Source organism: Phalacrocorax carbo, chromosome 17 (assembly GCF_963921805.1).
Source record: "Phalacrocorax carbo chromosome 17, bPhaCar2.1, whole genome shotgun sequence".
NCBI classification, from domain to species: Eukaryota; Metazoa; Chordata; class Aves; order Suliformes; family Phalacrocoracidae; genus Phalacrocorax; species Phalacrocorax carbo.
The window spans coordinates 6988785-7131829 of record NC_087529.1 but is presented as its reverse complement, the minus strand read 5'-3'; the positions used below and the strand labels follow the sequence as shown (position 1 = coordinate 7131829).

Below are 143045 nucleotides of genomic sequence, written 5' to 3'. Positions count from 1 at the left end.
CCCCAAACTCTGGAGAGGCGCCTTGGCTCCAGCAGGCGTGGAGCTCACCGGCCATGCAGGCGGCGTGTGCGAGGCAGCGGGTGATGCTGTGACCGGCCCGCCCATAGCTCAGCATCCACACGTGCACCCCAAGACCCCTGGCAAAGCATGGCTTGAGCCTCCCTTTTGCTAAGGAGGGCAGCCGCCTTGATCGGAAGGGGCTGAGGTGGGTTTTGTACAGGAGAACGGGCGGTTCAGGGAAGGCTTCTGGGGTCCAAATACCCGTTTCAAGCAGCAAACCACGGTGGGTCGTTACAAGCAGTTCCTTGTGTTTTGGTGTGGCAGCACCTCATCTGTGGCCACATCAGCTCTGATAGTCCCACAGCAGGGACCCGCAGCACCCCAGGAGGTGAGGGCCGGGGGTCTGCGCTGAGGAGCTCCAGCCGGGGCGGTGCTGCCTGCCCTGCCCGGCTGCCCCTGCCCACTCCCCGCCAGGTGTGCAGGCACCCTAGTTGGCAGAGTGTGTCAGGAAAATGGAAATGTGAGTGCTCCAGCTGCCCCGCTCCCGCTGAGCGAGCCCGGTTCTTTGGAACGCTCCTGTTATACTTTCTTAAGTATTGACAATATTTTTTCCCTCCTTGCAGTGCTTTCCCAGCCTGTGTCTGTCCAGGGTGCAGAGTTTTCATTTCTTTTAATGATTCTCAAGAAATTATTGAGAAATCAAAATATGTTTCAGAGTTATCTTCATGGCTTACTGTAGTTCAAATAGTTTCTATAAATCCACAGAGCAAATGCTATTTTTCAAAGCTTTACTGTTCCCCAAATGATTGTAATGGTGTATTGACTGACTTTATTAGGGCCCTGGGAGTTTATAAAATTAAAAAAAGCTTAGCAAACAAGATCTCTTAAAACATATATATGAAAGTCTTCAAAGTTCATCTAATCTATCTCTGGTTTTGGTATTTATAAACCAGACACTGTCATTAAGGTTAACAGCACTTTCCTGTTCCCAGGAATATTGCAGCTATCCGTTGACTGGAGCTTCACCACACCTTGCTTGGATGAGTAATGGAGTCTTTCTTCTTGAGGAAGAAAGAACCAGGCAGCTCATTGGGCTGGGACTGGTCAGGGCACCACTCCTCCAAAAAATGGCACCAGGAGCAAGTGTTCTGCCTTCCGGCACTATCTGGGTATTTTCATGTAACAAATTATCTTCCAGCTCAGGGCCATGAACTTTCCTGCATCCTTCCTATAGCATTGCATCATTTTTATGGTGTTTTGCCTTTTGCCCTTGTGCCTGCTCTTCGCTGGAGAACCTCTGGGATGCTTTATGGCATGGGGATGCGTCGGTGGATGTTCTCCCATTTGTCTCTGGGCTAAACATCTGCAGTGCACTTGCCCACGATGTAGGCTACCGGTGTCAGGGATCCCATGTCAGGTTTGTTCGACCTTGTGTCACACAAATGGCACGTGAAGAAAAGTTGCGTGTGCTTTCCTGTCACGACGTGCCATTTCCAGGGTGAACAGTTAAGGCAGCTTTTCAGGACTCAGCAGGGCAGCGAAGGGGAGAGAGCCCAGCATAACTCTGCCTCGGGCCTCCCGTGGGCTGACAACAGCTCAGGGCTGATGGAGAGGTGAGACGCACACCCAGCTGCAGCCCACTGGGGGTGTGACGCTCCAGAACTTCTTTCGGAACTTAGCAAAGGCACATGAACTTCATGTAAATGACTGCCTCAGTGAAAAGAATTTGCCAGACTTAGAGAAAAAAATTGCTATCACCCCATCTTTTGTTACAGCCATTCTTTTCATTGATAATGCAGTAAAACTGTTCTTTATGGAAGATGGTGAAATCCTAAAGGCAGCCTTGATGGCAGACGATATTACCCATTAAGGGCAGCAGATTGTTCTTTGCTATTCAGAAAGCTGATCAAATTGAAATGCTCTTTATATTTCTACAAAGATCTGAATGCCAGAACATAAACTGAAATTCTGTCTTTTGATAGAAAACAGAAGGCATCATTGGTGCTAATCTCTTTCGACATGTTTTCATCATACATTATACCAGACCCTGCCATAGATAGATCGATAGGTCTATCTATATATACAGATACATCTCCAGCTCTTTGTGTGCAAGTGTGATGGCTCCTGGTACATTACCTCTGCGCTCAGCAGCGTCGCCACGGCACCGCCCAGGCAGATGCTCGCTCTGAGTAGCAGCATCCCCATCAGGGTAGCGAAACGACAGCACACACAGCAGGACAGTAGTGAGTCAGGCCAAACGTACTTGGGTTGCAAAGGTAGATGGTTTTGTTTTGAATGCTTTCAGTGTTGGACCCCACAGAGGGTGAGGAATGAGCTCTGGCACTGGTTGCCCAGAGGGTTTCACTTGTGCAGTGACTGAGACCGTGGGGAGAGCTCTGGACCGGGGAGGAGGCGGAAGGCAGCAAAAGTGAATGCCAGCATTCAGGGACTTCTCAGACAGGTCCCAGATGGTGAGCTGGGAGGTTCTTCGTTGGAGAAGTACTGGAAAAGAAGGGAATATGCAGAGTTAAGAGTGGAGACCAAGGTTATATTCATTGCGTGCTCCTCAGCCCCACAGGCGCTGGCATGGGGGTACAGGCTGTGACCGAGGGGGTGTGGGACGGCTGCTCCCAGTGGCAATGCTGGCGATGCCAGTCCCTGTGTCCATCAGCCCATGGGCTGCTGAGTGCCACAGGAGCAACCCTCCCTTCTTCCCTGCAACTGCTCGAGCTTCTGGTGTCCCAATGCATCCATGTAACAGCAGTAATAGATAGAACTCCATACCCTAGATCTGTTTAACCTAATAAATAGTTTCAGTTAATGGACAGCAAAAGAAATGACGCTTAGTAAATTTGATTTTATGAGCCTTTCACTTATTTGCTGTGCCCATTAGGTCGGAAGTTGTTAGGTAATGGAAAGTATCCATTAGTGTATTAGCTCAGTGACGAGGGAGCCGAATTAAAAAAGAAAAAAAATTGTGAAAAAAACCCTGAAGGCGTGTGCATTTATTAAACCCTCAGTTCATTAGCAGTGACTCTAACACCACCAAGCTGGAGGGGCAGTAGAGTTTGGTCCTCGTGGGGTAGGTACCAAACCCAGGTACCCAGACCCAGGAATCTCCTTCTGCTTCACTGCAGCATTTATTCCGCAGCCCGTGTGCTACGGGGAGCCCCGGGGGCTACAAGGCAGAGCTGAGGTTGCCCGTCCTCCCCCCGGCCAAGGAATGTCTCCGTGCGGTGGGTCCTTCCTCGGCCAAATAAAAAAGGGGTCATCACCAAGGAAAGGGGCTGCCTTCCCATGGTGCTGGTGGAACGGGCAGCGCAGGGCTGCTTTTTCTAATCACAAATACATGGCCCAGCTCATAAAAATCAAGATAACCATTTCATTGATAAGCCTTTCTTTTACTAATTTCCTTTAAAATTTTTACTCCGCCCAGGCAAATTAGTTTTTAGAATGTCTTTTCCCAGTTTCCTAGGTACCCTGGGATTATTTACACACCCCACAAAGAGCTATTTACTGCTCTGGGTATCTCAATGAACATTCACTTGCTTTGAATTAATATGCAGCGTTCTTCTAAGTGCTAGCAATTTACTGATAATTGGAACATTGGCTTACCCTGGAAAAAACATTCAGCCTTACAAGTTAGTTTTCACAAGTTGCATTAATGCGGCAGGAGAGCCAAATTTCCTTGTTTACATGCTAGCAAGGAAAAATGTTGATCGTTAGCAATTAGAAGGTAAATATTCTTCCCTATCACTAGCTGCCCATCCTTCCTCCCCAGCTGAGAGGGGGGTTGGAGAGAAGCCCCAGGCACCCTCTCCATTGCTGAGGCAGGTTGGCGATGTACAGAAGGGAACCCTTGCAGTGGCAGCTGTGACCCCCTCGTAGGGAGCAGCTGCAGGGGTGCCCCTGGGTGACCGAACGGCAATGGAAAGCAGCAGGGGGGTGCAGGCTCTGCAGCCTCCATCCCAGGGACTGCTGCTCCGTGGAGGAGTCAATGCTGAGATGCAGAGGGTGGCCTGAGCACCGCATGCAGCTGCAATGAGGGGTGGGCAAACGGCTACCCTAATTTTTAAGCAGTTTACTAGTTTATCAAATGCAGACGCTGGAAAGGACTCGGGCGGGTGAAGTGGTTTTGCACAAGCCTGTGAAGGAGCAGGGCAGGAGGGAACCGTTCCAGCAGCAGGCGGAATAAGACATATAACCTCAATACACATTGGAGGTACTCCCCAGACGCTGTTTGTGAACGAAATAGTCATTGCAGAGAGGTTCGCTTCTGGTTTGCTTAGAGCATTCAGGTGAAATGTCTGTAGGACTGATACTTAATGAATTGCATTATACTTCGCTCAGCTGGTGATTGATAGTTAAATCTAATAACAGCATCAGTCTCATCAGCAGACACATTTCAATTTCAATTTGTTGAATGCACTCTGACCGTGGACAAACAGTGGGTGTCATAGAGAGCTATTGCTGACACTAATAGAAACTGATACATAGAAAATGAAATCTGTTTTCGCTGCCTGTGTTGTCTGCTTGCTTTCCCAATTTGGTTCCACTTACAATGGTTACTTAGCATGCTAACGGTTCACCAGGGGTTTCCCAGATAATGAAAATAACTTTGTTAGGGACCTCAAGACGGGGAAAGAAAAAATAAGTTGCATTTGTTTGACACAATTTTGAGTCCCCAGTGGGAGCACTTTAAATCTGTGCAAGCCAGAGAGAGGGTTACTGTGCCTTTTGGGAGCCTTTTTCTTCCCTACAGCTTTCTATCTCTTGTATAACCTGCTCAGACATGACACGGATCCCAGCTGAAAGTTAGGGCAAAGTGTTCTGGGGGGTCACTTAAAACACCTGGGTGTTGTTTGCTACCGAATTCAGGCAGCCGTTCGGCGTCTGGCCTTTGTGCGCTGCTATTTCTGTCTTATCAGGATGTTTATATGTGACGGCCGTGGCAAATGTCCCCGTACCGCTATGTTTTCTTGGCGGGTGGTGGATGCACGCCACTGCTCGTTGTCAGAGATCATTTTTTCAGGACATTGCTCAACAATCAGGAGCGCTTTGGTGTCCCACAGCAGCCGACCCTTTAACCGGAGCCTTCCCCTGAACCAGCAGCATGAACGCAGGGGGAGACCCCCTGGGCCGTGCCCCCCCTGCACCCCTTTCCGCTGGGGGGGGTGCCCGTGGTGTACATGTTCTAGAAGCCCCCCCAGGGCTGTGTCTCCCCCAGGGGCAGCATGGGCCAGGGCTGGGTCCCCCTCCCCAGCAAACGCCCGCACGGTGCTTGGTGACTTCTGTACAAAGCTGTGTCCTTTGCGGGAGCGGCGAAGGGGGGCAGCTCTCCTGCGGGGACCTCAGAACAGCAGGTCCCTTTAATACAAATTCTGCTTCTCTCAAGCTTTTTTTTCCGCTCATTGAATTGATTGTAGATCTGAAAATCTTCATGGTACAAATATTTTTTGTGATCTTCATGCTTTTTTCTTTTTTTGACCTGTGAAAACATGTTTACAGCAAAGATTGGGTAAACACCCTGAAAATAAACAACTGTGAAAATGGGACTGATAGCGCTAAAACAAAAATTAACATATGAAAAATTAAATACTTCTAAAGAATTTTATTTCATATGGGAATTTGGTGCTTATGAAAGCTGGCGAGCTGACAGCATGGAGAGCTGAAATCTGGCTATTGCAAGAGACGTGCGTGCATGATGGTGTCGCAAGCACACCCCAGCTCGCCTGCTGCATGAAGACATTTGACCCTGCTGGCAGAGAGCGACAGAGGAGAGTTAATTCTTCTGCAGTTGTTCTTCCAGCCATTCCCTCCTCTGCCTAAGGAGTAACTGGAGCTTGCAGGAACCAGTCTCCTAGCGCCCAGCCTGGGACAATCATTCAACTTCACTTCACATAGGTCTCTGGGTAGAAATAGCTTCCAGTCACTAGCACCAACCTGGGGACAGTATAAACACGCAATCTAGAGGAGAAATCATTCATAGCCAATTAGCGGTCTCTTGAGCTATCAAGTACCCTTCAGCCTCCTTTATACCTGCTTAGAGAGGCTGCAGAGCTCAGGGCCCCCAAGAAGAGGTTCCCCCGTTCCCTCCTGCTCTTTACAGCCGCTCACGGCCCCGTTCTGCGGGCACCCCGGGCAAAGCTGTGCAGAGCCGATGCCCTAGGGCAGCAGTGCTGGTGGCGATACCAGCTCTCCTGCGTGTGTGGTAGCTGCCCTCCTAGGTGGCCCCTCCACAACAGAGGGGCCTGCGGTCTTGGCTTCAGCGGTGGGAAATAAGCATGGGCTTGCAGAAAGCCAGGGCAGAGCTAAAATCAGGAGCGATGTCTTCCGTACACCCAGTGCAGTCTTTATTCCCTGAGACCATGCATTCTTAAAGGGTGATTAATATGATGTTTGGAAGAGGACATTAAGTGAGACATCCTATTTACAAAAAGCTTCCTAGTGGGGTATTCAAGCGAGCAGGGATCCGGAGAGAGCGTAGTGTGTGTTGTTGGTAATGTAAAGGGACACCGTTATTTGTATTGCCTCGCTGAACTCCATTAAGCCTTTTTTTCACCTTGTTCTCAGGACAAATGCTGTTTCATGTGAAGCCATCTACCAATCACAACCCATCAGCACATCGCTATTTCATTTTTTATGCCTGAAAGGAAACAGGCTGCTGAATGCTAACGATACACGGCTTACTGTGCCGCTGACTCAGCATGGCCCGGCTTCTCGGAGAGCGGCTCCCGGTTTGCACCCGCGGCGAGGCCGCTCCTCAGTGGCGACACCAGCCTCTGCTAGCAGAAGCTCGTCTGGGCTGGCGAGGACAGGCACACCCAGAGATGGGTCCCTTTGCAGGGGTTTATCCTCATCATGGCGAGGCCTCTTTTCCAGCACGTCCCCTTGCCCGCTCGTCGTCCGAGCTGATCGGGGTGAGGAGGTCCCTGTCAGTGCCTCTACGGACACTGGCCTTTCCCAGAGCCCCGGCTGCCCCACCGCTCGCCACCATGCAGGTTCTGGCTGTGGAGCCATCGCTGGCAGAGGGTCTGGGGCCGGCTTGCGCGCGTCCCCCTGGGGTCTCAGATCCCTCGGCAAAGCTCTGAGAGCAGCCCGCTTCCCTCTGTCTCTGCATTGATTAATGTTTAAACAGCACTTGTCCTATAAATCTCTCTCAGAAGCTTACCTCAGAACAAATAGTTAGCAAGAGAACAAGGCATCTATTTGAAAAAGACAAGGTTTCCGATCTATTTATTAAGCAGGTAACGGCTCTTTCTTGAAATGTCAGATAGACTCTTCATCTTCCGCTGGATGCAGTTACGAGTGCGTTACGGCAGAAGATGTTGCTGCCTATATTTATTTACAAGGAGAAAGAGTCATTGAGATTAATTGCACAATTGAATATGCAATATGGTAACTAGTTATTTGGAAATGGTTGTTTGTATTTAATTATGACATACAGAATAAGTTTAACAGTCATAAATTCTTCATTGGATTGCAAATGCAAATGCAAGCATTGAAATATATCGGGAAAATACATAAGTCAGAGCCTTCCTTTACAGTAGCCTCCTGTAATGTAAGGCTTTTTTCCTTGGCAGCTTGCAGACCCAGCACACCGTTAGCAGCGTGCTTCCCCCCTTCAGAGAACGGCACATGAAAAGCCATCAGTAAAAGTAGCTCGAGAGCGGATTAGAAACTAGACGTTATTTGTTTCTGCTTGGTTTGTTCTCTGTAAAAAATTTCTTAATGGAGAGCCGTGGCTTTAATGAGCAGCAAGGGATTAACTCCCTCTTGCACTCGGGGTGCAGTCAGGGAGGAGAAAGGACCATGGACTTCACCTCGGTTTGCAGAAAAATAGGAAAACTTTTTGGTTTTATGAAAGTGACTTGTCAATCAGTTTAGCTGGTCTTTCCAGCAGTTGTTCTTTATCAGATTATTTTCCCCACCCTTTCTTTCTCTCTATTCTTTCCTCTCCTGTTTCTTCTCCTTTCCTCATCCTTCCTTCCCCAGCACATGCACACAGATACATGTTGTTGCTCTCAGCAATAGAAGAAAATGAAGAAGAGAGATGCAGGGGGAAAAAAGGTTAATAGCAAGAAATGGTGGCAAGAAAAATAAATTATTGAAGAAGAGGGTGGTAATAAAGAGCAAATTTAATTTAAATGGAAAATTTCCATGGGAAAAGTTGTTGTCGGGGGAGGCAGAGGTAGAGCATTGTTTTTGTCGAGTCGACTGGTCTGATGGAAGCAGTATTTCCCAGCTGTTTAAAAAACAGCATGATAATGAAAGATGAGTATTTTTCTGTCTCTGTATTTCTGAAGCTAATCTCTCATGGGATATAATATATCACTTAGTGAATTTCATAATGTTTAATTTTGTATTAGGCAAAGAACAAGCTGTTTCCATGTTGTACAATCACACACTTGGGCTTCCTGCACGCTTAAAAGAAAGCACTCGTTTTCTGAGCAAGCACCTATGCCACTGAGTGACGACGTTTTCTTCTTCTCACCATCTGCAGAGCTGGAAAGACTGTTCCATTTCTAACGCAAATTTTAATTGCAAAATGTCTTTTTGACCAAGAAAGTACAGAACAGATTTTTGAACAAAAAAGAAGGATGTTCTTTTCAACCGGACCTCTTGGAAGGTCTCCTGCTGGTGTAGGTTTATTTCATATATTGCAAAAATATATATGGGAGAAAAAAATGTGGCACAAGCCAAGACCATATTCAGCTCCCTGTGAATACATGTCTTAGAAAGTAAGGTTTGCTGCCAGTCGGCAAAAGGCAGTCTTTGCAACGGGATCCAAACTGTTTACTCACATGGTTTTGACAACAGACGTCCTATTAGATTTGTGTTACTGGCTCCATTTCAGCAAAAGCGCTTGGAGTTCGGTTTAATTAGAAGTTGATAACTGCTGTTGAAAGGCAGCCTGGTTCAAAAGGCTTTCAGCAATCTTGGGAAATGTTATGCATTGTTGCTTTTTCTTTTTATAATTAACTAGCCTCAGTCATATAATTTTATATATAAATATACTTATTTGCCGCATGTGCTAGAAGACTTAAGACGCACTGGCTGTAAAGTGCTTTTCCTGCTGTATCAAGGAGAGCCACGGCAAACCCCTGCTCTGCGGTGTTTCGAGGGCACCTGAATGGGGTACAGAGGTCAGCATCATGCAGGTCTTAAAATAGGATGTGCAGAAAGGGCTGACCTCGAGCTGAAGGTTGCGTTTAAGTGCTGCTAACCTTGTCATCAAACCTTAAGGTGAACTATGTCCCCAGATGAGTTCTGTTTATGATGTTTTCAGACTATTTTCATAGCAATATCGTAGAAGTTGTGGCTGTGATTTACAGGTGTGATGGCAGAGGGTATCCTTCAGTAATGTGGCAGAACAGTTGCTCTCTGCATGGGAGAGCCGAGGGACCGCAGTGCTGGGGACCTTCCCCTGCAGCTGTTTTATTGCCACTGTGGTTCTGGTGCCTGAACTGTGAACAATAAAGGACTCGCGTAACCTTCAGACATGGATTCACCCAGACACACAGCATGGGGTTGGGGGGAGGAGAAAGCAGAGAAATTGCACATGGGTGTTTATATTTCTGCGTATTGTGGCTCCATTTAGCTGTCAAATGCCTTATTATTATTTTCAAAGACATATGCATTCACTCCTTTATTCTTTGATTAATAATTTGTAAGAGTGAATCTATGGCCATTGGGATGCAATGATTCCGTTCTGGAGAAAGCTGATTTGCTTGAGAAGAAATCGTACGTGGGAAGAAGCGATCTGGGGATGGGAGTGTTAAGCCAGAGGTGTGACGGTCTGAAAGGCTTTCCTAGACTTTACCTTTATATTATTCTGAGTTGTTTTTCACTTTTCGGCCCTCTCCCAGTGTCCTGGTTGAAGGACACCTTTGAAATGAGGGATGAGCCACGATGAGAAAAAAGACACAAATTAATCAAAGATGACACTAGAGATGATGTGAACCATAATTTCTCTGGCATAGTGTTCGGATGTAAGGGTGTATATGTGGGTGTTTATGCAGACAAGTATACACAAGCTGTGATCGCTCATTGCTTGTAACGGTCATGGAGGACTATACAAATATGAAGATGAAAAATCCCTAAATAGAGGTGTGCGGTGACCTTCAATAAGGGCTTTGGAATCGGATTCAGAAGTCATGGGTCCACTTGTTGGCTCGCTTTCAATTTTCTTTAGTGATTTCAGGTAAAACCTTGAGCATCGCAGGTGGCAGCAGCAGGTCCTCACCAAGCAGCAAGCCCTCTCCCTGAGGAGCAGGTGGGTAACAGCGAGACACGCCAGGGGTGGGCTGGGGTGAGAGGGGGAGAACGGGGGAGATTAAATGTTACTCTCATCTTTTGTCTGAGATAAACGTCACTGAGCTGTGCTGCTGACACCAACTGAAGATCAGTCCCTGGCTTTACAACACACGGGGCAATTAAGTTTTACACAGTGCCTTGTGTTTTGTAGTAAAATTCAGCGTCGCCCTGAGATCTGCAGCAGCCCAGCGCTCATCGTGGTCGGCTGTAATGTCAGAGGCTGACTGCTTGCTTCCAGAAGAAGGATATTTATATTTCCCTGGTGAAGCACCTGACAACCATCGTGTTCTGAAGACGGTTTGCAGCTCCCACGGGGCAGCCTGGCGCTCTGGCTACTCCAGCGCCAGGCGACGGCGGGCAGCGGTCAGGTGTTTTGCCCTGGCCAGCTATAGTTAGGCAGCTGCACGGGGGACAGCGTGGTGTCACCTGCAGCTGCCCCGTCTCTCCCTGCAGTGAGACGCGGCGGCCCCCGAGAGCCAGGCGAGGACGGGCGCTGGCTGCCCGGGCAAACGGACGGTGGCGGTTCCCCCTCGGAGGTGCCCAGCAGGGCAGGGACGTAGCAGTGCTGGGCAGCTGCGCGTTTGCTCTGCCAGAGTCCTCTGAACACTACGTTACGTGTCGTACACAAGGTTACTGAACTTTTTTTATTTTTTTTAACTAAAAGCATGCAATATATAGGTTTTAATTTGTTTAATAAAGCATGATAATTGAATGGTAATAGCTGTTCTTTGAAAGTCCTCAAAATAGCTGGAAATCTGTTAGGATCAATGTATTGTCTACAGGGAACTAATCTATCTCTGAAAGAAGCTGGTGATTTTTTCTTGTTTTTTATGAAATTAGAAAATATTGCTATTTACGAAGCACATTTATAAAATTTGCTCTCTATTTTTAAAGGGTTGGCTTAAGGGCATTTACTATGATTCACATTCGTCAAATAATGCACATGCAGCAGCATTACAAAACCAACTTCAATTAAAAACATATTTGAGTAGTAATGCAGTATATAGGCTGTAAAGCTCTGATAGAAGGAAAATGTACCTGGTTAAAAAATCAAATGTGGCTCTTAAAACCTGGACTGTTGGTATTTTAGCCTGTAATACAATTGTATTCCCATAAAAGCTTTCATTGGCATGATGCTGGTTATGGAGATGATAGCCAAAGTAATTCTGCCAGTGACTTTGCAGAATTTGGTCTGCTTATAAGTGAACAGCAATGCATGAGTAACTAAGCAAGAGCATGCTTTTTTTAATGGGCTTTCAACCTAGAGCTATATCTTCACAGGAAAGCAATGTTCAGGTCACAAGGTGGGACAGGACATCAGGAACCCTAAATCCCACAGGAAATAAAAAATGAAAGACACAGTGACTATTGGGATGTATTTCAGGAGTTTTGTGCAGTCAGAGGTGTTGTATCTTAAAAACCACTCGCCATTGTCCGATCTTATCAAAATCCACTCCGAGCTCTTACATGTCCAGTTGACGTCTATGAAGAGAAGAGTAAAATGAAAATTTTGTAATGGATTAGAGAAAGCTAAACAAGCCAGCGCCTCTCAGTGTAAGCCTGTGACGTGTCAGAACTGGCAAAATATTCCACTGTGCTGGTTATTAAAAATGAGAAAATTGCATACTGTGTAAAGTCTGATCTTGATTGATTGTGTATGCTTACAGGTAAGTCAGGTCAATCCAAGGCACTGCATTAAAAAAGCAGTGATTTGACAAGAATTGCATAGATTGCTAACATGCTCAAAACTATTTTCACTGCTTTGCTCAGTTCTGCCAAAACATATTAAAGGTAAAATGTGTCACCGCTACAGCAAACTAAAAGAGAACTCCCTTGCAGAGGTGACGGCTGCCCTTGGCGCAGACACACGCTCCTGCCCACAGCAGCAGGAAGGACGCGAGGGCAGCAGGCGGTGGGTCCGCAGGCCTGGGGAGGCTCCTCCACAGTGGGTGAGTTCTCCCGGCTGTGCTCTTCCGAGGAATGCGAAATGTGTTTGTTAGCAACCCAGGCAGCCCATGCAACCGCCCGGCACAGGCTGCTGCGGAGACCGGGCGTGCGAGGGTGTGCAGAAACATGCCAAGGTCCATCAAAGAGGATGGAGCGGTGGCATGAGCTGCGCTTCAGCCTGGGACCGACTAAGCTGGGAAGGCTGGCGATGAAAAATGTCAATGTCAACATGCCTGGGTCTTAGATGCTTTTCCTAAGGGATGATTGCAGCATGGGAGACGTCATAAAATAGCTCTTACTCAGACTGGATTTTGATGAAAACATGCGGCTTCGGACGGTTCAGAGTCTCTGTGACAGCTGATGTTGACCCATTTTATTATTTTAAATTCTGTTTGCAGATAATTTTTGGGACGTTTTCCCTCTGGTTCCTGTGCTAGGCGTTCACCCCAGGGGCAGGGAATGGCTGCGAATGCCATGTGGAGGTGAGGTGGCAAAACCGTTGAGCTTTCTCCTTCCCAGGTCAATTTGCTGGGTTTTGTTTGTTTTTTATTTTCTCTTACTGAGTTGAGGCATGTGAAGAAAAATAATTCTCCTTTGAAAGTTTGTTGAAATTGCATCAGCTGCAACTCCTGTGGGAAAATCACAGCTGCTCATCTATGCATATGGAGATAGAAAAAATAATAGAAGTGTTGAGACGAGGCAATGGGATCTTCATGCAGTCTGAAAGGGACCGGGGCCCGTCTGAGCCTGCCTGACCAACCCCCCAGCATATGTACACATCCCTAATGGGAGACCCTGTCAGGTAATCGTTTCTCGGTTCAGCCCCAGGAGCTGAGCAGACGGACGGACGCAGCCTTCGCTGGGCGCGGACCAGCAGCGCTGTCGTGGTTGGAGGATCGTGTCCGTCCCCCGCAGACGCGTCTGTGCTGGGCTCGGCCCCATGGTGCTCCATGGGCCCCATGGTCCACATGGCCCTCCAGCCCACGGCTGCTCCAATAGGGGCAGGGAGGATCCCGTGGCCGGGGCTGGCCGGTGTCCAGCTAACACCTCCGGGAACATCTTCCTGAACACCGCGAGGGCTGACAACTGCAGGGCAGGGAAAGAGCCTCACGAGATCAGATGGCTTCAAATATCCTCACCCCCCCACTGACAGGGGAAGGAAAATAACATCATTTTTAGAAAACCTGATGAGCAGGAATTAGCTAGGGCTATGTGCCTGCGATGAGACTAAATCTGAAGTAACTGAAGTAACCTACAAGTCCTCAGAAAAAGACAAGGATGTGAAGCTCCCTGAATGTCTCTAACAGGCAAAGAAGTTTGAAAAGGTCTTTTTTCTCTCAAGATGTTTCCCCATATCAAATCAAGGAGAATTGAGAATGAATCCCTAAACCTCTAATCTCTGCTTTGTGAATATATTACCTTCATGTCTGAAAAGTTCATCTCTTTCTCTCTTTTGAGATGGCTGCAAACGTCACTAAAAGCTGTAGATTAAAGATTGAAATATAAAGTTAAATTGCAGATGAGGAACAAACTTTTTCTTAGTAATATTCCGGAGGAAAAGCATTTATATTGTATTTCTTGCTGTACAATCTGCCTTCTCCTTGCAGCCTCAAGGAGGACGGAGCTGGGCAGTGTTGCTTCGCAGCAGAAGGCTGCTCTGCAGCACAGGGAGCAGCTCCCCTCCTGCCCTGGGCCTCACCTCAGCACCCTAGAGAGTATTTTACCTCCTTGCATCCTGACTTGGGGCCGCAGCACCTTTTCCTGAAGGGCAATGAGGACCACGGGTCCTCTCCTGCTTTCAGGGCTGGTTCCAGGTGGGAGACTGGGCTCATGATGCACAGCCCAGACACGGACCGTGCTCTGCACCCCCAGCCAGTGCAGCACAGCCAGGCTGCGGTCATTCACCGTCAATTCTGGGAACCGGGGAGCACGCAGCGTCCGGCCCCTCCTGCAGCAGAGCTGGTGGCCCTGAGCTCAGGCCTCCCTCTTCCCAGTTCCGAGAGTGGTGGCGACCAGACCTGGCACGGATGGGGGGCAGCCGAACCTGCCGCTCGGCCTTCTCTGGGCATGGAGCTGATGTTTGTTCAGGCTCCCCCAGGTGACCTTTAACAAATAATGTCTCTTTACCTTAGCTCACTGGCTTTAAAAGTGGGAATAATCATTGCACTCTCCAGCTGCCTGCATTTTGGCTGTGGTCCCTGGGCCGTGTCCCCACCCCGCGCTGCCAGGTACTCGGGAGATGCTAATACCCAATAGCAAAGACCCCCCGACCACGCAGTTCTTTGTCTTAAACTTCTCTCAGTCGTGCCACAATGCTTGAAGGCCAAAACACCAGGGCGCAAAAGCGCAGAAAAAGCATGTATTTATTAGATGCGTTTGGAGGGGATGGGGCTGAGCAGTAACACAATCGCCACACGGCCGGTGTGAGAAGTCAATACCATTGTAAGGGGCAGCTACAGCTGCTGTGGGCGAGAACAATAGTCCCCAGAGCGTATTAAAGCCAGCGGGATGTAATCAATGGTTGGTTTGGATTTTTTAATGAGGAAGCAGAATTGTAGAGAACAGTCTGCAGATACAGACAGTGCACTGTGTGTTGAGTTGCATGAAACTGTTAATGGCCTTTTTCCCTCTAATAAAAACCCCGGTAAAAATTATGCAGGGGAAGAGCTTTTTAGGTCCCCTATGTTAAAGATTAAACCACACTGAGTCCATTGCACGAGCCCAGTGCTGGCAATGACGCAGAGGGGTCTCGCACACGTGGGTTTGTTTGTGTCTTTGAAGCGTGTTTTGCAGGATCAAGTATCCAGAAACCCATTGTTCATCTGCCAGGGGCAGAGGAGGGTACGAGCCCCGGCCTGGAGCAAGGGGATCAGGTGGCACCGGGTCTCGCCCCAGAGACAACCCGCCCGCTGCTGTGGCGAGGGTCAGCTTCTCAAGACAAAAAATTTCCAGTTAAATTGTTCACTGAAAAGAAACGCAGAGCCAAGGTGTCAGTTTGATTTGAATGCATGAATAGTTTCTGTCAAAAAGTTAAAAGTGCAAAAATTTATGTGTAACGGTTTCTACTGATGTTTTACAAACAGAGGAGCAAAGAGGGATGGGCTGGCCAGTCTGGGGCCGTGGGCCAGCTGCTGCGGTCACTGTGGGGCTCTTCAGGAGGCGGCGCTTGAGAGCACTGTTTGTTACAAGCGGAGCTCCAAGAGCTGCCAAGACCTAGAATAATAATACTACATCTTAGGCTAGCTGAACTTTGTCCAAAAGGACATCCTGTAATGAATTTTAAATTAATGTAAACAAGCTGAAAACAAAATCTAAAGTGTTAGCAAGAACATGTGCAATCTCAGGACTCGGACAACCAGATGCCATAATCTAATAATTTACTATAGTCTTAATTAGGTTTTGGTGTTGGGTTTTTTAATAAAGCAATCTGTCCTTTGTTGTTCAGAAACTTCCTTCACACAAATTGTCTCACTGTTACCATGAGCCAAACCTGCAGCTGCCGTTTGCCTTCTTGCTCGAGGGACATGAACAAAGTTTTCTGAGCGCAGCAACAAAAGCCCCTAACCCTAAATGAGTGAGCAGAATGCAAATTACTTAAAACAGTGCTTAGGACTAGTTGTATCCCTACAGCTGAGAAACAGGCCGGCAGCTGGTGGGATTTCCCCATCTCCAGAGCCCCACAGCTGAGGCCGTGCCGAGAGAAAAAAAGGCGTTTCCTCTTCACACCTAGAAGCCTACCTGTAATTTGTTAACTTCTAGAGCTGCCCAGGAATGAAAAAGCCGCAAGCTAAAGTTCATAAGAAAAACGGTCACCTATCTCTAATTGTCAGTACTAGCCAAAAAAGCAGAAATGACCCTTTTTATAGAGCTGTACATGTCCAGCAGTAATAAATCACAGCTGCATTCAGTGCTTGGATTGTGGTGACCTGTCACCAAGATTAAATGACAAAGGGGCTTTGTGAAAGGAAGAACATGGCTGGTGAGTGGCAAGTAAACATTGGGGGATTTTTGGGTGGCAGTCCCCTCGGTGTGGGACCCCTGTGGTCCTGGGGGGATGGCAGGTGGGAGCCAGCTTGGGGACAGGTGAGAGCAGATGGCAATTTGGGCTAAGCTGAGTTTACACACAGGGACTGGAAATCAGTTTTGGGAATAGGAGGGCTGAAAAACTTCATTTGCGGCCAGCTCTGAAACAGTTTTGGTGCTTGGGTAGCTGGCAGGGGCAGAACTGTTCATTGGTTTTTGTATGAGGATGGCTACCCTTTTTTCGGATTAGATCATGATGAAGGTTTGGGCTGGAATTGAGTTTTACAAAAGAAAGGCTAAAGAGCCTTAGCAATTTCTGCTTTTCAAAGTACTGTAGACAGTCTTGTCCTTGTCTGGAAGTGGCTGTGAAGTGTGGCAGCTCAGGAAAGGAGCCGGGGACCAGGAAAGTGTTGGGGAATTTATGTGGTAATGCTCGAAGCAAATTAAACAGACATTTGTTTGGGTACTGTATAAATTCCCAACAAAAGGCAGGTGGGTGAGGGATGATGCTATGACTTATGTTTTGAAACCGCGTAAAACCAGAGTTCCCCACTCATTTCTGACTGGCTTTCAGCATCAGATCATCAGTGCAATTCAATTTGAGCTAACAAGTAATAAACATGATGTATTCCCTGTTTTATCTGTGGTATGGTCTTTTATGGCTGTCCCATACCTTCATTATACTGTCTGCTGTGTTGGAGTTGCCCAGCATGATTACAATGAAAATGATTTTACGAAGAAAAAGGTGTAAGTGCTCATTAGTAAGAGCCGAAGTACCAGAGCCGGTACATCAGCCCTTGTGCAAGCGGGGGCATGTCCTACCTCACGCCGACGCGGGGCTGCAGCCGCTGCACGTACCCCAGGGCAGCTGCGGAGCTGCGGCTCGGCACCGGAAGGGGGCCCCCGGGCCGGGGGGTGGTGGCACCGTGCGCTGCCCTGGCACCCCTTACCCCGAGAGCACTCTACAGCCATTATTTAAGCAAACTCCCTGAAAACACCCCAGCGAGGTGGCTGTAATGACAACGCTTAGCGCTTCTGCAGTACATTTTCTTCTTGTAAGTGTTTTGCAAACATTAATTAACCTCACAGATGAGCGAGTAGCAGCATTCCTGCATGCAGGATGATTGGCTTCATGCTGAAGGGAAGTCGGGAGTTGGGCAGGCACAGCCCCGCAGCCCTGCGGAGGGGCGCCGTCATTCAGCGGGGCCAGGATTTCTGCCAGAAATGGCTTTTGTGGTTCCTTGCAATGGACAGGTTTCAGCAGAGGGTGGACGTCCACACGCCACATAGCCATTGCTTTTTATTTCTGTAGCTGATGAAAAAATTATATTTGTTCATATTTTAAAACTGGTCAATTATGCGCGTATTTTCTTCCTGGTGGCTTAAAAGCCCTTATCCACCCTTTTTTCTGTACTTCTAAAACGTGTTGGCCTTGGCAATTGATTACTTTAATTTCTCTACGCAGGCATTCATTATACTGCACCAATCACGTCGTTATGAAACAAGGCACTTTATGCAGCAAAATTACTCTGGTACAATTAGGACGCTATTGTTTCTGAGGGAGGCCTACACTTCTGCTCAGGTAAAAGGGCATGCAGGGCAAGCGTGTACCACAACGGAAGATAGACCAGTGAGGCATCAACGCCTTGCCCGTGGTATTTGCTCCTTGGCGCTGAGGTTTAAAAAAAATCATTAAAAAAACAGTGTTAGAGAAACATGCATCAGGCTTCAAAAAATAAGCATGAGATTTTCTTAACTGAGGGAACTGAAACAAAAAGCACCTGAGATTCTGCAAGTTCCGGGCTTTTTGGTCTGCTCCCCTTTTCTCCCCTCTCGGTGCCACAGGCTGCACACCACGGCCCGCACCCCAGCCCCTCGCTGCTGCTCGGTGCTGCTTGCGGAGGCACAGCCACCGCTGGGCTTCTGTCACGTTTAGCTGGAGCTGGAGCCGCACCGGTGGAAGAAGGAGCCGGGGAAGGCGCAGGTAAGTGTTCCTCTCGTGCCGCCGCACAGCCTGGCTGGGCCGCGCTTCCGCCGGCAGTCCGACAAAAACAGGGTCTGGGAAGGGGAGCGGGCGTGTGTGGGGTCTCTCGGGGTGGGGGGGTCCAGCTTGTGGTGAGGATTTTGTCACCAAAGCTGGAAGGACACTTTTTTGCTGAATTAGCCCTGGGACTCGCCCCGGGCCTTGTGCACGCAGGTGCTGGGGTGGCGGGGCGCGACGGCCGCCCCCACCGACAGCACCTGTGGCACGGTTTGGCATCGCCGGGGCTGCCAGTTCTTCCCAAGGAGACTTTGCAGCCAGTCGTCAGATAACCTGTTTGCTGACGAAAAGCAGCAAAGGAAGAAAAACCTTTTATGTTTTCCTTTTTCTGGTCACAGAAACAAGAGGAATTAAAAATAAAATTCTAAATCGAGGCCTGTCTCATGCAAAGAGTATTACGTGGTGATTATGATTAAGAAAAGTAATTTTCTTCTATACAGACTGTAATGGATAAAGGCCAAAACAAGGCTGTTTTCAGTCCCCATTTTTTTGTGCATTCAAATTGCAAGGACCACCCGCTCCAGGGCTGTCTGTCAGCAAGGAGCAGCCACTGCCCCGGGTGGCCACAGCATCCCGTGGGCTGTGCATGGCTGGGCAGAGTGTGGGGGCCCACTGGTCCCAAATCACTGGTGGTTCCCGGGTGCTAAGTTGCAGCATCCACAGGAGAAGGTAGAAAAGTTCTTTTTTGTTTATTTGTCAAAATCCACTTGTTGGTAGAAAGGCTCATCTGCCCCAGGGGCTCAGGGCTGCTGTACCATTCGTCCACTGTGCAGGTGAAAGACGGTGGCTGACCTAGTCCCTGCCAGATCCCAGTGCTGGGGGGCTCACAGCACTCTGTCCCATTGGAAGGAAAAAAATAAAAACAAGTTTGGAATTAAAATAAAATTTTAGTAGGCAATTTTGCAGCCAAAGCCCAGCTTTGTGCTAGGGGCCACCCTGGGGCACAGGAACCAGCACAAAGCCCGCACAGAGCATGGAGGCCCCGGAGGGAGCAGAGGGGTCCTGCTGGGGCTGCTGCATGGGGTGGGGGTTCAGGGACACCGCAGGAGCAGCGGAGGGCGAGCCCGCTGCCCCCGGGGGGGAGGCAGGCAGCTGCCTGTATGGCTGCAGGTTGTCTATTTAGGAGCTTTTCTGCTGATGATGCAGAAACATTTAGCAAACATCTAACAGTTTGCTAAATGTGAGCTTTTCCCCAATAAAAAGTTATTTTCCTGCTAGTTGACGCATGTGCTGTAGCTTCATGCCAGTAATACTAGTGCTTGAAGCCAGCAGGTGGAGGGGCAGCGAATGGCACCCCCAAGGCAGGGGGAAGCTGCTCTGGCTCGCCTGCCACAGGAACAGCACGGCTCTGCAGCAACCCCTTCCCAGCACTTGGGTTCCAGCTGGGTTCCTCACACTTGCCACGCTCCGGGGTGGCTTACGGGCAGCACACAGAGGCGCAAGACAATGCTGCAAGTCAAAGCGAATAAAATGAGGCTTTAGGGGAAAAAAGTGCCCTCTTCTCATATGCCATCCCTTTTCTGAGATGCATGGGCGGGGAGATCGTGACAGCCCCCATCCCGGGGGTCCTCACAAGCTGTGCAGGGCCTGCTATGATCACTATTGCTGTACTGTGGTTTTTCTGGTGCCAACCCACACCACGTGCCCGAGCAGCAGCTCCTGCAGTCAGCGGGAAATGTCCCCGCCGCGGTCATGCTGCCCAGCGGAGCATCCGACAGCCCGTTAATCATCATTACTGCGGCTGCAGTGCGACTCCCGGGAGGGGCACGCGATGGCACCGACATAACAGACCTGACACAGTTCAGTGGGGAGCCATTAAACAGGCGATAATGAGGGCGCTGGTATGTTAATGTTAGCATAGGAAATCATAGCTGGGAAACAGAGTGGGTTTGTATTTTAAGGAAAAAAGAACAAGCCAGCGCCGACACCGTCTCGGGGAACGCACTGAGCAGGACAGGTCACGCTATCAGCGGGCTGGGGACCACCCCTTACCTCTTAGCGGGGCAGCATTATATTTACCATGTGAACATTTTCGGAAGAAAAATGGCTCATGTGGGGAAAGCAAAGCCCATGTTTGGGAGATGAGCCGCAGCCCACCACACTGCCAGTGCCTCAGCGCCGCCCCACCGCGGGTACCTGAGCTGAGCACGTCGGCAGCGGGCACCGGGACGGGCACGGGGCCACTGCGGCGCACGGGACACCTGCCCTGTGCTTCTCCCAGCCTCGGTCCCTCGTACGGCACCAGGCCCGTCGCTGGGGCCGGGGTTGCTGCGCTCCCCAGCCCCGGCACACGCAGTGGCCGCCCCACAGTGTGCAGACCCCGCCACGGCCAGGGGTGGGGCTTAGTGGGAATGTTTATAGACAAAATGCATATGTTAAACACTATATAGAATGTGTACAATCTACAGTACAGTGTGTAATATAATGGGGAGAAGAAAGCGAAAGAGTGTGACTCTATAGTTTCTGTGTTTATTTATAGTGTATACACTGTATATTGTATATGTCTAAATATAGTGTGTCTGTGTACACCTAGCATATATTCCACGTATCTATGTATAGGTAATAGATAGTCTATAATTATGACTAGGATATGTTATATCTAATGTATAATACATAGTATCAAATATATGGTATATACATGTATGCATGTATAGATATACAGACAGAAAGCCAGCTAGAGAGCAAGTGTGTAAGTGTATATATAGCTTGTGTGTATTTATAGTATATGGGGGAGAGAAGCTCTTTTGTGTGTATGTGTATGGGAAAGTGCGCATATATATGCTTTGTGTGCGAGCTAGCAAGCTTGTGCGTGTATGCGTACACAGACATCCCCCCAGATATATAGCATGTCTCTGTGTGTAGTGTAGTTGCATGTATACATACACTCAGAGAGCACTTGTGTTTGTGTAGTGTGTGCATCTGTGGGTGTCCATGTGCATGCATTTGCCTCTGCATGTGCACACACAATATATAATTAGATATTATACCTAATTACAGCCATAAAACTATATATAACTATAAAAAATGTGTGTACATTCCTAGAAAATTACTGTGCATATATATTTTTACGTAGATATATACCTATTATACACATGGGAGAGCTGGTGTGTGTACCGCCCCAGTCAGTGGCGGTGCACAGCACGCATGTTTACGCCCACATACATGCACTCCCATCTGTGCTCACTGGGCACACTGGCAGCTCGCAGTGGGGGTCTCCGAGGTGTCTTAGGTCCCTGAGCTGGCCGCCCACCCACCCTGACCCAGGCCGCCCGCTCCGCTCGCCGGCTGTCCGCAGCTCCCGGCTGCTGCTCCCCTCAAGCCGTGGCCGGCTGGGGGACAAAGGGTGCGAAGGGCAGCGGCTGCACCCGCCCGACACCGCAGCCAGGGTGGGCTTTGGCAGGTCCCCCAGAACCCCAGCCATCCCCTTGTCCCACGGTGTTAGGATCGTCGCCTCGTGGCGCTGGGAAGCACCCCCTCCTTGGCCAGCCGGGGCGGCGGGCTGCCAAAACCACTTATCCCTGCAGCACGACTGCGGTCTCCGGCCTCGTTAATGCTATCCTGCCTGAGAGGCTTTGTATGCTGAGTCACTCTTTTCTGTGTAAATATCATGGTAAAAAGACATGACATTTTCTGGGCCATTCCTCTGTATTAATAAGCTTCCAAGTACAAGGTGACCTTTTCACAAAGGATTTGTAAATGCCAAAAACTGCATAAAAAATCTCTTTCTCAGGCAGACAGAGGCGTCATAACTTTGCATTTATTTCTTAAATGGTGTTTTCTTGCCTTTCCCCTTTGGTTTTTATCATCTCTTTCTATTGAATGGATGTAACGAAATCTGTATCTTCAATAGTGGCCACAAAAGAGAATGAGAAAAATCGAGCAATAAAATAATTGCCTGCCCACGGAATGGTTTTGCTGTGGAGCTGAATTAATTCAAACAAAAAGGGGCTGGTGCCCCAGCAGGGAGGTGTGAGCCTGGCCAGCCTCTGCACATCCTTTGGCGGGCGCAGGCACTGGCAGAGCCTCAGTGCAAGGAAAGGGACCGTGGCATCGCTCTGTGGCACCCACTGTCCCGTTTTTCTCTTGCTTTCTGTGCTTTAGACCATATATTCATGCCTGCAAGAGGGGAGATTTGGCTAGGGCTTGTGGGAGAGCTGGATGAGGCTTGCAGTTTGTGTATAACAAGGGCATATACTGTTTCTTACCCTGAACCATATACACACAAAGCAGAAAAATCAGCACAAAATAACTACTTGAGGTTTTTGTATTACATTGCATTTGGGATATTTTATTCCCGTATTTACAGTGTGCTTTGTTAATCTCATTACGTGTATTTTCAACAAGCCATAGCAGAGCTACATATGTCTGCTTTAAAAATATTTGAAAACCCAAAGAGAAAAACAACAGAGCAAAAGGTTTATAACTTTGCCAATGAATAACTGAGGCTTCACACAAGAGCAGCAAAACCATGTTCTCTCCCTGCTGCGCCGCTCTGTGCTCAGGCTGCAGGTACAAGCCCAGTCAGAGCCAGCTCCGCGGGCAGCCCGGGCAGGCTCTGCTCTGCCTTGGCTCCCGCCGCACGCAGCCACACCGCCGCATACTCCAGCACCCGATACCCCACGCCGCCTGCGGAAGGACACGGGCCACACGCTCAGCCAGCACCTTCACAGGATACTGAGCTGTTTCGGCCAAAATCCAGCACAGCAGCAACACCCCTGGCCCTGCTGCTGTAGCTGGCAGCCCTCGCACCAGCGGTGGGGCGGTCTTCATCCTAAGCCATCACCAGAAGCCATTTGTACAGCACGTCCTCACAGGTTTCATGCCTGCTTCTTCTTTTTGGTTATTTGCAGAGACACAGAAACTGTTTTACAACGCCCCGTACCATCGACTGCAGACTCCAGAGCATGGACCATCCCCAACATTTCTAGCCAGCCTTCTAGTGAGCTTTGAGTCAGCCTGAAAAATCTCATGAAGCTGAAGGATGGGGGAAGACTTTCCGTTGCTTTTTTTGTAAGTTAAAGACCTTCCAGCTGAAGACCAACATGCAACCAGACTGAAATCCATGCTGAGTATCTCAAGATCGCCACATCTCTCTGGCTGGTGGGGCACCAGGAGAACCACCTACGCCAAAGCTGCACCACGAAGGATTTGACGCTTCTGAAGTGTTGTCTCTGTCCATCAGAGACACTTTGGTGCGTGTCAGTGGGAGCTGGCCAAGCTGAATTCATTACCAAAGAAGTAATAGCCATTCTACTGCCTCCTCCTTGCTCGGTAACAGTCACCAGCAGGGATTGCTACAACAACATTGCCTCAATTAACACATCGTGTAAGTAGGCTCGCCTGCCTTTTTGTTTCGACTACATGGCCACCTCCGCTGTCCTTTGACCTGTTTCTGCATTTCTCATTTCATCAGGACTTCACCAAGAATTCCAGCCCTAACACCATTTAATTCATTCTCCCTTTTGCACTAGCCCAAAGGCTTCACTTGTAACTGGCATGGGCTCAAGCTTTTCATAAGCTACAGCTTAAAAGGGGAAAACTAAGTCTGGATCCAAATCAAATGCAACTTTCATATTTTAGTGTTTCATCACCTGAAAATATCATCGTTCTTTTAATTTCCTGATTGATTCTTGTGCCCAGCTTACCAAATGCTAATACGTTTGCCATGATTCCGACTTAGATTTCTCCCAAGTTTTTCTCATTTTCACTTCCATTTCAATGAGAATTACGTGACCAGAAGGAGCAGAAGCAACAAACTGTAGGCTGGTATCTAATGTGTCGCCTCAAGTAAAAAGATGTATACGAGAACAGGAAAAATTTCCACAGTCGAATAGGAATCACCAAACATACATGAAGCCAGCAAAAAAATCTCTCAAATGTACTGGTAAATTACCTGAAGTCCGGCCAGATGCTTGCATTCTTCAGTTGTCTGAACTCCACCAGATTCTTCAGTCAAGGCCACTAAATCTGAATAGTTGCTTGCTTGGTAGCCTTATCACGTAATGACGCTTGGCAGGTTTAATTTTCTCCTTAGAAACGCTGTATTATGGCAAAAGAACACTATACAGTGATGACACAAGTTAATTGCTCGGATATCAGACAATAAAGGGGTTATACTGGTCGATTTTCAAAGGTGTTAAGTGCACTTTCAACCCCACAACGGTCCAGCAGCAGGTCTCTGTACTGCTCAAAGCTCCAACAAGCACTAGTTCATTAGGATCCATAACACAGCTTTAGAGGCAGGACCCATAAACCCTCCTCGCAAGAAGGACAGCCGGGCACCAGCAGAACACCTGCTGGGCCATGGGAAACTGGGGTTGTCGTCCCAGCTGATGCAGCTGCGTGCCTCAGGCAAGCGTGGTGATGTCTCCAACACAGAGTTTACAGCTGCAAAACAGGGTCCGTGGTACGGCCCCTTCTCCCCAAAGCTGTTTGCTACGCACATCCCCAGGTGGGCACCAGCTGCCCCAGGCTCACCGAGTGAAAAGCAGTTAAGCAGAGAGGCTTCCATAGGCAAAAGTTTAAGCTTTTCTGTATGGGCAGTAGGACCAGGAGGAGAGGGGACACTGACCGTTCACAACCACGTTTTCAAAATATTCAGCAACTTACAGATGCAAGATGGTGTTCCTGGGCAAGCCGGCCCCCTGACATGCACAGACACTTGAGAACCAGCCAAGGACCGAAGTACCTCTGAAAGCCCTCCCAGTGCAGTCCCGGGGCAGCAGGAACAACGCCTTCCCATGGCAGCCTGTTCTGTGGTGTCATTCTTTGAATTTTTCCATCATAATCTATGTTTCCGTTCTGTAGCATAAGGCATTACTTCATGTTCATTTTGCACTGACTAATGAGAGTAATTGGTCCCTTTCCTCTTTATTATGTCCCTCTAAGTATTTGTAAAGAGTTATCGTGTCTCCCTCCAGTCCTCTTTTCTCTTCAGTTAAAGATTCCCAATTCATTTTAATCTGTCCTCCCTGACCCTCCCTCCCACTCCCACTTTATACATCAAATAACTGAGCCTAATTACTTCGCAGACATATCACATTAGGATAAGAAAATTAAGGGGGGACGGGGCACGACACGGCAAAGTGCACTGAAAAAGCAATTGCTTGAATTCCCAACCAACCAAAAGCTCTCACCATGGGCTAACCGCAGGTCAGGTGAAGGAGCTCAGCTCTGGGTGTAGCAGCTCTGCAGCAGCTTCTGCCTCTCCTTCAGGTCCCAGACCAGCAGCTGAAGCCATGCCGGGCCTCGCTGCACTGCGCCACGCTGCAGCAGGACATGCAGACCAGGGGAGCCGCGGGCAGAGGCGCAGCATCCCCTCCTGCACTCTGTAACATTAAGACAGGGGTTGATTTGGATTTACAAAGTGAAAATGTCAAGCTTCATTTATATTCTGGCACCCAGTGTTAATTACCTTTCCCTTTTTAGCAGTCATTCTTGTGTTCTGTTTCTTCACTTAAAGCTGATAATAAGCTGTCCGTCTATATAACCATTCTGCTGACACAAATCATGATGGATATGAAAAGCAATAAAAAGCAAATCTAATGAGACATTGCTCAGAATGAGACAAAAAAATTGAACAACATTCTTTAATCATCAATGTGCAAAGCCAACCGGAATAAATTTGTTTCAAGGAGGCCTCACTTCTATTTAAATGTAAAATGCACTGGAATGTTTTAAAACCACAGAAAACTATGGATTTCTGATAAATTATTAGCCTTGTAATCCCAGCCAAAAAGAAAAAACAAAAAACCTAATCACAAACAAATCCAATCCCCTTAGACACTGCAAAGAGGCCAATGCTTTCTCTTGCTTAGATTTTCCAGAGTGAAATGCAGAAAACTATATATACACAACAAGGTCACTGAAAACTTTAATCACTCATTTGCTCTGGAAGACAAGGAGTCATAAAATTCCCATCATCATAAACCCCCGCAGAAAAACCCTAATTCTGACCTGATGCTGTTATAAATAAGTATATCATCGCATAAAATCAATAAAAGATAATGAGCAGCTTGTAAGGTTTAGTCCTTTGCCCTTCCTCTGAAAAACAGAAAAAAACAAACAAAAAAATTTAAAAAGATTTCCTACCAGAAGCAAAGCAAGAAGAGGATGAGGAAGCATCACTGTCATCTTGCACGTGACCCCAAGCAGATCCTGCACCCCCAAAACCTCTAAAATGGAAAGCTCAGCCCCTTCCTCAACAAGACTGCAGGACCCAGCTCAACGGTGCGGAAGAGGTCACCAGAGCCATGGAGCAGTTGCACAGGGACACGGCACCATGGCTGTTTGCGCAAGACTTGTGAACAGCTTGGAGCAGACACAGGGGAAAGCAGTTAGCGGTTGCATGGTTTCAGACCTGAAATTATCCCATCTCTGTTGTTGGGCTGATATCCACACTGTCGCCCGAGCCTGCTAGCTGCCAAGCCAGGAAGCCAAGGTGCCCAGGCGCCCCGAGGGCACGCTGCATCCCTAGGGCACATGGAATCCCTAGGGCACACAGCGTCCCTCGGGCACACGGTGTCCCTAGGGCACACGGCGTCCTTAGGGCACACGGCGTCCCTAGGGGATGAGGCATCCCTCGGGGTCACAGCATCCCTAAGGCTCCGTCCCGCCAGCTCAAGCACCTGAAGCTGTGCCAGGACAAGAGGCCAGCGGATCCATGAGGGAGGCAATGAGCAGTCCTGGGGATTTCCAAGAATGCAGAAGCTTCTTCAAGGTACAGCTCATAAGAAAGTTAAAGCACTCCCAATTTTGTCCATAGAGCCCCATCTTGACAGCTATTTTCTCTTCTGACTGCCTCACAATATAATACCACATGATTTACAGAGGCGAGTCAGATCATCTTCAGCCTTGCAGCAGAAAGAAGTGGGCTGGTGGAGAGGCAGTGTGTCTTGATCCCCTCGCAAGCCTGTAGTTCTGCATGCGCTTCAGGGGGGCGGCAGCCCCCACTGAAATCTGCAATCATCGCGGTGTTCCCTCAGCTCCGACACCTACCATAGACACTGTGGCAACCAGGGGTACCAAAAATGCCCCAGAGGACAGACCCGTCTGGTACACTTCAGGTTTCATCCTGATGAACTAGTCATGAACCTTTCTCTTCTTATCTATGCAAAACCAGCTTCCAGGCAATACTTCTTCTCTCTTCCCTTTCGCCCCCCCAGTAGTCATATTTTCCCACATTTTACTTCGAAGCTGTACCTCTAATTGCACCCATTGCACAGTAAAACATAATGGCTGGCTATAACACCCAGCTCTACTGTAATGATCCAAATGTTTCAGAGCAATATTCCGAATGTTTTGATCCTGAAGTGAGCTCTCTATCAGGAAGAATTATGAAATTTAGAGTAATAATGCCCATCTGTGAGAACTAAGAGTCAATTATACAGCTCAAGGGTTCCTAAAAATAAATCAAGGTGCCAAACTGTGTGCTGTTTGCTTCTTCCCCTTACCTCTCCACTACTCAGCACAGCATATGTCAAATCAGTTTCAAAGTACTTATCGCCCCTTTGCATGGGCTGGATAGGATGGTGATCGTCCCCTGCCCTGCATTTTCTCACCCTGCCTGCTCTGTTGTCAAAGTATTGTTGGCAACATGCTGCCACTGGAAGGATGTCGGTTTTCTTCATGTTCTCGCTCTCTACTGCACACTGTTGGAGATCAGGTTGTACAACTACTAGGGCCAAAGCTGCACAGGAGAACACAATTAAGGATAACTTTGGGGTTAACTCCTAGAAACAGGTTTGGCTCATGTAAAGGGTTGGAGCTGAGCAGAGGAGCCATTTGGAGCAAAGAGCAAGTGGCTTCAGTCCTTGAAACAGCAGAGCTTTTTCCTGAGCTCCAGCTACTGCAATCTTCTCATGAACTATTGCACATACTTCACAGATACAGATAAAGTGCAATAGACAGAGTAGTTCATAACACCCCTTCTATTAGAAGGAAAGGTCTCCTGTAACAGCACCCCAGGCATTTGAAATATGAGGAAATCGGAATAATCTCCAGCCCCATCCATATGCTTTTGCACTGGGAAAGCTCCACAGAGCCCTCATACTGCTTTACCTTCACTACTGCATTACGTCCTACTAGATACAAACATTCAGTGAACCAGTTCCTCTTCTCTGCAAAAAATGTGAGATTAGCTTGAAAATCCTAAGATTTCAAATAGAAATTCACTCAAGGGTCTTCGTTTACCTTCTGCATAGAGATTTCAGAACACACGGATCTTAACCCCCACTTCTTTATGCACTGATAAAACCATTAAGAAAAAGAAAACAGACTTCCAGTCCAGTGTCTTTAGACAGTGAGGCATTAATAAGCACCAGATGTTGTAGAAACCTGCAGTGGGCTTTTGGATAAATGGTGTGAAGAAGGTGAGACTATGAATGTCTGTTCCTTATGCTCAGTACAATGGGAAAGGGGCACCTAGTTAAATTATCAGGCACTGGGTAATTAAACTGTGAGATGCATGACAGCCAGAAGGATAAATGTGTTCAAAAAGGGATTCAATTAATTCAGAGGAGAACCCTATCTGTGGCTATGAAGCCCCTTGGACCCAATGTAACTTCTGGCTCAGAAAATGTCTAATCTGCTAATTACTAGAAACTGGGAGGCTTATTTGTACGCACGGATCGCTTGGTATTTGTCCAGGTTCTGCTGGAGACAGGGTACTGGCTAGATGATTTTGGATGCTCCAACGTACCTAGTATTTTGTTTGGGTCTTTTAAAATCATCTTACCAGACACTCCGCAGTACTCACAGCCTCCAGCACCCTTCATCCCTGCGGTGGTATTCATGATGAACAGAGAGCCATGAGCTCACCTGCCAGCAAAGCTCTCAAAGCCAGGGTCTGCATGGCCGGGGGTGTTCAGCCACAAGGCTTTATGGATCAGTTACTGTCTCTTTCAAAATCACAGAGCACGATGAGCGCTGTAAGCGATGCATGAAGGGCAGCAAGGTCATTTCAGCACGTTGGCCCAGTAACAGGAGTATCGGTCACGGGTATCAGCCCTTTTACAGCACAGCACCAAGCGCCATGGCACGCACCAATGGCCTCACAAGCGTTCTGCACAGCCTCACCTCTCCGGAAACAGTGCCCACAAGCTGCCCACCTCCACAGGTCCTGGGCTCTGCATCACGCCAAGCTATCCCGCCCGCAGGCAGACATCACGCTTCCACAAAGCTCTTTCAGTACGTCTGCAAGCCCGAGGCACTGAGGAACAGCATGTGCTGGAGGGGAGCAGGAGCAGCAGCACATCGGGGACATCACAGGGTCTTCCAAGGGCAAGCCCAGGACACTACTTGCATGTCTAACACCACCAGTGAACAACAAGGATAAACTAGATTCTCGGCATGTCCCAGTTCAACGGGGAGAATTAGTGGTTACCAGTAAAAACCATCCCACAACATGGGCCTTTAGTCCCAGATAGACCCCAGCTCTATCCCGTCCGCCCAGCAAACCCCTGAGACCACAGCCTCCCGTAAAAGCAATGAGACATTCATGTTATGGCCATTTTTAAAGCCAGTCCTGAATGGCAGTCTGTCTCCTGGCATGGTGTGTTTGCAGAACGCCCCAGGAGCTCACAACTCCCCTGGGGTATGTCCCTACTCTCACCGGGGTCTGCTCCTTACCGCAGTGCCACCTCAGACTTGCCCCTGGCAGCTACCCCGTCAAACACCCAGGAATGCTCTGGAAGATCTCAGCAGTGTTCTGTGTTTCAACTTTCATATTCAGCTGCCCTTTAGGTTTTTGAGGGCTCTTTTTCCTTTCATGTTTCATAAATTATTTAGCTAATATTTTATCATTGTAATAAAGTAATTGCACAGGCACAAGCTGAGTATTAACATTTGCAGTGTGGGTTGAGAAAAAAAGCACCATCTTTAAGCCTCCACACTGAAAATGATCTTCACCAATAAATGACAGTGTCACAGCAGACGTTCCCCCTGCAACACAAATCACTGCCTCTCCTTCAGGTATTTTGAACTTGAATGCCTCCACTGCAAACACCGCTAAAAAACCAAAATCAAACATTTTTCCCCAACAGACACCCAGTCCTTGAAATTTCAGATGTGTTTTTGATTCCTTGTTTTATCTGCATGAACAGTTTGAATGGTTTTATAATTTGCCTGTGCTTCCATTTTATTATATCTGCCTTCCATCTGTTATTTTTACGGTTTTGTGTTACAATTCTCCTCTCACTAATGCCAGCGGCTGTACTGTAAAACTGATGTTACATCCTAGAAACTTATCACCTCACTTGAAAAATATATCTTGTGTGTGATGGCATAAGAACTGCCTGGAGAAGAATGAATGGATCTTTTATTAATGATTTTCTTGTAGGAAGAGCTCATGTAATAGTTGTACTCGGTGCAGATACATCTTCTCTTCTCACTGCACTTTGCAAAACTCCTGCTGAACGATACAGGGCCCATTCACCAAATCTAAAGAAAACCCAGTTACACAGGAGTGTTTATCCTTCAAATAAGGGATGACACCACCTTCTGCATTTTTAGAGAGTAAAGGCTTCACATGGAGGGAAATCCCTCACCTTGTACAGCAGACAGGGCACAGCACTCTGACTGCAGCAGGAATAGAAAGAGCACTCAGGAGTCTCCCAGCTCCTTCCCAGGCGCTGTGCTGGGCTATGTGCAACCTTGGGCTCATCCTGACAGGCAAGGATGCACCAGAGCAGAGAGCCGGTCCCTGGGGATGCTCCATGATTCATCCAGGGCTGCAGAAGAAGGAGAAATGAAAAGCCAGCCCCTGGACTCCAGGCCTGGGTTTTAGTGGCAAGTGCCCACAGCCTCTCCATCACTCTCAAACCATTATAGGTAAGTCAGTCACTATAACATAACAGTCATCCTTGCTTCTAAGGATTTCAGTAGCTCATTGGCCAGGGATCTTTTAAGAAAACACTTTTTAATCAGAATTAACTCACTGACGCTCTCACAACATGACCTGTCGGGTCCCACTGAGCAGGCGTCTCGGGTCCGCAGAGCCTGAGCAAGGGATGCGGGAGCCCAGCGGTCCTGCCATTGCTGCAGGGCACGCACACCGGCGCAAGAACCCATAAAAGTGCAAAATAAATATAGATCCCCTTCATATTGTCTCCAATACTAAATTCTCAGCCTCAGATAGACAACAGATGAGGCCCGCACATGTTGCAGTCTTAGGCCAGTTAAAATTTTCACTTTTTTGTGGTAACACAGTTTTTCTCCTAGTTTTATAATTCTCCCAGCACAAGTATAATTGGCTCTGGCCTGCAACCAAGAGGTTTATTAAAACAGCAAGGAATGAAACTAATGATTGTTAAGACGTTCTAATTCCAAGGGTACCAAGTTGTTCATTACACATTTATGGCTACTAACCAGCGGCGCTCAGATAAAGGCCTGTGGATTTGTTTACCTTGCCGAGGCATTAAGATGCATCCAGTCCCAAGAATTGAAAGATTGAGGCAGAAATCAATACAGAGCTACTAAACACATTACTACGCAGCTGGGAGAGACTAATTTGATGATGAACCTATGAGTCCAATAAAAATGTGCATAATTTAAAATGTATTAAAAACATAAGCTGCTAAAGCATCAATATTTAAACACCATCCCCTGCAGTGACACCACAGATTTTGCAGGAAGAGCAGATATAACTGAACATGAAGGTGACAAAGACGCAAGAATTGCCTGAAACACTTCTTCGGCCAAATTCCTGACATGATTTGAATAAAACTGTCTTGGGAATAAATTTGGCCCCAGGTGTTCTTCCTGTCATTGTTAAGAACTACTGCGAAATGGGTTTCTAGTCTCCATGCAGGAAAAGCGGAAGCCAGGCGGATGCACAGAGTTAATTTTCAGCTGGAGCAGCTCCGCAACAAGCACACAACGGCAGCCGCGGGACGTACTCGCTCAGCGAGAGCTAGCCTGGGTACCCCTGCGTGCCGCTGGATGATGTTAGGTAAGACTATCGCCACGCAGGACCTCTGATCATCCAGCTGCAAGCCCAGGCAGAGTATTCAGGTTTCAACACAGTCAGTGAGGGGAGGCTGACCTGCCTGCTGGAACGTATCTTTTTCTACGGAATAACTACTGGGAGCCTAAAGATGAGGGATGCTCCAACCACTTCAAGTAAACAGGTCACTCCACAGGCAATCAGGACTGAGTCACAAGTGACTCCAAAACTCCTAAGCCCTGCTGATGATCAGCGTGTGCATCCAGATCAAACACTGCTTGAGAGAATCAAGGGCTGCTTGAGAATGTTTTCAGCTGCCGATCCTTAGTCATTTATCATTCGCTTTCCAGCATCGCTTCATCCCAAGCGCTTCAAAACGCCAAGATTATTGGCTGATGCAAAATAAAATCTTCCACATGGTCACAGCAGGAGACACATGTTATTGCTGAGGAGCGTGTTTAGAGACAGCGTGAGCCTGAACACAGGCAGGGGTCCACCTGCAACATGGGGTGAGGGAACCACGTTTGCTTCTGAGGAAGCTAATTTGCAAAGGACAGAGCTCTGTAGCTGGCCGAGGACTAAGGCCCCCACCTTAAAACCACCAGCTGCAAAGAAACCAGTCATGCATGGCATGCGCTCGGCAGCTCCCTGCAGTGCAGCGCCCTGACACAGCCCTCTTCCCCATCCTCCCTGGGACCCGACCAACCGAGAAACAAAGCTCCTGGAGAAGTGGCTGCGTGAGAAGGCTGGCTGCCGGCCAGTCCCATGATGGCGAGGGCTCTGCTCCCAGCCTAGCGATGGTCCTGGGCCAAAGCACTCACACACCAAACCGCTGTGCTACACTAGCTGATTTGCACTTTAACTAGCTTACTGTTAAAGAGATCCTTGCTTTAGTTAATCCAGAGGCCATCTGCTGAGGATAATGCAGTCGTTACTAAGAATCTACCTCTCTGTAGCGTACTAGGCATGCTCATGGTGAATCTCAATCATTTTAACTTAGACACTCTATTATACATACCATGAAATTTAACAAGGTATGTCCTATATGGGGCTGTAACATTGCAGCTGTGTGGACTAATTAGCTAACACTCATTATTGTTCATTCAATTTGTGCTTGCAGATGCAGGGAGCTGAGTGCTGACTGCTCTTGTGGCTCTGATTGATTGCTCCCACTTTGCATTCATTAGGAAGGTGGCCTCAGCACAGTAGTTTTACAACATGTGTTTGCTACTGCTTAACTGGATGTGCCAGTCAAATGCCTTGAACTGTGTCTCTTGATTAACAATATTTTGCAAATATGGCGCAGTCTATTTTAGCAGCATGACAGGCGGATCGCGGAGCCAGCGAGCGCCGCTCCCTGCAAAACCTTCTCCTTCCCACATGCTGAGTTGGAAGAAATACAGCTGTGACAGTAAGGGCTGATGACAGTTCGCCAATACATCAGGTTCATAGGTGGCAGTGTCCATTGCTCATCTCCTCCGGTCAGACGTGACTTACAGAAATAAATGAGCCTGTCAGAGGGTTTGACTTTGTCAGACGAATACCAAGCCCATAAAACTAGGTCAAATACGGTTCACAGTGAGCTCTGCAATTTTCTCTAATGTCCCTTTGCAGCTACAGACTGGGGTTTGCTCTGTTTCATCTCACCTCCCACTCCGCGCCACCCTGACGAGCCCCAGCCAGCTGGCCTGCGTGGATCAGTGGGTTCAGGGGCTCATGCTCTCACCCAGCTTCCTGTAACCACAAACCACAGCCCAGCAATGCCTGGGGGCCCCAGCCCAGGGACCCCAAGCCCCTCTGGCCCCAGGGTGTCCCGCTCTCCTGCTCTCCCCAGCTCGGCCCTTTGCCACCAGTCGTACAGATGATGGCAGGGCTGTAAGCAAGGTGTGAGTGCACCCAGGAGCTCCAGCCCTTCCCAGATGAGACTTTTATTCAGTTTGTGATTTAAATCAGCCAGGAAATCAAAACCTGTTAGAGAATCACATGTGTTCCCATAGGGCTGAGATTGAAATGATGGCCATCTGTAAATTATTCAAGATTAGATTACAACTTGGCAAAGCCCATGGTCAAAATAATAAAGAAACAGCGCAAAAGGCAATTGATATTCGTGACAAATAAGTATTGTTAGACTAACTCCATGGCCAGGTTGAAAAGCAGACCAAGCAGCCAGACTGGAGTGTCTCTGAGCACCTACTCCGGCCAAGCTGTTGTCCCGAGTCCTGCAACGGTGCCAGCCTGTGTTCCAGCACACACGCCACACGCTGGCGAGCGGCCAGGACACCAGCAAGCGCCTCCCCCGCTCTCCTCGGAGGCTGCGGTGACGGCCTTCCAGGGCTCCCCGGGCTTGGGGTATCACTGACTCCATGCATCGATTGAAGCTCTTCCAGCTCTGCATGTCAACCAGCCCCTCAGCGCCAGGGGTGAATGTAAAAACAGCTTCAGTTCATGGTGGGCAAAAAGTAATCAATCTGTTATTAGCCCTCAACTCCTCTTAAAGCATTTACTCCAGCTTTACTGACATTAATTTAGAGAATAAAAGGAACTTGTTCAGAAGGGATTCCTGCAGCCTGGGGGATGTGGGTACTGGGTTATCTCCGGGGCAATTCATCAGCTCCTTATGCTCAGCCCCGCTCCAGCGATTGTCAGCACTGGGCAGTAGGACCATCACAGCCCTCTCCCATTTTTCAGGCAAGTGACCTACGCGGATAGTGGAGCATTTTATGCTGATTAATTTAGTGCCCTGCTAAAGTTGTGGGCTGCAATTCACCCATCCTGCTTTCGTCACCCGGAGGTGAAGCTTGCTGCTTCTGCTCCCTCTGCAATAGTCCCATTAACAGCTTTCCATGTGTTCCCTATAAGTGAGGGCTTTATTTCAAGCTGTGTTTGCTGCAGTGCCAAAGCCAGGTGAAAGAGCTCCCCGCTTCCAAATATGTCCCCCTTCCCGACACACGGTCTCTTGCAGGGCACAGAGACAACATCACACACAGCTGTCCCTAAAGTGCCAGGCTTGGACAAACATCACCCACCACCAACCTGCAAACTCAGGAGCAACCTTTACTGCGTGGCAGCTCTTCCAAATGAGAAGCCCAGCAAAAGGCACAATGCAGAAGGCTCAGAAAGTTCCTTCCTCAAAGCATTGCCATCTGAGAAATAAAAGAATGGGGAAGTCGGAACAAGGCGAGATGGTGTTATTTGTTCAGAGCAAGTCTGAAGGCTGGAACGTTGATATCACCACCACCCACATCAGGTGAGCGTCAGCGTACGCTTACCCCATGGAGCACTCCGCTGCCAGCTCTAAATTGTAATCGTTCTTTCAGCCCAATTATTAACTATCTGCTTGCTTAGTCAGACTTCTCACCCCCAGGGCCTCAGTTTTTGTTTTTCACAACACTGCAAAACAAAACCTGGGAAATAGCTTTTCCTTGCAATAACGAAGTCTCAGCCAAACAGTAATGCCACGTGTCCCTCTCAGTGCCATCTGTCACTGCAGCAGCTTGTACAAGGGCGCCTGCCCTCCCCAGGCTGCCTCACAAGAGGCGTTGACCTGGCCGATTTCAAGCCCAACAGACAAAGCAGCTGCGAGCCACAGCTTGATGGACACCAAGCTTGGCCAAAGAGGGAGAAAGAAAGGACCCTTGCTTGTGGCCTGACAGGGCAGGCAGGAAGCTTCAGCTTTCTGAAATGAATTGGGATCTTATCAACAGAGTGGATGGACTAGGGACCAAAGTCATACATTCTGCGCTAACCAGCAAGGCTTCCATTTTGGGGCCATTTCTGGGAGAAAGGCATACAAGAATAAATCAGTCTGCCCAGGCGTCCTCCACGCCAGTCCGCACGAGTGTCCCGAGAGGAGGCCCTCAGTCCTCGCACTGCGCTGGAGCTCCGGGCTCTGCAGAAGAGCAGCACAAGGGGAGGCGCTGGGCGGCTCGAAACCCCAATCCACCAGCACACCCGGGTGGGGATGTTGCTGTGGAGAAGGACCAGCTGTCAACGGGAGGATGCTCAGTTTGCAAGTAAATCGCTCTATTGCAACATCCCCCGTGACATTTTACAGCCTCCTTCCCAGTCTGGGTGAGCACACTGTAATGGCAAGATGATGCCATTCAGAGCTGATTTGATTTCAGGGGATTTTTTCATTACACTCAGCGTTGCTAGGTTGCTAACACAAGGCAGCTCCACTGCCATAGTGTCAGGCAGATGAACTGGAGCTTCAGCTCTTTTCAGTGTGAAACACTGTCACTTTTTTCCATTTTGCATATGCAATACTCACTGCATAGTTCAGGTCTATGCATAACATATTTATTCAACAGTAATCATTTCATTTCTGCAAAGGAAATATGTTCCACTATTCCTGCAGCTGACAGGCTCTGGCATAAGTTGGAAGCCGAGGCTCCAAAAGGAGGGAGAATATTTTTATGGGATGAACCACAGCTGTTTGCAGTATTCCTCTGCCCTAGCAATTATTTTAAGAGGAAGAATTCCTGGAGGGTTATTTGGCTTTTGCACGGCATGCGCTGTGTTCACAGTCACTAGTTAGGGTATCAGACAAGTGAACCTCCAGAGACATTTCTGTTCTTGTAAAGCATTTTTTTCAAATGGAAAAGGGTTCGGTTCTGCAGCCTGCTCACACACCAGGAAATACTTGCTCACATGGGTAGCAGAGAAATGGTAGAAAAACTGGTACATTTACCTGACATGCATTATCGTAACATTGTTTATTAGCACTGCTGAACTGCCCCAGTCCTTCCCCCAAGGTATTAGAAGAGATTACTATCCAACTTAAAGATGCATAGCAAGGTAAGACACACACCTACAGAAAAGGTGAATTTTCTGGCTCCATGTATTTTTGCCTGAGGGAAAAAGGTAAGACCTCCTGGACATGTTCGCGTTGCACAGTGATTTCTGCGTGTGCCTTTTTTGCACGAAGTGGCAGAGCAATTTCTGGAGGCAGAGTCTCAGGTCAGGCTTGCTGCAGTGGTGCAACAGGGATTGTTTGCTCCATTGCTGTATTTCAACGATAAATGGGAATCTATTTACTATTCAGCAGCGCCTTGTGAACATGTTGCTGTTTTGCCTCAGAAATAATCACTGTCAGAACAGCCCTCAGACAACATTGCTCACTAAATAAAACACCGCGATTCCTCACTGAATGGGAAAGCTCCCCAGGGACTGGAAATATTTTTGCCTGCTTGTCATCCAAGGGTTTCAAAGTACGTCAGAATCATTAAGTCTCATGACATGCCTATAAGATAAAGGTTTAAATGGGTTCTGCTTGCTTGGGGAGTCGCTAGGACAGTTGGAGGGTTGGATCAGACGTTGTGAATCTCAGCGCATCAGTTGGCACCAGCACAAGAGAGGAGAAAGTTCCTAAATGCCCATGAACCACCCACCACAGCCCTTGCCACCACCCAGGCACGAGGATGAGGGTGGTGTTGCAGAGGAAGGTTTTCATCCCCCGGTTGGGAGATGCTCCCCTGCCACAGCTCTGCACGCCATCCCTCTGCCAGCTCCAAGGTAGAGGGAGATCCAGCAAACGCGCTGGCTCTGGCTGGCTTCCCTGTTGCTCAGCCAAGTTTGCATGCAGCAGCATTCCCAAGCCCACACTGTTTTGATTAGTACTGGCAAATGTCCGTGTCCTTCAATGAAAGCATCTTGTGCAGCCATCGTGATTTGTTTCAGGTGGCTTAATGAGAAAATGAGTAAATCTCTGCCTGGATTTTTACTTTCAAGTCAGCTGTCCAAAGCATTACATATTTGAATTCTTTATAGCTTTAAAACGTTATACTCCCATTTTTCTATCTAGAAATGTACATGCTGTTTCCACACAGGAAAGCTGTGAGCAGTTCGTCCCACCTATGGGGCTTTATTCACAAATTTATGGCTACATAAGGCTGAATATTCATTTGGAGTGATTCATTTAATAGACCTGGTTACCAGTGAAATGAAAGAGCAGCTGAAAGGCATTCACACAATGCAGTGTTTGGCACGACTCAAGCCACTGCAGGAACGAACACTGGGATGATGCTCCAGTCAAACGGCCCAATCAGAAGCTGTGCTGGGGAGGGATGGAAACCACCTTCTCCAAAAAAATCAGCCTTCTGATCAACTCCAGCTCAGGGCTGTCGATGGTAAACCACTAGGCTAATCTAGCAGCTGCCGGATGCCCCAGTGAAGTTTATTACTGTTGACATTTCAGTTAATAATGGTCTATTTTGAAGAGACTGCCTTCATCATTTCTAATAATTAGTATGCTTGAGACGTCCACCACTACGCTCAGAAATCAAATTACTCTTCTTATCCAAAAATTGCCCCTCCACCCCCCAGTAACACAGCTGAGGAAGGCAGATGTTATTTCTCTTGCTGCGGCCTTTGCTAGGCAATCCCCAGGGGTAACCACCGGCAGGGTGTTCGTCTGCAGAGAGAAACACCCGCTTTTCACTTAGAACCTGTTTTGCAAAATTCTAGTTCATTTACACTGTGTGGAGAAAATCATTTATGCTCACCCTCAGAGACTGCAAACCATTTCACAACCATGTTCACAGGGAGCTTCTAATGTTCACAGGGAGCTTCTAATCTTCACAGGAAGAAAGGGCATATTGCTAATAGAGAAAACGCAATGAGAAAACAAACTCCAAAAAGACTTCACCTGAAATGTGACGTTTAGATCACCACGCAATGGAACACGACAGACGCAAACACACCCAAGCCAGTGATTATAAACTCTGGGTCACAGTCTAGATATTCCTAAAAATTGTGATTTGTGCATGTCATGTTCAAAGACGCCTAAAGCATTTGATGAGAATTAGGTGATTTACTCTTCACATGCCTTGAAAATGTAAGCCTTTATGATCACATTTAACATAAAATTACACCTCACCTCTAGTGCAAACCCATTTTTGGAAAAAGGCTGCATCAGGCTTTTGACTGCGTTTCATCTCTCCAAAAGTATTGGCGTGGGAAGATTTGCAAATCACGTTCAAGATCAGGGGTTCGTAGTTTACAGCATTCTCAGGAACGGCTGAGGAGCGATGCTGTCTGCCAGAGCTGCGCAGTAACCAAAGCGGTGAAAGGTCAGCATGGAGGCTCGGATCCTCCCAGGTATCCAGACGTGCTATTTCTAGTCGAAACTAATGGGAATCGGTGGCCTAAATGAAAGTTATATTCTTTAATACTTCTGTGGAAAAAGATGTAAGAGAGCGAAGAATGAGTAAATAACATCTGCCAAATCATCTTTCAGAAAGTTGGCCAAGAAAAACCTAACAAAATATCCCGTAACTCATAAAGGGGAAAACAGATAACAGTTTGCTATCACGAAATAATGCTTCTCGCATACGGAAATGCCATCTTTTACACAGATATTTAGATGAGACGTTCAGTGATTTTTGTCAGTGCCAGTTTCTCTGGAGAGAATATTAGTGCGCTGCTACTAACAGTACATCAATAACGGGGGAGATAAATTCTTCTGAAGCATTAATTTTCTCAATGTTGTGAAATCTAACTTACGCATTATCGCTATACATCAGTGAGGGGTAATGTGAGCAGTCACTGTAAACACCATGCTACAAATAAAACAATATAAGTCAAGTGGAATCTGTTTCTGAAAGAGATTTACATTTGGAAACAGAGACAGGTTTTCCACAGTTTCCAATAACAACACTACAGCCTGACACAGCTCCGTCCTGCCGGAGTCTGCCTTTTTCACAAACAGCTCTGCAATAAACACAAATGGAAATAAGAGCCAGATCTTCTAGGTATGAATCAGCCCAGCCCTGTGAATCCAGCAATCTAGTAATCACGGGAAAAGGAAAGGCAGGAGCAAATGGGGAAAGTAAATATAATTTAGTTATGATGGGTAGTTACATGCAAACTTACCCTTATTTGTGTTGAATACAATACTATGAGAAAAGGTCGTTTTCTCTGCATTTTCAGTACTAGCTTGATTTTGATTTCTAGTCTGAAAGCCCCAGTCATTTGGACCTCGTGAATATTTAATTCCTCTATAACTGCTTTGGTGGCAAGCGGTTTTCTTTTAATGTACTTTCTTCACCTCGTAACGAGGTTAAAGAAGGAAAGAGGACCTCCTAGATCATCCAGTGTGTCTGCCTGTGACCATAGGACACGGGCCTCTTGTTGGGATCATACAGCTGGATATTTGGTGCTCTAACAATACCTTTGTAAGAGAGTGAGCAACTCTATTCTTTTTATCCACCTTCCCAAATGTTTACTTTATCCACACCATTTACTAGAACCGGGCAAATACTGCAAATGATTATGCACAAACATTCCTTGGATTTTTTTTTAATTAATTAGTCTCGACCATTTTCTCACTCCTCTTACATGGGATTTTTACTCCTGTGACTTTATTCTACCAGCTCTGTTTATTATCAGGGTACTCACTGAAGCAGCAAATTGTACATGATTATTGGAGATTATTCACTGAGAGTAAAGTGATAAATGAATTATTAACTCTCATTATTAGCACTGTTGTCCTGTTGCCTGGAGGCCTCACTGAAATTAGGACACCGTTTCTTTAGGTACCGGATAAGAAAATAGGGAGAGACAGTTCTTGTTCCCAAAGGGCTTTCAGCCTAAAGAGGTGACACGGCATAGGGGAAAGGATGCAAAGAGACAAGATGACTTGCCTAGCATCAGATCCACCCTCTTGATGGCAGAGCTGGGAACAGGGCTGTCCTCCAGCAAGAGGACTCTTCAGGGTACTGTTTCTTCTCACCTCCCTTTGTGCTCTTACAGTATCCTCGGGGCGGGCCAATCCTCCACAGAGAGATGACAGCTCTCTTCACCCATTTGTGCATCCTTTTTAAAAGAAATGTGCACAGAGAGACAGGATTAGCAACCAGGGAAGGCTGTTCCTAAGGGCTGAGCACATGAGCTCTGAACCAACCCCACAACAGGCTGAAGGAACACGTGCCTTCTCTGTTGGATGGAGGTCTCAGCCCCACCTCCTGAAAAACTTCACACCACATCTTGCACCTCCATGCAGAAAAGCTAACCTAGCTTCTCAGCTGATTTCTGTACCGGTCAGTCATCCTCGCATCCATTGCATCCCCTCAGAGTGAGGCAACGCTGCTCCTTTGCGCAGAGCCTGTACCTCGAGCTGCTGGTGGCTCTGCGCCCGAACCATAAGATCACCATTGCATTTGTGAGACAAGACGCAGCCTCAAAAGGCATCACTTCACCACTATCCTCCAGCAGAGAAATTTCCCTCAAATCCAACACCTTGTGATCAAAAATACAGCTGAATTTCTAGAGACAGATCTCTGGACCTGGGCTAAAGAGCATTTGACAAACCTCTGAAGGTTTATCTCACCCCTTGGTGATCGGCTCCAGCACAGTGCAGTTATTGTTGTGTCCTATCATTATGCCAGCCAGGCTATTTCAGGAATATTCAGGCTCAGATAAAGTCAAGTGCCTAAATGTGGGTGAAATTAAAGAGGGTCCCGTCTGGGTGACAGCTGTACCTGGGGGAGGAGAGCACCTCCATGGTGCATCAAGTGCTGGTAGGGCAGCTGCATTTCCATGGCTCTGGGTCCATGGCAATTCCCACCCCCTGAAGGAAGGCATGCAGCAGGCAAGTGTTGACAGGATCAAGCATGGTACAGTCACACTCTCTTCCTTCTTGAGGAATGCTGCATTAGCCATTAATTTTATTTAAGTGCTTTCTAGTACGTTGTTGTTGAACTAAATTGAATCAGTCCGCTGGCAAATGCCCTAGAAACAAAGCAACAAGCATACGGAACATGTGGGACGATTCATAAATTCAATCATATTCCCCTAGTGAAGATATGTTGTGAGACAGGTCTAGGTATTTCATTTAGACCGACAGGAAGAGACCTGAAAAAGACAGAATTGGAGGAACATTGTCTCCAAGCTACTGCCTCTTTCTCTGGGGAAGACATGTTACTAGCCCCTAGAAAAAAATATTTGCATTCATAAATGTCTACAGATGCCCAGGTAGCTGACTCTTCCACTTCAGTTTTAGGACCTTTCATTAGAACAACCCTCATTCAATATTCATAACAAGCTCTCTGATGAGTTTTGTTCTGCCTTTCATGCCCATTGTAAATGCCCTGGAAGCCAAGGAATTCACCTTTAAATCTCATTTTAAAATATCTTTTAGCCTAAAGCTACACCTAAGGCATAAATCAGATCAATGCAACGCCGACATTGATTTTCCAACTTGCTTGTGCTGCAAATGTGCAGGGATTTAGCATGTAGCTGCTGCAGCCTTTACTGCAAAAGTGAACCTCGCCCTCCAAAGGGTGCCGGCAGGCAGGGCAGCAGCTGCCCGAGCAGAGCCTGCCACGGACTCCTGACACTCATGGTCGTGCAGGTTTTCCTCACAGGGAGCAGCAGTGAGAAAGGCACTGCTCACCCACGGTGCGTTCTTATCATCATATATAGTGCTGACTGATAATAGTAATGATACTTTAATCAATATTAATAACATTTAATATGAGCACTAAAAGGCCCCATTATTTTTTCCGGTGTAAAGAGCTATGAGACATAAATATCCTTTTCCACAACGTTTGCTGTTCTACACTCAAAGCAAAAGATAGATAAAAAAAGTGGCCAGAAAAACCCAACAAAAGAATAAGACAACATAGCGAAAGCAAATTTTTTATTCTGTTTTGAATTAACTCAGTGGTTTAGCTATTCCCCTGCCATCTTCTGTCCCAGGCATCTGAACTATGTCGAGCCCAGTCATGGTCTTGCTGAACAGACAAGATGTTTTTAACCTTTCTGGGCAAAAGCTTTGTGCAATATGTGCAGTTCCTGCTGAGATAGACATGACTTCCATGCAGGACAAGCTTGCATGTTTTAGGAGGCCTGGGTGTTAATATCACTATCTGCAAACATAAGAAAAATACGCTTTTCCACTCCCTAGGGGTAAATTGTAGAAATGAAATAACGTATCTGCGGAATACGCAAGTACGTTGAAATTAGCACTGCCAATTAAGCTACATTACATCCTTTGCTAATGGTCAGCTGGGGGTTTTTCTAATGCTACTCTTCAAACAAAAATAAGACTAGGTATCCGCTCCTTTACTGCAGCCCTTCGATGGCTTGCTCCTGTGCCACAGACAAGCCTGGTTTTGAGCAAGATACTACATCTTCAGGCACGTACCTAAAATAAATGTCAGTGCACGTGTGGGCTAGGACAGCATTTCAAAGCCTGGTGGGTTCTGCACTGAAAAGAGGCCCAGAGGTTTCCTCATTTATTGTGTCTGTTGGGTTGAAAGAACGCTTCAATCTCCCCTGGAGACCTCATCATCCCTTATTCGGCACTCCTACAATGATGAAACACAACTGACCACTCTCAATATTTCTGTCACTAACGAACACCTCTTGCAACTCTATAGATTTATCCATGGTGTTTTTATTATTTGGCATTTTCTGATCTTTGGCTTAGAGGCTTTTTTGAACCTCACCTCCAAGTTGAAGTCAGGAACCTGAAACGTAGATGCTGAAGCTGCTGGGGGGAAGGGAGCAAAAACCCCATGGAGGATCAGTTTCTCCACTCCTACACGGACTGCAGTTTGCAAAATGTAATCAATAAAATGTATAACTGCAGAAACCCACACACAAATAAAACAAGAAATGCGCTGTAAAATATGTTGGGTCAGGGAAATGAATGATCTCTCTGTCATCTATTTAAAAGCAATCCAGTAATGTGAACAATCAGAAGTGAAGAAAAATCAATATGCTTCTCATGGTGCAGAAATGGAAAACAAGCTGGATTTTACTCCTGCAAAATCCATGCAAACAAAACCCAACAGATTAATCCTGCTTGTCAGTAAATGTGGTCATTTCTTCAGAAACAGAACCACCTCCAGAAGAGCACTGTCTTTAGACACAATACTGTGTTTATTGACGTCAGTTATGAAATCCCCACTGGTGGCAGTGGTACACGACTGAGTCTTACACAGTATTTATGAACAATTGTGTCTTGCTCCCAACACATTTAATTTGTTTAATTAAAAAATCCACCAGTAAAACCTCAAGCAAAGCAAACAGAGGGAGGGCAGAGCATGCCAGATTCAGCCCAAACTCTACTTCTCCACCTAATTTCCAGAAAATGCAAAGAGAGGCAATACTATCCCTGTTAGAGAAAACAGACAATTAAAGGCATGACTGGAGTATCCCAAAGAAGCCATTTCTATATTCCAAATCACAGCCAACTTCTGACTTTGGGTAGCAGAGGGGAAATGGCATTAAGAGATTAAAGGAAGAAATTTCTGTAGCAACTCAGATGGTGGGGGTCTTTCCCAGAACGATGTTGATGGAAATTGGGGGGGTGTTGTAATAAGAGGGGGAATCAAAGGGAGATGGATTAGTGGACTGAGTGTAATGCAGCAGCACGATTTATCACGCTGCCCAGCACTTTACAAAGCCACACGATTTGTCTCACCGGTCTCAGTGCCATGCATGCACGGAAAGACAGATCTATTGGTTTGCCTTTCCAAACTTTCCTCTCCTATTGGACATATGAAATATAGCCAGAAACATCATGGAAATTAAAGGCCGTGGCACCGGCTGTAAGGCGATGGGAACTGCCAGATGTTTAGTCAGCTCTTGAGCCTTAGCCAAACCTTTGTTTGTCATTACTGGAAGTACACAATTATTCAGCAATATTCTCTCTGTATCCATTAGTGGCAAACGCAATGGCCAGCTCCACCTAGCATGGGCCAGTCCTGCATTTGGTTCCTCCGGTCTTCTAAACATCACCATACCTGGTCACGCTCAAAAACAGAAGTCAGGAAACTTGGACGTTTAACAACTCGGGTTATATTCCAGTTTGGACACCTAACCCAGACAGTGCACATGTCGAGTCCTTTAGAACAGGCAAGCAACCTCCATCAACAGCAGAAGGGGACAGTGAGCGCTGCTGGCAGACACGATTGTCCCCTCGGCTGCTTTTCTGCCGCCTCTGTGCCTCGGGCGGACCACACATCCTTAGCAGGTAGAACTACCAATGTGAGAAGCAGGCAGCCCAGCTCCTCGGCTGCACCACAGTGTTCTTTGTCTCCAGAATCTCAGCTCTCACTAATACGTCATCACTGGCTGCTAAAGTGGGAGAAGAAAACTCACCCAGAAGGCCCATTTTGCCTTCAACACACCCTACAGATGTGCACAGGGCACCTGTGTGCAGGCAGGACACTCTCGCTACAGGGAAAGTATGGCTCTTTGGTGGAAAATTGTGAAGCTGCGAGGATTTAACTACAAAAAATTACCTAGTTTTTGCAGGAAATATGCTCCCTAAATCCACCCTTACGATGCAACTGCTTTCCCCATCACTCTTCCTTTCTACTGACATGCTCATGGGATTAACCTCCAAATCAAACTCTTCAGAAAAATCAAAGTTCATAAGACTCTGTCACCAATCTTCCGAACTGGGCAGGGGAGGGGAGTACTGGGTGGCAAAGCTTCACGAAGCCGCTAAGAGATCTGCTCAGTTAATTGGCAGACAGTGAAGATAAATACAAGGGCAGAAGGCTCTAAAAGGCTGTTTGAAAAGAAAACCAAACACATACCAGAGCCACACACTCGTTTAGGACGGTGCTGCTTTCAGCAGCCTGTGCGATCCCTCTGCTGGGAGTTAACATCTCCAGGGCACAGAGAGGCTCCCTTAGACCTCCTGGCTTAAGCAAAGGCTCCAGGTCCCACCGGGCAGAAGCTGGGTGGAAGCACGGGGTCCTCCCGCTCACCACCATGCAGCAGGAGGGGACCTGCACGGGCGGTGGGGACACCTGCACCCCTTCCAGCAGCACTCAGTAGGGCTGCAGCATCCCTATGGGTAACATAGAAAGTGAGGTAACACTGGAAGAATTTCAAGCAAGCTTAATTTTTTTTCTTCAAGTTAGGACAAAAATTCTTCGAAATTGTAGCATTTGGTAAAAGCTGTAAAGTATACTTTAGTAACGCTATGAAAACAAACCCGCCTTTTTCAGCTCGCTGAGATTTTCCTAACAGCAGCTATTCAGTCCCTGAGAAGTTGCTCTTATGGTGTGCGATTTTTGAGGTCTCTTGCAGCATCTGCAATATTGCAAAAAAAAGAATGATCTTCCCATTTCAGCCAAGCATGTGAGCTCTAAGCTCCTACAACTAAAATGATCTATTTTTGTTTCATCTTCAGCATCTACATTCCGTGGTGCGCTTGGATTTTATTTTTCGAGCACAGAGCCGCGGCAGGCAGCCAGCAAAGCCCTTCACCGCCGAGACGAGGCTGCCGCTCTGTGGCTCCTGTGCGGACAGCCTGAACCAGCCTCCGCCTGCACATCACAGGGACTCCGGCGTCTGCCTCTGCTTCCAAATGAAGTGCTCCATCCCCATCCCCTCTGCATCACTCCGACTGTCCACACAGTTTAGATCAGCTTGAAAAAGCCTTTCGTTCTCTCTTATGGTGACCTGGATTCAGATCCTGCACATGACCTGGACACGCGATTATGAAATTAATATTCATCCGGAAGGGCCTACAGAGTAAGGAGGAGGTAGCTCGTGGTTGCACAGCCAGGGATACCAATGCACTCAGGACACTCAAACACAGCCTCCCAGCTCAGCAAACGGCAGCTCCCCCTTTGTCGGTACTAAAGGGAATTGGAAAGAAGATGGCACTTGTCAATTGGAAGAGTAAAGGACAGTGCTGAACAGGTCAGGCAAACTCTTTGTCACTGGGAGCTTTCACTCAAGCTGGTCACTCCACACACGTCTTCCACTCCCCCAGAAACACTTAAATTCAGTTTAATGCAGGAATAAAAATCTCTGCCCTGTGTCCCAAGCAGATCAGCTTCTCAGAACAACTGCTCCAGGCCTTTAGGGAACCATGACCCACCACCCAAGGCACCACACACACCTGCAGCAGGGACCCGGACTGACAGTCCCCACTGGTCATGGTAACAGGTCTGCTTTCATTTGCTTTTTGCCCAGCAGAGGCATTTTCCCAGGCAGCTGCGTGAGCTGCAGTTTACAGACCCCATCCTTCACAACCACTGCTGCAAAACACCTATTTTTCTTTCAATATTCCAGAGAGGCTTTCCAGGTTGCTGGTAGGTTTCCTTCAGGCAACCCGAAATGAAAAGCTGCTTGCACCAAACAGACTACGGTTAAGTCAGACAGCCCTTGGAATTAGCCAAGAGTTATAGCGGCCACCCCAGGCCATACAGCAATAATCAGAATCGACACAGGCAAAGCACTGCCAGCCACCAAAAAACCTGAGATGGAGAGTACAAGTTTCAGAGACATTTGGCAAGTGTTTTTGATTTCCCTTCCTCCTTCTTCCCCTTTTCTTTTTATAGTTCAGCTTCTTTGATGTCTCCTACCCTCAAGTACCGAAGTAGCAAATTGAGATTAGAGAGAAGATGGCTGAAAAAACGGCTTCTCCTGCCTTCCAAAATAAACTCTAAGGCTCTTAAAAGTAGCCCTAAATACATTGTTTTAATTGTGTGATAAAGGATGAACTACAGCGGTGTCATTTAAGGCACTTTTGAATAATATCGATCAAGTAATGAAAGTGCTTTTGCAAACACTACGGTTTGTCTCCAGCTGCGGGCAGGAGAGCAGGAATTACTCCTTTTTTTCCCTTCTGCAAGAGAAGAAGGGAAGGAATATGCATCGAGAGCCTCATCTCCATGGTGACAGCAGGGAAGCAGCAGGAGGTTTCCTAGAAAACATTGGGTTTGGTCAGAACTAGTGCAGGAAATGAAGCAGCTGCAGAAAAACCTTTTCAATTATTCAGCTGGAAGATACAGTCAAAAGTGACATTTCTAAACCAACGGGCAGCAACAGGATCTCCCCTGGAAATCTAGATAAGGCACTATCTGCTGAGGGCTGGCAGTGCCAGAAGCAGCCAAGACCTGATTCGCTTTTAAAGTAAGGGGCTTTTATCCTTAGGCTGATGACACTAGCAGAAAGTACCGTGACATGGCCACAAGCGTGCAATTTCCAAACCCACTCTGCCGCCTGATGTCACGCTTCTCCATATATCCCCATCCTAATGGCATTTTGAAGCAGCAGAGACAGCAAAAATGGCAACACCATTTCTAGGAATAGAGCCAAACTCATTAAACTAATAAAATAATGTAAAAGGCATAAAGACTGCTTTTTCTGCATACAGCACCAAACTCCATAACAACTAATTTAAAAACTGCCCTGCTTAGTACCGGTAACAATGTTGTGTTACAGTAGTGGAAACCTCACGTCTGTTACTAAAGCTGAAAAATTCTACAGCTAACTATAGTTGCCAGCGTACTCCTGTTACCCAGCAATATAACAAGAAAGCTACTGTTTATCTCTTTCCCTTGTGTTGCTTAAATTACTCGTATTGTCATTTCTAATTTTGTATCAGCTTAGTACAGAAGGAGCCCTGTCTCATACCTAGAAAGTATAATGCATATGAAAAGCACTGTTTAAACAAGACAACCGATGCGTGGCAAAAGAGACATCAAATTACCACTTAAATGTTGCTTATGCAAACCCATCAGCAGGCACTGATGAACTGCAGTCACTTCCGCATGTGTCTGGTTATCCTGAACTTTTGGGGCTGTGAGAATTTATATTGGATGCTAATTAATCTGTGGAGCTCAGACATATTTTTAATATGTTCTGTGATAACCGCCATTAGCCTGCATAGTTTGTTCAAAAGCTCTGTGGGTACAGGCTGGAAAACCCCTACGCTTCACAGAAGTAGCCAGCTACGCTGCTGTCTGGGACGGGGCCCAGAGCACACACTGGGCATCTCAAGAATTCCCTCCCAAGTCAGCACAAGTCACCTTGTAAATTAATCCTCTGCAAGAGGCTGAATGGGACCCTTAATAACTGAGAAAGAGGGAATGCTCGTTTTTTTGAAGGTGAGAATAACCCTCTGACAAGATGATACTCAAACACAAGCCTGTTCTGTAAAAGCAAGCAGATGGTTACCCTTTCATTCCTGTATTTCCACTGCCACCTTCTGTACAGAAGGGAAGACCTCTGAGTTTCAGGAGCTCCAAGGAATGAAACTGGAAAATTCTTCCCCACCCACATGGGAACACAGTCACTACTGAAATTAAATACTGAAAGATTTACATTTTCAGTAGCTCAACAGCATATTGAGTTGTGTGCTTAAGACACACACGTGCCAAAAACTTCTAATTTTGCAAAGTACATCAGCTTTACTTTGTGTTTTCCATAAATTCGTACAGCTTCTGGGATGACATGTAATGGATGAGAGAAATAAACATCCATTATTAAAAAAATTGAACTGAAGTATAAATCTGGCTATAAATGTCAAAACCTCTTGTTAAATGAATTCACAGGACCATAATTAAAGTACGTGAACAGGAACAGTTGTTTTTCTTCTCTGTGTCATCCTGAGTCTTTCCCCAGGGAAAGGTTTGAAGTGATTTTCAGTTCTATTAGACTTCCTTATGGCCGCAGTGCACAGCCCGTGCTTTGGGAATGCACACCTCATCCTTGAATACTTGCCTTTATCCAACAACACGTACAAATGACTGCTGTAAATGTTCATTGTGAATAGTTTTTTCATGTTGTATCAAGAGTTCACAGGCATAAAAAACAAAACCTAAACTGGATTTTCTTGTCCCTAGTTCCAAATGTAAATATTAAGACCAAACCTGGTTTTCATTAGCGGCTGCCTTGGTTGCTTCTTAGGCCACACAAAGCCATCCATCAGAGCTGGATGTGGACCAGTGACCTAGCAGAGATGCACAGATGCCCCATCACTGGGGGTGTTCAAAGCCAGGCTGGAGGGGACTTTGAGCAACCTGGTGTAGTGAAAGCTGTCCCTGCCCATGGCAGCGGGGCTGGAGTAGATCATTTTTAAAGTTCCTTTTCAATCCAAACCATCCTGAGATTTCATTCTTCATTCTGCTTTCCAACTGCAGCTAGAAAATTACTTGATAAATTACATTTAGGACGTTTTCCAATGAGTACTATTCAGCATGATTATCTTGTACGTGTAGACTTTCATTAAAAAGACAGACAAGGTCTTATCAGCTCCCCTAATAGATGTACGGCACTGTGCTGCCAGATCTGATAAGCTCTGAAGATGATTCGGAATGGCCTTAAAATATCTAACCACTTTTAATTGGGGTCAAAGTGAGAAGGTTCAAATGCAGGTGGCAGCAGGGCTGGGAGCTTCACCAGCAGGTGCCCCGGGGACCGCGCAGAGCCGCCGAGGGTGGATGATGCTGGGGCACTCGCTGCGGGCAGCCCCAGCTGCGCCCCAGGGAAGTGGGCAGGGCACCATCACCTCAGGCTTCTCCAACTGAGTTTTGTCTAATTAACACAAAGCCAGTATAACAGGGGAGGAGAAAGGGCTCCGGTTTTCCCCAGCCCCATCTGCTCTCTGCTCCCTTCCCACTCTGCAGAGCGCAGCTGAGGCAGGGCAGCTGGCTCTAGCACTAATTGCAGGTCCCAGACTTTGCTTGTTTGGGTGAGTGGTTTTCAAACCAGGAGAGGCAGAACATCAGCATGGTGACTTATGTTTGGTTATGGGCTAGCAATAGCCAGCTGGAAGCCTAAAGGGTTGACAGCTGCTCCTTGCTGCTGCATTTGTGATCCACTTAAGTACTCCGTGTGAAGCTTTAGGTACCATTTTGCTTGTCACACCAAAGCCTGCTTCATGTCTGTGGGTGCTCCCATAACTGAATGATCAAATTACTCTGTGATTAGAACCAGAAGTCCATGAGATAGTGAGCATACCTACGAGAGGCACAGAAGATTCTTGGGCAGTAAAAGTCCTCAATTGTCCTTCCACGATTCCAGTCTTCCAAGCAGGTAAGCAGCCAAGCAAAGGCCACTGTGTTCTCAGCTCTGGCTTTGCGCACATATGCGATACATTTGCAAAAGCAACTTAGTTCTGTGGGAAGCTGGAACTGAACGAGTTTTAGTTCCAAGCAAACTGCTAATACCTTGTAAAGTACAGAGAAAGAAAGATCACTTCCAGGTAAGAAAATTACCCAAGCCTATAGACAGATGCATGTCCAAAGAAAATATCTTAATTCAGTAAGTAATCCAGTAATAAACCTCTGGGAGATAAATGCTGTAATGATTGTTTTTATTTTCCTCTTATGCCTGGATTCATGCTTAATTGGATTCTCTGTCGCTCATAAGGAAATGAAAAGCAGCAAAGTTTCAAAGTGCCACTCATCATGTGTATACGTCTACAGGCAGAGCTTAGAAAATTAGGACCCTGATTGGAGCATCTCAAGTTCAAAATTATATGGAATAAGGCTGAGCTGTAAAATTGTGTACACAGCATACCATAATTGCAGCTACTGCTGGAATAAATTATGGTAAGTGTACTGTGTAAGTGTATGGTAAGTAATACTCTAGGGCTGAACTGAAGTTCTTCAGCTAAAGCTAAAGGAGTTTCCTGTCCAGAAACATAACCCCAAACTAGAGATCTGACTGAGCTCAGTGACCTCTTGGGGAAAGGATCTGCAGTATTTGGGTGTGTATTTCACCTGATGAGTTAAGAGTCACAGCAGCTGAACACTCTCAAGCACATTATTTCAGAATTTGGTCCATCTCAGCTACGAAAGTGAACAATTCAGCTCAATTACTATCCCCCAAATCCTCTGAAACCTGGATTTAGCTGCTTGTTTCCACAACACTGGCAGTTTGTTTAAACTGTAAGAGTAAAGCAATTCTGGCTGAGAAGTCTGTGTTAAGTTGTTTTCCAGTTGTCTGGAGAATTTGGGTTTCCCTCCCACCGAGTTTGAGAGTCCAGATTCTTTGGGCAACTTTCCAAATTCTGGCCGGAATATTCAACCATTAATTGCCAGCTTGCCCGTCTGATATGTCTAGAAAAGATTTCTGTACCTTTAAAATGTATGTCTAAACTGCTTGCTTAACTTTAACTGTCAACATCGTATCCCACTATTTAATTTTAAAGCTTAACTTTTTAGACCTCTCCAGATAGATACTGCTCTGTATACGAGGAACCAACAAGAATTTTTCACTGCATAACAACAGTCTTGTGTTTTACCAGATAAGCTTTATTTGCTGTGCTGTGCCAGCTGCTCTCTGGAGAGCAGGCAGCGGTACAGCTACCATGGGCGCATCAGCCCTGACTGGGAAACAGTGGCATCATAGGGTCTCTGGATGCCTCCCGCCCATCCCAGCTCAGTTAGGAGATGGCAGCTGGCTTCAACAGTCTTCTTACAGTCTGAACTGAATGCACACAAGGTGTTCAGACACCTCAGGGAAGATGAATGCCGCTTGCACTCTGTCATTAAACATAGTCTGTACTCACAGGGTCCAAAGGGTACCTTTCACATTGAAAACGAAGCCCTGCCTGTTTTTACTTGCTCTCTGGATTAATTACAAAGCAGAATATTTGTTGTCATCTGTACTAAGAAAATAGATACAATTTTTTACTGACCAATAAACGTTAATTAAGAAAAAAGTTTTGTTATTACAGGCTACTCCCTTGCCACTGAAAATGCAAGGAAGAAAATCCAGACAATTCACCTTTGTGATTAAGCCAGTTATGAGTGTTTCCAGAGTACAGAGGATACAAGATTCAGGGCAAGAGCACCAGCAGCAAAGGGTTCCATGGATTTGCAGTTTCTCATATCCAGTTGTGTACAGCTGTTTGAACGGAGCTCTTGTTCCTGATCCGTGCAATCTCCCACATAAAGAGGGTTTCCAGTGGCTCACCCCATCCCAAACATAAGTTTTACATCCTTTTCCAGAGCTCTTATGAGGACATTGACTGCCACCAAGATAAACATCCCCTCAACTTCCTTGACTCATGCAACCACAGCCACTCCCTACGCACAGGCGACGCAAAACCCGCCGGCATCAGGCAGGGGAAGCCCAGCCATCTCTGCTGTGAGCTACAGACCATGTTTCCCAGCCGGCTGCCTTCTGTGCAGCAGCACATACCCATCACAGCTCGCTTTGGGAAGGGGGTGCATCACTGTACCCCACACCCACAGGTCCCCCTCGCTGCTAGAGCAGGCAGTGGCCTTCCCAGCACGGCCGATCCCCTGAACCCGAGAGCAGCAAGGGAGTGGCAGATCTGTTGCATATTTGTAGCTTGAAGTGTTTCCACTAGGGAGTGGGTAGTAATCAAGACCCTGTGAAGTGTTTTAAGTAGCCCCAAAGCTAAACAAAAAGACCTTGATGTTTCCAGAAGCGAAGTGGACCCAGAAGTCAGCCTTTTCATTAAAAAGTAACTTGGGGTTTCACAGCCATTTGTTATGGACTACGTAAAACAAGCTGACTCAATTTCAGAAATAGAATTTGGAAAAGGTGAGTCCAGCCTCTGCTTTGCCTAGGAAAATCAGAGGAGGAGCACATTACACTGAGCTGGTGCATTCTGCAGGGCAGCTGTGTTTACCTCCAGCACACAGGTGTTTGCGGGCATAGCCAGGGACACCTCCCTGCATGTCCATTACTCAATTCATACCTGTGAGATGGGTGCATCTTCTGAGTCTTTTTATGCTTTGATCTAGTAAAATTTTGCCTTCTCTCCTATGCTCCCCAGCCAATTTAACAGCCTTTCCATGGCACAGCAGTCAGGTGTCTCACTCCAGCAGGTTCCCCATCCCTAACCACCTTGCATCCTTCTGCCAGTTTCAAAAAGTCTTGTTAAGCAAAAGTTACTGTGATTTTGCATAGTCCTGCTGCAAAACAGAATAAGACAACATTCACACATTGCTATTCTCGCTTCCTCAAACAGCTCTCCCTAAGAAACCCACAGTCATTAAGAAGCACCTAAAAATCAATGTTCTTACTAAAGTCCTTTGTAACACTATCATTCAGGCTATATTGAGCTTCTGTTCTTAAACAAAGCGCCACCTTTACAGCAAGGGGATTCAAGGAATTCACAATATATTTTCTGTAATCAGGAAGTATTTGGCAGTTTCAGGTTACTTTTGCTATTCTGTATTGAGAAGCAAAAGTACCCTCTGCACGAGAAGCACTGCTGTATTTCAGAGCCCTCCATACCAGCTGTTTAGATGGGGTAGGTACAGCTCCCAGCAGAGGAAACTCTCTCTAACCCCAGTGCTCAGCGTAAGTCATTCCCACTCAGCCCCACTCTGGAGAGTTTTATTACCATGGCCTCTAACACTAGCCACCAGCTGTAGTGTCAGCAAGGCATGTGGCTGGGCCAGACACCCCCGCAGTTAGTGCTCCCCAAGCTTCTGGGAACCGCAGTTTCAAAGGGCAGAGTGCTGCTGGCTGCGCAGCTCCTTAGGAGACCTCCTGGAGACCTCAACCAGGAGACAATTATTCTCTTTGAGCAGGTTTTCCTGCATTGCTCTTTGAGTCATTATTCCTCCCTTTCTACTCTTGGAACAAACATTATTTTAAAATTATAGTAATTAAAATGTTTCATTTTAATGAAGGGAAAGTATATGGGTATTATTTTTAAAAATAATGTTCCCTGATATAGCCAACTTGCTGTGAACTAAATGGGTTCATTACATGTGTACGGCACTGGCTACACAATTTTTCTACTATTGGTAAGCTCAGTTTTATTACTCTTCCAAGATCAACCATGATGTTTTAAAATGGCTTGTGCATGCCTGGCCATGTCTTTCAGGACTCATGGGGAACCCGAATGGAATTGCTCCAGCAGGCCCAAGTTTCAGGACAAGCAGGCAACTTCCACGTGTGTTTGAGATAAGCAAGATCAGTGCCCTGTCAAAAAAACATCAGGCTGAACATCAGGCTCCTGCTGACTGGAACTAGATCAAAAGATGTCAGAGGTCTTGGACAGAAAAACTTCCTCCAGATAATATTCCTTCATTTATTGTACAAAACAAGTTATTTGCTCTAATCAAGTGAGCGGTTCTTGCTCCTCATCAACATGAGAAGTCACAGACAGCATCCTGCAAGAGGGGCAACAGAACTTGCTCCTGCATCCACAGGCTGCCCACAACTGCTAGCAGTTAAGCCCCTTTCTTTTTGCAAGAGCTAGGGGTGATCTCAGTTTTGATGCCCCACCTGAGGTGATGCTAGTTTCATCCACAGCAGTAAAAAAAAGCCAGTGATGCCCTGGAAGATTCAGAAGAGACATTTGCTTCTTGTAGTATTTTTGCCCTTAGATTCACTGTGTTTTGGGTACTAACGACACAAGAAAGTCATTGTTTCAGAACTCAGTGCCTGGCTATATTTCACATTCCTGTGAATACTTGTCCTTGGACTTAAGAACGTCACCTTGTGTAGCACACAGCTTGTCCCCTGCCGCATGCTGAATAGAACAGGAGTCAGGCATCCCTTCCTTCCAGGTGAAGCACCCAGACCCTCTGCAGTTAGTCAGGGGGATGCTGCACCTTGCAGCAGCGAGACAGAAGGGACAGAGTTAATTCATGGTGGAGCTGGCTCTTCAGGGGGCTGCTGCAACGAGACAGACCTCACGCGGTGCAGATCGAGGCTGTGCAGGACTGCGTCAAGAGCTGCATGCGTATGTGGGCTGGGTTTGCTGTGCGTTTGGGTGGGCTGGGATCAAAACAAGTCCATGCATGCTTTCTTCTTACAGAGCCCTCAGTGGATATGCTTCAGTATGCAAATGAGAATATCAGCACGCTTGACTGTAGGATAAACCCTTACTTTACAGCAGACGCTCAGATCATCTGGCCTGATTCACATGCACCATAAAACACACAGCTGGAAAATACACAACTACAGCCTTCCTCATGCAAGCCTAGGAAAAAAAAACATCCAACTCCCAGACAGCTTTTCCCAGGCATTGCAGAGCAATTGCACCTTCCAGGTAACATGAAATGTAACACTCCCCTGGGGACTTTCGTACACTTAAAGTGTTGAGGGGAAATGCAGCTGCAGTACAAAAGTTAAGTTGTGAACAGCTACGACAGCTGTATTTCAACTGTACCAAAAACCTGAGACCTTTTCAGAAGGATTGTGTGGAGGAAACCTGCCTTTTCCTCCCCATCTACACTGGGGTGTTACAAATTCATACTTCGGTTTTACACATTGCAGCAGTTGTCACCTCCATGTCACTTCCCAAGACTTAGCTTCTGGACTTCTGAGGTGATTATGCATTTCAGTCTATTTTTAAAAGACTCCTGATTTTACAAATAGTTTAAGCTAGCTTTTTAACATACCTTTAAAATAAAAGTGTTCTGTCTTACAGTATTTGTTCTCCCTTGTGGTGAGGATTATGCATACGTTGCAGAAGGTAATAACTTCGAACCAGCTTCTCAAAAGCATAATTGTTTTCTATTTATATACTGCCATGCCATCATTGCTAAAAGCCCTAACAGCAAATACTTATATCACCAAAGCTTTAACATAGCCATACCCATTAAACCTTATCTTAGTTTTTCAGCAGACAGAGAGCTCTCATGATGTTTGTGTGGAAAGTGAGCTCTATGGTGTGAGCCGCCCTTTTACGGTAGGGAGAAGTTTCGGGTGAAGAAACTGAAAGAAGTTGGTCAGCTGGCATACACAGAAGGGTTGCAAGTCAAGGTCAGAACAAGAAAGCAAGGCTTTAGTTCCCATCTCCAGACCACAAACTTGTGTTACTTAACCCTCCACCCCCAAGGACCTGGTGTTATCTGATCAAGAGATGTGCAGTTGCAGCACTTAAAAATAGCAGGAAGAAGACTCTGAGATAAAGCAGCGTACAATGCGGTAGCTGGGCCACTACAGCAAGGAGGCTTCCAGCACCGACTCACAGCCCCAGCCCCACTGGGCGTCCCCAGCAGGACTCTGGCGGGGTCCAGCCAGGCAGGAGCCAGCAGCTGCCGGAGCAGACAGCCGGTGGCAGTGCTCAGCACCACACATGGCTGCGGGGAGCCGCGGAGCCCATCGCTGGCACGTACAAACCCCCTGCCTACACACCAAGGGCCTCATATTCTCCCGCTTTCCTTGGCCCACATCTGCTTTCCCCCTATCCCTTGTGAAAAAAAAAAATTGATTTAAATTGATTACTCACCACAGCAGAAGCGCTTCACTGAGTTTACAGAGCCTCACCACAGCCAAACAGGTAAAGCACCACAGAAACTCAGCCTGGAAGCCAAGGAAGGGACAGCCCTCCCTCGCACCCTCTTGCGGGCAGCCTGCCTAACCTTGTTGCTGCTGCCCAGCTGCCTTTCATAGCCTCCCCAGCAGGCTGACGGCACCCCTCAGCTGACTCCCATTTGCCACCCAAAGTGTTTGGATGCTCTTTAGCACTTCCCAGGGTTGAGGTCACACATAGTGCCCTTGGCATGTCCCCTCACAGCTTTTAGGGTTGCAATGACTTCCAAAGCAACAGCCAGCGGGGTGGGAAGGAAATGCTGCTTCATTAAACCTTCTATTGCAGTAAGAGTTTCGGAGAAGTCGTTACATCTGTTATTCTGCCACGTAAAGGGAGGTGAGAACAAAGCGTAACGCGGCCGTGGCTCAGGCACAGAAGAAAAGAGTTATAAAAATGGTTCTTGGGAAGTATTAGACGGTGACCTTCCTGAGCAGCACAGCCCCGCGCCTAGACTCGTCGTGGCCCGCGGCTGTGCACCCGAGGGTGCTGGGGCCCGCTGCCGCGGGGGAGAAGGCTCGCACCAGTGGGTGCGGGTTGGGACCTGCCCTGCCGGCTGCAGTACAGCCTCAGGTCACTAGATGGCAACTGGTCCCCACTGGCGGTCCCCCCGTTGGCACAAGCGCACACTGTGGTCCCCAGCCCCCCCACACATACACACCCCCCGCCGCCCCCCAGCGCTGCCCCCCAGCCCACAGCGCCCACCCAGCTCGGCCCCGGCCAAGGGTGCCTGGCTGCGCTGTGCCTTCTCCACCACCACCAGTGACCAGCCGGTGGGTGCCGCACCAGAAAGGGGGGCGCAAAAGCCAGCTGCTTGCTCGCAGTGGCTCCGGCAAGCAGGTGGAACGGGCAGCGCTCGGGCTGAGATGGTCCTAGAGGAACTCCCCAAGGGAAACTCTTCTCTGTTACTCGGAGATACGGAAATGAGAGCTGAAGGAACCCCCGCGCGTGGTCTGTGGCTTCTCTTCTTGGGGAGCACACGCAGTCCAGCTGCAAGCAGAGGGTAAGAGCATGGGCCTGGGATTCTCTTTTAAGACTGACGGGAAGGGTGCAGACACGTGACGTATAAAACTGTGTTTGGGGTTTTTAATGATGGAGACAGAAGTTGAGAGACAGCAGTGCAATAAATTTTCACTCACCAGAAAAACCCGCAGTGACCGTCAACATTAACTCCCTGTCCCTGGTGGAAGGAGAGCAGCACAAGCTGGTCTGCAATACCAGGCACTACTACCCACACGGCATCCAGGCTCGGTGGCTCTGGGAGCCAAAGGACTCCCGGAAGGTCCCCAATGTCATGGAGAACATTCTCTTAAGCAGCCAAGGCACCTACAGCTCCTCCAGATACTTCCCACTCACATCGTCCCTAAAGGTCGATGGCCATAAGTCCACATGCTGGGTACACAACCGGAGCCTGCAGCCCCCCATCAGAAGCGTAACTGTGGAGGTGACAGGTACACTGCATGCCCAGGGACATCGTCCCCTGCACCACTGACCCCATGGGATTGCCTGGGGGGGAAACTTTCTGCTGATCTTACTCCTTTCTCAGTCTTCCCTTCCACTGCTCTTCTCAAAAAAAAAGAAAAAAAAGAAAAAATCCAACAAAATATTCTTTTTTCATCAGACTTTCTGCCAGCTTGATGAAAAACAACAAAACTGATTCCTTGATTCAAAATTTTAAAAAATTAGACTGACCACTTTTTTTACCAGAATGTCCATTTCTCAGATAAGTCAGTTCCTGGCCAGTTCTGGCCGATAATTAGCAGTATTTTTCATAAGCAAGAGCTGGGTCTCTTTTGAAGCATTTACCAGTTGCCCTTAGCAAAATATAGAACTCCCTTGAAAACAGCTTTGAAGTGTGAGGAGGTTTTTTTGTCTTGGGCAACATAGGAGATAAGCTTTGCAGGGGATTGAATGACAAAATGTCATTCAGACAAAATATCAGTGGAAACCTTGTGCCAGAGTAAATCTAAATTTGACCTTTATTTCAGTGGGATCCCTGGACTCCAATAAAACATCCTGCAGCCTAACTGCGGTTGCAGGACCACCGCCTGTCTGCTGGGGCTTGTTCTCATGCCGATCCCCTGCAGTTGACCTGTACAAGCTGCTGCTCCTGTCCCCATCCCCTGCGCGTGATGGCAGCGTGGCCGGGGTCCCGCACCGTAGACGTCATGTCTCTGCCTTTCTTTTGTTCGTGGGCAGAAGCTACCTCCACCTCCTGGCTGCTGCTCCTCAGCCTCACCTCTTGCCTCATGGGCACCCTTTGCTGCCATCACAAAGATAAAATAACTGCCAGGCTACCAAATGCAGGCTGTGGGGAGGGAAGGAGTCTGCTGGAGGTGGCACTGCTGTGCCAGCTACCCCCACGGTGGGTGGCCGAGGCTCTCCCCAGCACCCATGTCACCAAACTGGGTTACCAGTGCTGGGAAATGGAAGCTATGCCTCATCATCTTCTAGTCACAATGTCTTTTTTCCCTTTTTCCCCTGCCCTGTGAGGAGCAATGCTAAGGTAGGTGTGGTTTTTGTTTTCTGTTTTCTGCCTGAAACACATTCATTGCTTTCCATTTTACTCTTCAGTACATTGCTGTTTTACCCTCCAGCCCAAACCTTACTAGACATGGGAATTCCAGTGACAGCCAGAACAGGAGCAGAGCTCCTCTAAAGGCCACACAAAAAATGCTGGGTGCCGAATCTGGAAGGGAGGGTGTAAAACAGCAGCATGAAAGGCCACCGTCTGCCAGGCGACCACGGAGGCAGCGCAAGTCGGATGGTGCCGCCCAGCAAGAAGCGATGGCAGCAGGAGGTGGGCAGCCGCTGCCTGCGGGAAGCACTCTGCGGAGCCTCCAAGGGCTGCACGTCATCGGTGCTTCCACGCCTTGTCAAAGCTACAACAGTCCTGCAAGGCATCCCAGACCAAAGGGAGGAGGACATTTGGGACAAAGTTTTTTCTGGAGTCTGTGGTAACCATGTCAGCAGGGCCGGGGCTCTCAGATGCGACAGACGTACAGCAGGGAAGAGAAAGCAGTAAAGCTGAGACTGCATTCAGTATCGTGCATTGCAGGGCGAGATGAGCACTTGATCTACATCCTTATGCTGTCCATTCTTGTTCAGTCTTTTCTTCTTCTAAACTTCTTTTCCTTTGGTAATTATTGCCCCTGGCTCAAGCACATAAAGCTGTCATGAGCGTATCCCAAGAGCAGTGTCTACTGAGGTAGCCAGCAAAGGCCCTCTTTGTGCTAGGCACAGCATGTTGTCCTTGGCCAAAAATAGGCTAAGAGTGGGTGGAAAGAAACCATATCCCTGCCTGACATGTGGAAAATGTCGAAGGTTGCTCAGTGTCAGGGTAGGCTCGACTCCTTTCCTGATTTCAGAGGACAGCGCGGGAGTGCACAGAGTTCTCCTGTAACTCCTGGGCTGTCTGCTCGAAAGGTGAAAAGCTGCTTTTTCCACGGTTGGTGTGGCTGCTCTAGGACACCCCTGATGGCTCACTCAAAGTCTTTTGTTCTCCCTCTTTATGCAGGCAAGTCTGGCACTTCACTCATGACTGTGCAAAGTTGTGACAATTGCTCAGTTACTGTATATTTAAATTCTGGCAGGAGGCAACCAGAATCCCAACCAGTCCAGTAGGATCTTTTGAAAGAAACAAATCGCCTGAGCAGTGTACATTTCCACAACTTTTTTAATAACATGCTTGGATTTTAGAATATTTTCTTATCAAAAACAAGCGGCAGTTGGCTAATCTTGACAAAGGGATACAATTCTCAGATACGGTGAGGTTCCTGCAAGGTCATTTGTTTTCTTTGAAATAGAAGTCCATGCAGAGGAAGGCCTTGGCAAGGGCAAGGCTACAGGATGGCTCAGGTGGTGTTGTCATAGGGTCAAGGGAGAAAAGAGGGGAAATATGTACAGGACAGACAGAAGCTTTAATAAATTTCCTTCTCATAGGATAAGCTTTAGTGGGAACTGCATTGTCCCAGAAACCCAGAACAAATCCAGAGAATATTTGTTAATTTAAAATTTTTATTCCCTTTTCTTCTGGAGTCTTTCAGGTTTAAAAGGGGTAAAAGGTAGTTTTTCTGACCAAGGAAGGGGGGAAAAAGCCATAAAAACCCAATGTGTTTATTCTGAGTCGTGCACCAACAAAAAAGTATGAATGAAAAATTCAAGAGAGGAGAAATATCTCCAGCACATTGCCAAATCCCCGACAGATTATTTGCCTACAAACACAAATCTCAGTAACAATCAGTCACTAGCTATGGGTGTGCCTAGCAGGACTGATGCACCGGCTGCTGCCAGCCCTCTGGAAAGTTCTCGCTGCTGTTTCAAGCGAGCTTTGCTGTTCTCAGGAATCCAGAACCTGACCATGGCCGGAGGAAAAAGGCGGCTTCATCTTAGGCTGGACTTGCTCCATTTCAGCCAGAGATGGGATTTGGTGACAGACAGATTGAGGGCTGGCTCATCATCCTCTGGGCAAGGGCAAAATTTGGGTTTGGTAAGTAAGAATAATTTTTACAGCAATAACGATTAAGAGGAATGGAAATTTTGGGGTTTTGTTTTGTTCTTTGTCTGCCATTCCTGGTGGAAGCCAGCAGCTCTGACGAACACAGCCCCATAGCTCACACTTTGCTCTAGGCAGGCATGCGCAACCTGAAGCAAAGCCCTGAGTCTTCAGTTTGAAGGAGGCTGGGGTGACCTCCCCTGAGCACTCGTAGCAGCTCAAGCGTTGCCCAAGCCCCTTTCCCAGGCAGTTTGTGCTTGGCTTTGCTGCGCCTGGACGAGAGCAGCCCCAGCCCCAGCGCATCCCACCCCGCTGCTGCAGCTGGCACCTGCCGGGACCCCGTCTCAGCCTTCTCCACAGCCCCCAGCCGGGACTGTGGGCCGTCCTGCTGGAGCATCCCCCATGGTGTCGAGCTGGGTTTGCCACGGGGGCTGCAGGCATCAGGCACCTGAGCAGGGCTGCTGCAAAATGCTCCTTGTGGTGGAATTTTTTTCCTGGCAAAGAAAAGTCTTTTATTCTTCGAGGTACAAATCAATGGGTCTGTTCCCCTTGTCACAAAATGTTGAAAAACTAACGCTGGCTAATAGCTTTGTGCTTCATTCAGTCTGAGCCGTGGGGAGAATGTACCAGACACACTGCCTCCAAACAATAACGGCTTTTTCCTTAGCGTCCTGGGAGGAAGAGATCTGGGAAATTAAGGGGATTTGAAAGGAGCCTGAGGAGCTGGAGAGAGAAAATCCAATTTCATAGTTAGCTCACGGAGGGCGTCCAAAGGCAGCCAAGATGCCAGAGACTGACGACCCAAGGTAAACTAAGCCGGTTTAGACAAACTGAATTGCTGCCTGTTTCTTTTCTTTGCCACCTGCAGGCCGGCTGCTGACAGGGACCGGTTTATATTGAGGGACCCATTTATATTGAGCTTTATGGGGCATTAATTCCAGTTCAAACAGAACAGTTCACTTGATTAAAATTGCTGTGCATCTGTAAACGAGAAGCCGGGTCCTCCTCTCTTGATGCAGTCCTAGCACTACAAGCATCAGCAAAGATGTCCTGCTTTACACCTTCTTTGTTCCGAAAGAGCTCAGTCACTTTACGGACATACACAGCGTAGTACACATATGGACACAAAATATGTTATTTATTGTGAATTTTGCAAAGACACGGTTAAGCAACAAAATATACATTTGTGAACCTTTAGTTTTATACATAACAAATACAATCTGCTACCATAGCAATAAATTAAATGTACATTATTTACAACAGACATAGGCCACCAGGAACTACAAAGCACCGCCTCTCTACATAAAAAATAAATTTTGTCAGATACATTTCTTCAAGATTTATTTTCACTCTATAAACTCTTTTCACATTCTAATGATATAAATTCAGCATTTCCCTTTGCAGGATATACGCAGTGCTACATTCATTAAAACATAATGAAAGCATGCTCTAGGACTGAGGAATGACAGACTCTGCCAGCTCTAGTGGAACAGAATTTGGAACATCAGCAAAGCAACATGAGTGCAAGGTGCGATCTGGGGAGGTGCTGAGCTCTGAGCAACCGCTGGTTTTAAAAGCAGTTCTCGGTGCTAAGCACCTCTTGCAGTCAAGCCGAAGACAGCTGAGAAACCTCAGCCCACGTTAACAAGCCCATTCATGCCAGCGATTAAGTCTGGCCCCTTCATCCGCCATTCCTGAAGACCCTCAAAACTCTGGAAGGAAACTGAGTTTGTGCTTAGGATCCCCCCTTTTCACTCAGATAAAAAGCACTTTCATGTTGTGCTTAAGTGTAATCCTGTGCTTGACTTTGTGGGATTTCAAGAGGATGCAAGTACATGCTAAGTGCTTTCCTGAATAAAAGCCCAGAGAATCAGCTCACTGCCAGCTCTCGGCAGCTGCAAGCCAGTTCCCAGGGCTAACACAGGAGGTGCTGGCGGAGGGAGAGGACTCAGAGCCTGCAGCATCGGTGCTGGGGAGGTGGACCTGGACCTGACCTGCCTCTACCTCTCACCAAGGTCATGAACTAGTCCAAGCCAAGCAGCAGCCAGGGTGCAGCAGGAGCACGGGGGGACTGAAACCCCGGTGAGAAGGGGAGCAACCCCCATGACAGGAGAGACCTCTCCACGAAGCCGGGGGCTCCCCCAGCCCTCCCTCAGCACCGTTTCTGAGCCCCTTCTGCTCCCTGTGCAAAGTCACTTCCGAGTCTGGTAGAAATTATGTGAATGGAAACAGCGGGGATCACAAAGGAAAATGCACTGCCCAATAATTTTAGTGTCAGTAAGGATCCTTGCTTTTATCGATATATATATAAAAAATCCCTTTTATATACGTGTATATATATGTGTGTGTGCATGTGTGTCACTTACAAGCACAAAACATTTTGCAATATATATACAGGAACACCTTCACCCACTGCTGGAAGTGCAAATGCCTCCGAGGTTTAGCTCAACTGCTGGTCAGTCCCCAGCACTCCTATGGCACGAATCAGGGGCTGAAAGGAGCACGCCACGCACCCAGCTGCAAAGCAGTGCAGGTGGGCAGAAACCACGCTAGAGCCTGGCTAGGACAGGAGCTTCAAAAGCCCAGTTGCTGTTAAGGACTTTGCAGTAGGTTTTTACAACCCGTCATGAGGAATGCTGTTGAAAATGTCCCAGAGCACACAGGAACTGCTGGCAAACCTTGTGCCAGACCGTGGCTCTGGGCCCCGCTGCCGTTCCAGCAGGCTGGCACGGGGAAAGACAAGTCCAACACACCGCATTTTTCTCCCTGAAGCTTCACACTGTCCTGCCTGCCTGTTAATCCCATTCAAATAATTCTACAAACCAATCTAGGTCAAAAAGGAAAGTCACAGTTTCAAGTTAAAAAAAAAAAAGTACAACCCAGCTGACAGTAGCCACTGCATCTTCTGCTGAAAGATCTCATGGAGATCAACACCCATGCGAATGACAACGTCTATAGACTCAAGCAATTTCTCAGGGAAAGAAAGCAAAACCAAGTACAGACCCTCAAAGCAAGTCATCGCACCAGTCAGTATTTCTCTGCGCAGCATAAGAAAAACAGACCAAAAGCTTCTAAGAGGAAGAACTGGGGATGGGTTTGAAAGTGCTACCAAAGCATTGTCAGGCAGAAGTGCTGAACAGCAAAGTATGTGGAACCTGAGACATCTAGAGCTAGCTACGGACCGGGCCAAGCACACCGTGCTTTTCCTCTTTCAAAGAAAACCTCAATATTTAAACTTTATTTAAATGCAACTCACTGAAAGCAGAAGGGAGTGTCGCCACTGGTGGCTACTGGTATTTACTAGTCCTACACAGCGCACTTAGTGCACGTGAAACTGTTCTCCATCTTTTCCATGTGTTTTCCTCCTTTAATCTGGTTCCTCTCCCATTAGGGCTACAGCTCTTTCTTTTCAAATGGATAAATTACATGCACGAGTGGGAGCACCTATATGAACTGAACAGTAAGGTTGTCAGTACCGTGCAGAGCCTCAGTTAGCAGAGCCGGTTCGGATTGGCTTGGCTCAGCTTTGCTCTGTGCCGGGGTAGGTGACAGAGAGGAGGGGAGGTGGTGGTTTGGTATCTTGCCCCCACAGAGAGGTGCATCCCCGGGGAGCAGCCGCAGACCCAGGCGGGTGGCCCTGGGAATCCCCGCTGCGGCGGCTGCCCGGGGCTGCTTCTAGGTATGCGATCCTGCAAACATCTCCTAAAATTCACAGTCAGATACTTCTGTGCCCCTTGGAGCGCCAACTGTGTAAAGTTAACTTTGGCACTCAAAGTTCTGTTTTCATGAGGAATCACGAACTCAGAGAATTGCTTTCACTTGAGATTGAATGGGGGGTTTTGCAAAGGTCACAGACTGTGGTAAAGGGGAGGAGGGAGCATCTCTGCAGCACTGCAGTGTATCTTTCAAAAAACTGATAAGGGAAATCTATACACAGTGTGAAATCCATGGACAGACGTCAGTAAACTTTAGGCATAGTTCCATAAAAGAGCAAAAGGATTTCTTGGCATGTTGAGAGAGGTATTTTTTGGAAAAGGGCATCACAGGGAAGTCACCTTGCAGAATTCATAATTCTTTTCTTTCAAAACAAACAAAAGCACATTCAAAAGCAGAGGGACAGATTTTGCCCGGGGTGGAGCAGCCTAATGCCATCCAAATCACAGGAGTTTTACGCATTTGCTTGCCTGGCAATCCAACCCATAGTGTAAAGCAGGGCCCACAGGGTAAATTTACTCTGAGTACCAGCTCTGGCATTTAGACATACTACAGCTTTAGCTTTGGTTAGTCTTTTCCAGGCCTGTGCTGAGTTTCAGGCAGGGAGAAAGCACGGAGGCCATATAAACTATTTCCCCAGCTGCAGAGAGAGGATGAGTTGGCCCCGGTCACTGGCTCTGCTTCCCTGGGACCGATTCAGGCATCTTCCTCTTGTGCAGGAACTACAGAAGTATGAAATAAGAGGCTGAATCTTCCCTAAAAGTTTTGCAACATGGGTAGCAAGCTGGAGGGGGAGCAGCAGCAGCGGGGCGGGTGGTGAGCTGCTGCAGCCCCCGCCGCCCCGCGCCAGTAAGAGCCGCCCCAGCAGCACCACGGGGGGAAATTTTGCCCCGTCCTTGCCAAACAGAGAAGGGGGATGGCAAACGATGGGGCTGGGAACTGCCCCTGGGCCAAGCACACACCTAATTTTGCCCTGACCGTTTACCTTTCCAAAAAACAAAACCTGCCTCTTTCCCCACTGATAGCTGCAAATAAAGTATGGAGGCACCCAAACTGCACAAGGGGTCCATCCTGCGTCCCCTCTGCCTGAGAGGAGCTGGCAGATGAGCCAGGAGGGGGGATTGATGGTGCCTGCCCGGTACCTACCAGCCATAGCACGCACAGGCACTCATGGGGCGACACATCACGGCACCACGGAGGGGACGTGGTCCCCAGCCACACGCGTGTGCCAGGTGGGTGGAGACGATCTCCTCCCGCGGCGCAGACGGAGGGGCACGGGGGATTTGCTGGCAAGGGGTTCACCCGGTGGGAAGGTGGCTGGGTCCCTGTCAGGGCAGAGATCGCGGCAAGATGAGAGCTTCTTCCCGGCGCAGAGGTGGAGCCGGGAGGTGAGGGCACCTCGCTGCCCACGGCCGGGGTGTGCATTTTCCCACGGGATGTTGAAGAGTTTTCCCTTTGTTGAAATAAAAATTCTCTACAAAGAAGAAAAGGATAAAAGTGTCAGAGGCTGTGGAAGGAGCATACTCTCACTCCTGCAGTGATGGCTATGAAGCGCTAGTCCCAGGGAGGGAGCCGAACCTGAGGCAGTGCCCATCCCTGAGACTCCAAGCCACGGGCCACCCCTGGGGCCACGAGAGGAGGAAACTCAGTAAGGGGCTAAAAATCACAGCTTCTTGAGACCCATGATTTCAGAAATGGAAATTCCTCTCATTTTACGTTTTATTGGCTCTTCTGCTCAGCTAGGAACTTCTTAATGAAAACACCTTTTTCATGACACAGAAAGACTCTAGGAACTGGAGCCTGTGAGAAAACCAGTAAATAAATTCCTTGTGGTTTGCAAATGCCTCCCGCGTGAAAGTACCTGCTCGTGCTGGTAGCCCTGCACCTGGGCAAAAGCTATGCCTTTGGACAGAAAGTCCCCCAGCCACTGAGCACCCAGGCTAATGACACCGCACTCCCTTCACCTCTGCCCATAAAAGCCAGCTCACAAATTGACTGTTTCCATCTGGTTTTTGGAAAGAGTAAGGAGACCTGATCTGCTTTTCCACCCACAGCGCTCAGAGCAAAGCGTAGCAAACTTCATCCTCCCTGCAGAGACGGGCACAAGCATTTCACAAGGTGGTTAACTGAGAAAAAATGAAACCTACTGGGCTGTGGCACATGGTCCCCGAGAGCAGGTGGCAGAAGCGCTGTGCGAACACTCCGAAAGGAACACGTAAAGCTACAGACCCGCACCGACGGGCACAGACCTGTCTGTCACTAACTTCTATGGTTTTTCTCACTCAGCTCTGCCCTCGTCTTACAAAAGCATTTAGAATGCTTAAAGATATATTATTGATCACATATTTAATAATAAACAGTGCAATTAGCCAACGTCAGTTACACACACTTTACCACAGATGTGAGAAGTCATTTTGCACACCACCATATTACAAACACTCACCTTTTACAAGTTCATGACTTCTTCTTCCTGCTAGTGGCTCTAAATGAAAAACAGAATATGGGTTGGGTTGCAAATGAAGGGGCAAGAAGTCATGAAATCCCCTCTCCTTCTCCTCCCTCATTACCTGCCCCTGCGGGCTCTGCCTCCTGCTTTGCAGCCTCCCCAGAGCCCGGACCCCCGCGCCACCAGCGCTGCATGACTGCAGCCGGGCAGGGCAGGATGCGGCCACGCAGCGTCTCGCCCGGTGAGAGCCACCGGCACCTACCGTGCTGGAGCTGCCGTGGCTGAGCTTGTCAAAGCGAAACTTCAGGCTCGACCTTGGAGAGTTTCTGTTCTTTATATCTGCTGGAGGGAGCGGAAAAGCAAAGAAGAAAAATAATAATCTGTGAACAAAAATATTTGCTGAAGTGGCTTCAATAGACTGTCACAAGTGCTACCAATATTTTGTCTGTCTTGGCTGAACGTTTGGCAAAATCTGTACATTAAATGTTTTTGACGGAATAAATTGAGGCTTAATTACATTTCACAGTCTTTCTACTGGAAATGCCACTGAAAAGGCTACAAGAAATGACTGATCCGTATAATGTATGGGTGGATTTCCATGTTCTTGGCAGGAAAAATACAAAATAAACACTTTAAACATTAAAAGGGGCTGGTTTAATAGTTCAGAAAATTGCTAATGAAATAAGGAGGAGGACCTGTGGGGTGCTGAGATACAAAAAGCCAGCAAGCCCGCACTCTGCAGCCCAGCTTTCCCCCACGTTGTTCCCAATTACGGAGCTGTTAGGGTAGGTTTGTGCCTCCCAGGCCGTTTCACAAACAGCTCCTAAGTTTATAACGTGCATTTCCATTCGGATCGTGGTGCCTTCCAGCAGGTGCGCTGCTGCACGAGGAAATTAAACTGCGGTGATCTGCGGGTGAGGGGTGAGCACTGCAGACATCCCCCAGCCCCAGCACCACCGCGCTGTCACCGGTGCCGTCACCGCAAGATGCACCAACGAAGGGCCATTTCTGCTGCTTTTACCCCATTCAGTTGCACCTCATTTTGCAAATCGTCCGACTGAAACAGATGGAGTCGGTGGCAGCGTGAGTTAGCAGCAGGGGCAATGGAGCCAAGACCGAGGGAAGCTGCTTGTTTATCAAATAATTTGTGAGTCATGGCTTAGTCCTTGGAGAAGGGGAGCTTCCACGACTACTGCACATCTGTCAGGGGAGAAGGGAGGAAACAAAGCCACGGCAAAAGCCACTTCTGTGCTCTAATTCAGAAGGGAAACAAATTCCCTATGGAAAAACAGGAATAAAGCACGTGGAGCCACCTCTCCAGAACAGCCCTGTCGGGATCGGGGTTTCAGGAGGAACGAGGGCTTGCCCCACATCCCTCAGGATGCCAGTCCTGCCAGGGTGAGCACAGCAGCTGCTTTGCCCCATCACCTTCAGCAGCCGCTTGCCGCCCAGGTGAGGCTGGGGAGGGGACTTCGACGCAGAGCTACAGACTCCATCCCCACCCATCGCTGCAGGACCCCGGGGGTGTCCAGGGGCTCCAGGAGCAAAGGCAGAGCCAGTGCCTCCCCTCCAAGCCCTCCCACAGCTCCGTGACCCACCTGTGGGGCTCCTGCTCATGATCACGGGGGTGGCCGCTGCCCCCACGCTTGGGCTCTCGCTGCCAGGCAAGGCGCTGTACACAAACACATCCTGCTTGAATGGCGATGCTGTAGACGGCTGGCTTCCCTGCGTGGGGAGAGACCGGGACACGGCTTTCTCTTGTGCAGCCGGCTTTTCTCCCCAGGCCCTCCTGATTCCTCAATACACCCCTGCTCATCAGAGCCCCATGGTGTGCCTGCTTATGGGAGAGCTCCTCCTGACAGAGCAACCTCCTGGCCCTGGTGTGCCGAGCACTGTCCCAGTGCACGCCAAGGCTCACTGGGGTGTCCCACCAGGCACCCCAACCCTCCTCCTCCCCACACCCCTCGATGTCAGCAAAGAAGCAGCACCTGGGGTGGCGGCAGGGCACTACCCCCCTGCACTGAGACCACCAGAGGCAGCAGGAAGCCAAGGGGCACGCGGAGCTGCAGGGTCCTGAGCTCAAGCGCGCCACGGGGCGGGTTTGGTGCCTACCACGCTGTCGTACTCCTCCAGGGTCTCGCTCTCCCCTGCCGTGCTGCTGAAGCTGCTGGTGCTTGAGGAAGAACGGGAGATGTTTGACCTCCCATTCTCTTTCAGCTTAATAAACGGCCTAGGAAGAAGAGAGGCGAAACAAAACAGAGAGCACATGATGGTCACTCAGAAAGCTGTGTCCTTCAGGCTATGACAGCGGGGACGAACCCTCCTGTGCAGCTCCAGAGCAAAGCAGCTGGCATAGGGACAAAGCCAGCAGGGTGTTTTGGTAAATAACCATTTCCAAGAGCATAGGATAAAGCAGCTGGTCGGTGACACCACCATTAACGTGTGGGTCAGGCTGACTCCCCGGTGGCAGGGAGGGACAGGCACATGGGCCTCTCCAGCTCCCGTGCCGTGAGGGTTTGGGCAACTTCTGTCAAATACCACTCTTTGCTCTTCTTTTTAAAGACAACTATTTTCAGACCATAAAGGAGCTGTGCTCATGAATCACCAGAATTTTTTTTTTCCCTCCCTTAATATCAAACTTATTTGTAGTAAAACCTGGAGACAGTTTTGTCTGACAAAGTCCCGGATGGTCTGTCAGCTACAGGGTGACTTGAGCTATGGTCGGAGGAGGATGGGGCTCCTCCTGGCTCACCTGTCTTTGTTGGGGCATATTTCAGGGGAGCTGGGGTTGGACGAGGTTTCAGATTTCATCTCTTGAGAAGAATGTCCCAAATCTGGTGTCTTCTGGGCTCCAGAAACACTGTCACTAAGGGCACAAAAAGACAGGTTGCATGAGTGATACAAGAGACTTTAAAAGGATGGTCAAATTATACTCCCTAACACCAAATGCTAAACTGTAAGAGTAACAGACACTCTCTGGATACCACCACTTCGATTTAAAAGAGAGGGAAGGGATCCAAGGCACCATTCCCTCAAATATGGCAAAAGCAGCTCTCATTGCTGGCTTGTGTGGAAAGTGTAGGCTGCACCCCAGGCAAGGTCTCCAGCACCCACCAACAGCTTCTCTCATTTAACACACAACAGGGGCTTTTAACCCTAGCGACCAGGGTGATGTCAAACTTACCACCTTGACCTGCTCTCCGCCTGGCTCTCAGACCCCGTGTGCAGGCGAGGGAACAGCCCCGAACGGCGCTTGATGGGGCTCCTGGACTGGTTCTTGGCGGCAGCTGCTGGTACAGGAGGCTGAAAGCACAGAACAGTCCAGGTTGGAGAGCAAAGGCCCTTCCTAGAAACTCATAAGGCTATGAGGAATTATGTTGCCCATAATTCTCAGCCTGCGCATCTAGAAAACACGTAATGCCAGAATTTCTTTTATATCTCCTTTGTACTTTGGGGCTGAAAACCCCAGGAAGTTAGTTTTCCATTCTTCCACAAAACAAACCCAACTTCTACACATCACTCATAAAATCATGCTCTGCTCAAATCTTTTCCTTGCCCTTACATTCGCTGCCTGCGCAGGGGACTGCCAGACGACGTCAGTGCAGTGTCGTGCCAGGCTCGAGAGGGAGGGATGGACAGAGGGACAGTGTGACACATGGCTGCACTCACTGAGAAGGTGGTCTTGGTCACCTCGCCGCTGTTGTGGGCGATGCCCCCACTGAGGCTGCCCGGGATGCCGCCGCCGTGGTGCTTCTTCTGGCTGCCCACCATCGTCTCCATGGAGTGGCTGCGCACCCGGATGGCTCTCTGCAGCGAGGGGACAGGGGAGAGCAGGTCATCACCACCCTGCGGGGTGCTGACCCCAAACCCCCTCCCGAGCCCCGGGTCCCTCTCCAGGCACACTGGAACGTGACCTGCCTGGTCCTTCTCCCCGAGAGCCAGCGCACACCAACAACAATCCCACCAGTAACAGCAGCAGCCATTGCTCCGCACAGCCTGAGGCTGAGCCACGCCTCGGGGAACCACATAGCCAGGACAAGGTCAGGTTTTCCCCCCATGATGCCTGGTGCAAGGGCCAAAGACTGCAGCTACGGGACCAGGAGCGGCAGACATGAGCCCCAGAGCCCTGCCTCCTCTGCGACACCTGGCCGACCTCCCAATCCCCTCAGCAAGAATGTGGTGACCACAGCAGCGTCATAAGCCAGTGTCTGGATGTGCACACCCTGCTGTGATTCTCCCTGGACTCAGAGACGATGGGTCCTGCGAGGAGACTCCTGCCCTGCCTGCACCTCTCCTGCGTGCTGACAGACCTCTCCAACCTGCCCCGAAACATCCCCAGAGCTGGCGACTTCACAGCCTCTTCACAAAAGTACTTCTGTACTTCAGCATGCTTATGCCTGAAAAATATGTTTAGCCTGAACATCTTCTGCTGCCGGTTTGGCGCAGTCACCCCTGTAACGGACCCACAGATGAGCTGCGCAGCATCGTCCCTGCAGCAGCCACGGCGTGGTCACAGACCCTCTCTGCTCCCTTTGGTCTTCATTTCTCCAGACCAAGCAGCCCCCTTCCCTCACTCTTTTCACATCAGTCCCACTCTCCAGAGCTCCAGGCACACTTTCCTCCAGACCACCCTCACCTGGGCCACATCGCTGGGTCTGGGCACAGCTTCCACCCGAGAGCCCAGCTGTGCCCAGGCCTGCCGTGCTCTGTGCCAGCGCTGCAGCCTGCCGTGGCCTCTGCTGCTGCACCCCCACTGCTGGGTGCAGCAAACCAGCGACCACCGCTGCTGCTGCACCAGACCCCTCCTGCAACCCAGCCCCTCGGCCAAAGCGCCCATGGCCCCCTCCCAGCCCAGGCTGAGGGCTGCATTTCCCACACAGCCTTAGACCTCGCTCGCTCAGCAAACCACAGCCTGTTCCCAGCTGCCCGGAAACATCTGTGTCCGTTCTGGCACTGGCTGGTTTTTACAGGAGCAAGACACCCAGCACAAAGCCTCGTTCCCGCTGGCTGTCCTGGAGAGCCGGAGCACTGCCAGAGCTCCACGCACTGAGGGCGCAAGGCACGCCTCACCCGGGCACAGAGCAGAGGTGCCGAGTCCAACCCGCCTCCGCAGCAGAACCCAGAGATGTGTCAGGTCCGGACACGACGGGACTCGCAGCCCCTGCGGAGCTCTCCACATCCCCCGGGAAAGGGCCCACAGCTGGGCTCTGCGAACGTCGGCAGCACAAGCAGGGGAAGAGGACTGCTGTAATCTGTTTTGGCTCCAGCTGTTGCAAGCAGAGCTGCGCATGTGGGGGGCAAAGACCTGTAGATCTGAACACTTTTCCGGTGCTTAAACAGGACCCAAGCTGTTTTTAAAGTCTCCTCTCAGTTGTTGTCCCAAGCACTTACAAATATGACCATGAGATCTTTCGAAAGTCTGGCACACACTATGAAAAGCAGCAGTGAAATGCACAAGTTAAAAAAAAAAAATCCATACTCATATTCTAATTCCTGTAGTCCCCATAGTAATGGGAGCCCAAACCGGACTGTGATGACAGCGTGCCAATCACAGGAAAGTTCTTTTTCACAGCTATTCCCTTTGAATTGCTGCTGCACCACCCGCCGCGCCCTGGCTACCGCTCCTCTGTCCCCTTGAATCCCAGCTCAAGGTAAAGAGATTTTGGAGGAAACAAGCCATCAAGGGCCAGATTTCTGGAGGTGCCTGGCACCATATCAGTGGTGCACAGGCACCAGTTTGCTGCTGGCTCCGGGGGTTACTGAGCTGCAGGCAGACCTGCACCACGGTTAGCAGGAACCGCAGCCCTGAGCTCTCACCGAACCCCCAGAACATGCTGGGGACGGTGGCCACCCAACAACCCGCACAGTCCCCTCCTGCCCATTCAGTAACAAACACCAAGCAAGAGTCCATCAGACCTGATTTATTAGGGTCAGCAATTCAGAACAAAATTTGACAGTGTTTGCAAATAAAAATAAGCAGTTGCTTGCTTTGCTGCCATTAGCGCCGGCAGGCGCTCGTGCCAGGCAGGCAGGAAGGTTCCTGCCTGTGGCTGCCGAGGCTGCAGAGCTCTGCAGGGCATCCCAGCAACCCCTCCCAGGCAGGGCTGGCCAGTGGCTCCTCTCCCCATGGTGGGGAGGAAAAGGCACCCATCTCGCTTGCTCAGAGCCCAGCAGAAAAAAACCTCCGCTTTCCTCGGAGCGGCTGGTCCCCACATCTCCCAGCTGGGGAGGAAAGGGCTGCAGGCTGGGTCACAGGTGTGAAACACCAGGCAAAAAGAAACCGTGGGGATCAGGTCTTGCACCCTTCCAGCCCTCTTATTTGCCGTCTCTCCTCCCTCCCATTTACTCTGACAGCGCACGGTGGAGGACATAAGCTAGGATGCAGCCCAGCAGCGCGGTCCCGAGGCGGCCGGGCAAGCGCAGCCCAGCCCAGACCGCAGAACTCACCACCTGCCCCAGCACACCCTGCAATGCCAAGAGAGCAAAGTACACTTTCTCGTATACAAAAAGCATGCCAAAAAATTATTATTTAACATCAGCTTCTCAGACCCTGAAGTGAACACTGTGGTGTGACTGCCCAGCATCTCAATTTCTGCAACACATCTCATAGCTAAGCAGGGCACACCTGAGCCTCCACCCCCCCCCGTAGTGGGGGCCAGGGTGCTGCTCACCCCTCCTCTGCAGCCGTCGGGTGCAGGATGAGGTGACTCATCTCCTGCCAGCGCCTGTCCCTCTATACCATACAGAAAACTGTGCCTATAAGGTAACTGCAGGTGCTGTCTCCCTACAGCTGCTGCCCGGTGCAGCTCCCCTGCCCGGGATGGTGACAGCCACCCCGCACCAGCACCTGTCCCTGCTGCAGATACAGCTAAAATGGCCTTTGCCCGGCAGAGCCGATGTGCCAGGAGCAGGATGAGGAGAGGCACGGGGAGCTGCACAGGCTGAAGCACGCCCACAGGCGTCACCCATAGCAGGGACACGAAGCCCTGGTTTGGTGGTTCCATTGAACCCCCACCTGTGAGTGCAGCCCGGATTTACATGTGCCAGCCCTTGCCAGCTGCCTCCCCACCACTGCACAGGGGAGCCTCTCCAGAGACTTCTGGCAACAACTCATCCCCAAGACTCTATTGCTGCCCCTCCATTTAGAGGGACGCCCCCCAGCTGGTCACTGTCCCTACCTCCAACAGTTGCTCAGTTTCATCCACCTCATTTTACTTCATTTCTTTTTCTCCTCACCTCTTTTCTGCCAACCCACTCTCCCTTCTCTCCCCTTACACCCCCAGTCCTCCCAGCAGACACCCAGCACTGTTTCCCCTCTCCACACCCAGCACCTCTCATCGTGCCTCCCATTTAACACAACCACCACCTCCCACCCACTTGCTGCGGCAGCTGCCCTCAGTCGTCCTCCTCCCCAGCCCCATCCCGCAGCCTGGGTGGCACGGCGGGGCCGCCAGCAGCCCGGGGACACGAGCAGGACTTGCCCTGCAGCAGCAGAGCCCAACTGCAGGCACAGCCCGCACCAGGGTGCTGGTCCTGGACCGAGACCCCTTCGGAGACACGGCAAATGCCAGAGCAGGCTGGCAGGAGAGGAGGTGCTCCAGGGCTCTGGAGAGGTCACCCTGATGGTGGCACTTGCCAACGCCACAGCCACGTCAACCTGCGCCTGCTCCTGCTTGGACCAGCGCGGGTGGCCACTGGCTGAGCGGGCTCTGGTGATGGCGAGCTCCTACCTCCTCCTGCCTCCCTGCTCTCAGGGGACATCTCTCATGCCCCAACACCACTCATCCACATCTTCCACTAAAATGTGCTTTGCCAGCCCTGGATGCGTTTTAACTCTGCTGTTGGCAAGGGACAGGGCTTTACCTTGAAAGACTCCAGAAAGCCTCCGTGACCCCCATTCTCCAGCTTGTCCTCCTCAGGCCCCAGCCCCAGCATGGTCTGCGTGTGCCCGTGGAGCTCGTCATGAAGGTTGTCCAACAAGGCTGCCCGCGTCCGGTCCTGGGGGAACAAGAACAGGCTCAGCCAGGGGCCCCAAGGGAGGGGGCAGCGGCACCAACCTGCGGGACAGCTGGCTCGTCCCCCCACCAAGGTCACCAGGAACCCCACGGGACACCATGGCCACCAAGTGCACCGAGACACGTGCACACTTTGATCACTTGTCCCTGCAAGGGCTGACCCAGCTCAGCCGGGGAAACATGGCTTTGAGGAGGAATGCTGAGAGCCTCCCTGCGCCCACCGCAGCCTGGGCAGGGACGGGTGCGCAGCGTCACCTCCAGCTTTGCAAACTTGTCCGACTTGCAGCAGGCGTTCTCGGCGTTGATGAGCTTGGTCAGCAGGAACTCCCGGAACTCAGGGCTCTGGGGGGAGAGAGGCAGGGTGGAAAACACCAATCAAAGACTCCGCATACCTCTGGTACCAGTGCTGTACCGACCCAAAACCCGAGCTCACACCACCCTGCAGCCCCCTCCAGATGTGGGAGCATTAGTGGAAGACCCCAGGTGGGCTCAGGGGTGGCTGTCACCCCCACACTGACACAGAGCTGCAGCTGCCGCCTTGCACAGGTTATGCTGTGCGATGGTGCACAGCCTCCCGCCCTACCATAAACCCCATGGGCCTCACTAGAAATCAAAATAAATACATATAAATTCCAGAAGTCATGTTTTCCCTAAGCAAGTGTGTTTGGAAACATCTCAGACGTACACACAGATTTTTATTATTTTTTATGGCTTGGAACATATTTCCCGTCCCATCTCTTACTTTCTGAAATACTGGCGGGCTCGGCAGGGGTGGGCCAAAGGAGGGGACATCTTCCCGGGCTGTGACGGACACCTGCGGAGCCAAGAGAAACATTATTCCTGTGGGTGCAGCAGGGCAGCCCCCAGCGCAAACATCCCTCGCCTGGAGGGCAGCAGGCGCGGGGCAGGCGATGCTCTCCCCAGCCCAGCTCAGCTCAGCCCAGCCGAGGTGCCCCAGGGCCTAAGAGCCAAGGGGCATCCCAGAGCCCTCACCCTGCCGGAGAGGCCGCTCCTCCCCACCCCTCCCCAGTCATCACTCCTGCTTTCACGAGAGGTTAACCATGATCAGCTTTTTACATTTACTTCCCATGAATTCTGTTTCATTTGTGGTTGTAAGCAATATGCTTTCAGTTTGAAAAATTATGTCTTACTGAATCTTTTAATAGAAAACAGAGAGATAACAGGGTTTACGCTACCTGCGCTTGAGCGATGCGTTAGATGAGTATGAGCTGTTCTGAGGCTTATTCAAAACTGAGTAGCATCAAAAATCTTTAGTAAATGAGCATGCTATTATACATACATATATTCTATACACATATGTATGTATACGTACACACTATGTAATAGTGCATAGATAAATATATGTGTGCGTATATATATGTGCATGTTTAATATACACATGCTTACTCCAGTTAGGCATAATACTGACTGTGTCACTGAGCAGACAGGCAGTGCAGCCACTGGGCAGCCGCCCCCAGACCTCAGCCAGAGATGCCAAAGCAAAAATCAGCACGTGCAAGTTGAGGCTGGCCTCACCTTGTACACCGCGTTATCTGCCTCGGGGTTTTCCACCTGCACGACAATGTAGGCGTGCAAGAAGTTGGAGGCGATCATGTCTGGGACAAACGGCGTGTTCTCTTCTTGGAAGATAATTGCCACAATGTCATTGCCAATGTGCCTCTTCCTCTGGAGCTAAGCAGGAAGGGAAAGTGTTTGGTTGGTAAAGCCAGGTGGCTCAGCTCCCTCGGGAGCAAACCTCAGCTCCGGGCGCACGGGCTGCCGCATGCCAGGGAGCCACGCACCGCTGCCCGCACCGCTGCCCACCAGCTGAGGACATCACGGCACTGGGGCTGGTGGCACTGGGCAGGGCAGCGCCAGCGCATCCCGGCTCAGACACTTCTGTGCAAGGAAGCTCATCTCTCTTACTTGCTGTGTATCTCCTTCGGTAAAAGGCAGCTTCGTAGAGACGTGAAACATTATCTCCCTGTCCCTGAACACCGTGTACACAGACTCTGCTCCCGTCTGCCCGTGGCTGACATCCAGACCTCCTCGAAAACTGGAGACGAAGGGAAAGTCGGGGAGAAATGAAGAAACATTAATTGAAAGCTTAGCAGACACCGCCGGCGGCTGTCAGGGGACACGGTGACAGAACAAACCAGCTCATTTATCTCTATCTAGTAGCAAGCAAACAGGAAAGAACAAACCGTGCGTCATGTATTATAGCTAAGCATCATTGTCAGCGGCCTGAAATTCAGGGTGTGCGGCAGAGCCGTGCCAGTCAGCCAGAGCTGACCGCAGCCGTGGGTGCCAGCCACGGGACCGGCGGTGCCGAGCGCTGCCGCGGTGGGCTGCCTGCGCCTGCCAGCCCACGGCCCTCACCAGCACTGGGGGGGTCTCTGCCTGCACCGTGACTGAGCCCGCAACACCAGACAGGGCACGTTTCCATATGAAGCTCCTTTCATTTATAGCCAGATTTTCTCACAACCTCAAAACTGCAGGAAAGGAAGTTTTTCTCTCTTGGCAGCTCCAATTTTTTTTTGAAAACTCCCCCAGCTTTGAAAAACAAGCCAAAGCTATATTTGCTTCTGCTCTGTACATCCCGCTCATGAGTGAGATGAATTCTGTTCTCGCATGGTAGATATTTTTACATACGACATGGTCTCTCGTTAAATGTGTTTGTAAAATCATTCCTTTTATTTAACTCACCCTTTGAAGTCCTGGAGTGTTATGGTGTCCCCTAGAAAACTTAAGAAGTTCTTGAAGGCAGTGCTCTCTTCATTATTGCCAAACAACTCCTCCTCTTGGGTCTACAAAACACAGGGCACATCTTCTGAGAGCCCCAGCCCTGCCTGCTTCCAGCAGCCAGCCCGTCTGGGCTGTGCAGCACCTGCCAAGCCAGCTCCCAGCTGAACGAGGAAGATCTGGCCATGGCTCCACCACCACAGTGACGGTGTGAGGGAGCTGCAGAGGCCCCCATGCACGGCCAAAGCCACCACCCCGAGTGGCAGCCACACACTGGGACAACCCTGCGCCCTCGGGGACCCCCCAGCGCTCCTCTGTCGTGCTACCGATGCTATGGACACACCGACCTCGGGCACCACTAACGTGAAAGGTCCCTTTGAAATGCGCCTTCTGCTTGTCACCCTGCTCTGAGCATCTTCTTAAAATCAAACCTTGCTATCAACAAAAGTGCCACAGCAACAGAGAAATGAACCTGTCCTGTCCCAGCTCTAACAGCAGCTTCTGCTGAGGCCACCCCTCCCTGCCCACCCATGTCCTGCCACCTCCTGCCCCAGATGCACCCCCCCGGGGCCACGACCAGCACCTCATCCCTAGGGTGCCACGCACAGCCGCAGGCTGCTCCTGCCTCTGCCCCCCAGCTGGCACCACCACGCTCGGCCACGGGCACCGGCCGTGGGCCAGTCACAGCCCACCCAGCCACCAAGGTACCCAAAGGTAAGGCTGCTGAGGGTGACTTCTGACCAAAAGCAGCAGACTTTAGGATAACGTACAGGAAATACCAAAATGCAAATTAATCCTTCATTGGAAAATCCAAGTCTTAATCATCCGTGCGCTATATTTCAAAACAATGAGACCTTAATTATGGGCTTGCATGAGTTACTCAATCCAAAATAAAATGCAGTATGTAAAGATAATTAGAGTGCCTGTCAGAATAATCTTTGGTGAGTTATAAGACTCAGCTGCTCTGTGTTCCCCATCCGGAGTTCCTTGGCTAATGACAGCATTTTTAGCAAACACACATCTTCATAGCCCACAGTCCTCCAAGACAAATGTAACCGTTACACTGTCTAAACATATATCTGATTAAAATACCATGCCTGCTAAAATCCATTTTCACATCCACTTTTCCCTACAGCAGCTTGTGGGCTGATTTCCATACTGAATTCTTTCAGTCACATCATTTTTTAATGAGTCAGGGAAACATCTGAGCAATAAGAAATGCATTATTAGTGAGGACACCCAGTAACACAATGTGTTGCACGTGACAGAATGAACTGCAGGGCTGAATTTCAGCTCCAGGGGTCCCACATTTGCAAAACGCAGGGCTCTGGCAAGCGTGGATGTGCTCCATGGGAACAGCACAGGGATAACTCACCTGCCTGAACTTCTGATAGATCACACCGAACTTGAATGTGTTGTTGACCTCATGTTCATCATAAGACACTATCATCTGGGATGCCTGCAGTAAAACAAAATACAAATTATTTCATTTGGTAGTTCAAAACACGACATCCAGAAGAGCAAACCCTGCTTGGCGCACGCTGCTGGCCGGGCCCACGGCTCGGCTTGGCGCGCTCGCCACGGCCTGCGATACGGCTCCTCGTGGTGGGCAGCGGGGACAGCCTGCCAGAGCTGCAGCGGGGAACGGCAGTGGCAGGGCAGCGCCCGAGGGAGCGGGAAGGGAGCAGAAGCTAAATTTCCACATAATTAAACAAGGCTTTCAATAGTGTCCCCAGTTTTTATTATCAGCATCCCCGCAGCCTCCGCCGCTGAGAGTCCACCTGGGTGCCCGTGGGCTTCGGGCGGGCACAAGCTGCGGCCCCAGCGCCCAGGTGTGGAGGGGGGCATGGGGAGCACCAAACTCTCACAGGTTTTCCAGGGGAAGTTTGGGGCCCTTTGGTTGCAGATAACAGCAGTTGTCACAGCACCCCAGCTCTAGGGTCCCAGCCTCACTCTGTGGGGACCCTGTCAGAGATGTTCGCCTTCAACTGGGCATCGGCTGTTCTCAAACTTCCAGACAAGGGCTTGACAGCAACACCAATAATGACAAAGGATGAATGAAATCAGTTTGGCCCTGGCTACATCAAAGGGTGGTGAAACTGTCTTACAACTTAACTGCTGTGCCTGCCACAGAAAAGGTCTCCCACATAAAAGGTACTTGAAAATGATGGATTTGCTTTGTAACTTCCCAGGAGTGGGTCTCTATGGCAGCACAAGAGCACACAGGAGGAGTGATCCTGGAGCGGGTAATGAGTCAGTTCCAGGCTGTCACCAGTGGGGATTGCCACTTGGATTAAAACACTCCATCCCCCGCAATGACCCACCCGCCTCTGCAACTCTTATTGCACAGTTTCTCAAGCACAGCCTCAACCCGTCTCACCGGGTTTCAAGCAAACCTTAAGGCATCAAACCAAGACCCAGGTTGGTTTTACACCCCACAGACAGTCGCCTTTCCTTCCTTCCCCATAATCTGAGGGCAGATTAATACCAAAGTGTCATCAATCCTTGGTGGCCGGTTGACAGACCGAGTCGATGGCATGCACACGCCATCAGATGGCCGTTAGCTGACCCGCTGCCCGCGCACGCATGGCACGCCACCGCTGCACTGCTCACAGCCCCTTTGCAGGCAGGTACAAGGGTAGAGAGCTAGAAAGATGCAGTACAAACACCCATCCTCTGTATCAAAATAGCCATTGGGTCTTGGAGAAAAGGGAAGAAATAACTCTGTCTGACCTTCTCTGCCTAATACACAACCGACTTGGGGTAAGTTACCTCACCTTGGGGTACAGAACCGGGTTAAACTTCAGCCCAGAGGCATCATCGCAGAAGGCCTGTGGGCAAGCGGAAAGAGCAGTCAGTACTGGGTCCCTGGGCACACAGAACAGACACCCCTGTCCTGCTGAAACTCCATGGCAAGGCTGTGAATGTCTCAGAAAGGAGCCAAATCCTGCCGCCAATTGCAGGAGCTCCCCATTTCTCATCCTCTCATTGGGATGCCCTGTGGCCTGGCCAGCACCCGACTGAGGATGCAACTCCCAGGTCTCTCCATGGGTCAAAGGTGCTGCCACCTCCTCACCTCTTCCCCCAGATATCAACTAGTGACCTGCCCAGGATCAGTGGGAAATGAACAGTGAGGCCAGCGCATACCACCACCCGCCAAGCGCCCCTGGGCCTGAGAGCCCAGGGGCTGCTGCCCAACACTGCCCAAGGCGCAGCAGCATGAGCTTTGCTGCAGTTATCCCAGCCCAGCCTGGCATCTTACCTTTGCAATCTGGGGGATACTAGGGAGCTTGCTAAATCCTGCCAGGGGGATCCTTTCATGCAACGTCTTCACTTTGGACCTAGCAAAAGAAACGAGCAGCCATCAGGGACTGTCTAAGGCAAAGAGGCACTGGCTGCAGCCCCCGGCTCACCAGCCCTGTGGCATGCACGTAGCGACGCCCCACCGGCTGTTGGGAAACAATGTTCTGCCAAATTTATTGGGCCTGGTTAGTAAGCAAACACTTGATTTGTCTTCTCGTCTCAGCAGTTCTTAAAATATTCATAGTTTGGAGGGAAATGACACAATGGTTCAGACACTCTGGGTCTTGACAGCTTACAGAGGGATGGTGATAGATGTGAAACAGCAAAAGGATGATGCCGCTGCTTCCCGTCCCACCCCAAGCTCCACCGTGTGCAACATCCTGCATGTTGCCAGCCCAGCTCTAGCATTTACAGTAGAAACAAAACAAGGGACTCCCAGGGAGAAAATATTTTGTTAAACAAAGCTTTCCTTTTTTTTTCCCCCCATACCTGAGTATAATCCTTAAATATTCCGTGCCATCTGCCTCTTCACACTTAATAGAAAGGATCAGATTTCCAAGACTGCTGGCTGTACAATAAAAATTTAAATGATCCTAAAAATAGAAAACAGTGTGTTAGCAGTGGGGGAGGCAGCTCGATGATGGCAAGGGCACTGCCCCCTGCTCTGGCCACAAACAGAGGACTCGCCTGCCACCCCAACACCCTCCCACCCCTCGGGGACACACACATGCACCCGCTCCTCACCGGGACCGAGGCTTTAATCCCTCTGCCCGTGGACTTTAGCACTCTGCTCTCAGCTTTGTTCAGAGGGAGAAAGAGGATTACAAGACTGTGAGCAAGAGGGCAGGCAGGGGCGGCTGCCGTGCTGGGTCCCCCGAGCCCCTGGCCCCCGCAGACAGGGCAGGCTCAGAGCCGGTAGGCCCAGCCGGTGTCCGGGGGGGGCCCTGCCAGGTGCAGGGGCTGGGGGCAAAGGCTCTGCGCATGGTTAACCCGCCAGTCTCCTCCTCTCCTTGCAGAGAGGGAAGTTGCAAAATTTGCCCATTTTGCTCACAATTTTAGAATTTCTTTTTTTCCTGGGGGGGTGGTGCAATTTTCAGCCAACTGCTCGTCCCCTGCAGCAGGGGCACCCACCTTCCCCAGGAAATGTTTCCTGTAGGCTCTGGCCTCTCCTTTGCACTCCAGCTTGTAGCCATAGGTGCTGGGGCTGAGGTTCTCCTCCTCCTCCTCGCAGATGCTGCTGTCGGACGAGGTGGGTGTACCGAGGTTTTCCGGGTCTTCGATCCAGTATCCCCCAAACTGGGGCAGGATGATCAGTGGGTACGGGCTGCCCTTCTCTAGGATCTGCAGGGATATGTGCCCGTGAGGGGTCAGGCGGGATGGGGTGTGGATGTGGGCTGTAGGGGCTTGTCACCCCACTGCCCCTCCCTGCAGCAGTCCCCTGCCCCAGCACCATATGAGGCAAATTCAGCCCCTCCCTCCTGGAAGAGGGGATATGCTCCCAAGTAAAAACAGAAACCACAAAGGTGGGGAGGGGAAACATGTTTTGTGCAGCTCCCCTCAGAAACAGGCCCTCTGTCAGTTCCCCTGTTATCAGCAATTTTGGAAATGCATTCCCCTGAAGGCACTCAGGGTGGTCCAGAGCACCCACCTCATCAATGCTGGGGTACGGGATGTAGTCTTCCTGGAAAAAGGAATCAAAACACCACGTGTGACCATCTGTTCCCCACCAACCATCCCTTAAGATCATAGCCCTGCACATTCAAGCCGGGGACCGCGTTCAGCCGCCCGCTGCACAGGTCCCTCCCACGCCCATGCCCTGTGTGATGCTCATACTGGGCAAGGCTGCCGTGCGTGGCGATGGGCGCAAGCCCCAGGAGCGGTGCCACACACTGCCCGTGGCTGGTGGACCAGCACCGTGCCAGCCCAGCTGAGACCCTGGGACATGGTGCGGGAACCCCTCCCTGCTCTGGGTCTGTAAAAAAGCACTGCAGCCAGGTAAGCCCTTTTCCAAAGGGGTCTCCACCATCGGTGTAAGCTTCTCAGCTCTACAGCAGAACCCAACTATTTTACACAGCTCACTGCTGAGATACACAGGTTTAGACATAAAGCCGGATTAGGGATTTACAGGCACCACTCTCTCATCTTTGCAATTCAATCAATGCCTTGTTTTTAGATAACATTTAAATCCTATTCAGTCCTCTGAGTGACTGTCTTTGACAATACACATTAAAGCCCTGAGGTAAGGGCGGGGGACACTTGAAGACAACCATGCAAGAAACAAAATTCAACCAACCTTATGTTTTTGGCTTCCAGCCCTCTGTTCTTCAAGTTTTGGTGCCTGTTTGGAACAAAACAAATAGAACAAATAATTAAGATATTTTCAACAACACAGATGAAATCACAAGGGTGTTTTGCTACACAGAACTCACTCTGACACAAGTAGCATTAAAGAAGGGGTTTTTTTTGCCACAGACAAGACAGGCAGAGCTGCCATTAGACCCCGTCATAACACAGTGAAAATGGGTGACGGGTATGTGGTAGGACAAAACCTGGGACACAGCGACACCACACTGAAAATGTCTAAATGTGAGGCCAGCACAGCACCAAACACAAAATGCCCCATATCCCACCCTAGCTTCATCTTAATTTCTCTGGGATGGGCTCGTAACGGAGATGCCTGCACTGCCTTCCTGCAGAGCAGGGACACAGCCCCAGCGGGTGGCAGGGTGACGGCCCCGGCTGTCTCACAGTGTCTGTCTCAGGCAGGAGCTTGGGGACAGCAAACCCTGCTCGTAATCGCCTGTGCTCTGCTGGGGGAGCATCGTGCGTCCCGGCATCAGGGGCGAGCACCACCTGCCTGCACCCCTCCTGCAGGGACAACGCACATGCCAGGGGACACCCTGGTCCCCCGACCCTCCTCCTTGGGCAGATGCTGATGCAGTTTAGTGTGGGACAAGAGAATGCCTTGCCCTGACCCAAGGGGCACTGAGACAGTGCTTGACACAGCCGTGCTCTGCACCAGAGCCTGCAGTTTGGGAAGACAGGCGGTGGTGTGCTGACTTTACCAGGGAGCAACAGGACCACGTCTCACAGCATGTGCACCTAAACCTCCTTTTGCAAAACTGCTCGGGGCAATGCAGAATAACCTTGGAGGAAGATGCTGCCAAAACCACTGGTCTCCCCCAGGAGCACTGGGGCGTTTCTGTGCAGCTTTCTTCTGCACGGTTGGAGCTGGGAAGCGCCTGCTGTGCCCTCTCTAAGCAGGGCTCACACAGCGCTGGTGACTTCAGCAACAACTCAAAACCTGTTATGATCATACAAGGCCTCCCAGCACGTTTAATGTACAAGGTGCTGTGGGATCTCTGTCCTTGCAGCCTCTCTGCTGGGTGAGGAACATCCTGCATTACTGGCATGCTGCTCACCTGCATTTTTTCCAGCATTTCGAAGAATTCTGCAGACTGAAAAAGAAAAGAAGGAATTCTTCTGTTCAATTAAAGCAGACACGATGTGAACCAGCCCAAGCCATGTCCAGGCAGGGACACCAAACCCCTACCCCATACTGGGCATTCTGGATCTGGCCCTCCACAGGAACAGAAAGAAGACACTCTATCCATAACCGATGGCATGTAGCTCCGAGACGTCCCACCCAGCCCACAGCCAGGCAGGAACAGAGCCCCGCAGCCGCCCTGGGCTCCCAGGGCCAGTGGCCATCCCACACCAAGTGCCCCTGCCAGAGCCATGGGCAGCGCACAGAGCAGTGAGCGGTGGCGGCTCCCCACCTCCGTAACTCCTCCTGCTCTGCATTTTGTTTCCAAAAAGAAGATGGACTGAGTGACACTGTGGACACTTGTCCCACTCCCCAGCCATGGCAGCTCGTGTCCAGCCTGATTCAGAGCTCGGGCTTCACTGCTGCGGTTCACCACCGCCAATAACATTCAGCCCCTACAATTTCCCAGCCTGCTCTGTGTATAGTTTGACAATGGCTCCTTAGTCATTTATTTTTCTAATCACAGCAGTGTTGGCACCATCAGCTGGTCAATCTCTTTGGGTTCCCTTTTTTCCCTGGGTGTTTTCTCAGGTCTCTAAGGTCTGTGTTTCCCAGCTCTGTGCAGTGGTGACACAGGCTAGAGATGCCAAAGGGACAACGGAGCCACGGGTGCAGTCCTGTCCTGCAGGGCACAGGACAGCCTGGCAGGAGCAAGGGAAGGAGAGCTCCAGCTGCAGCCATGCCTGGCCATGTGCTGCTCGCTTCTGCGCAGCAGGTGCTGGATCTCAGGGATCAGGCAGGGAGAAAATCCTGATGGCTGCCAAGTGCCACGGGGCACCCGGCAGGGCTGCAGGCGTGGGGCTTACTGAGGACACGGGGCAGAGCTGGTCCTGCTGTGAACAGAGGAATGGGGTGCATGTGCCCTGGCCCCCCATGGTCCTCCTGCTGCTTTGCAGGGCCTCTGGAAGGAGGAGGACTGTGCACACAAACCAGCAGCAAAAAACTTTCCTTTTGAAATGAAACAGGCCCAGACTGATTGATCCAAGAAAGCAAATAAATAAATACTTTTGCAAATGAGACACCTTACAGCAGCCCTCCCCACATCCCTTACCTTGCAAGGTGTAAGCCCTCAGCTCTGCTTTTCACCTGCTGCAGAAACGCCAGCAGTGCCACTGCCGGCAGGGCCGGGTGCCCCGGTGCGGGGTTAATGGCCTACTTGCCAAATGAACTAAAGAGATTAGCTGAGCCCCAGGGTCTGATTAAAAATCCTGTGTGGCTCCTCTGGAGAGGAGCCCAACCCTGCAGCCTGGGAGCTCATCCTGCTCCCCCAGCACACTGCTGTCTGGCTCGCAGCCTGCTGCCTCCCTCCCCAGCCGTGCTGATGCCCCACGGCTTTGCAGCCCTGCGAGCATCCCAAGTCGCTGCAGCGCACACGGGGCACATGGGGCATGCGGCTCCTGCACCTTCGGAAACACTTAATGCAGGGAGCTCAGGAACAAAAACCCAGACCAGGAAGAGACCATCGCCACCTCTCATCTGTCCTGCTCAGCCGTGCTTTCCCTTGGGCAAGGGGGGACTTCAGGAACCCTGTTCCTGCCCTGATCTACCTGCGCCGCCCAAAGGGCCCCCAGTCCTGGCAGCAGCCAGCGCACTGCTGAGCTGCTTTGGGGCTCAGCAAGCACCGGCCGCCTTTCCCACTTGGTCCTGCCATGGTGTTCAGATGTAGCAGACACGGGTTTGACCTGAGCAGCGGGCACGGGACATGGCCCCACCAACACACACAGCTATGGGAAAATCAGTGCTCCACCAGCACCAGCCTCCCGACTCGCCGGGCACCTGTGGGGTCACACCTTCGGCACAGCAACCGCTGAACCTCAGCTGGGTGATCCTGATCCCTCGTCTGGCTTTTCCTGCTCTTAAGCACATGAAAATATATTATCTAGTTAATCTATGGCTGTAAATGTTGGGGCACTCCCAGTAAACTAGTAAGTAGTTTTTCTGGAGACATGAAGCAGCAGCCCTGTCCCTCCTCTCCCCTAACCTGTTTGCTCCCGGCTACCTGCCATGCTCCAGCCGCGGCAGATGGGCTCACGGCTCGTATGGCAGAGGAGAGGCCGGGGCCATGGCAGACGGTGCTGGCCCAGGAGGGAGAGCAGAAAGTGGGATCGGCAGCTCTGATGCTGCCGGCTATCAGAAACAGTTTGCAGAAGAGGAATGTGAGATCTGGGGCAGAAGGGCCCATGAGTTTTGGTGAGCTCTTAGAATAGACCGAATTTCTCGAAAGACCAAAAAACAGAGGAGGTGATGATGAAATGAAAATCAAAGAACAAAGGAAAACCTCAGTGAGATTTTCTATTAATGTGTGTGGCAAGCAAAGGTTAGTTTTACAGCACGAGCAGCCTAGTGACCCCAGTGACACCAGCTGGGACCAAGGAAAGACACTGCCAACACAGGTGGGAACTGCTGTGGCTCAGAAGCAGCCCTGGCCATGTTTCTAGCTTCAGACTATGCCCCGTTTTAATCTACTGCAACTATGGGAGACAGAGCGAACCCTGGGCTCAGAAGAGCTCTGTGCCCAAAGCTGGGAACACTTTAAAAAGGCTTTTCCTTATTTTGAGCTCGATTTAGATTCTGGTTTATCTTCAGGCCTCTGTAATGGACAAATGCTCTTTGAGTCAATTAAAGTAGTTTCCAGGTCCCACTCTGCCAGCAGCCAGACCCAGAGAAGCAAACCACACAGCAGCACTGGATCCACCTGCTAAAGCAAGTTCCAGCAGAAAATGCATGCATGTATTTAATAAAGCAGACAGCAGTCTGTACCCTTTAGGGATTTATGCATACTTGATGCCAAGGTTTACTGGGCCACGAATATTTTGGTAATTATAGGGGAGACAATCACAGCTTTGTGATGCCCAGCAGAAAGCAATGTCCCCTGCCATGGGCCCGGCAGGCAGGAAAGGTTTCGCTCACCCCGCTTGGGTCGCTGAGACTGTCCACTCCAAACTAAGCCTACACCTGCTTCTCAAATGCAACCAAAGGCATCACCAGAGCAGACAGCCGTTTCCTCTGTCACCTTCAGCAGGACAAACCTGCCCAGTAGCTTGTCCTAATGACCTCAGAAATGCAAAATACTCAACCCAAAACGGTATAGTTGTTATTCCTTTCCTGCTCACGTGCCCTCACCCCTCACCACTGAGCATGCCACACTGGCAGCGTGAGAGGGGATGTACAGTCATAGCCCAGTGCTTCAGCACAGGAAAGTACATGGTTTCTCTGTCAGCACCAGGCAAGAGAGCAGGTCCGAAGCTGAGCTGACTGGAGCACACAGTGTCTGTTCAAGCACCCCATCACCCCAGGGGGTGAGTTTAGGGAGCAGGTACCTGCGAATGAGGAGGGCTCAGAGCAGAAGCTGCAGTGCAGCCAGTAAGTGCCCGCTTTGAAGGTTTCTGAAGAAAATGAGACCCAGAAAGAAAACCTTGCGCCAGGCAGGAGCCGCCGAGGATGGAGCACAGTGGGGCAGAGCTCTGCCCAGCACCCCTCCCCAGCAAACCACCACGGGTCGCACAGAACTCACCAGCAGGCCCCGTAAGAAATCCATCATCTTCCTGGCATCACACCCCTCTCCGCATCAGCCACACAGCCACGGCTGCTGCCACAACCAGACTTCCTCATGGGTGCGTGGCGAGCGTGGCGGCGGCCAAGTGCCAGCCCAGCCATCCCTCCCCAGCCCCGACACCTCCCTTCGTTAATGTTTCTCCAAGACAGTGGCGCAGCAGGACTGCTGCTTTGTTATTTCAAAGGGTGGCTCCCCTGGGAGGTAAAGTGCCCCAAACAGGTTGGGCAGGAAGCCGGTGAGCGTTTGCAGGGGACAGGCAGACTCCTGCCCTCTGCTTGGCTCCTGCCAGGGTGCATCACCCCTCAGTGGGATGCACGGCCCCTCGGCGGGATGCATCACCCCTCAGCGGGAGGCATCGCCCTTCAGCGGGAGGCACAGCCCCTCGGCAGGATACACGGCCCCACAAGGGATGCGTGGCAACCCTTGGGAGGGCACTCGCATGGGAGAGCTGCATCAGGAACAAGGCACTGGGCAGAAGGCATAAAATCCGACCTCTCCAGCTGGAAATCTGTATGCACAAAAAAGCCACAGCCCTTCCAAAGGACCTGAACAAATCCCAGCCTTAAATTCTCTCAGAGTCAACTCAGGCCAACCCAACCTGCTGACCCAGGAGCCTCAGAGTAAGCACCAGCACCAACAAGGCCTTCTCGTCCCAAAACCGCCCAAGCAGGAGGCAGGACACAATTGCTTTGGCCAAAATTGCTTTGGCCAAAACTGCTGGGCACAGGCACAGGCAGTCCCAGCTGCCAGGGGCTCATGCCTGTCCCTGCTCCCACTGCCCGTACCTACCCCTTGTCACTCCTCATGACACTAAGTCTTGCAGAGGTCTCTGGGAAGCACCTTAAAGTCTACCAAGAGCCGGACAGAGCAGGATGAACACTGAGGATATCGATTCAACACACGCATGCTGCGCAGCATCTCATCGAGGTTCAGCTACACCAGCGCTGAGCCACCGCCCAGCATCCCCTGCACTGACCGCAATGGTCAGGGGACTGAGCAACATCTCCAGAAGGACCAGATCCCTGGCTCCCAACCACAAAGTCACCCCAGATTTCCCTTCATCAAGCTGATAACTCCTTAATCCCTGACATCTCCTCCCCCAGCCTTCTCCAGTTCCGTCTCTTAAATGCCAGCAAATACATACCCAGCCCCTGCCTTTCAAGAGCTGACGGCAGTTGAGACCAAAGAGGCAGCAGGGACACAGGGAAGCTCCAAACAAGCGGACACACAAACAAAACCCAATGGCCCACAGACAGCCCCCGGCCTGAAGACAAATGGGGCTATTCCTGTTTAGCACTTCTCGAGCTCCCTGAGCCTGGCAAAGACGAAGGATCCTCTTCTGCTGCTGCCTGGCCAGGGTGCCAGCAGAGGCAGCCATCACCGCAGCAGCTCTGCCATCACCAGCGCCGCAGGGACTGAGTGATGGAGGGAGGGACCACGTGCCACAGACTCCCAGCTCTGCCTCTCCTTTCTGAAAGGACAACCTGTGCCATCTGCAAAAGATTCTGGAGCCCTTTAATCCTGCTGTAAAGCAGAACAAGTCAGTAATCGCCTTTTAATTGCTTTAATTACATTTATTATAAAAATGAAGAACCAGCAGTGAAACAAGCAGCCTCCAGCCTTGTTGTGGAGACCGGTCCCATGGCGCGTCCTCAGCCAAAGCCACTGCCAGCCTCTCGCCCAGCCACAGCACCCACAGTGAGATGGAACAATGCGGCTTGCAATGCGAGAAGGAATGGCCATCTTTGAGATGCATGAAGAAAAAAACTCAGCGTGTGCTTTGGAGGCGCTTACATTACCTGAAGCATATGGAGTAGCATCTACACCCTTTTTCCATGCCAGGTTTTCCATAGGATTCTGCGCCAAGTTTCCCATGCTGAGGGAAACCTTGTGCTGAAGTCTAAGCATCATTGAAGAGCCTGACTTCCCACTGCCCCTCATTGCCTGGTCCAGCTGAGGAGCAGCTGTACCCTCCCTGCCTGCGGCGTGCCTGGGGTCCTGCCCCTCGTAACCCCTCCTGCAGCAGCCACCAGGCAGGGAGCAGAACCCAGCATTGGGGGCCACCTCCGCACCCACATGGCCAGGCTCAGCCTGCCCAGCTCACAGGCTCATTAAAGGCAGAATTTCCACTTAAAACATGAGGGCAAGGGCAAGGGCAAAGGCAGAACCTCTCAGGATGCAGGTGCTGCTGGAAAGCCTGGGAAGGCACGAGGCAGCATGGCAGCAGGACAAGCTCCAGGGACGCTGCAGGCCCGCAGCGCTCATGGCCACAGAAGTCCTACCCTGAAGTCCAGCCAGGTATTACCGAGCAATTTACCACCTTTCTGCAAAATAAATTGCACCAACAATTTGCTTCCTCCCGCAGGGGCAGGGCGGGCAGGCCGGGAACGTGGAGGAGCTGCTGCGCTTGCCCCGGACAGCCCTCGTGAGAAATGCTGACGCTTGCCTGGCCGTGCACGGGCAGCTGGGCAGAGGGCATGCTGCCACGGGATGCAGCAACATCGCCGAGGTGAAATCCCTCTGAGCCCCTGGGAGGGATGCTCATTGCCCAGCACCATCCTGGGAAACTTCTTGTCCTCTGAGGCTGGTAATGTCGTGGGGGCTTTGGCTTCCCCTCCTTGGCACCAGCCCAAGGCCAGCCAGGAATGCTGCTGGCACACTGGCACCTCCCGCACCCGCACACTGCACATCCCCAGGTACACCCTGCAGGCGGGATCCCCCCTCTCCCCCCATTTCCCCAGTGCCCCCAGGATAACGCCCCGCCACCAGCGGGCTCTCCTCAAAGGCGTGTCTCCACTCCTTCCCATTACTCCTGGCTTCAAGCCTCCCCCAGGACCCTGATTATCCTCCTCTGCAGCCCAACAAGGTGCCACAGCTCGTGTCAGCAGTGAACTGTGTCAGCTTTGTGCACCCAGATCATACACAAAACCCTAGATAAGCCAAATTATCAGAAGCTCCACTAATAAACTCCTCCAACTCAATACTCTATTTCCAAGCCCACTTGCTCTTAACCATTTAACCAGGTTCTCAACCACCTTGTAATCCTCACATTCATCTCATCTTCTCCAGCTTAATGAGTAATTTCCCGGGTGGCAGCGTATTGAGCACTCCACAGCAACCCAGGGAGAAGAGCTACAGTTGCCTATGTCTGGAAACTCTGGTATCGCAGAAATATCTCAGGTTACTCTGAGAGAAGCTACTTTTGGTGAACCCATGTTGCTTTTTATCCTATTTTCCCATTCATTTCCATGTCTCAGATTGACTTTTCCTGCCAAATTCACTCTGAAGCTTTGCCCCAGGTTACCGTCCCAGGCCATGGGACGTTCACGCCTCTGCATCGCCCTGCTTGACACAGGGCTCCCCACTCGCTTGAGACTGTTTGAACAAGATAATTGTGAGCTGGGAGCTGTGAAGTAACCTTGGCTGAAGCAGGACCAACTTCCAGGTCTGAACAGGTTGCTCATGACCTTCTCCAGTTGGGTTTGGCAGAACTGCACGAAGGGCAGAGCCCCGCAGAGGAGCCTGGCATGGGCAGAGCAGAGGGGAAGCACCATGTCCCATGACCTGCTGCCTCCGCCACGGCAAAAGGCAGCGGCTGAGTGGTCCCTGGCAGGAGCGAATCGTGGGTCGACCCCACCAGCAGTGCCTGCCTGTCAGGGACACGCCGTCCACCTTGTGCTGGCAAGCAGCCACCCGCCACGGCGCCCGGGGAGGGTTATTAGAAGGATAACAGCACTGGTGTTCTGCACCCTGCTTGGCATCGCTGCTCATGATTGCATAACATTAGCAGCAGCACAGGATGGGGCCCGCCAGCACGCACGCCCCGCTGCCGCTGATGGCGTCTGAACACGCTGCAGGCTGAACTCCAGAAACCACCTACTGCTGCTCCCTTGGGAACAGCCCAAATCCGTACAGCCGCTGCGTTGGAAGTGCCGCTCCTCACCAGTTTCAGTTTCCAAAACCGGCGCCTCGGCTGGACCGCGCGCCCACAGCCCGGCGCGGCATTGCCACTCACCTTCATGGTCGGCGGGGCGGTGAGGGGGGGAGATAGCGGCCGCTCCGGGACGGTCACATCCGTGCTGTTCAGCAGCTCCTGTTTCCTGAAAAACCAAACGCAGGCATGTCAGCTTCCCCTGTGCCCCGAGCAAGAGCGCAAGGCGGGAGATAAGGGCTTATCTTCTTTGACAAAGACACGGGCCTGTAGGCTGCCTGTAAAATACTATCTTGCATCTGAGAAAAAAAATAAACAGATCACATAAAAAGATTATAAATGTCATCTATAGAGCCCCCAGGGCGGGGCGGGACCCCTTGTTGCCCCACTGAGCGCCTGGGCTCTGTCCCTGGGAGCCATCCGGAGCCCGGCTGCGGGGCTGGGGCGCGCTGCGGTGCCGGTAGTGCCGGGCTCTGCTGGACGGCGGAGTGGGGACAGCCGGGCTGGGTTTCTATGACAACCCATCCCCACGGTTTCCCTCCATCTGGCACCCTCCCCGCCTGGGCAGGATCCGCGGCTGATCAGCCTCCCGGGAGCCCAGACGCCATGGATGGTGGAGGAGCTTCCAGCTCGGTGATGCCGGCGTAAAACCCAGGGACTCCCCAGCAAGGGTTTGGCAGGGCCCAGCTCTGAGGTCACCCCCACCCCCAGGCACGGGCACTGAATTTGGAGGCAGCGAGAGGTGTTACAAGGACATGAGACCCTGAGGGAGCTGGGAGCAGCCCCCACACCATGAACCTGCCACGAAAGCATCACACAAAAGCCCCCAGCCTCAAAAAGGCACCACCTCAGCCCTCCACCAATTATCTGGTAAAAACACTCTGTCCCCTTTACACCAACAGGTTCCCAGGCGGACAACCAAGCCGTCACTCGCAGCGGTACTGCCAGATGCTACTCTGGGAGTCAGAAAATCTGAGATTTAATTTAGTTTCCTCTTGTCCCTGCCAGATTAGTCCTGCAGAAACCGGGCCAAAATGTCCAACTGTTTATCTCGCAGTAATGAGGTTTGGTTCCCATGGCAGCCCACCCCGGGATGGCACGGCACGGCGTGCACAGCAGCCAAGCACCGATGCCCGCCAGGGTCCTCTCCAAAACATGCAGGTCCTGCCAGAGGGTACGCACCCAACCTCCTGCAACACCTGCCCTCGCCACCAGCCCCACCACCCTGGCTACTGCCCTCCCACCCACGCCGCCCTCTTCCATCAAGTCCCAGCTCTCACGACAGCAGGTGACAACCGCATATTGGACATGGGGGAGGTGTGGGAGCCTGCAGCCCCTCCTTGGCAGGGCCACGCGCCCTGGGCATGCAGCAGAGATGCAATAGGGACGCTGCAGGCACCACAGGCAAGTTTTCTACAAGACCGTTGGTGCAACAGCAACTGCAAAACCCCACCATTGCCTGTGTGAGCTAAGGAGAGGCTCTTGGCTGTGTCCCTGCTAATGAGAGACTTAACCAGAGCTTGAGAAGGGCTGGCTCTGCTCGTCCTGCCTGTATGCACAACAACTCTTGCTCATAGGCTTCTCCTGTTCCCGATGAAACTTGACTCCATCTCTTAAAACAAATAAATGTACGCATGTGCACACACACGATTATATATACACATGCATATAGGTAAGCTTTCAGGAGAAAGCCCTCTGCATGCTGCGGGTTGCAGGAAGGCACTGCAGCCTCCTGCCCGTCCGCAGCCCCACGCTGCAGGATCCCAGCCTGCCCTCCACAGCGCCACGGCCCAGACGAGGGATTTGGCATCTCTCCCTGTTGCTGCAGGACTGGCTTTACGGCGGAGCAGGGGAGAGCAGCCGGAGCCGGCGGCGCCTCAGAGCCCACGTCCCTGCAGCCGGCACGATTAGGTTTGTCTGGGGGGGCTGCCAGTTGTCAGCCTGCGCTGTCAATGCATTGCGTGTACGGAGACAAGAGAAGCAGGGAGCTGCGGCGCCTGTGACCGAGGGAAGGCAGGGACCAACAGGACGCAAATCAAGAGTTCTCATTAGTCAATGACTAAGGAGCAAGAATTAATGAACTTCGGTTGTAGCCAGGGAAACATCAGCTGGATGGCGGGGGAAATTCAGGGCTGGAGTTCAAGACCATAAATCTGTCCCAGAGGCACAAGAACAGCCCAGGAGGAGCACAGGGGGCTCAGCACGGCGCTGGGGAGATCTACACACTGCTGCGTCAGGCAGCGCTGCAGCTGAGACCAACCGCTGGCATGCGGGGACCCGACTCACAGACCCCTGGGACTTGGCAGACCAAATCCTCTGACACTTGTAATTAATTGCTGATCGCACTTCTCTGAGCCCAGGGTGCTTGGGGTCCTGCCGTCAGGACTTACTTCACTTGGACTCAGAGCTCCTCCCAAGGTGCAGGCAGCCACAGGCAGGAGGAAGGTGGATTTTTTGGCCTCTGGGCTGCAATGGGATGAAGCAGGAGGAGCAGAGTGGAGAGCTGCCCTGCGGCTACAAGGGGCGACAGCAAAGCAGGACCATCAGCACCCATCACCATCAGCGTTGCAGCTGCAGGACACCAAGGGCTGTGGCACTGCCTGGGTTGTGCCAGCAACACAACTGCACCTGGAATCACTGGGGGAAATTCCCAGTCATTTGTGCCCAAAAGTTAATCCAGACCAAGGAGGACTGGCATTTTACATTACATTAAACCAATACACATCTTATTTTTTCTTTCTATTTTTTAAATCAGAGCAGGTCAAATTTGCCTTACATTATTACCTCTCATTTAAGCTCTTAGCGTCTTCTGTTTTTTCCGTGCGAGAAATGAATTAAAACAATGTGGGACTGTGTATGGGCAATAGCAGAATTCATGTCGTGCCCACCTATACTGTTTATCGAGCTCCTTCCCCTTCTCCACAAATTCACCATGGCTCCACTGCTGAAAAAATGCTGAGGATGACAGATTTTTACTGTTTGCTCTTTGACTTTCTAGGGCACTAAAGCACGTCTTGATCTGGAGCAAACCACTCATCCTTTGCTCTCCTTGCTTTGAACCCTTAGCTCTGCCTGATTGCACTAATCTGCATAGTGGCCTCAAAGGCATAAAATGTATCAGACTTTGTAAAGATTAAAGTTACAGGATGCACTCAAATAATTTGATTTGATCTGGGATTTGTAACAGGTTGCCATAGCATCATATTCTAAGTATTATAAAATCACTCACACAACGTAACAGCATGTTCCTCTGTCACATGCTGATTGCTTCTTTGGGGCCAAACTGCTGGAACTGCTCCTGCAGTTCCGGGGGGAGCAAAACAAACCCATTCACCAGCCATTGCTTGTAATTAGCCTCCGTGCACTGGAAATATGTTATGTTGTACTGCAACCATTGACTCGAATGATTCAGTCTGCCGTCAGCTATGGGGTCAAGGGCCATCAGCCTAATTCCCAAACAGATTACCCTCACGGGATGATAAATGAATCATAAGGAAGATTAGCGTGTCTTTATCCATGCACCGGCACACTCACACGGAGAGGCAGCCTCCGGGGATCTCCCCTGAAGACAACAGCAGAGCCAGAGGGTGCTCACAGCAGCCCCACGCCGTGACCCGGCCCCTGGCTGGCACCAGGGGTGCGAGTGTCTGCAGAGCCCAAACCACAGCAGAGGTCCCAGGCATTCACGTCAGCAAGGACCGGGACTGCAGGATGCTGTGCAGCTCCCCATGGGGTGGGGAAGGATGGCAGGAATAGTGCAATGAACTTAAGCCTGGCCTTGGCTCGGCACGGCTCCAATAAACGGCCTCTGCAATCACTCCACACTCGCCTCTCCCTGGCACCATGGGAGACGTGTGGCTCGAGGTTCAATAATATATCCAAAGGTTATGGCACTGCACTCGCTCCCCAGAGGCAGCACCCAGCAAGCAGCCAGGTGCTTCACCTGGCCCCCACACCCCCAGGCCCACCCTTGGCCACGGCCAGGCATCAGCGCACAGGATGGGGGAGAGCATCCTCCGGAGCTGTAAGGCTGGACAGCCGGACAGCAGCCTTCCCGGAAGGCAACATGGGCATCATTTTGTAATTTTATTTCTTAATTTTACTCATTAGACAAATTAAGAGAGAAGGAAAAGAAAGAATTAGAGTCCTACATACTTAGAAATCTAATTAAGGAAATACCTTAATGCAGTTACACAGGCCCAACTGCACGGTTTCTAATGGAGAATGTGAGATCAGCCCTGCCATCCTGACACAGGTCCCGTGTTCCCCCCAGGGCCGGGGCTGCAGCCTCGGGGCTGTGCTGGGGGGCACCCCACTGCACCAGCCCCCACCGGGGAGGCACAGCCTGTGTGGCCAGGGTTGCTCCCCCTGCTTCTCCCAAAGGCAGAGCAAATAGGGATTCTTCCCCCCATTTTGAGTGCGTGGGCACTGGGTTTCTAGCACTGGTGAATTCCCAACACAGCGAGCACAGATGAAGCCTTTCTCTTGTCTTTAAAGCATCCCTGATCACACCCCAAAAGCGCCTACAAATTCGTATCCTGAATTTGGTAAACCCTGCCGACACACTGAAATTGTGATTAAAATGTCCCGTTCGGTACAGAGCCAGGGCTGCCAGGACGCCTGGGGCCCCCTGAGCTTTCCCAACCGAACCCCTGACTCTGAGCACACGCTTCCCTCATGCTTTCTCAGTCTTAAGCCTAATGAAAAACTTATAATGCATCCCACTTCTTGTTTTGTTCGTCTGATTTACTAGACAGGCTCTAAATTGACACGGTACGTTCACATAAATTACCCGTGGGAAGGGAAGATGTCAACATATTATCTGACACAGCGAAGTATTTCCACACTAAGTGGTTAGCTCTACCTTTTGTTACATTGTGTAAATTAAACATGGAGCATTGCAGGTTACCTTTATGCCTACGCGTAATTCTGCGGATGAAACCTGGCCTAAGGAGGTGCAAAACTCTTGCAGCAGCAAGTTCAGCCTGTCTAGATGCTGTATCCTTGAGAAGGACAGCAAAGATTATCCTGTAAATTAACAGCCTCTATTTTTGGACCTATAATTTTTTTGTCCTTGATGGGCATCACCTTGCCAGCTGCTCCCTTTTTAGTTTATTTAATATTCAATGCCCAGTGTCTTCAGTTTTCACAAGGGACTGTGCTCCTGTATTGCTTTTCATCCTTACACTGCCCCAGGTTAAGCTCCCATCATGGGGCGGGTGGTGGGAGCAGAGCCCAGGCTGCTCACCCTCCCTCTGCGGGAGGATCCTCTCCATCCCTGCTCCCTGCAGGCAGGTCCTGCACGGCTGCTGCGGCTCACGGCACCCGGCTGGGACTGAGCCTCCGACACCCAGCTCCCGGGACACCAGCGGACTCTTGCTGGAAGCAGTCAGGAGCCCTCAGCCAGCTGCTCGTAAGTCACAAAAAAAACCAACACAAAAATGGTTGGGTTTTTTTTTTTGCAGCAGAGACAAGGGCACCACATTGAGATTTTACACCTGGAAATCTGCAGTGAGTGACTGAACGAGGCACCTTACCCTGACTTTGAACAGCTCTCCATCCAATCCCAGGGACTCCAGGCAAGCAAGATCTCACTGCATCATCACTCATCCCAGGGAGGACATCTGCAGAGGACATGCACTGCTGCAGGGCTCCCACTGACTTCAGGCAGCCCTGGGGCTCCAAAGCCACCCTAGACCTGGGTTTCATCCTCCCACCCACATGCACCCAGAGCTGTGAAGCTGCCGGGGCTCCACACTGCACCACGCTGTGAAACATCTTCCCTGATACCCTTTTATGTCCTGGGCTCAGGCTGAACCTACCCTGAAGTGTTACCTTCTTGCATTGGTGCCTGAGAGCCAGAAAAGAAACAGTGCAGCATTTTCTGGTCTAGATTTCTTGCAATAAATTACCTATTTGCAAATTTCCAGCCTGCATCTATGTGCACACACAGCCTCCCTCACTGCACAGCTCCCACAAGCGGGAACCAAAGCCCTGCTCAGAGCAAGGTGACATTTAACTGCCAATGAGTTTGGCTTTAATTACTCCTCTGCACCGAGAATATTGTTGAGAACAGTTCGGAGCGTCCCGCACTCGTGCGGGCAGTGCTGCCTGTGCTGGTTGTGTGGGTCACAGCTGCGCCACGCGTTGCCTGTCCCACCTGGGGGCATGGCGAGGAGCTGGCTCCTGCTTTGCCTGCACCTCTACAGACACTGGGCTCTATCCAACTGGCCCAGGACTTCCCACTTGGTCTGGCTAGGAAAGTATGGCCCAATATGCAAATAATGATGGAAAGAGATTTTTATTGTTTACAAATTTTGTTGTCTGACGTCACTTGCAGGAATAGAGAGAAAGTGGTGATTTCCCACAGCGTTTGGGTAAACCAGCCAAGGCGCTCACAGACCTTTTAAAACCAGAAGGCTCATCTGATCCAGTTCCTGACAAACACAAGCCAACGAGCCTTGGGCAGCCGTTTCTGAGCTGATTCAGTAATTTGCGAATTACAGAGAACAGCTCCCAGAAACCAGTGCCTCCAACTGCAGGCAGAAGTGCTGTCCCTGCCTGGGCATCCACGCCAGGGGCAGGAGGTGGAGTGGGAGCAGGGAGGCCCAAAATACACAGGGTGCTGCTCCGGTGAACATCCCACTGAAACAAACGGGGATTAAAACTGACTTCAGCAGTATGAAGTTTTCACTCCAAGGCTCCGGGAGACAGACTACCCGTAAGTAGCCCTCACCGAACTAAAGCGTACACTAACAGCAGCAATAAAATACATCTACCTTATTCCCAGTTGCCTACACCATAGCTGAGGCCAGTACGTGAATGGAGGGGTGCACCCACACCAAGGCACCCACCCATTGGCTTTACCCTGCAGAAAGACCATAGGCTACCATAGCATCACCTGGCTTGCACACGGGACATTCAGGAAAACCGGTTTAGACAAAAATACCCAGTCCCAAATCCTAGGTTTCTGGAGTGGGACTGGAGCCAGGAGGAGCCCCAAGCCCATGGCAGCAGCAGCCCCCCAGGCCCCAGCTGCTGGTGCACGTTACTGTTGTGCCCCTCCAGCTCAAGCGCGCAGGACAGGCATGGACAGATTGATTGTGAGCGGAGGGAGCAAGGTAAGCAACACCCTGGGCTGCGAGGGGAGCTTGGTGAAGTCCATTTGTTGCCCTGCACTTTGCTGGGTTGCTAACAGGAAAGGGACATGGGCCACCAGGGACTCTGCAGCTGCCACCGATCCTGGCAGGCTTGCATATGGCTCATATAAAGCAAAATTCAATTGCAAACACAGAACAAAGACCAAATGTAGGAGGAAAAAAAGAAAATAGGAGCAGGTGGAGGAACAGAGTCCCTTTCGACGACGACGCTAGCAGCCCTTTCCTTTTCCTGCAGATTATGTCACTTTGATGGCCCTGGCAGCTTGCATAAGATGAAGCAACCACCGTAAAGCACTGCTTGAATTCTTGCAATCACTCCCATGAAGGTTTCTCAGTCCGCAGCAGACAGGCAAAAACCTCCTCAGGGTCTTGTTCTCCCCTTGAGAAGTCTGTGTGACTCTCATTGTCCTCAGTAAACCCTGTAGCAAGGACTACACTGAGAGGGTTTGTGCTCAACGTGATGGTGAGGAAAAAAATTAAAAATAAAAAAATCAGACTTGCACATCACTGGTCAGATTTCTGTGAGAGTTCAGAGCCAGATTTTTTCTCAGCCCTCAAGTGTCATGCTGAGCTCATTCATACAAATCTGGTACCTAGGGGAAAGACGACTCTTTGGGAAACACCTTGCTCGGTGTGACTGGTAAAGCACTCTCTTCCTTCCCTGCCATGCTTTGAGGAGAACGCGGGACGGCCCATGAGTTTCAGCGGGGACAGTGTTCAGAGGAGCATTTGGGCCCCCACTGGCAGCACAGACCTCCCCAGCACTCGGATGCTCCCTGCGTGCAGCACGTGAAAGCAGGAAAATAGGCTCCAGACCACGGAGCGCCAGGCAGGGCATGGGGGCCCTGGCCACCCCCAAGGCAACCAGCCCCTGCAAAACATGCTGGCCCGTAGCTGGAGCCCGTAGCCCACGGGCAGAACTACAGCAGGGGCAGGTCTTGGCTGAATGAGGAAAAACCCGAGGGGCAAAAGCAGGGATGGGAATGGCTGAGCCCGCCAGGACAGCCCCTGTACCCCGCATCCCAGCCAGGGGCAGAGGAGGACAGGGGTCACAGCCATGGCATGGCCCAGCTCAGGTGAACATCCATCTCTGCTGTGTACTCAGGACCACCAGGACTTGCAAGTCGTTTTTTTCTGACTGTTCAGCTTTGATGGTCTACCTAAAATCCCAGCAAAGGAGAAGAAAATATCCCAAAACAACAACAGCAACACATGAACTATACAGGAAGGCCACCATTAAGTCATAAAAGCACCACTAAAATCCTGCTCTCAAGGGCGCCCGCTGTCCAAGGCAAAGCACCTCCAGCAGCAGCACCAAAAAACGAGGTATGGACCCTACGACCCGAAACTGTGGGTGGGGAAAGAGCTAAAGCTTCACCCCCAATCATCTTGCTCTGATTTTTCAGGCTCACAGACTGAAGGGGTGGTGAGGGGGTGGTGTGTGTGCTTTACGACAGATTCCAAATAATCAATTATTCATTCATATGGTTTTGGTACAAAATCATAAATTGAACAAAAAAAAAACCCCAAAACCCTCAAACTGCAGTAGTGCCCACGTCGCTTCCACCCCGAACCAGAGGTATGAACACGGCCAAGGTCTGGATGCATAGTTCTTACTATTTTTAACAACAAAGTTGCCAGAGCAGCACAGTCCTGGAGGAGAGAGAACTCCCTGACCGAGGATGTGCAGCATAAATCAGAGCAGGGTAAATCTCTGAAGCAAACAGCAACTCCCCTTAAGGAGCGGGGGGGGGGAAGCGGAGCCGTGCAGAGCAGACGCAAGCTAACACAATATTGCAAACTGGCTATTTCCTCAAAACACAAAGTTGAACATAAAGTACAATCCGTGGCTTAGTCAATGAAAGATGAAACCGTTTGTCAGCTGTTCCCAGCGAAGCGACAAAGCTGTTGAGCTGAGTTAAAGCAGTTCCGCGAACACGGCGATCCCTGAAAAGAGAACGGTCCTCCTTGGTCTTCTCCGGCAGAAGAAACGGGCGGCGGGGTTAAACCCAGCTCGGGCAGGCTGAAGCGCGGCCCCTGCACACGCACACGCACGCCGCGAGCGGGGCGCGGCGATGCTCCCCGTGCCTCCAGCCCGGCGCCGGGGCAGCGCTGGCGCTTTACACCCGCACGCCGGATCCATCCCGACACCGGCCGCCGCGGATGCCACGAGGCTCGGGCCGGCTCGCCCAGAGCCCCGCTGCCCCGGCCCAGCCCCGCCGCTGCCCGGCGCCTTTGCTCAGGGATCCGAACGCCGGGAACCACCTCGCGCGGTACCTTTTCTCCTTGCTCTGCCTGCGGGATCTGTGCAGCAGCCCGATGAGCACCACGGCCGCCCGGATCCCCGCCCGCCGGGAGTGCATCCTGCCCGTCGGCCGGGACATCGCCGCTGCCGGCGCCGCCGACCGCGCTCCGACCCGCGCCGAGGCACCTGCGGGGGAGGCGGCGGCGCGTCCGCGCCCGCCTCCGCGCCCGCGCCGCCCTGCGCGCTCCCCGCCGCTGCGCGGGGCCGCTCCGCTGCGCGGGGCTGCTCCGGTGGCGACGGGCGCGGGCAGGGCTCGCTGAGGAGCGGCCACCGCTCTCCTCCTCCCCCCCCCCCCCCCCGCCCCAAAAAGGCTGCCCCCCCACCCACCCCCCTCCGCAGCCCGCCAGCCTGGGTTTTGCCGGGGCAAGCTGGGGTTTTGAGCACACTGAATGAACAAGGGACCTCATTCCCTCTGGCAGAGCTCCAGGGTCACCGCGGACACTGCGTTACCTTGATGCCGAGGCTTCCATGAAAACCGCCCGCACCACACATACACCGGGTTCTTTAAAGGGTGAAGTTACATTACAGCCCACTTAAAATCTGAACAGAGGGTTTTGTTCCTGCCTTGCAAACGGGTATTTCCCTGCCTTTTTCAGACATTAGCAAACCTTCCCCATACGGGACAGCTCTGAGCTGGGCCAAGCCAGGTGCCCACTGTGCTTGTGCCAGGGATGAACATCCATCCTGCTGCAGAGATGCACGGAGCCAGGCTTGGGATCAGCACGACAGCACGAGCCCTCCAGCTTGCCTCTTACACGGGGGAGCTGGCACACAGCTTGTTCCAGGAAATATATGGGTTTTTTTTTTAATTAAGTAAACTGTAAATGATCTACTTCACAACCTCAGCACCTTTCCCTGGAAGTCTCTGTTGCCACGGTGATAAAACACCCGGGTCTCTCTGCCCCGCCCCCTCCCATCTCACCTTCCTCCTCTGCGAGTTTAATTTTCATGGGAATAAGACACAGGACTAGCTACAGCATTTTGAGCATGTTCTTCCTTAGAGGGATAAAAACACAGTCCATGCTGTAGGCATGTATGAGAACATGCAGGCAAAACTGCAGCCATCCATCAGGCTGAAGCATCAGCATCTTCCCCAAATCCCACCGGTGCTTCGCATCTCCACAGCCAACCTCAGAGAGTCATAACCCTACTGCATCATCTGGTCAAGCCCATGAAAGTGTTTCCCGGGGTGTGCTTGGCCTTAGAGCAGGGAGAGGACAACCTCCCACCGGCAGCGGGGTGCGGGACCCCCAGAGCGGCTGTTTGGCGAACTGTCACAACCTACAGGTCAGAGCTTTTAGAGGGACCCTGCTGCAAACAGGCAGCCTGATGAGCGGGCACGCGAGGGCTGCAGGGCAGGCTGAGGCCACCCCACCACCAGCATCCCACCCAAGCAGGACCCCCACTGCTGCAGCCCCTGGGGAAAGATGGGGAGAACAGCCTCCCGCTCCTCGCCCACTTGGGGAGGCTTATCACGCACAGTCCAACAGCCCAGCAGTCCCGACAGGCCACGGAGCATGAGCTGCCTGGAAACCCCCTGGCCAGGGCAGTCAATCATTAACAGCGTGTGGGGCTCTCCTGGCAAAGCTCATAATAAATGTGCTTGCTCAGGAGCAAACAGTTCGCAAAGGCCACAGAGCACATCTGGCACAGAGCTGTCGCTCTGGCCGCCTCCTCCTGCCTGCCATGCTTAAGGTGATCAACATAACCTTAGCTCTGGCCTTTTCTATCAAAATGTCTCAGCACAATCTCTAATTGGATGTATTCTTTAATTTCAACCAAAAAACCCATCATCACCATAATGTCTTTATGCATTGTACTGTAAGTCAGATAAAAATATGTGCTGTGTTATTTTTGTCAATATGCCACATTAATTCACCCTAGAAGAACCTGACGGTGGTTCAGCCGTCACCACACCATTCACATTCACCTACACAGCACACGTGTAGCTCTTCAAAGAGTCAAGATCTAAACTTAAATCCAAGACTAGTATTTTCATATTTCAACAGACCTTGATGGGTCCCTGGGGAGGCTGAAGCAGCAGAAGGGTCTCTCCAGCACAGTAACTCCAGCAGACAAGTGTCAAGGTCCCCACTTCCCCACAATGAAGTGCCCAACCCATGCTCAAAACACCCCGAAACGTGTTTCTTCCTCTTTGGCATAACATCAGATGATGCCAAACCGCATGTGGTGGGTGAGAGAACGCGAGTGGATAAGGGGAAAGAATTCCGTTAAGCCTGGGTGCTGCCTTCCTCCCCACTGGCAGGGAAGAGCGCTTAACTCACACCGTGAAGCCTTTTAATAAAGTTTTTGTTGGACCAACAAATCCCTTTGTTCTTGTGGAAAATACCTGGCTCCTTCCTTTCAAGCAGAAATCATCAATCTGACACATTTCTCAGGCATAGGAGAAAAAAAAAAAAAAGAAAAAAGAAAAAAGAAAAGAAATTAGAACCCATTTCCATGTCAAATTATACCAATTCTCCAGCACCTCATTAGCTTCCAGTTAATGGAGGGGGAGGGGTTTTAATTTTAAACCTTTTACCTCTCGCATTAAACAGGCAGCTTCGAATTTCATTGAATCTCTCTCTCTGGAGACATTTTCCACTGTCTCTCTTCCCCTTTTCCAGACACGTTAAGTATTAATCTCCTCTTGTTTTATGCTGAAGTGGCTTTGTATTGATTTTTAAAGATGTTCAATTCTCTCATATTTGGAAATACAGAATCACTTTAAGCAGACGCACTCAGCCATACTTTCTTCTCCACCCAAATACGGCAAACAAGCCCCGACTGAAATCAATTTCTTCTGGACTTCATTGCAGCTGATTTGTAATTTATAAGATGAGGGCAAGATAATAAATGGCAAGGGGCTGGATGAGGGCTGGTGGTGCAGGAGCTTGGTACCCAGTTTGCAGCCACGCCATGCCATTCTCACACAGAGAAAGGGCTGCGAGGAAAGCACTGGAGCCCCTGTTCCTTCCACCACTCCAGCACAAACAAGCTCCTGTCTGGTAGGAGGCCATGGGTTTTCCTAAGACTTCTGGATGCTCGGTCACTGGACACACAGGTGAAGGGGTACCAGGGACCTCCTGCTCCTGAGGACATCACTTGTGGCTGCAACAGTCCCTCGAGAAGCTGCCCTGTATTTCTCACATTCTGCTGTCTGATGAAAGGCTCCAGGACAGACTGGGGCAGGATGCCAGGCACACCCAGGGAGGCAGGGAAAGTGGCAGGGCTGGTGTATCCGAACAGCCCGTGTCCCTGCCTGCCTTCCCCAGCGCCTGCTGCTCTCCCCTCTCACGCCTGGTGGGTTCTCCTTGCAAAGGGACAGCTCACCGTGCACACAGCAACGATCTCTGCTTGCCAACCAGAGGAGCAGGAACAGGGCGGGCACGGCAGGCTGTGCGGCACAGTGAGCTGCACCCCATCACCAGCGCTGGCACGGCGCTGCAGGTCGCTGGGGCACCCTGACCCGGGAGCAGAGCCAGGTCTCTTTGGCTCCTGCAGTGCTTTGGCCATGGTGTGCGTCCCCAGTTCAGCCTTTACTCTCTCCAAGAGAAGATCCCACCAAACTGATCCCAGCAAGGGGCAAGTACTTTGCCCACATCCTGGTCAGCTACAGAAACACCTCTGCAACGCATTTCCCCAGCCCCACATCTTGTCCCCCGGCTCAGCTGGGCTGGGGTGACCCTGGCCAACCCCCAGTTCCCACAGTGATGCCACGGGAGCCTTGCCCTCCTGAGGGTTTGAGAGGGGGATGTCCTGTCGGGGCCAGCACCTGCAGAAGACCTCCAGCTCGTGTCACATGTGTCAGCACAGATGTGCCAAAGGATGTTTTTTAAGACAGAAAGCTGCAGCCTGAGAGGCTTAGACTGGAAATCAGGGAAACTGAGGAGTTTGGGTCAACCCTAGAAGAGCTCCCCAGAGGGGCTGCCAGCTCACCATCCACAGAGGTTTCCTGGGCTTGGCTGGAGGGAGCTGCAGCCCGCCCTGTGATGGAGCCCAGACCAGAGACCACAAGCTCCCTCCCTCCCCCTCAAGTTTTTGGGCTCCTCAATCTCCATCCTTCCTGTAAAGATTCAGTATTACCTCTGCAGTGACTAAATAGCCTCAAAGTTAAGCAGCTGCCCTGTTTTATGAAGAAATAAATATCTCTTTAAAAATGCCCTGACATTTTTTGCTTCAGAGAAAGCAGTTTTGCAGCTAACTAGGAAGCTGTGTCCCAAGAGGCTGGAGAGAGCTCACGGCAGGTTAGGACAATTACACGCCATGATTAATAAATCACCTGGGTGGCTGGCTCATTTATGCAAAGCCTGGCATTTTCTTCTGGACACTCTGCTAAGAAAGGAGGAGCTGAAAATACCAGGTTGTGACAAGATCAAGCCTTCATCCCCTATATTACCGAATCTCCCATGAATAAATGACGCTATTAATATTATTAAGGAGCCATATATTTACGGAATAACTTTGGCTTTTGTGTTAATGTTGTGTTAATGCTGCAGTGAGATTAAATCACCCATTGGTGAGCAGCCCGTCGACCTTCCCAAGTCACCCGCAGGTGCATTTCCACCCATGAAGGCCCGCAGAGCCCCGTCGCTCACACCTGAGCCCAGCTCCGGTGACTCAGGGCTTCTCCGGCCAGAGCTGCAGCGCTGCCTTGTCAGACAGCTCAGGATAAGTCCTGGACGCCCTCTGTGCCTCCCTTTGCAAGAGATATTTCTGGTTCCCTCACTCACGAGGGACAGATCCAGAAATACACGAACTATGTGGGGCATTTGCCACGGCCGGGCTGGAGGCATGGCCAGCCCATCGCTGCAGCACCATGGCTGAGCCATAGTGGCTGACCGGGCACTGAGAGCTCTGCCCAGGGATCCTTCCCCACCACCCTAAGCACTCACGCGGAGACCCCAATGGCTGCTTCCCCCCACCCAAGCGGGACGTGGCTGGGCATGGGTGCCTGCAATGCCTGGGTGGGAAAGCTGGGGCAGGGGCAGCTGCGCCAGCACCAGGGACCATGAGCCAGAGAGGAACAAAAGGAGCCGAAGCAGCACAGACCGAAAGACAAAAATAGTAACTGGTTCTCCGTAAAGAAGCAGTCACATTCCAATTTCACTGGCATGGGAAGAAAAGGATTTGGGAGCTTGCAAACTAGGGAGAAAGCGATTATAGCATTTCAAATGGTGCTGCAGGAAGAGGATAAGCGTGCATCCAGTTTTAAGAGAAGTATCACAGAAATAGAGCTTTAGATTATGTTACATCCAGCCCTAAGTAACCTGATTAGAGATTTATTTTATGGCTTCAGTTAGAAAGACATAGAGGAAATATCAAGAAAGCATGAAGCCAGCTCCTCCACACAGGCAGCGCAGAGACAGAAGACAGCAAGTTTTATCTCTCTTGAAACAGCGCGAGACGAGTATCATATGCCACCAGCAACCTTAGCACCTTGTCAATTTAGAGTGATTGGAAGAGGGACTAATGTGTGCCAAGGCAGGGGGCAGACCCGGCTCCTGCCCCAGCACAGCCGCCAAGGCTTCCCCACCACACCGCAATGCCCAAACCCTGGTGCTCCCTGCGCCCCGGTACAGCGGCTGCTGTACAGAAACACAGGATTGATGTGCAAAAAGAAATTCATCTGCCTAGCTCGACTAGGAGCCAACACAATGGGCTTGTCCCCCATCCAGAGCCCATCCCCATCACAAGTGCACACAGGCATCGACCTTTTGCCTGACTTGGGGCTGAGCGTGGCCCACGATGTTCCATCTCCCCAGAGCAATTATCAGCCTTCCCAGGAAATAAGCAGGGAAAGCAATCAAAGCCGCAGCGAAAGAACAAAAATTCATTATGAGCGAACAACTTCTCACTGCAGAAGGAAGCCAAGGCTCAGCCAGGTAGTGCTAGCCATTAAAAACAAGCTGGCCCCACACAAGAGCAGCAGGGTCTGACGGTCAACAGCACTGCAGATACGGCACCCGTAGGAGCTGGGAGGCAGCCAGGAGGCCGGGTGAGCAGAGCGCGGCTCGGGTGCATGTGGCACCCATTCCATGGTTAAAGAGGCTTTGAAAGAAGAGATTTCAGTATGTAAAGTAATCACAAAAGACAACCTAAAAATAATCAGGGGCTTAGCAGGCCCCAGACCCGACCTCATTTTGGCTGCACCCTCTGTGCACAAGCCATCATTTCCCTAGCGGTGGAGCAGGGCTTTTGCTGCATCTCAGGACATCCCCTCACTGCATTTGCACAGCAAAAGGGTGAGACAAGCAGGCAGCAGCACAGAAAGCTCCTCCCAGCACCTCGGAGCAGGCATCGGTATTAAAAAACATTAAAAAATAAAATATGAAAAACCATAGCAAATGGGCCAAGCCCTCTAAGGACAACAGCATCCACGCTTCCCTACAAGGAACTGTGTTCCTGGCTGTCTGACATCCCAGTGCCTGGCTGCTCTCCTGCCTTCATCAGCATATGTGAGACCAGAGGGTCTTGGGGCAAAGCTCCCTTAACCACAGCCCCCACATGGTGGGGGGCACATCTTCCCCCAGTGGGGTCCTGGAGCCCTGGGTGGGCAGCACAGATATCCCATCTGCTAGCCCCCCTTGCTCACACCACTGCCGCTCCCAGTCCATGCAGACATGGCAGGAACTGAGCCCCAAGTGCCCCCATTCACTCCCAGCCTCCTGAGGACGTTGTCTCCAGAGCCATGGCTGGCGCCTGGGACACACGCATGCCTGCAGCTCCTGCGGCTGCAGTCGGGGCAAGCCCTGGCCCCTCACACGATGCTGCACCCTCCAGTCCCACTTGTGGCAGGCAGAGGGGGTCCTTATGCCACAGGGTGGGCTCAGGCTTTACCCAGGCTACTGGATGGAGCGTGAGAACCCTAAGCTCCTGCTCTGGCCAACACAGGTGGTCCTAAGGGTACGCTACAGCCCTTATTGCTCCAGTTTACAAGCACTTCCAGAGCAAAATGTGAACAATCTTTCCACTGTAGTGCCCCAGCATGAAACCAGGCAGTGACACCAGCACTGGAGCTGAGCTTCTTGGGCAGAGCCTGGGCAGTGGCAGTTCCTGTGGCACTCAGCAGCCTCCCCATCTCATCCCACTGGTGTGGAAACCGGCACTGTGAGCACCGGCAGTACCCCCTGCCTGTTCCTGCCCACCCCAAAACCACGCAGAAACGGGTCAGCAGAGTCCCCACAAAACCTTGGCCGGCAGTGGGCTGGCCGCGGTGGCTGCAGAGGCAGCTCCTTGGCCACACACGGTACGTTTCCACGCTGGCAGACACCCAGACTTGCACACGGACCCCCCTGTGCCCCATGGAGGAGAACTAAGAAGCAATTTAAGCTCCAGTGAGAGGCAAGAAATGCCACTCGATTAAGCCATGGGGGTGCAAATTACTCCCTTCTAGGAACCAAGAGGCTCAGCCCCTCTAGAACCCCTGCTTGCTCCCTGTACTCTGCAGAGAAGAGCAAGGTAGGTCCCTCATCACATGCATTACCCAATGCAATCAGCTGTTTGCTGCTTGCAAAGAGATCCCAGTCCCGGCAAGTTACACAGCCTTTCCTGGGTGACAGGAGTGGCAGCACCTCCTCTCTGCACACCCCGAACCATCCCTGCTCAGGGTCGTACAGTCTCCAAAGCACCCCGTTGAAACAGTTAATTGCTGCAGAGCGCACAGGTGATGCCAAGCACCACGTCACTGCTGCTACATTTGTGTTATTAATCAGGCTTTAAAATACACCTGAAACGAGCTGTCATTTGTTCAAGCACTCAAACTGAGATAATAAGAATTAGTGGAAAACTAGGGGTTGGGCTTGGCTGTGTATGGGACAGGGTCTGAGGGCCAGCGTGGAGCAGGCTGGAAGGGAATGGGGTTTTGCCCTGAAACCCAGCTGGACAGTTCTGCACAGGGTGTTACTACTAGCCCTTTGACATTGCTGTATATGGCAATAACACGCAGCGTACAAACTAAGATAACTCTGTGTAGCACAGAGATAAAAAATGAATTAGTAGTATGACACTGCAATTAAACTTTGAGCACAAAAGACTGAAAGTGGATATCACAATGGGGCTGTTTGTACCCCAGAAAGGCACCCCATGCCAGAGCACCAGTGATGGTGCAGCCAGGCCACGGGACCTGCCTGCTGTGCAATCGGCTTGACGCCCCTTCTCTTCCCCTTCCGCTGAGAAGCCGAGAGAAGGAGGCAGCAAATATTTGCCTAATTAGCAAGCTGGCAGGAGGTCAAACGAATGGCTATTTGCTCAAGTACAAGAGCTGCTGGGATTTGCACCGCAGAGCATGGGTCCTGTCTGCGTCCGCTCTGCCAGCAATGAGTGTCCCTCCCCACCGTGTCCCCTGCACCCACAGGCACCCATCCCTCAGCCCCCATGCCCAGCACCCAGGCCTCATCCCCAGACAGTGGTGAGCAGCCTCGCTCGTTCAGTGCCACATCCTTCCCATCTTCTCCGACCAGCCTTCGAAATCTCAGCCTTTTAATTAGATGAGCTACCAATTATCCACTCACTCATTTCCCCTGGTGGCCCCACTCCCCGCAGCAAGCGGGCAAGGCTGGACCGTGGGACAGGCACCGTGAGGCACGCACCGTGCACCCACCAGCCGCATGCCAGGAAAGGTGCCCACCCAACCCCAACCTCGGCCCTCGGCACCCACCGAGGGCAGGGATGCACCAGTCCCCCCTCCTGGTGACCAGGGCAGCAAAGCCTAAGTGAGAAGTGCCCCCCACACACATAATTAGCCCTGCTCAGGATGAAGCATCACCCAAGGCATGGGTTTCGCCTTTCCAGGGGCTCATCAGTCACACACAGCTGGCATTGCTGCCGGAGAAGCCACAGCGGCCCGTGGCAGTAAGGATTCTTCCAGCCCAGGAAGATTACCAAAATTATAACGATGACTTGCAAAGAAAACCTTGTGGGCTGAGCAAGGCCAGGCAAATGAGGGCAAAGCTCTTCATCCAGGGCTACTGCAGCAACATTTTCCAGATCAAACACTCTGGGGTCAGACAGGAATGCCCGGTTGTCTGTTCTGTGTTTGTATCAAACCATCTCTGACAGTCCAGGGGGCTTAGTCAGCTGGATCTGCTTCATGCAAGAAGATATAAAGATATCTTTTTGTCTACATATCTACAGATATCTATCTACATGCGCCTGTATGTCTATCTATAGGTTCTGATGGTTTTATTTTTGGAACCATTCCTCCTTCAGCAGCCTCCAGAGAGACACAGCTTTGATAAGAAGCTCTTAGAAAGCACCTTCCCATCACACACATCCCAGGACTTCAGAACAAGAGTCGTGTTTTGTGCTGAGCCCGCCCTTCAGCGCCGGCAAGCAGAGCACCGCCAAGCAGCGCTGGCCCTGACTCCTTGGCACATTGCGGAGCCAGCAAACACCATGGTAAACCAAAGCGGTTTTGCAGACAGGAATATGGTAGCACAGGGAGATGAAGTGAGCTGCTGAAGGCCAGGCAGTGAATCAGGGGCAGAGAGGAGACGGCAGGCATGCGTCACGCTGCTGCCATGGGAGGGCAGGAGCCCCAGGGCCCAGGTGCAGCATCAGCCCCTGCCCAGTTTGCTTCCTTAAGTGACTGTATCGTTTCTGATGGTTAAACACAGTACAAGGTAGTTATGCCTATGACAGCAGCACAATTATATGGAAATTGTATTCTTGATAATTTGGGGTATTTTTCCCTGCGAATGCAGGCATTCTGAAGAGACGAGTGCCAAGATTTCAGCATTCAATTAAATTAGATCAAATCATCAGAGGAAATAAGCCTTTACAGCATGAGCAGATCCTTTGAATTTTACTAGCAAATCAGTGAACTAAACGCCATCATTTATCATTAACATCACTAATAAAGCCAGATTCAGGATGCACAGCAAACTAACATCAGCCACACACCCGATGCTTACCACCAGCACCCTCCTTAGCTTTCGGTCCTTCCCCAGCTCCCTGTGCAAGACCATCCCTGCAGCCGTTATTCCAATCAATTGCCATTGGCATCCAGCCAAGAAGCTCAGGATTAGGCCCAAAGCGTAACCCCAACCAAGCAACATTCCTTCTCGAGGATGCTGCAAGGGATGCAGAAGTAGGGAGGTGACCCAAAGCAGAGGGGCGGGGGGCGGAGCAGGCTTGGGCAGAGGCATCAGGCTCCCAAGGACTGCTCACAGGAGCCCAGCATTTTGGGGAGAGCCACCCTCCACAGGCTCTTGTCAGCCACAGGCAGGGGAACCCAGGGAACAGCACATGGCCAGTCAGCACTGCTCCTCCGACAGCAACAGGCGATGCTGATCCGTGTTCCTGAGCCCAGCTGCTGCAGAAGGTCACAACTTCAGCCTCATCCCTACGAGCGCCGGATTAAACATCCCAAAGTATCCGCTGATGGGGTCGGATGCAGCACCGTGCTGCCAGTCCCATACTGCAGAGCCTAAAACCCAGGCACGTGAGTCACGGGACTGCTGCAGTTAAGACTGACACCAGGGCAGGGTTTTGCTTAACCTGTGCCTGAACCACCACAGCAGCCCTTGGTACTGCCGGGAACACCACCACTACACGAGGTCCAGCGCAGGTGGGATGCAGCTGTGGTCAGCATGGGCTGGGAGCCAGACCATGCCTGGGCAGAGAGAGCAGGAGCGCTGGTAGCTGCAAATGCAGATCCTCACGGCAATGCTGAATATTCAGCTTGCTCTGGAGGGGCTGCTCCAGAGAAGTGTTAATCGCATTATGTAAAAGAGGAGCCCCAGCCAAGCAGAGTGCATGCCTAGGCCTCTCTAATCCCCCTCGACAGGGCAGCAGCACCACAGTCGCTCCCCCTCCCAAGCCCCCCACTGCCGCAGAGGCAGCCCTCCCAGCCCAAGGAAAGTGTCAGGAGGGGCCAGTTAATCTAAACGCGTGATGGGGAAATGGCAGCCTGCAAGGACATGCCTGGCAGTGCCACGGGAGCCCTGGAAAAATCTTGTGCTGTATCTGGGCCTTGACTTCCCTTGATACTGGGGTGTTTTTGTGACCAGGGAGATCACAGCTACCTCCACATGAATCCGTACTGCAATGAGCTCCCATACCCAGTGGAAGCAGCGCCAGCACCTGAGCAGCACTGCAGACAGGTGCCACATAGGGAGAAACACTTTCTACCTCCAGAAACCTCATGCGGAGATCAGCACCCTGCTGTGCTGTGCTCACCAGTGGTGAACTGCCAGGGGTGGTCATCCGTTCATGTGGGAATGCATCCCGGTGCTGCAGAGGGCAGCAGCCAAACCAGCAACTCCCCAGTCCTCGGGGGCTCCCCCAGGAGATGCTGCCATCTCGATTACCCATCTCCCTCAGACACCTTGTTTGATGTGAGAGCATTAAAAGACACATAATTTGTGGAGCTAAAACACCGGTATTATCTCAGTGACACATCCGTACAATAGGGAATGTGCTGAAGTCAATCACATTCAGAAATGGGTTTCTATCGCTCTACAGCTTTTTCCTTGCCTCTTGCTCCAGAATGAAGATGATGCAGTTGTTACCTGTAAACCCACCATCTTCCTCTTGTGCTGTGCAACCTCATCAATAGTCAGGAGCAAGAGACCTGGGTCAAGCGTGCTGGGGCTTTGGGAAGCAGAGGGTACAATGCCCGTGGCCAGGAGCTTTCACTGGCAGCTGATACCCACACGTGCGGGAGGCTGGGCAGAGGGGTACCTGCTCCATTCCAGCTCCATGTGCACGCTGCCCATACCGCTATAGGGTCTCTGGATGGTTGCTTGTCCTCTCTAGGAGGAGATGTACCTGCAGCAGCACAGAAGTGACCCAGCCAAGGCAGCATCTTTTGTACATGCAGCTGCAGCAGCAGCTGTGGGCAACAGTACAAATAGAGTCGAAAGGAAAAGTCTCATTTCCAACCAGCCAGGGCCGCAGAGAGCCTGCAAGGGGACTGGCATCTCAGGTGAAAGGGTATGACTTATGTGTCCCATTTCTCAGTCTTTCCCTGAGCACTGGCACTCTCAAGGAGCAGACACAGACCCTCGGTCTGATCCCATACTTCTTACCATCATGTTCTCATTCTCCAGCCTGTCAGTACACCTCCCTGTCCTCAAGCTTAATGTGCAAGCAAAGAGTGGATCACTCTGCTAACACAGTTGCACTGGGTTTTTGGAGCTCCAGTGAAGACCTGATGGAAACCCTGCCCCGCTTTCCGAGCCCCTGGAGCGGCCGGGCCGGCTGGTTATCACCCCCACGTCACCGAGCAATGTAACCCACGTCACCTCAGGGAAGAGAACATCGAGCTCTGCATTCCAAATTGTAGAGGATTAACACCAAATTTCTTGTAGGAGGAAGGAAGTGTCACAGTCCCTGGCATGACACCGGTAACATTTGAGAGGAATGAGACAGGACGGTGTCTGAAAGGAGTGACCTTTGAGTCTTCACGGAGACTTCATAATGTAGCTCTGACCTATTCAAGTATCTGCCAAGCCTCTTCACATCTCTTCTGGGTGGGAGTCCGAGACAAACCAGGTTTTCACAACAGGCTTTGGAAGATGTGAGGTCCTCAGCTATCACACGGGTCCAACGCTGACGCTGGTGTTTGCTAACCGAGCGCAAAAACAGCATCATGAGCCCCACCAGAAATAAAACTCCAGAGATGGGGAGGGCCGATTCCAGACAGGGACCATGGCCGTGCCGGCACTGTCTGGCCCCGAACCGTCCCTCAGCGCAGGAGTGCTGCCAGGCAGCTCCCGGGCACCAGGCACAGCACCAGCAGCCGCCCGTCCCTGCCACAACGCGGGGCTTGCCGGCACCGGTCGCTGTTGGGAGGCCAGGACCCCGCCGACTAGAAGGAAAAGAAACAGCCGGCAGGAGCGGTGCAGTAATTAACAAAATTATCGTCAGGAAAAAAACCACAGGCATTGGCACAGTGCCTGCACTGCCGTGCCGCTGCTCCCTGCCCTGCTTTGGGCGCCTTGGCTCAGCAGAGCCAGGGCTGCTCATGCTTCCTAAATCACACCCACCCCAGCAGCAAGCAGATGCATGGCCACAGCCAAGGGGAAGCCAACAGGCATGCTGAGCAGGGTAAAAGCCCCTCTGAACCCCTGGCACTCACCAGCAGCCGGGGACCCTGCTGCCCCAGCTGAGACACACAGCAGCCCCAGCTGCACCCCTCAGCTCCTGTCCTCCCACACACCCCAGTATTTGGGAGCACACACCAGCAGGCAGATGGTGTCTCTATCACTCCAGCGATTAAGGCTCCCTCTCCTACCACAACAATATTTGCTTTTAGAAGGCTGTTATTCTTCCGAGCAGCCGCCTTTCGATTGTCTGCAAACAGCTCCTATTTTGACAGGCTATAAATATGGCAGGAGGAAAGATATATAAGCCAGCACAGTTTATTAGTTCTGAAACAGAGCTAAAAATAGACCCATGTGGGGTTGCTAAGTCCTCTGGGCAGATGTAATTGTCAATAATCTAGCTTTAAATATGTGAAGGCTGTTTTGACAGCAACAACATTTTAACATATGGGACTGGATAGCACACAAGCAGAACGCGCCGCTGCGCCACCTCCAACGTCGCCAGGAAGCAACGTTTGCATCGCCGGATCCCAGCCCACTGCCTCTGCTCTATAGCTGGGGTTTCTGCAGTTTCTGCAGTAACAAACCCCCAAATACCTACAGCAAGCCACTGAGATGAAGGCGCCTAGCCAAATACCAAAGGAAGTCTCCCAGGGCAGGAGCATCAATGGAGCTGTGCCAGTAGCCGCCCCCGCCCCCCTCAAAATTTGAGAGAGATAAGTCTTACTAGATTAAATGGCTGAAACACCCCGAGTCCTCAAAGCTGACAGCACCTTCCTCCTCCTGGGAAAGCTTCCTCTGTCCCAGGAAGGCTTTGAAATGTGCTGCAAGGACATGGCACAGGCAAGGGGCTGGGTGTCTCCGGGGGCAGCCAAGGTGATAACTGCCCTTCCGCGAAGAGGGAAGCACTCCCGCCTGCTTGCCGGAGATAGGGGCAAGACGTTGGGACTGGCTAGATTTTGTAAATCCCCAGCCAGCCCTGGGGCCGTCCAAGGCAGGGCTGACTGTGCCCCTGCCACTGCTCACCTCCCAGGGCGAGCACTCTAGGCTGGGCTGCGCTCCACCCCCCGACCACCCATCCTCTGGCCACCATCTCTGGCGTGTCCTTGTTCGTCACCTCCTGACCACGGCAGTATCGCCCGTGCAAGGGTCTTCTGCAACACAATGCACAGCGACCGGCTGCGCGAAGCTGCTCACAGGGGACCAGCACCAGCCCCAGCACCGCTGCAAGCTGCTGAGCAAAGAGTGACCCCTCCAGCTCGTCTTTCTCCCACCAATGCCCATGTGCCAGGGGCCACCTGGGGCTGGCGCAGTAGTACCAAGCAGTAGTAGCAGCCCTGAGGCTCCAAACATTCCCCTCTTTGCAACATGGAGGGTCACAGTGTCCCCAGTCCCAGGGTGGCTCCTGGGGCCCTGCCCCATCCTCACTGATGGGGCGATGAGGACAAGGTGGGTGCTGGCCTCTGCCAAGCTGTGCCTCTGCTCAGACAGACATTGCTAAAGCTCCTCAGATCCTTCTCAATTTTTCTTCTTAAAATTATACAGTACCTCAGTAAAAAGATCAGCTCTTGTACCCAGTGAAAGTCATTTATGTCCATAAAGAAAATAGGATACCATTAAGGCTCCCATCTCCCAGGTTGTTTTTCCCCTTCAAGAAAATAGATGTGATTTTTGGGGGTGGTTCTGCACTTACACATGGTGTCGATGGGATGCCATGCTGTTGGAGCTCCACCAGCCCAGTGAATCACCCCAGCGCAGCCACGATGTCCAAACCCTGGTTCTGCATCAGCCCTCCTCAGGGAGAACCCCTTCACCCCGCAGCGTGCCAGAAGGCAAGGGGCAGAGGCAGACACCGCCTGCCCTGCACTCACCCTGCTTGGGTTTATCTTTAGTCACAAAAAGGCAGATACCAAAAAAACACCACTGAAACAAAAGAAACCCCAAAATCCATTTCTGTCCTAAGGACATCAGGACCCCCAGCATTGCCTACAGTGGCCATCCCAAGCCCAAAGATAGAAGGGCAGTGCTGCCCATCAGCAGCACCTACTCACAGCCCCAACAAGAGCACGGCTCCAGCAGCGGGGCCTCAGCAGCAGCAAAGGGCATTTTGGGGCCATGAGGGGTGTGTCTGCACCCCCAGGCTGTCCCCAGGGCAGGGCAGGGCTGAGCCCCGGCGCAGAGCCCGCGCGGGACAGGACCATCCCTATCTCAGCCCGGCAGCCAGCGCTGCTGGGAGGGCAAAGCCCAGATTTCACAGAAGCAGCTGGGGCTGGGATGAGCACATCCTGAGGTGGCAGGATCTGCTCAACCCGGCCCTGTCGTGACCGAGGTGTCAGCACTGCAGCCAAACTCCACCAGGGCTCGGTGAGCAGCCCCGCAGCCACCCGCCTGCCCACCCCAGGCACCAGGACCTGCCGCAGCCCCGTCTGGGCGATGGCACAGTGCCGACCTGCTCATCCATGGGCCACCAGACCCTAAACTGGCAACAAAAACATGGCTGACAGGCTAATTTCTTTGCATAAAAAGCAAATGAAGCAGCAGCAGCGAGAACTGGCTGATGATTCACGCAAGCCCCCAGACGCGCTGCCCTACTTTCACCCTAGTTTCGCTAGTTTTACATTCCTCCTTTTAAATTACTGACTCCCACCTTTGCTTCATCATGCTGAAGATCTCCAGCCTGGTGATGCACAGGCGGTGTGTGCTGGGGTGCGGGGACCGGTAGCACAGCTCACCGCTACGAGGGTCCCCAGGGCGCAGCGCTGGGCAGGACCCCCCAGGCAGGAGCAGAGACAAAGCCAGTGCCCAGTCCCTGCTCCCCTAGAGGCACCGAGCACTGCTCCATCCCCTGCAGACCCCCCACTCATCGCTCACACCAGGGCCCAGAGGGGCGACCACCGCAGAGTGACTCACAGCATGAACTGGGTGACAGGACTTGCAGAAGGGGAGAAGAGCAGCCCCTGTACGGCCACACAGCAGCAGGACCCCAATGCCTGATGCCTGGGTTCCCCTCACTTTTATCCACTCACAGTGGGAACAAGCAGCAGCGAAAAGCCAAGTGCTCGTGTGCCGACTGGTGGCACGCCTGGGAAGATGCTTCAGCCAGGGAAGCAAGAGACGGGCAGGAGCAGGGATGGGCAGGAGCCCCAGCCAAGCACCCGCGGGCTGCAGCCAGGTTGGGAAGGAACCTCTGAAAGGCACCGCAGTCAGTCCCACAGTGCAGCGACCCACGGCCTCTCCTAGCTTGTTTGAATCCGCACTGCAAATAAAGGAGGACTTGGAAATGCTTTCACATATGCCCATCTCCTCCTCCCAGAAAAGAAGGCTCAAATCACACTGCCTGGGTCTGGATACACACCCAAACGTGGTCAGAGTGGAGCTTTTCTGTTGGGTTTGTTTGTTTTGGTTGGGTGGGTTTTGTTTTTTTAACCAAAGAAAAAAAGAAACTCAAACACCAAAACCTCACTGAATCAGTGAAGGACTTGAATCTGGATCTGGCACAGCCAAAGCCTGGGGCAGCCCCAGCCACCCTCTGGCCATTTGCACCAGGAGCCCAGCAGGGCAGGTGCTTCGCCTTTCCCCCACCAGCCAGTCTCCTGCCAGGCAGAGCTGTCACCTCAGGTCTGCATGAGGGTAGTGCTGACATTTATCTCTGCAGCCCTCAATTCCCACGGCACTGGCGAGGGCTGGCCCAAACGTGCAGGAGGCGGCTCTGAGGCAGCAGACGGCAAGCGGGAACAACATCAGCCAGTGCCTGCAGCAGCCACAGGGACTTGTCACTGTCCCTGGCCACTTGCCTGCAGCCTCGCTGGCTCTCACGGGGGGCTTTGTCCCAGCCGGGACACGGGCATGAGACCTGGCACCAACATAAGGACTCATTTTGCCTGGGATGCTGTGTCTGACCACGTGCCTCCAAGCTGCCACTGCCCTGCACGCCCATACTGCAACAGGAAACTCCCAGGAGAGGAGGCAGAGCAGCCGCTTGGCTGGGAAAACATTAAGCAAGGTAAATCGGGTTTACACCATTATTTTGAATAGACTATACCGTTTGAGGGTGCACTCTGCCTCCTCGCCTTTCGCTGCCACATGAACGCAGGGGAAACCCTGTGGGAGCCCAGCTGACACCTGCAAGGGGACCTCTGGTTCATGACCCATCATGGATGATTTAAGTTCCCAGCAAAACTTGACAAAAAATCAGGGCGAGATAAGAGTTAGGACCAAGAAAGATGGCTTAGGAAAAGCTCAGAAGAATTTGCTGTGATTAGACAAGCCACATATACATTAATAAAAATTAATATAACTGACAACAGTAACATCAGAAAGGGAGAGGCATCACTCCAGGGTGATAAAGAGCATCTGAGACAGCAGAGCGATGCATATTAAACAACCTTCACCTCAGCTGGGTGCCCAATTAACGCTCATCCAGCCACACACAAACTCTACCCAGCACTCAGCTGAGAGCTGGGACCAGCCCGTACCTCATTTTGCCCCTCCAGCCCCAACACTGATTTTAACTGATTTTAAAGTTTGCTCAGAGTCCCAGGGCATCCTTCACACACCGGCCCCATACGCTCAGTTTTTCTCTTTCATTTCTGCACCAGAGCCAAGATAACTGCCTCCCCCGGCACACTGGCTGGGGGGGAGTCACCGCAGGAGGTTTCACACAGCAGGCCCGGCAGCCCCGGAGATAAGCAGTTACGAATCAGATGAAGTAGGAAGCCTGCCCGCCTCCCCTGTTCGCTGCAGACAACTGCTTTGCGGTAGTTTTGATAGCGTTTTCTTTGCAGCGTAACACATATGCTACTACAGCTGAAGTATAATTGCAAAACATATATTTGCATGCAATTATCCATTTTAAAAGGTGGTAATAAAGTCAAAGGAATTTAGTTAGACACAATCTGCTCTCCAGACCTTGTCCTCATAGGACCTAAGCCAAACCTCGGAGATTACTGCAAGAGTCAATGCAGCTACCACCAAGAAGCTAAATCATTCCCACATCTTCCCATTAACTCAGCTCTGGCCCATCAAATATTAAAGAGCCTCAAGCCTCCACACAGCTCGTTTTATGAGGGTCAAGTAAATCTTTCATCTCATCCTTTCCCACCTTTATCTTCCACCACTGCTCCCATCATCAGATGAGCATCACATGCTTTCATGTGAATTTTAGCTGTACACACACACTGACACCCAGTAATTGGTGTACAAGGCTCCTCTGTTCCACAGAGACATGATTATTACATTGCTGTTTTTGCTTTAAAAGGCTAAACCACGAGGTGACCCTTTGCCTAAAGGTGGGCCTTTTTTTAATTGTTTGGTTTGGGGTTTTTTTTTTTAAATACTCTGTGGTTTCTCAGTACATCCAACTGGTAATACCAAAGAGAAAATAAGCAGAGCACAGAGGGCTACAGAGCCAGCAGCAGGCAAAGGGCTGGCTAGCATCCCATGTGGGACATCGCCTGACCAGCTCATTCCCACAAAGTCCAGCTGGACGGAGGAGGAAGGTCCCCACGGGTTCATCCCCATCACACCTTCCCACCTCTGGTGTCCCCAGTACAAGGATTTCCTGAGGCAGAGGGGGCTCGGGGGTCCTTGCCTGGCTCCTTGGGACCCCTGCACTTGCAGTGCTGTGCCCAGGGTTACCACAAGGCAGCTGTGAGAAGCAAACAAACTCACTAGGCAAGCTCATCTGGCTGGGGCTGATTTTTGATATGCAAAGATCCTTTGATAGGCTGATGTTTTCCTCCAGGGCGACCTCCCCACTTGGGAAGTGGGTTTAGCCGCCAACTGGCTCAGCTCTTCCCTTCCCCGCAGCACGACCTGACATCACCCTCCACCACGTTTTGTAAGTTCTGCATGAAGCCATGCCCCAGGAGGAAAGAAGGGCACCACAGGAGCACCCCACAATCCCTGAGACACTGCTAGCTTTCTGCAGAAACTTGACGTGACACAGGAAAACACCAGCACCAAGCCAAGGTTTAGAGGGCTGCTTCTGGATGTGACACCCCTTTTGCCAGCCTGGGGGGTTCAGCTGCCCCCAGCACTTTCCTACAAAGCAGGTAAGGAATAATAATAATAAAAAAAACCACCAGAAAAACAGAGATCATGACGGAATTGGTCCATGCCAAAATCCTGAGTCCGCACATGCCAAAGCCCGTTCACTGCACAAGTGTCTCGGTCTCCGTCTCACAACACCCTGGGGCTGGCCCCGGCCCCTCTCCCAGCACCCCAGCCCTGCAGCATCAGCTCATGCTGCCACCCTGGGGACATGCACCGCCCCAAAACCAGCAAGCGGAGTATTTCCAAGCCTTCGCCCAGATTCTCCATCCCCCATACACTGCCTTTGGGCAGTTTGCAAGGCTTCCCAAGAGCAGCCCCCAGCCACACAAGCCCCAGCTCTCCAAAGCAGCCCATGGCTCCCCATGGCAGCCAAAAACCCAGCTCTCTCCTGCCCCAGAACAACAGTTTTTGAGAGCCAGGAACTGCCTGTTGCCAGCTGCACATTTAAACCCGGAGTGGTGGGACCGGGCACACGAGCTCCCCGCTGGAGAGCTGATGCTTCCAGGCTCTTCTGCCCCAGCAGGGCATGGGCACAGCTCCCAGAGGCAGAGCCAGACCCAAACTCACCAGAGCTTCCTGGGCATTTTGGAGGCTGAGCAGCAAACGTGGCCGTTCAGCAGCAGCTGCCCGGGGATGCTTGGTCCTCTGCAGCGCCTTTCCTGCCTGAGTGTGGTATCTCCCCGCGCTGCCTGTCACCAAAGGGGGACAGCCAAGCCCCTGTCCGTGATGCCAGGGCTCCCCATCCACCGCCTCTCCTCCGACACTCCCACTCCGCAATGTCTACTCATTCTCTCCTGTTCTGAGTCCCTCAGACATATTCATGGTTACCATAGGAACTAATAAAACCCAAATTAAAAAAGAAAAAGGAGAGACAGACAGAGGGAAAACTGTTTTGATGCTCTGGTGCCACCTGCATGTGCAAGTTTATTATGACGAACTACAAGAGCAGCAGGCAGGGGAGCATCCCGCAGCCCAGCCTCATGCTCGCACCCTCCCGCTGCAGCACTTGGTTCCACTGAATACCAGCTTTGCACAGGACCTGGCCTTCACTCTCACCCCTGAGAGCCCACTGAGATGCAGAGACCACTGCTCCCCTCCACCACGCTCTCCCGGGACGGAGGGGCTTGATGCTACCCCAGTGAACAGCCCTCACACTGGATGAGAGGGTTCAGCTCAGGCACGGGCTCCTGTGCCACCCCAGCCTCACTGGGACCCCTCTGCAGCCAAAAGCTCAGGGCCACATTCACCAGCACAAGATATTCCTCCCCTGCCAGGTTTCTGCAAGTCAATATTGATGTTTGCAGCATGCACAAGGCTTCGTGAAGTGCTCCTTGGCTTGCAGAAAGCAGCTTGTCTTTTTGTTAAGTTATACAGTGAAGAAAATTGCCTACGCCTGGTCTCTTAGCCAGAAGGCTGCAGCAGTAATAAGAGGGTGTTAGAAAACCAAAACTATTTTTTTTTTTAAAAAAGCTTTTACAAATATCTAGTGTGGCTTTGGCTGGGCCCCAATTACAGAACCATTTAATGAAGCAATCTGTCCACAAACCAGAAGCGTTATGAGGCTGTGGAAAGCATTAGCTGCAAATAGTGGGCATAAAACAACTCCAGTGGATGCTCATTGAATGCCGTGACCGAACCCCCTCCTCCGGCCAGGGCAGGAGGGAGGGGGAGAAACGTGGCCCCAGACCCTCACCTCCACCCAAGCAGGAGGGCAGCAGTGTGCCCCATGGCACCGACACAGCACTCTGAGCGCGGCACTAATTAACCAGCACAGTGGACAGCAGAGGTTAAATGATATTTCTGCAGCAAAACTGCTTCACAGGCCCCAAAACAAAATCGGGGCACAGCATACGGCAGCACCCAAGAAGCAGTTAAATCCTTCTCAGCTCGATGGAAAAAGGAAAGTCTACTGAGATTTCCCTTCGCTCCCAAAAGTGGTAAACATTGATTTAAACTTCTCATCAGTTCAGCAAAAACCTGAGCATTGAGCTTAGCAGCAGCATTTCTATTGTGCTATTTAGAATGGGCATTTGCAGGCTCATTCAGGCAGCAGGTTCCCCCAAGGCTTTCTATATACTTTTCCATTAATGAATAATTTGCACAAATAATGATTATAGAGGGAAACCGCATGAGCTGTTACCCATACACATTATCCTGAGCTCGAGGGAGGCTTGGCCAGAATATTTCTATATTAGCACACGGTTACGCTGATAGTGCCGGAGCTGTGCATGCGCTTGCAACGGAACACCCCCGACTCAGGGAGCTTATCCAGAAACCAGAGAGAGGGGAGGATCCACAGCAGTGCAAGGGAAGGGATCGGTCCCCCCGGTCACACAGCCAGAAGGACAAGGCCTGGTAGGAATGGGAGGCATGTCCCAGAGAGCTGTAAGCACCGGGAGTACAGCGAGCATCGGTACCACCCTCTCAGCCGTTTCTCTCTTGCTCTTGCCCATCCAGTTGATAACATTTTCCAGCAGGGGTGGTGACCCCACACACCTCGCTCCATCACAGAGCAGGGTCTTGCCCAGCAGCCGCTTCACCAGGAGCCATACAGCCGGCACTGCCAGCTTTCAGCAAGTCCATGAGAAACCTGAGGTGGACCCACTAAGTAACACCACCACCTCACGGACCCTCCTGGGTCTGAGGGCATCTTCACCCCTCCAGAGCAACACCTAGAGCCCCCACAGCGGCGTGGGAGCAGGAGCTGGGTAACAAGCACAGGCACCCCTTAGCCCACCAACACCCACCCCCCTTTCCAGACTGCAAGATTCAAATACAAAACAAAAAACAACCAGACACTGAATTTACAGCCAGAAGCTTGGTGGCAGCCCACGCTGCCGATTCTCACCTTCACCCCTCCCAAGGCAGGGCTGGTGCCCCGTGAATTGCACCGTGCATGCCTTGACCCACTGATCATACAGCGATAGTGTTGTTGCATTTATTACAATCACCCAGTGCCTGAATCACCTTGGACTTGACAGGAGAACACGCTGTGTGACATGCACAAACACTTCTCCAGGAATGGGTAGGTATGGCTGGACTACCACTGCACAGAGCTGGAACCGAGGCGGCCCAGCGAACAAGAAAGCATCCTCCACACACAAAGACATCTCTTAGCACCACGTATCTCACAGGGAAATCACTTTACGCGAGAGAAGAGTGCGGGTACTCACTTGATCTTCAGGCTGGCGAGCATCGTCTTGTCAATCCTAGGGAAAAAGCAGAGGAGAGTGTTACTGCGGGCACAGGGGGCTCCGGGCGCAGATGGGAGGGCTGTCCCTGCTCCCAAATCAGATACCGGGTGCTGCTGGCAAGCCCAACCGCAGCATCGCCTTCAGAGGTGCCATCAGTCTGGCTGACACAACAGTCACCACAGAAAGACTTGATCAGAAAACAAGATCAACCAAAATTTAACCCAGACTTAAGCCTGGCAGCAAGTAAAACAAAATCTCCCCACTTATTTCCTGGGGGGGGGTTGCCTCCCCACCTGAAATGCCAGAGGTGAACCGGGCAGTATAGGAGGATGTTTATCCATGTCCAAACTCCAAAGCATGGGTTCCACACCTCTCACAAAACACATATTTAAAGACAACAGACCTGTGACAAACCCGACACACTGGGAAGATGACAGCAAACCCTGCAAACCTGACCCTGCAGCATTACAAGAAGCCCAGTCCAATGGGGAAGGAATAGGGATACAAGGAGGTGCAGGATTTTCATACCTGGCCGGTGGCTGCGTGAGCTCAGGCTCACCCAGGCAGGGCTGCGCCGTCCCCACCCAGGCAGCAGCCACTGACTTACCCTTTTACTTACCCCCTTACTCGCCCGCTGCTGCTGCGAGTGCCCGCACACCGGCCAAGACCCCCAGGCGGAGGGAACGGAGAGCAGCCCCATCGCTCCCAGCACCGGCCGCTTACACAGGGCCAGCAGCCCCAGCCGTTTCACTCACTTATTTGGCACCATAAGTAAGTGCCTATCTCCACAGAATCGTTGTGGTTAAAGTCATATTAATATGAATTAATGCAAACCATAGTAATGTCTCAAAACGCAAAATTATGTCTTTTGGCAGTCATTGCAAATGCTCTGTTATCTGCCACACAGAATTAATTACACATCTCTAAAACAAAAAAAAAACCACAAACAAAACAAACACCAACAAAAATCCCCGAAAAAAAAACAAACCACTTGCTCTGCACTGCGATCACAGAGGCACGGCAAGGCTGCAGAAATGCAGTTTCCCCTCTACTCTCAGCTTTACCTCCCTCCGCTGCCTGGTTGAACTTCTCTATGACAAGGAGGCCGCACCCCTGGGTGACACAGCGGGGCCGGATCCCCGGCATGCCGTGCCGCAGGCTGAGCCAGCACCGGGGCAGACACAGCAGGAACCCCACGTGGGGTGTCCCCGCTCCCCACGGGCAGGGGCAAAGCCACCCTGCAGACCCCAGGGCCTCCTGCCCACCCTGCCTGCACACACCATCACCCTTCCCTGGGTCCCTCTCTTGCTCAGCCCGACACTGCACTCACAAAACCCCAAGGCCGTGGGAGCTTCGTCCCAGGAATTTCCCCCAAACAGTTGCTCCCATGCTCCACCCCAGAGAGCTGGCATGCTACTGCTCCTAAAAATAGACCCAGGGCACCCGCTATTGTCACTTAATACTTAACAAGCCTGTCCACAGGCCTTGTTGATCATTAAATCAAGTTGAACATTAAAGCATGCTGGTGTAAATAGCTGTTGCCAAACTCGGTGACAGATGCAAATGAGCCGCAGGGACAGTGGGTGGCTGGTGCAGCTCCTGCAGGAGCCATGCCAGAGCGGGGAGCTGCGCTGAGCGGTTTCATCTGGAACCGCAGGAAGAAAAATCGGTTGCTGTTATTTGGCCTCTTGGAGAGAGGGGGAAAAAAAAGCAACAACAAAAAAAAAGAAACACACAAGAGAAAACCCTCTGCTAGAGAAACCGCAGTTGCAATATGACTAAGTTATGAGAGCCACTTCATCAGGCCCTGCCCTGCACCCCTTCCCAAGGTGGGGTGAAGTGAAACAACCCACGCCCCAGTCCAGCCTCCTACCCTGCGCACACCAGCACGGCCCTGGGGCTCCCTGAGTCCCGGCAGCACCAAAGGGGGTGTCTCCCACCACTGCTGCCAAGAGCAGCGCCCAGGGGAAAGGAGCAGCTGACAGCAGCTGGGTGCCAACGGCCCTGGAGGAGAGGGGAGGAGGCTGGCACCTGCATCGGTCACTGGGGCCCCGGCGAGCGAGGAAGGGGGTGCAGGCAGGAGGCTGGGGTGGCAGCTGCCAGGGTTGCACATGCCATGGCTTTGCATCACCTGCGATGTGCATCCCTACATCCAAGAGTGGCAGCGCGGTGTCTGCTGCCCCAGGACAAGCACGCTCATCCCAGGACCTTGCTGGCAGCAGATGCAGCTGGTAGCCAGAAAAAAAACCATTTACTCCCCAGCAGAGGGTTGAAAATAGCGATTGCAGCTACAGACAGCAGTGGCTGGGTGTGCCCAGCCACCCCACGCTCGGTCCCCACAGGAAGGGTGTGTCAGCCGTGGGACCGGGCAGCCGTGAGAAAACGTAGATACAGGTACAGGGCTGCAGAAGGTCCCTTCCTTTCCAGTAAACACCCAGGGAAGCATTTTTTCAGCTGTGCACAGGACTATCCAGGCAACGCACGACTGCAAGGGGTGTCTTCCCTAGGGATCCCCAGAGAGAGGTGAGCCAACCCCTCTCGGGAGTCTCCCCCGCAGAACACAGAGAGCAGGGCTCCCCCCATGTCCCCTAGTCTGTCCTTCTCACTGTGCAGACACTGATGCTGATATCTAAAGGAAAGCCCGCACCCCGCTTCCCCCATCCCAGACTGTGATGGCAGCACAGCTCCCTAACAGCCAGCAGACCACATTTTCCTGTGCGGCTCTCCAGCCCGTGGTTGTCTTTCCCCTGCAACTGCCAAAGCGCAGAAGGAACACAACTGAGCAAAGCCCAGACGGCCCCGAGTGCCCCAGCTAAGGGGGGTAACGGCTCCACTCCATTGCGTCAGGAGGGTGTCAGCAGCAGCAGCTCCCGGGATGCCCCAGCGTGGTTGGGGCACCAGAGCCACTGCTCCCAGTGGCAGCTGTGGGGCAACGCTGCCCAAGAGCTACAATTTCTCTCTGCCACAAAATGAGCCCACATTTCACAAAACTTATTTGTACAGAGGTTTATCGGAGTGCTTCCTTCCCATTTTTATGTAAAGAAAAACAGAAATCCAGCTGAGACAAAATGCTTGGCTTCACTAAGGCATCTACTTCTATTCCCAGGAGACTTTGCCGAAACCCTCAACAAGTTCGCTGCCATCCCACAACCCTCTCAATTACTCAACATTTCCCCCAGTAGGTTTCAAGCACCTACAAGCTCCCTCACCCCAGCACAAGCACTCCTCCCAAAGCCCCCAGGGCTCCTGGCTGCCCAGCCCCAGCCCCTACAGCCACTGTGGCACAGGGCAAGGAAGGCAGAGCAACTGTCTGCCCCGGCGCGAAACAGCCAAAATCATCACACAATTGCCAGTTTGGCCATCGGTTCCCCCTGGCGTGATCACAATCACAGAGCACAGACTTGGAACAAGCATAAAATACCTTAGAGAGAGTGAAACTGGAGGAAGGGCAGAGGGAGAACAGTGCCATTTTCTTAAACTATTTCCCTATAGATCACACATCTTGGAGGGAAGGGTCACGAGAAGCAGACAGTCCTGCTGAACCTGGGATGCAGGCAGCGGCTGTCGTGCTCTGTTAAGGACAGATGGACCCAAGGAGGGCAGCGACAGCCCCGAGAACCTGCCACAGACCAGGTGGGACCTCGCCGTGTGCACTACGAGGTGCCGAAGGTGGCTGTAAGCATCGCTGCCCGGGCGGAGAAGGAGCAGGCAGCGAGTCCTCAGCAGTGACAGAAAAGAGTAGGGAGAGAGCCACAGGACGCTCTTGCAGGTGACATGCACACGGGAGCCCACCACGAGCTCCCGGGGACGTCCCCTCACTGCTTGGCACCCGCGGGGCTCACAAGGGGCTGCTGGAGGACAGCAGCACCTGCTCGCCGAAGCTGTGCCGGGCTTCCCTGCAAGCACGGAGTGAAGAAAGTCCTTCCTGACTCCCACACACTCCTGCTGGCATGGGGCAGCAGAAGGGGCTCTGCCGCGAGGGCACCATACCACAGCACTGTGGAGCTTCCTCCTTTGAGGCCGCGCAGGGAAGAAAAGCTCCTTGCACGGCACCACGCTCGCAGTAGCAAAGGGGGATAGAAAGGAACGGCACCCACCAGCCATAGCCGCCGAAGGAGACGCTGCGCTTTCTGTGGAACATGGTGGCGGCTCGGTGCTGCCGGGGCGCTCCGGCCATGGGGGGATGCGGTGATGGGGTCAGCAGCACCCACGTGCCAGCTGCGCGGGCGACTGTCACGGCGGGCGCTTCCTGCTGGCGTGCACGGCACCGTGCCGGGGCGGGGGGACCCCAGCGCCTCCTGGTCAGCTGCCCCAAGCACAGAAGCGCCTGCAAACGCGCACACATAAACACCAGAGAAAAAAGCCATTTCCTTTTTTTTTTTGTTGCCTCAGGCTTTTCACAACCTTACGCTGCAAATGTCGTATTTCTCCTAATGGCAGGAGCCACAGGCAGCACTGTGCGGGCAGCGTGGGCGTCGGGGCTGAGCATGGGCACAGTGCGACCCACAAGCATGGTGCTGTGGGGCAGTCCCCACCCTGCCTACCAGCCTGGCCAGCTGCCGGGGCCCAGTGCAGAGGGTCACTGGTGGCAACACGGAGGTCTGCCTCCTGGGGCAGCTCTTCCCCTGGCTGTCCCCAAAACGGCAGGGCTGTGTTCATTGCACCCGGCTGGCTCCCTGCTAGGGGATCCACTGGACTGCCTCCCTGTGAGGGCATTCTCCGACTGACCTTCCAGTGCACTGGACTACAGGGACATCCCACTAAAGGCATTAAACCTCAATAAGCAGAAATCCCATCACCTCATCTCTCATGGCACACAGATCCCCGGCTGCCCCAGAGCCGGGCAAAGCATCTCCCACCCACCCCCACGCAGCTGCAGCACGCAGGTTTTCTCTCCTCCAGTTCCCCGGCAGCTCCGTAATGCTGAAGTGTATGTCTGCAGCCTGACCACCACCAAAAACCCCACGGTCCTTTAACAACCAGGCTTCAGAAATCCCATTTCAATGGAAATGCTGACCTCTAGCTGAGTATGAGCTTCCATCAATCAAAGTCCCAGAAAAACAGGCTGCCGTCCCCTGCGCTAGCCTTCAGACACTACAGGGCACAGCAGAGCCTGTGGGGAGGCAAGCCTGGTGCTGGGGGCTGCACATGGTGCCCGGGGGTTGTGCATAACATCCAGGGGACTGGCTACCCCAGCCTCACACCTTCCACCTCCCCAAACCAGCCACCAGCACCTGTCTGTGCCCGCTCAGGCCTGGGCTGCAACAGGGGCTCACTGCCCACTGGTCAAAGTGAGGAGGAAGGGTGGGAACCCCAAGCACCCCTCAGCAGTCAGGGCAAGGGGCTGCGCTACTCCAGGACCTCAGTGGGACTCAGCACAGATGCTGTGGGCACAACACCAGAGCGGAGCCTTGCACCACAGCCAGGAGGGGACGAGGTGCTCAGCCACGCGTTGTCCACCATGCTCATGAGATACAAGAACCGAAAGCTCACTCCCCAAAGTCCCGGCAGTTCAAAGGCCCACAGAGAGCCTCCAACTGCCAAGGTCCTACCAGTTCAGCTACTTGAAGACTCACCTCTTACTCCAGTGATTTAAAATAATGCCCAGTGCACACAGAAAACACCCCCTTGACTTGGTGCCGCTGGGCAGTGCCTGGCTCACAGGGCTCCTAGGGAGCTTGAGGCGGCTCTTAGCCCAGCACTCAGCACTTGCCGGAGTCAGACTCTCATCCAAGCACACAAATCCTTTAAATTGAGAGACATTTGGATTCTATCTGATGTGTGAAAGCAAGGGGGGGATAGGGAGTTGGAGAGAGAAATCAGTCAACTTGAGGGAAAAAGCTTGGGTTGAAATCCAGCTATTTCAACTCCTACTTTTTCTGCCCACAGCCACTCTCCTTAAAGGGAATGAAATGATGGAAATCCTTTGCATTTTAGAGCTCTTAAGGACATTTTAAAAAACTCCCAAACATGATGTGAGCTTGAAAGCCATAATTCAGGTACCATGAAATATTTGGAGCAGATATTTGCTTGGAGCACATTTGTTTCTGCCCTGCTCTACGTTAAAGCTCTGCATTGACAGCAGTGTGACATTATCCTCTCACTTCATCTTCCCCCAGGTCACGTCTTCCTTACACTCATAGCAGTTGATTTCTGCCCAGCTCTACTGAGCCGCTCACAATTTACATGCCTGAAAATAAAAGCAAGGAGCTTCCCTGCACAGCTGAGCTCTGAGTGCATCTGAACAACACCCAGCTGCTGCAGCTCCAGCGCAGCCCTGCACACGGACACGGGGCGGCAGGTAGCAACAGCAGCCATGAGAAGCATCAGTCTATAGCTGGCATCACACCAGAAAACTTGGAGAGTCCCAGGAAAACAGCCAGCTCTTCATTTAAACATTTACTCTTGCAGTGCTCTAAGCACCAGTTACTGCATCTCGTTCTGCCACTTCAGTCCTTACGTGAACTCGCTGTTGTCAGAGGCAACATGAAGCAGGGAGGGCGACGGGGAGATGCGCAGCAAGGCAGGGCCAGACTCCCCTTTTAACGGGAGGTCATTACAGTCAGTAGGTCAAAATTACTCTGGCAGGTCTTCCTCACACCTCATTGGCATGACAGTTCTGCTAAATCACGAGTGATTGACATACCTCTCCCAGGATTTCAAAGTCCAGGAGGGCAGGAGCTCAAAATGGCCCCAGGAAAGCTGTCTCCATGTCCCACTGCCCAGGAGAGGTGTGAGGCAGCCCCCACATGAAGACCACCTTGCCCCGCACCAGCAGTGCCAGCACCTGGGGATGCCCGTGGCTGGCAGGGATGGAAGCAGAGCTCTCCCTGCTACCCATCCCCACACATCTGGCAGCCCCCCAGGGCCACGTCAGCCACCACAGATACAGGTGACAAACAGCATTTGAACCAGGAAAAGGTTCAAAATATACCAAGGACCCAACTCCCCAGAAGCCACCAGCCTTCCTCCTCTCCAGGGTATCCCATCAGGGCCTGCCTAGGGCCACGCCACCTGCACGGGAGTGCATCCAGAAATAGTTTGTCTGCAATGACATTTTCTCGCTTCACCTCTTCCCCCTGAGGTATTTCACACAGTTGGGCTCAAAAATGAAAGAAAAAACCCTCCTCCTTTCAGAGCAGACACAGCCAAATCATAACTGATCAGCCAAAATTAAGAAATAAAGGCCTGGGGGAGGATGCCTCCTTGGTACCATCTGCACCAGACAAAAATAACACTTCCCAGGGACCTCTGCCAGACCCAGGAGCCCATCACCCTGACCTACCCCGGCTGCGCTCCCGACACCAGCGAGCAGCCCCTGCCCCACAGGTACCACCAGGGAAAGGGGTGCCGCGCAGCTGGGGCAAGGAGCCACATTGTTAACAGCTAATTAATAAAACCAAGCTCCCCTGGAGCACCAGGCACTCGCAGCTCCCTGGAGCAGCTCACAGGGGAGAGGTGCCCACGTTTCGGCCAGCTCCATCGCGCCCCCCAACCAGGCACAGCAAAAAGAGCGAGAAAGAGGAGGAAGCGCGAGGCTGTGCCGATAGCAGTGTGCTGACAACGGCACGGCTTTAGAGCTTAGTGAGCACAAACTGCTGGGCTGCAATTCTGTTTATGAAAGGAAACACCCGCTAATTCTGCACGGCCCCGGCTCAGCTTTCCCATCACCTAACAGGGGACCACAGGGCTCAAACCACCCCCGACATTACATCTGCAGCTGCCAGCAAGACCACAAAAACGAGGGCGTTCAAAGGTCTGTGCACCACAGCGCCAGTGAATGCATGAACTGGTGGTGCAGAAGAAAGAAGGGTCTGAAGGTACCTTCCTCCCAGGAGGCTGAAGGTGCTAGCCCAGCCTCCCGCAGACACGCCAGCTGCAGGATGGGTTAGCCAGGCCACCAGCCCCCAGGGATACAGGCACAGCCGCACAATTCTGTGCCCAGCTCCCTGCAGCACGGGACCCTTGGCGATGGAGCCAGTGCAGGCGGTACCTGCTGCTCCAGTCCCCGGGGGCTGCTCTGGGCTCCTGCAGCCGCCCAGCAGTTTAGGCAGACATAGAAATGTGAACCACCCGTGAGGGGCTCAGCGCGGGCACCAGCACAGGGCCGACACTCTGCCTGCACGAGCCCTCGGCAAGGGTGGGCACTGCCCCTGCTGAGGGATGAGCAGCAGACGTGGGCAGAGGAGGGTGCTGGCACATGTACCCAGCCATCTCCTCGGCAGTCAGAGCCCACACCGCAGAGCAGAATTAAGCCTAGGATGGCAGCATAATTCTTTCCTTTGTTACTGGGGCTAAGGGAGACTGATTGCACCATTAGTGCTTTAATATTGCATGCGGCACACTGAGGGTATTCATCTTTCTATTATGATTCTAAGGAAGGTTGTGGGCACCCAGAAATATTAGATTTTGTCCTGGCAGGAAGAACACGCTGTGCATATCATCAGCCTCAACGTACAAAGCAAAGGAAAACAGTGTCCGAATTAATTCTGACTCAGTGCATGGAATATTTTTAACAGTATTTTCTCCCCTTTATGGTGCTGCTGAAGTGAAATGAAGTGAGAAACTGAATGTGTTAAACAGCAGCTTCCCACAAAACCCAGCTTGCTCTCAAAGGTGGCTATTTACTGCTCAACAGCCAACAGGTCTGCAGCACTAACCAGCTGCCACGGGGGCTTCCTCAGCCCCAGCTGCTGCACTGGGGAGGGGGAATGCTGTTTGTCACCCAAGACATACGTGAGCTTCAGCTGAAGAACAGTAAAGCTGAGTAGACCTTTCAGAGACCATAACATACCTCCGTCAGCCACAGAGCTGCTCATTGCAGGGGACTCCGTCACTGCCTCCTTCCAATCTGCCACTTTGCTCTTTAGGGACGGACGGCAGCCTGGGAGCTGAGCTGCACAGCCTGCTTATCTACAACCCGCTTGTTAAACTCATTAGGGAGGGCTCAGTACATCTGAGGTTTAACTGGGAGGATCAGCCTGCAGAATAGAGCAAGAATTGCAAACACATCCACACAGAAATGAAAAGCTAATTCCCAGCAAAATGTTCCACTGGCCAGAAAAAGAGAGAAAGTTCAGCATATTAGCGGACTCCTTAAGAAAGGCAGTCCCTCTCCAGGTGCCCCTAACCCAAGGAACAGAAAACAGGGAGAAAAATTGCACTGAACATGCCTGGGGAGAAGGGCAGACCATGCCTCCACCCTGGGCACTGAGGTTTTATCTGGCCGATGGTTTTATCTGGCTTGCTGGTCCGTGCACCAGCAGCACAGGAGAAGCAATGCACTACATCCCAGTGCAAGTGCACATCCACTTTGTCCCCTGGAAGGAGCCATCAACTACAGCCACCCTGGTTCCACCCTGCAGCCAGCTCTTGTTCCTGCAAGCACCAGGGTTTCCATGGGAGCCCCAGGAGCCACGGGTGCCAGGCTGTGGTCCCTGCTCTGGGGATGCTGAGGGGAGGCTGTGTTAGACACCACAGAGCCCAGCCTGTGGAAAGCCCGAGTGCTGTGCTCACCCCATCCCGCACACTCTGCTCAGCTTTGGCTGGGAACTGCTGGAGAGCCCGGTGGGGGCAAGGGGCAGCAGGGAGCTGGGGAGGGGTGGGCCAGCTCCTGCCCCGGCCAGGGTCTGCAGATCCCACCTGGGGACATCAGGAACATGGCAACGGCAAGGATGAACCCTGGAGTCAGGGCTCCAAGAAGCCCATTTTCCACCCACAACATTTATGTGTCACGGACAGATTCAGTGCCGAATAAGGCCCAAGAGTCTCCTCCTTCCAGAGACCAAGGTTATGCCCAGCCCACACTGCAGACCACGCTCCAGCTCCTCTTTCATGTTCTCGAGGCCATTTGCCACCGCTAACAGCTCACAGACTCATTGCTACCTCCAAAATCATCTGATTCCTCCTGGTCAGTTCTATGAAAATGGCTAAAAAACAGATCTCTGAGGAAGCCACTGCTTGAACTGCGACACATCAGACATGGTGACAGAGATACACGCACACCCAAGCTCAGACCCTGCAGCCGGGCGCTACGCCATGAGCATTCCCAGTGGCTGGGGAGAGCCCTGCTGCACCTTGGGGACCACAGCATGCAGGAGGGGACCCCAGGAAAGCAACAGGCCCTGGCTGAGCCCCCCACACCGAGTGCTGGCCAGGTGCCCGTGCTCCCCACAGCCGAAGACCCTGGCTCAGCTGTAGCTTTCAGGTTTCTAATGAGCTCTTGCGCTGCTGGCCTGAGCTGTACAGGGGACGTCGGGGAGACGGAAAGGTCGGATGACTCAGCCGCACGGGGCCACATCCAGCCCGGAGTGTCTCTGGCTCCTCTCCGCCCCCGCGAGCAGTGCTCTCACACTCCCCAGACAGCTCTTTGCACTCCACGAGTGGGTGGAGCTGGTGCGAGCCGAAGGCACTGGCAACAGCACAGCCAGCACCACAGCCTTTCACCCTGCCGAGACCCCAGGCAGGCGAGGACAGCCCCAGGCTGCACTGGATCTGCTCCAGGGTCACCAAGAGAAGTGGAGGAACCCGCTGGCTGCTGGCTGCAGCAACTGACTGAGCCCCGCACAAGGGGGGGGCTCCTGTCTTCATACGCTTTGGAGCTGGGGAACCCAAGGCCCCAGCAGGATAAACCCAGCAGCCATTGCAGAGGAGAGGGGTGGTTCCTCCCCATGCATCTCTGGAGGCATCCCCACTCCACAAGTACTGAGACACACGAACACCTTTGGGCAGCAGGAACGGGGTAGCAGCACTCCTCACAGTAAAGTGATTTCTAAACCACGCAGTGGCTGCAGCCAGGCACCAGGGAGGTCTGATCCATCGCCTAAGCAAGGCAGCTCAACGACCAGCAGAAACAGCCGAACTCTGATCAGCCAAGTTGGGGACCACAGAAAGGGCCATCCACAAGCCCCCATCACATATATCCCAGTGAACACTGGCAGTGGGTGGGAGCAGGGCCCTGGGACAAGGCAGCAAGGGCTGTGCTCAGTCTGGCAGAGACACAAATGCTTCAGTGGGACCACTGTGGAGGAAGACAAGGCCAAACTCTGCAAAGCCTGGCTTGGTTCAGGACAAAAACATCAGCAGAGATGAATGTGTTTAACTGTTCCTGGGGCTGAAGTCTATCGATGCTAATTCGTCTTTTCTTTGCTGTATCGATCTCTTTGCTTCCAGGCAGTGCAAGGGGGAGGCGAGGAAAGCCCAGTCCAGGCTGTACGTTCAGGAGCGAACCCCGCTCGCTGCCATGCAGAGCAAGCGACTCCCCATCCCTCCGAAGCTCGCTCTGCACACAGCATTGGAGGAGTCGGATACAACCCTCCAGGTCCCAGCTGGCCCCTTCAGGCCTCCCAGGGGTAGCTGGGTTTGCCGAGCACCCTGTGGCACTGAGAACATTGCCAGCATTCACATCTGGGACATGCACATGCTCTCTAGGTATCCAGCCTGACACACTGGTTTTGCCCAGCATCACAAAACCCAGCTCTTTACTGCAGAGGGACACATCTTGTCTGATCACAGCACTATGTGCAGAAAGTCATCACACAGACCTCCAGGCTCATTAAATTCTTCTCAGCTCACTATGACTTTAACACACAGAGTTGCTTGTTTTCTCATTTTAGAGCTCTGTCATGCTAGCGAGGGGATGGAGTTGCCTAGAGGGACTCTTTAGGAAGAGCCTGTTCAAGCACACAGATCTTCTCTGTGTCTGTTTTCCCCAGCAATGCCCCTTCCCATGCAAGTTCAGCCTGTGAGAGGATACTTCAACTGAGCAGCAGACACCCATGACCACACACACTGTGCCTCCCCCAAGGATCCAGCAGGGAAGTTTCCCTGCATCCCTTGCTCAGGATGCTCCAGAGACAGCCTTGCCCCAGGCAGGGCAGGCACCGCTGCCCTCAGCGTGTTTTCACCTGTGTGTCCAGTCACCCACAGACCCAGGGATGGAGCCTGCCACACACCCGCTCCAAGGGCCAGAGGCTCCCACAGATGGGGGACAGGCTGGTGCTGGCATGCAGCTGGACCAGAGGAACTGAAAAGCGTTTGGCCCAGATCACAGGACAAACTGGGGGGGGGGGAGATGCTACTGCAGCCTATGAAGAAATTGTGGCGAGACAGAAAAAGAACTGCTTAAACTAAAAACCAGGGCTGGCAAAGTGTGGGGGTGGGAGGAAAGCATGGGTATGAGAGAGACCTGAACATGCTTTGGCTGGAAATTAGGAGGTTTCTAATCTTTAATACAAACAGTCTCTGGAACAGTTTCCTAATAACAGAAATAAAGGGAAAAGAAACCCTAATTGACACTCAGCACATTTATTAAGACATTACACAAGAGGGTACCTGCAGTAGCACGGAGCTGGGCTCAGCGAACCAGCATGTGCCCCCGCACCCTCCTCTCATGGGGGCTTCTCCTCACAGCCCACACCCTGCCCTGCTCCCCAGCAGCATATGGTTAAGCAGCAACTGCCTGAAGCCAAGACTTGCTGGCACAGGATTAGATTTAGGCAACAATAAGGTCTCAGATTCAAGGCCAAACTTGAACATGGTTCCATCTGAACATTGCAAACAAGACACGCAGGATTTGGACTCAAGCTTTTCAAAACCCCATCTTGCCAGTATCACCTATGTTTTTCCACCATTTTGGGTGGATTTTGAAAAAGCTGGGCTAGATTCAAATCAGAATCAAGAAACAGCCCTTTCTGGTTTGGCATCCAACTTGGAGGCAGATGTTAACTCTAAGCAGGGATTCGTCTGCCCCCATGAAATTGGAAAGAGGTCTGGGGAGAATGAGCTGTTTTTAGCTCCTGGAAAAAATGTCTCTTCCTACTGTTGTTGCTGAAGTCCTGTTCCTGTTTCCACAGCAGCCACTAATGACAACCAGAGCATCTGACTTCAGGTACACGACAGGCAACAGCAGCAGAGGGACCCTGTGAGCAGCCCCCAGGACCCCACTACCATAAGGATCCACTGAGCCATGAAGAGGAAGGAAGGATGATAAAACAAATATCAGCAAAGAAAAAAGGGAGTTTTGCTGCTATGGTTATTGTGAGCTGCTCTTTGGGAGGAATCAGTAGCAGAGGGAGAAGGAAATGTCTGTTAAACCTGGTGTGTGCAGAAAGCAAGCCTGCTGGCTGGAATCACGCTTCTTGTTGAATCTGAATTTAGACTCCTTGGCATGTTTCCAACCCCCAATAAATCATGCCGTGTGAATAGATATTATGTCCCTTGTGCTACTAAAACAAGTGGTCTTAAATAAAACAGCAGAGCCTGGAGTATGCAGAAGATGAGGAAATAAGGCAGTACCTGGCAGGATCCATCTCGCGTCCCGTGTACACCAGGGATGCAGGCGACGTGCTCACGCAGCCCTTATCAGCACCACCGAGCTCGCACACCGGTTTACACCAGTGCTCTGCCCGCAGAAATGAGCGGGATAAAGAGAAATGCTCTGCCGTGGCTCTGCCTTGTGAGCAGACATTATGCTGCTTGTCTGGTAGAGATAAGCTCAAAGAGAGAGGGGAGGAGGGTTACCCCGCAAACAGGGTGCTGGGTGCATAGGGAGGCTCAGAACAGCCTCCTTCTGTGCAACGCAAAAAAAACCTGCGGCCCCTGAGCAAAGGAGGTGCCCTGCAAAGGCAGGACCGTAATCCCTCGCAGCCCTGCCGGAGAGCCGCTCAGAGCAAGCACGAACGCCACGAACCCCCCCCAGAGACATCGGAGCAGAGCACTGAAAAAACATTTGGAGGTTGTCTCCTCTGAATTGTCAATATTTAACGTAAGCCTTGGCAACCACCACACCGGTCGCACCGGGGCACAGCTCCCACGTTCCCTGTCCCCGAGCCCCCGACACACAAAGCCTGCATGCCTGAAGTAGTCACCGCGTATTTAAAAGCGGAGAAGCTGAGAATTGTAAAGCACTTCAACAATAGATCTTCCGGCTCTGCCTCACATTTGCAGCCCATACAGGGTAAAAACAAGGACAAATACAGACTTAAATCTTTTCTGTTAACAGCTTACCCCGGATATTTATGTTCGCGCTATTTCAATACCGCTATATATTGCGACTGCAGTTCGGCTGTGGCAAGGCTCAGAAGCATCTTACCTTGCTTTCCTCGCTGTTCTGTGTTGCAAAGCAGCGGCGGCGGCTGTGAGCCCCGGCGCGGGGAGGTGCGGAGCAGCGCTCTCCCAGCCCCGCAGCCGCAGCTACCGCATCCCCCGCTCCCGCGGAGCCTGCGCCGGGCGCTGCGCACCCGCGGGCCCCCGCGCCCCCCGGCTGGGCTCCGGCACAGCCCATCGGGGGCGGGCCAGAGCCGCCCCCCTGCAGCCCTGCCTGCTCTGCCCTGCAGACACCCTCCCCCCCCCGCGGCTTCACCCAGGCAGGGGGAGAGGAGGCAGCGCTGCTCAGGAGAGGTGTGTCAGCAAGCTGGAAACTGCGTCCCTTTCTTGGGGGGAAGGAAAGAATACAAGGCTCAAGGTGTAATGGGCTCCTGGGCAAGAGTTATTCACCGGGGGACTTTGGTAGCAATCGCTGGAGCAACAGAGCGGTGGCACAGGCTGCCCAGAGAGGCTGTGGAGTCTCCTTCCCTGGAAATATTCAGAACCTGCCTGGATGCAGTCCTGCACACCCTGCTGCAGGTGTACCTGCTCAAGCAGGGCGGTTGGATGAGATGATCTCCAGAGGTCCCTTCCAGCCCCCGCCATTCTGTGAATACCCGCTAGCAAAAGCTGAGGATCTTGCCCATTAAACCTGCCTGGGGCTTATACAATGAAAGGGCTGTTTTTTGAAAAGAAACAACCTAAAAATGGAGCGACCCCCTTTGGATTCAGCTTTGAAAGCATACTTCAGTGTTACATGTGAGCCCCTTCATCTGTTACTGCTGAATTAAAAACAGACACAGACCAGACGAAAGAAGAGCTTCCAGGGCCAAAATCTGGACCCGCTGAAAGGAAAGGCACCATTTCCATTCCCACTAACAGGCCCATCCTTTCTAGCTCATGGGGCATCTGCCCCAGCCCCACACTGCCATCACCCAGCAGAGCCCAAAGGATGAGCCTGCACCACAGAGCTCAGCCCGGTTGTCACAAGCTGCGTCGCTTTGGTCCCACTCCTTCCTGAAAAGATCCAGTGAAACCAATGTAATTCCCTTCTTTTGGCAGCCCTGAAATCTGTTTAACAGCACTAAACATCGACGCAGGGGACTCAGCTACTGAAGGCACTCAGGGCTGAGCTGGGCAACCTGCTGCACCCCACGCTGCTCCCCGGCCGGCTGCCTCCATGCTGCCTGGTCCCTGCCAGAGCACACCAACAGGCAGCACGCACGGCGTGGCCAGGCTAGCGCTCACACTGGGTGACCAACAGCCACATGCCTCTGAAACCGTCGCAGTCTCTTGCACCCAGGTTTGCTCTGTGTTGCAAACCGCACCACCACGGACACCGTGTTGCTCCCTGGCAGCGGGCAGCTGCACAGAGCTGCTGAAACCTTGCCGTGTCGAAGGAGAGGCCCATCCCAGCCAAAGCAGCTCTGCCAGCAGCAGCGTGACTGCTGCTTCCAAATACAACACTCTGTGTTGGGGGCACAAGGGCAAAACCAACCCAGCTGTGTGAAAAGCCATAGGAAACAGGAGCCATGCTCTCGTCCTTCTATGAAGTACTGCTCAAGTGGGACCCATGAGTACATTAATGTGGACAAATAATAAAAATAATAAAATACACCTGTTACATTAACCCCTCCAGCAGATCAGTCATCCTCTTGCTCAGCTGTGTCACTACCATTAGGGAAAGAAAAAGCAGCAAGTGCAAAATACAGACAGTGATCTGACTAATGTGACAGATAAATAATGTGACAGCCTGAAACGCCACAGAGCATCCCGGTGCCAGAATGCCACCAGAGGCACTAAAATGTCCCCTAGCTGAAGCCTCCACAGCAACACATTGCAACTGAGATGAGCATCAGTACTGGGAGGTGGGCACAGCTGCCCACTCACCGTGCCCCACTCCCCACCTGCCAGCAGTGACACGCCATGCCAGGAGGATGCAGGAGGCCTCGCTGCTCCCAGTAACAAACAAGGGGCTTAAAGACAGTAACACATCCCCACCGGGCCTCCTCCTCACCCCTGTCCTATGGAGCTGCTGCTGAAGCAAACGGCCCGCTGCAGGGGTGCAGCAGGCACTGCCTGAGAGGGCTGCTCTCCTGTCTGCTTGTACAGTCAGACTTAGACAAACCTGGGACTTGCTGAGCTGGGGTTTGCACTTGGGCTGCCCTGGGCAGCAGCCCCAGCTGCCATCTGGATACAGATTTTATGCCCTCGAGAAGGATGCAGGCACCATTCATAACTGGCTACTAATGTCCCACACATTAGTCCTACCAGACTTCTCCAGGTAACTTCCCGGCCTAGTGGGAAATCAAACGAATCCAGTGGAATTAACCCCAATGATACTCAACATTAATTATAAATGACATTTAAGTTTTACCCCTGATGCATGTATATCATACAGCGTGTGGGATTAACACAGCCTTTGATAGCAATTTGCAAAAAATAGTTAAAATCAATAACCAGCATGGTAATTTCATTTTTTGGAAAGCCTCTCCAGCTGCAGGTGGATGAATCGCTGTCTCGGGAAGCAGCCAGCTGTGGCACACACCATGGCTCCCCCTGAGGAAAGTGGGGCACCTCCCTCCCGCTTCTAGAAATCCCTTCTAGGTGTGGACGTCACCTTCGCTCCTTCTCCCCACGAGCACAGCAGGGCCTTCCCCACCCAGCCCCGGGGGATCTGCAGCACCATCCCACCCAGAGACCCCTCACCCTGCAGGCAGCCTCCAAGAGCACCCACAGCCCTTCCCTGGCCTGGGAAGGGGCTCAGCCCAGGCAGCCCCTGCTCCCCACAGAGAGCTGTGTGTTTCAGGCACCCTTTACCTCCCACTGTTATTCTGGTACATGTTGATTCCAGGGAGATAAATACTTCAGGACTTAAAGGGCTCTCAAAGCAAAACTGCTGCTGAAATAAAGAGGGAAAAGCTTTTAGCCATGCAGCCACCCAGGGACTCAGGTGTTTCAGTGCTCTTAACAGGCAGGAAAACAGACACTGCACTATATGTGTCTTGAGGCCCGCGAGGCTTTTATGTTAATGGCATTTTATAACTAAACACTGGGATCCGAACCGACAGCGATGCATATGCATCAGCAGGGAGAGCCATGGCACATGCCAGGATGTGGCTCCGAGACATGTTCTCAACGAGCTGTGAAGGGGAGAGTTTAAGCAGCAAATGAAATCAGGGTATCAGAACAAATATTTTCCAGAGATTGCTTACAGTTGGGAGATACGCAGCCCCTGGCTCCCAATTTATTTTTTAAGTAAATCTCAAGTGTGCTACATGCATAAAGCAGGTCCTCGAAAGATTGTGCGCTTGATGAAAAACATGGGGGGTTTAAAAATAAAAGTTTGGGGAGGCAGTCAGTAGTTTGTCCTTCCCACTGCTTTAAACCAGAGGGGTGCTTACGCTATGTTTGCAGCTCCTGGCTGCAACCCCTGCATCTGGAACCTTACTTTTAAGTGAAATACAAGACACTCAGATACTCACAGGGCTCCAGAGACAGGCTGAGGCTCAGGAGACACACATCAAAACCACGAGGACTCATGACAGAGGAAGCTGCCAGCAACACTGGCAGGGGATGTACTCCCCACAGCCCCTGGGTCCTGCACCCGCTGGCCCCCCCCTTACCTGCTGGGTGAGCCCAGGTCTGCCCGGCTGACGATGCGGTGCTGGTGGGGTGAGTACAGCCACTGGAAAGCCATCAGCGTCCTCTCCTCAATCCGAAACCGGCCTTCTCGCACATACCTAAAAATAACAGCAAGAGAGACTGAAATATTTATTAGCATGGGATTGTGGAGAGGGAGCTGCAGGACATGGAGAGCAGAGCAGCTGGCTCAGCAGCGCTCCTCAGAGCTGCAAGTCCAACACCACCACTAACATGTTCCTCAGTGGAAGCACTAAAACGACGTTACAGCCCCATCTGTCTGCATCCCTGCACCACCCCTGCCCGTCAGCAGATGATCCCATGGGCACGCAGCCGCAGCTGGGACAGGGCATCCCTCAGGGGAGGGGACGGTGGCCTCCCAGCCACCTTTGCTCGCCACCACCACTGCCACCACAGCAGCAGCCCCCACCACAGGCAGGAGCCACAGCTCCCCACTAGGCAGCTACAGCACAGAGCCTTGCAGAGGACATGGGACCCCCCAGGCCAGACCTACAGGCACCC

General features: G+C 51.4%; 1 protein-coding gene and 1 pseudogene across 8 annotated transcripts; one reads left to right on the top strand and one right to left on the bottom strand.

Annotated features, from left to right (window-relative positions):
* Nucleotides 1-54864: 54864 nt before the first annotated feature.
* On the top strand, nt 54865-60842 carry LOC135316136 (uncharacterized; annotated as a pseudogene).
* Nucleotides 60843-62899: 2057 nt separating this feature from the next.
* On the bottom strand, nt 62900-142619 carry RAP1GAP2 (RAP1 GTPase activating protein 2). Of its 8 annotated transcripts, none has more exons than XM_064467705.1 (25): nt 142508-142619; nt 124776-124811; nt 93119-93203; nt 85423-85458; nt 84294-84338; nt 83649-83681; nt 83132-83341; nt 82490-82593; nt 81960-82038; nt 81475-81528; nt 80073-80156; nt 78662-78762; nt 77882-78011; nt 77492-77647; nt 76698-76769; nt 76211-76297; nt 75804-75938; nt 71610-71747; nt 71125-71243; nt 70693-70806; nt 70053-70170; nt 69539-69665; nt 68203-68282; nt 67938-67976; nt 62900-66968 (listed from the first exon to the last, which is right to left on the bottom strand). In XM_064467705.1, the coding sequence occupies exons 1-24, from the start codon at nt 142579-142581 to the stop codon at nt 67968-67970; spliced, it is 2226 nt and encodes a 741-aa protein (XP_064323775.1). In that variant the 5' UTR covers nt 142582-142619; the 3' UTR covers nt 62900-66968; nt 67938-67967. The 8 variants fall into 8 exon arrangements, with proteins under 8 accessions (XP_064323775.1, XP_064323779.1, XP_064323773.1 ...); XM_064467709.1 differs by lacking the exon at nt 142508-142619 and adding an exon at nt 138889-138976; XM_064467703.1 differs by lacking the exon at nt 142508-142619 and adding an exon at nt 128894-129387.
* Nucleotides 142620-143045: the final 426 nt, after the last annotated feature.

What these genes read in the sequence shown, in the direction of transcription:
- RAP1GAP2 (XM_064467703.1), bottom strand. Translation starts at nt 129,141, where the DNA reads ATGTGTGCGCGTTTGCAGGCGCTTCTGTGCTTGGGGCAGCTGACCAGG. An exon ending in CCGAAGGAGATACACAGCAA is followed by an intron (nt 77,648 to 77,881) that starts GTAAGAGAGATG and finishes CTTCCTGCTTAG; the next exon opens with CTCCAGAGGAAGAGGCACAT. An exon ending in TGGAGGAGTACGACAGCGTG is followed by an intron (nt 69,666 to 70,052) that starts GTAGGCACCAAA and finishes CTCCCCACGCAG; the next exon opens with GGAAGCCAGCCGTCTACAGC.